At 34.9% G+C, this 142,410-nt stretch overlaps 6 protein-coding genes across 7 annotated transcripts in view; 1 reads left to right on the top strand and 5 right to left on the bottom strand.

Moving 5' to 3' along the window:
* Positions 1–21,486: 21,486 nt before the first annotated feature.
* Positions 21,487–31,361, bottom strand: LOC125654999 (multiple epidermal growth factor-like domains protein 11). The gene is made up of 6 exons (XM_048885107.2): positions 31,155–31,361; positions 24,788–24,922; positions 23,048–23,182; positions 22,380–22,517; positions 22,105–22,221; positions 21,487–21,707 (listed from the first exon to the last, which is right to left on the bottom strand). The coding sequence occupies exons 1-6, from the start codon at positions 31,222–31,224 to the stop codon at positions 21,598–21,600; spliced, it is 705 nt and encodes a 234-aa protein (XP_048741064.2). The 5' UTR covers positions 31,225–31,361; the 3' UTR covers positions 21,487–21,597.
* An 11,269-nt stretch (positions 31,362–42,630) lies between these two features.
* LOC125654927 (uncharacterized) lies at positions 42,631–102,916 on the top strand. 2 transcript variants are annotated; one of them, XM_056143711.1, is made up of 17 exons: positions 42,631–42,673; positions 44,261–44,305; positions 53,482–53,551; positions 54,866–54,955; positions 56,030–56,116; positions 79,211–79,394; positions 90,412–90,471; positions 94,751–95,334; positions 96,919–97,059; positions 97,722–97,772; positions 97,888–97,932; positions 98,637–98,687; positions 99,925–99,969; positions 100,350–100,520; positions 101,648–101,809; positions 101,897–101,950; positions 102,075–102,916. In XM_056143711.1, exons 4-17 carry the CDS (start codon positions 54,872–54,874, stop codon positions 102,183–102,185), a joined length of 1,830 nt encoding a protein of 609 aa, XP_055999686.1. In that variant the 5' UTR covers positions 42,631–42,673; positions 44,261–44,305; positions 53,482–53,551; positions 54,866–54,871; the 3' UTR covers positions 102,186–102,916. The 2 variants fall into 2 exon arrangements, with proteins under 2 accessions (XP_055999686.1, XP_055999687.1); XM_056143712.1 differs by lacking the exons at positions 42,631–42,673; positions 44,261–44,305; positions 53,482–53,551; positions 54,866–54,955; positions 56,030–56,116 and adding an exon at positions 90,148–90,181 and having other exon boundaries at positions 68,926–79,394.
* LOC130047930 (uncharacterized) lies at positions 58,073–67,801 on the bottom strand. Its single transcript, XM_056143713.1, has one exon. The coding sequence runs from the start codon at positions 65,874–65,876 to the stop codon at positions 64,626–64,628; it is 1,251 nt and encodes a 416-aa protein (XP_055999688.1). The 5' UTR covers positions 65,877–67,801; the 3' UTR covers positions 58,073–64,625.
* A 2,240-nt stretch (positions 102,917–105,156) lies between the features above and the next one.
* On the bottom strand, positions 105,157–119,389 carry LOC125657156 (scavenger receptor class F member 2-like). Its single transcript, XM_048887809.2, has 6 exons — positions 119,199–119,389; positions 116,150–116,284; positions 115,728–115,862; positions 111,622–111,759; positions 106,352–106,462; positions 105,157–106,047 (listed from the first exon to the last, which is right to left on the bottom strand). Exons 1-6 carry the CDS (start codon positions 119,260–119,262, stop codon positions 105,875–105,877), a joined length of 756 nt encoding a protein of 251 aa, XP_048743766.2. The 5' UTR covers positions 119,263–119,389; the 3' UTR covers positions 105,157–105,874.
* Positions 119,390–123,927: 4,538 nt separating this feature from the next.
* Positions 123,928–127,852, bottom strand: LOC125654833 (uncharacterized). The gene is made up of 2 exons (XM_056145611.1): positions 127,169–127,852; positions 123,928–124,587 (listed from the first exon to the last, which is right to left on the bottom strand). Exons 1-2 carry the CDS (start codon positions 127,752–127,754, stop codon positions 123,998–124,000), a joined length of 1,176 nt encoding a protein of 391 aa, XP_056001586.1. The 5' UTR covers positions 127,755–127,852; the 3' UTR covers positions 123,928–123,997.
* Positions 127,853–132,634: 4,782 nt separating this feature from the next.
* The window catches only part of LOC125656156 (G2/mitotic-specific cyclin-B), a 25,645-nt gene continuing 15,869 nt past the window's right edge, over positions 132,635–142,410 (bottom strand). Inside the window, exons 6-9 of the mRNA XM_048886746.2 lie at positions 142,033–142,188; positions 138,130–138,288; positions 134,935–135,171; positions 132,635–133,305 (exon numbers count right to left, since the gene is read on the bottom strand). Of these exons, the coding sequence (XP_048742703.2) occupies positions 133,201–133,305; positions 134,935–135,171; positions 138,130–138,288; positions 142,033–142,188 (657 nt within the window). The 3' untranslated portion in view covers positions 132,635–133,200. The remainder of the gene's footprint in view (positions 133,306–134,934; positions 135,172–138,129; positions 138,289–142,032; positions 142,189–142,410) is intronic.

The following is a 142,410-nucleotide window of genomic DNA, read 5'->3' as shown; positions in this document are numbered from 1 at the left end:
TCTTCGCTAGCCAAGATTATTCGTCCACGAAGGCACAGTTGACCCAAAACCCATTGCTAGCGGAGATGAGATGAATTTTACCCCCGTATTATGTTATAATTTACTAAAACCTAGTACGTTTGTTTTACAACTTTCATTCAGAAGACGCGCAAGTTTGTAAATCACTGAATAAACGAGAAATCGTCTGCATTTTTATTTCAATCGTTGTCAACTGTATACTTTGTGATATTTCAAGACTACATGTACTCAATTCAATTTATTGGATCTCATCACCATTATGCAATGGTATACAAAATATAAAGACAAAAGTCTGTTATATATATAATACATGCGTGTAATAAAGTATTTATCAAATTAGAAAAAATCGTGTTATTATTAATGTGAAGTATGGACATTCTAGGTTGGGGAGCACATTTTATGTTATTATTTTCTTAATGAAAGTACGAAGTTTTCTAAAAGTTTGTTTAGAAGTAAAGATATTTTTAATTTTTATTTGTTTAGGTGATAAAATTTTTATTCTTTGCTCACGTATATACATGATTAATATGTTTTGTCAATCAATAATCGAACATCAATATCATCAATAGAATGTTGATACAAAGCACATTTACTGGAGTTCGATAAATCCCATATTTTGTTTGTTTGTATGTTTCTTTTTTTTTTCACGCATTCTTTCGTCAATTATTGTCTACGAATTAAAAAAAAATCCACTTTCACTTCCTCCCAAAAATGACAAAAACCTAATAAATGTAAAATTTTAGTGCTTAATTTTACTAGTAATCATTATCAACTGTTTAGTCATAATTAAAGCGTGTAGGCCACGCCTACCGTTTCATGTGAACCATTCACAATCATTTACAAAGCGTGCAAGCCACGCCTACCGTTTCGTGCAAATCGTGCAGACCGTTCAGGAAATGGGAAGCGTTTCGTGCAAATCGTTCCGTGCGAACCGTTCAGCGTTTCGTGCAAACCGTTCACCGTTCCGTGCAAGAATCGTTTCGTTCCGTACAAAGCGTTCAGCGTTCCGTGCAAGAATCGTTTCGTTTCGTTCCGTGCAAGTGGTGTAGTAGTACGCTTCAGGGTCTGTACCATAGCCACGTTAAACCTAAGACGCAAATTAGGTAGTGATTGTTCCTTCGCCAAATGCCCGGCATGTAGAAGTGAGAATCACGAGTCGTTCGGATATGACCTTAAACAAAGAATGTTCCGTGTCACGACAGGCGTTGACACCTTAAAGAGTCATCACCGCTACGGCCCTTAGCATTAAGCATAGGTCTAAATTTGTGGTAATTAGCTTAAATCTGTTGAAGTTTCAGTATGAGTGAAAACATCTCGACGGGACTTAAAACACACAAACAAACATGATTGTGGCGGGAACCGTGGAGGAAAAGAAACCCCCTGTCAGTGTGAAGGCAATCACTGCTACATCCCTTGTATACGTCACCAATATATTTCGCATCCTTAACACGTTTTACCACACACTTGCCACGTTCTGTACCTACAGTGTATATTTTCACCACGATCACATTGACTTGGCGCTCCGATCCCACTACTGCATGACGAAGGTTTACTAGGGTTCCAATAACAGTAAATGTAACCTATTTTGATCGAGTGTGCAAATCGTTTTATAGATTTCAATAAAACAGGGTTTACATAATAGCGTGCCACAATCGTTGTGATTGTACATGTAGTCATAACGTGTCGCGGTCCTTGTGATTGTAGAGAGAGCGTGTCGCGGTCCTTGTGATTGTAGAGAGAGAGTGTGTCGCAGTTCTCGTGGTTGTAGTCAGAGAGTGCCGCGGTCCTAGTGATTATAATCAGATCGTGTCGCGGTCCTAGTGATTATAATCAGAGCGTGTCGCTGTCTTGGTGATTATAATCAGAGCGTGTCGCGGTCCTAGTGATTATAATCAGAGCGTGTCGCGGTCCTAGTGATTATAATCAGAGCGGGTCGCGGTCCTGGTGATTATAATCAGAGCGGGTCGCGGTCCTGGTGATTATAATCAGAGCGTGTTGCGGTCCTGGTGATTATAACCAGAGCGTGTCGCAGTCCTTGTAATTCACAGGCATTTGACGTTTTGAATATCTGTAATTAAAGTTGTCTTCCTATAAACAAGCTATTCACAAGGTATAAAAGGCCATCATCTTTGTTTTCCTTTTTACCAGCTGTGTCGCTTTAAATTTGCGGCGAAAAGTACGATATCTGATAATTAAACCCCTACCGTTTAGAAACAAGGTCTTACCTCTCGCATCGTGATGCGGAACTGAAAACAAAGTCCATTTATCAGCTCTAATCAACCGTGAAATATCGTCTACTGCTTCTCAAAAGCGAAAAATTGGTTAAAGGGGACGGATGTTGGCATATATTTGGGATATACCCTTTCATTGGTCAATAAAATCAAAAATAGTGAATATTATAATTAACAGTAAATAGTGTTAAAGAATTGTAGGAAAAAAATTAAGCAAGCATCGTCTGATCTACCTGAATAGCCCTACGTTTTCTGGCATTGAAGCTAGTTAAGCTGCCAATACCCCCCTTCCACGCACCCAAAGCACTGTCACTAATGTTAAAACCCCCTCCCATTGCTACGACAATTTTATGATTACTTCATAACTGCAGTAGATCCAACAAGCGTATTGGTGACCCTGCTATGTTTCTAACACTCCCCAGAAAGCCTTGCCAAAATTCAGCGAATATTTTCCACGATTTATATATTCTTTCAATTTCTAAGTATGAATTACTTTTTTGCGATTTAAGGCTTATGTTTGTGTAACTTATGCATTATCTTATATTCCCTTCAAAACCACAAAATATATATCCTACATCAACCTACATGTACCTACCTGCATGTATATGACCTACCGATGAGTTTAAATGATGATTCAGACAGGGGCAGCAAATCATACAAAATATTCAAAGGAGGTATCATGAAAACTAAGCACAAGTATCTGAACCCACATAATTAATATTTGATATGCGATTGCGACAATATTTCTTCTAGTCACTGGGAGAGAAAATTATATGAGCAATAAATGTATCAGATGCAATTAAGAGGTTTCGAAAATGTCACTCCAATCATTATTTATTAAAAGTGCACTATGGCATTTACAATACACCTTCATTTTCACATGCCCTTCTTCATAAATCAGTGTGATGGGATGGTTTCGATTTTAAACCTCGGTACAGTAAATCAACTGAACCATTATGATCGCCATAAAACAATAAAAATGTATACACATGGAACATTTTCTGATCGAAATGTTTCTCTTCATGCAACTGATTATCGTCGCTTTACAGAGTCAACGTATTTCAACTATTGGTAAGTTTCTTCCATTTTTACATTTTCAAGAATAGTGAATTTGAGATTATGTATTTAGTTTTCTTTTCGTGTGGTTTTCGTTTTATTTATGAAATTGTGCACAAACAATAATTTCGGTAAGTTTTGAATCAGACAAAATGGCAAAGCTGAAAGTGTCTTCGAACAAAATTTTGTATTAGTGCACAAGTGCTCAAATTGACAGTTATTTTGTGTACTTGTTTCAAATAGGACATGAAGTATCAGAGATGCCGGGGAGGTCATTTGAATACTTTGAATTTGTTTGATTCACTATTGGTGAATAATGATAATCCATTTTTTTTTTAAATCTGTATTGAAACAAACATAAATACCCAGGTAAAGTTCATGACTTCATGCATTCATTTTTGTATTAGAAATATATCTATATATTTGTATATCTTATAACATTTCTTGTTGTTGTTTTGGCTAGAGATATGGATACCAAATGACGTACAATTTGTAACTAATGGTGTCTTTTAAAATTGTATAATTTCAAAAAGCACATATATAAAGAATGACTGGTTAGTTAAAATTTTAGAATTCTACAATTGAACTTCTACAGGTTACAAATCAAATCTGAACTTTCATCTCATGGACAAACATTCAATAATTGTTTGGTCAGTGATTTGTTGGCTTGCATTTTATAGATTTTTAAATCTTAAAATTTGCTGGAGTTTTCGTCGTACGTGTAGTTCAGTATTGATGATCCACAGAACTTGAAATTCAATTTCATAAAATAACACCAACATCGTATTTATGCCAGTAGATCTTTTTATGTACGTACGGTATACATGTTTAGGTAACTGATTTTTAATGACTGTATAATTGCGACGAAAATAACAACAATTATATTTGACGTAACAGTCTAATGAAATAAGTCAGAATTATTTTTTTAAATTGATCTTTTCAATTCATGATCAGCACTTACATCTTTATTGCAGATCCCTGTGATGAAACTGTCCAAGGTGTGCTCTATAGAGAAAAGTATAGGGGAACTTTATGTCATTATCGTCTTGGGAAAACAACGTTCGACAGAGAAATCAAAGAACAGTGGTACAAGATAAATGGCATCAATGGTCCGTTATATATGCCCACAGCACCAGTCCCACTACATCGCTGTAGTACGCAATTTCCGGGATGGATGAATGGTATCATGTTTATCAAATAGACCAGATACTGTATGTAATTAAATTGATCTGTTCACTATTAGAGTGCAACGTTCTTTAGATTAAGTTGTACAAATTCGATTGTACAATATAAGATTGCAATTACATTTATTTACCTTTTACTTTTCTTGATTGTTAAAGGTACTAGTTATCATGACCCTATCCGGTATCTATACACCAACTGATTAAACTGTTCTATCAAATATAAGTAAACGTTAGTAAATGCTACCGGGACTGCATATAGCATTAATATACTTACTCTCAGTGATTTCTGGGTTGTTGTTTTTTTCGGTCAAAATAGTACTAATATTTGTCAGATTCTATTTTTGAAACAACACTGGTGTCGGTACTAAGAGTTAGAATTGTTTTATACATATATTTCATTTTTTTGTGTGATCTTACAAAATAGCATTTTCTGGACGCTAGTAATTGCTGGACAGAATGTTTGAAAATGGTGATTTGAATGCAATCAAATATAAGTCTCAAAGTTAGTGAAGTTAGTCGTTTTCCTCAAATAATTTAAACATGTCAGTTTTTCGGACATTTTCTTCAATAGAAATTAGGGGCCGCATATATCAACTAAACTTATTTGACGCAACACTGGAGAATGACGATGAACCAATCATAATTTGGCTATGATGCCTGCATGCGTGCCATACGTTACAAAAAAAACGAAATTGTTTAGAATTTATGGCAATCGTTTTTGAATTTATTTGATAATTGCGGAAACTATACATGGTTGTATTTGTGCTGTAAATAGTAAATGATTCACTGCTTAACGTATGATTTGTTTTGTGTACTTAATTTTCTTAACAAAAAGCAAACTTTTAAAAACGTTTAAAGGTCAACTGAAACGATTTTCAAAGTTCGTTTTTCAAATAAATTCCGTAAGAAAATACCATACCTTAAATGTTTTCACATAAGAATAATTTTTGTTTCGATCATCCAGGTAGATACGACATCGTTAATTTCAACCCAGTAAATTTTATTGTATGAGTTATCTGCCCTTTAGGCGAACCTGATATTTCAATATGGCGGCACGATATGAAAATGATTCGGAAGATTGTATTCCTGAAATAGATATATCGCTTAGTGTTAATGTGCAGCCCTGCCAATACGAACCAGATGTACAGCGAGACGCATCCCCACTAGTGGAAAACGATAGTTATTCAGAAAACAGCGAGGATCAATCGGACGAATGCCCATCACCTGTTCACCATCTGATATGCGAGGTCGATATGCAATGGTTTGTTAATTTAGGCTAATTATTTATATGAGACTTTTAATGAAAACGAAACGATTACTCAAAGCTCAGAAGTGCATCAGCATGTATTTCTAAGACTAGTTTTCTATTATTCTAACAGGTGATCATATAGGCTAGTAATCCCATCGCAATGCCCTCAAGAAGGGAGTCCAAATGTTGCCGTGCATAGGATTGAAGAGGTGGGCGTGTCCTGCATCACAGATCACGAAGGTTTTGTTGTGGCAAACTGTTTCAACAGATAGGTTATAGGAACAGCTTATTATGAGTGCATACAAAATATTGATCCCTTGGAGGAGGGGGAATTGATTCACAAGTATGTATTTTGTTATGATTACTCAAAGTTAATATTGATGAGGGGGGGGGGGGGGGGGGGGGGGGGGCACTCGGTCTCCTGATTCACTATGAGCCATAGTCATAATGAACCTCTCCTATTTCAATATCTAAACCCACTGAATGGTTGACCCTTTTATGCACTTCCTTTCAAATACATGCCAAAAAATTCTTAGCAAAATCTCCGGTATAGAAAAACCGTTATAAATCAGTGACCGCAATTTAGAGATAAGCGACGGCTACTATTAATCAGCATGTAATATGGCCATATTGAAGCCAACGAATTCAGACCGGACGGGATTTCTTGGCATGGTCATGATTTTTGTGTATTCAACTAAAATACTCAAATAACCCCATACCGGCTTATTTGGTCATTTTTGAAAATTATTTTTGCACATTAATGTCAAAAACTACAAATTGTGACACCCCCCCCCCCCCCCCCTTGCGTTTCATCACATATTTTGAATGAATCGTTAGAGAACGTTGTAATTTATCACTTGTTTAAATTGATGCCAATAACGCGCTAATGCCGAATAACGCTGTTGGAAATGCTCATTGTTACCCGTCTCGTCTGCCGACACCGCAAAAACAACATCCTACGCAGAATTTTTCGAAAGCTTTTACCCGCAAACAAGACTACATGTACACTCAAATCCACATGTTTTTCATATGTGTGTAAACAGCCTGAGTGCACCTCAGGAAGTAGCCTCAGCTACCAATATCAAATAGTTCCTTTGTATACAACTGATAATTTCCGAAAATTACACAAAATGTCCTAATCAGGGGTACAAAAATTAAGAGAAAAGAAGAAGAGGAAATGAGAAGAATCGCGCAGGGGGGAAAATCATTCTTTTAAATATATGGAACTACCATTGTTTAAGTTCATTTTGATTGGACAATTACCGGTGTGATACCTTTACACATTAGACGATCGATCCCGATGCCGGCATATTTTGTAGAATATTGAATATACCTTTCTGTCTGCAGAATGTGTATTGATACAGTAGTTCATATTTTTAAAATTATTTTTACTACCCCCCCCCTCCTACCCTTTCAAATTTTCCGTTCCAAACTCGGCTATATCGTACTCGTTTACCATGCCAAGAAATTCTTAGCAAAATCTCCGGTATAGAAAAACCGTTATAAATCAGTGACCGCAATTAAGAGATAAGCGACGGCTACTATTAATCAGCATGTAATATGGCCCTATTGAAGCCCACGAATTCAGACCGGACGGGATTTCTTGGCATGAACATAAAATGTGCCTCATCAATTTCCTATGTTTATCTTTACCCATTTTACTGAATCTGTCTAACCATGTGTACATTTTATATCAATTTTAAAAATCATTCATATTTAAAGTACCTCCACCCCCATTTTTTTTTTTTTTTTTGTTATATGAAAGTCATCAATTATATTTGAAATTTTAAAATTCTTTTTAATTTTTTTAACAGATTTTACAGACATCATGCATATTGGAGATCTGGTAGTAACTTGGGAAAAACAATTGGAAAGTTCTTCTATCCTGCGTTGTGACTATGATAAGAAATCATTCCATCACAACAGTACTGTGGATTTAAATACCCTTTGATATTAATTTAAATGTGTGATAAATTCTTAATGCATTTTTCATAAGTGATATAAATAAATATAAACAAGTAAACATAGTTTGATGTTCAGTTTTTATATTGTACATAATGTATATCACCAATTTACATATATGTAATTTGGGTTAAATCCAAAAGGTCTACAGGTCCCAGTCACCTGAGTTTGACACATGTTGGTAGGAATTTGTGATCGGGGCAGGAGAATTACCAACAACATCCATTATATTAACTTCCTGGAGTTTCTGTAGGAGCCAAACTGATCACTTCCTGTATCAATTCAAAGGCTTAATCTGAAATATAACAAAACGTTACAATTCAATAAACATGTACTTACTGTCTAGTATTATGAATATCCACTCACATACATATTAATTATTGGGTCAATTTAAAAAATATACATATTTGAGGTAAAGAAAAACAAAACAAATTCAAAAGTCGCAGAAAGTTAATTTTCATATTAATGAAGCATTGTAAAATAAATGTCTTAGATACTATTAAATACCAATGTTCTTTAATATTTTCTACATTGAAATTGCTAATTTATTCAAGTATTTCAAATGATTTAATGCAAATTAGTAGATATTAATGGAAATAAGTATGCCAATGGTCAAAATTGATCTACATGTAAAATTAGTACATATATTCCGTTTCTTTTTCCAACAACTGGATTTATTTAATGATACAAGTTTAATTTTCCATCTTATAATTATAAGAATATTATCAAAACTATGGTTGTAAGAGATATTCATTTATCAATTTCACAATTTATCTCTATAGTAAATTTGTAAAATTGCTTTTTTTTTCTTTTTTTTTTTTTGGTTCTGTAACTTGGGAAATTTGCATAGTGTCAGCATGGATAAATAAATATATGCTCCACATTTAATTAATCAAATGTGGATCATGTATACTTAGTCATGTTGCATGTATATCATAAAGCTGATTAAGTATACTCGACTAGTGATATTTTGATTGTACTACTACTTGTGTAGATTTTTCTATACCTATTTCTGGATTTTATATTAATTATTGTACTTGAGAGAAAACTCAGTACAAATATGTGTCCTATATTTACTTGTTTTAAAATCATTTACCTTTATGGCATAAAAATAATGAATTTTAGAAATATTTACAAGTTTGTCATGTTTGACACTGTATTGAGTTTGTATTCAAATTTAGTAACAGTATCGAGAGTAACATCATTGACAAAGTGTAAAAAAATCTAAAGGGCATGTGTGTAGAACACAAGTGAAAAAATATTCAGATTTTATACAAAGTTACTTAACATGCACATTGGCTATGATTCTAATTTACACATTTGCAAAAGTTCAATTTAATCTAGAATAATATTTATAGATATTTACTTGATATCCTTCACCTAACTTGTATATATATGTATGTACATGTATGTATGTATGTTACATGAACATTCAAAGTATCCATTAAATTTACACCAATATGTAATATTTTTGAAAACAAATTTGATAATACAATTCATGTCATTTGTGGCTCTAGTACAAATCTTACAATCATTCCATATACGGTGTATGTAGTCATTTCATAAGTGTTTGTTCCATTCATGATTTAATCATTTTGAATGGCAGGATCATATATGACATTGAATGGAATTGGTTGTTTTTGTTGATTGTCTTGGAATTGGGGAGGTGGGGGGAGAATGATTCGGACATTGTCATCAACTTCTAACTCATATAAACTAATATAAACAAATGAATAAAAGTAAACTTCAGTTATGAATGACTTGTGTGACCGCATGAGGAATGGGGTGGGGGGGGGTGTAATAAAAATAATCTTCAGCATGAAATAAGAATTGTGTGACGGTGGGGGTAGAGGATATTCGTATAGAGAACAAATAAATCGTGTCATACTATATTAATGTCAATAAAAAAGCCAATATGATTTACATCAAAACTTACGTTCGAAAAACAGGGCCGTAAATTACATGGAGGCGGAGGAGGCAGCTGCCTCCTCCAACTTTTGAGCCAAAAAAAAATAAAATTTAAAGTTCATTAGAATTTATGTTGTTTCCAATTACTAAGAACATGATACCTCCCTTAAAAAGCATTCCAAATCTTTCTTTTAGAATGAGTTAGTCAAGTAACATCTTAGAAGGCCCTAGAATCAAGGATTTTGCACGAAACGTGTTCAGTGTGCACAAAATGTGCTCAGCATCTGGGGACCTGAGCGGCCCCCAGACCCCCGCCTAATTTCCTGCCTCCTCCAAATTAAAGGTTAATTTACGGCCCTGTTTTCTCCACAGCTCTGGAAGTTTTGTTTATGAAGGGGAAAGTCCATATCTGTTTTCCGTTTTCGGCCCTTTCAGGTCTTTGTAGCTACGTGTAGCGGTTTGTAATTAAAAAAATTGGGATTGGCTTTTTCTTTCATTGTATTCTTGAGTATTCCATGCAAAGACCATGCCATGGACAGCTGATGGACGGCTTATTATGTAGGCCTAACAGTCCTCAATAGAGTGCTCCGACGGCCAATAATTAATCCATTGTTTTTAATTTCCCCACCCAAACTCCGCAATTGTTTTTGTGTGTAGGGAAACTAAACATTGTTACTCTGTCTATATTAAACCTTGCAGTCAGCAACCGCACAAAACACCATATTTACTCGTTGTTTACCGGACCTCACCTGCTGATTAGCGTCTTTAGTTTCAATATGGCGGGTTCGTGTAAAGGGGCATAACTCCCGCAATATTTTCTGCTCTGACACAGGTGCGATATCTTTATCCGCGCGTATCGCGGATATATGACCAAAATGAACCGAACAAACCCTCACAATCATTTTATACAATCGAAATGAAGCAAATACATACTTAATATGGAAAAAGTTATATTTCGTTTCAGTTGACTCGCAGTGTCATCTTACAAAAGTTTAAAATGTTTATTCATTTCAGTTTATTAGAGTTAAAACTAATGAAGTATCAAAGAAAATATAAATGTATAGGTCATCACACTTTTTAAGATCCGAGACATACATATACAAAATCATATATCAACATCAGAAAATTGCAATTTTTCGTCAACAGCATTATCAAAATCTCACAAAAACTGGTTAAAACAATATGATAGTACTCATGATAATTTCATGAAACTGTTTCATTACTAAACTATTCAAAATTTCTGCAAAGAATCAAGAAAATATATCGCATAATAAACTTGATAAGGGATTCAATGAAAACAGGGTTATTTCCCCTGTATTCAAAATTTTGAAACATATCATTGACTATTTATGTGCGAGTTTGACTTTTGAAAACGTTTATGTTTAACAAGATTTTTTTTTACAATAACCATTGAAATAAACTCCAACAAATATATGTTCTTATCATGCATAAATCTAAATACCTCATTGATTTTGCAAAGTCTTATGAGGTCACAGGAGGGTGGAACTACGTTAAAAGTAGATCCAACTTTAATCATAAGTAAACCTAGCTCTTCATATTCATCTATTAACGTATCCGTGTGTATATAGTGTCTTTCAATATGTCCTAATTCAGGATCTCACCCGTCTGTGGAGGAGGGGGAGGTTAATAGAACAGCATGTTTTGCCACACATCTGGATGACTGTTACCAATCTTACGACATCTCTGTAAAGAACTGTACCGGATATTACGTCTATTTCTTGAGACAGACAACGACTAACAGTGAGGGGTACTGTTTCGGTTCGTATACCAGCAATCTATATCAGTTGCTTTTTAGGAGGAATACTACATGTGCATCGTCATCATGGCTGGATTCCTCGTTGACATTTGAATAAGAATATAGATATCAGCAATCGCCTAGATGGGTAATTCAGCAGAATGAAATCTCTATCGCTGATCTGCAGTTCATGCAGGGGTTTAATTTTTTTTTCAAATTAATTTCTATTGAAACTGCATTTTTAATTGAATAAAATAAAATTAGAAACTTTCCAATTTGAAAACATGTTTGTACATATCCTTCTCTAGAAACCATATCTGGTGTGTTATTCCTCCTTAAGCTAAATGTTGTAATTAATCACCATAATTGATAGAATCATTGTTTGCTCGCAGTTCGTTCAATCTGAACATAAGCACGACGAGACTATCTTAGGTAATAAGATTCAAAGCAAACCATTGGATTTATACATGTAAAATAGATACAATACGAGGTTACCCCTGTCTATTTATTCCGCATGTTATGTGCATTTGTATTTGTTAACCTTAATTTAAAACATTTATTTTTTACAGGAGTAAACGAGACGTGTCCCCCTCTCGGTATGATGTATAGGCGTTCAGGTCATGAGTGATGTAAATAAAAACTGTAGAGAATATTCGAACTATAATTGTGGCATTTTTTTCATTGCATGATGTGGATTTTTAGTTTCCTGTCATCTATGTTGCTTATTATATATTTGTATTTGTACAATGAAACATGAACCTCCCTTACTGCATACTATTTACATTTTCCATGACCAGAAAGCCTGTAGTGATGTAGTGATAATAGTTCGATAGAAATAGTGGAAAACTAATATTAAGATAAAAGTCACATAAATTGTATATACCTTACATTATCAGTTGGGTATTTTCTACTTTATTTAAACTATCAAAACATGGTTGGACATTCAATGTACACTAATGGTTCATAAAATGAACAACCAGTTACATTGTATATGCAGATTATGGTGAATTAGATATTCAATATTCAGGAATGCGAGATAGTCCATGATGTATTCAAATGACGACAATTAACCACTGATTCAAGCAACTGTTGAAATTTATCTTAAAAATTATTTTATTCTTTCATCCACATATGTATTATTGATTTGTACTAGCCTATCGTTGTTAAAGTAATAGAACGAAACCTGCGCCGTGCATCCAGACCAGTATACCATATCTCTGATGCATGTATGCTCCAATATGATTAAATCTGACAGATATAACGAAGAATTGCCAAAGTTATTACTATGCAAACTTTAATAATTTAATTCAAAATAATGCGTTCAAATTCTAATGTGTCCATGAAAGGTAAAGATAACGAACAGTGATCAATCTCATGACTCCTACAAGCAATACAACATAGAGAGTTGGGCAAATATATATAAGAGATTCAAGAGGTGTGATCAGGTGCTTAGGAGGAGTAAGCATCCCCTGTTGACCGGTCATACCCGCCGTGATCGCTATATATTGATCAAGTAAATGAAGTTATCCGTAGTCAAATTCAATGTGCGCAAGAACGGCATAAGAATCGGTATGAAACACGTTAGACAGCATTTGACCCAATAGTTGGCTGCATTGGCAAACTAGATCGTTATAACGACCATAGAATTTGCGAAATTCTGACTTAAAACGAGACTGTTGGAACCCCTGCGCCATCAACTTGTTTGTCAGTAACCTGCCTCGGTTCAAAAACTGACCATAAGCAGAACAAGCTCTTGCATATCGAATCAATTGAGAGATATAAACACCATATGTAAGTGATGATGGAATATTGCTACATGAATATGGGAAGTTGATGATGGAGAAGCTGAAATCATCCCGTTTGTCATAAATTTGAGTTGTTAATTTGCCGTTATTATCTACCTTCAGTAAAATATTTGAATTTACATTTCTTAAAATGTTCTATAATCGAATAATTCCGAACTTTCCGATTGGTGGATCTCCAAAATCGGGCCAACATGAATTGATAATTCAAAATTGAGACAACTGATAATTGTTTTCGGTCATTTAATAAACACCCGCGTGTCTCTCTCATGTTGGTGCACTATAGTGTGTCACCAAAAAAAATAAAAAAAAAAAAAATAAAGAAAAAAAGATCCAACTTTTATATGAACTGGAGTAACAATTGTCGAATTCTGGAAGACACATGTCACCGTCTTTAGAGTGGGGCAGTCTGAATTAAATTTCCTGATAAGTACAAAATGGTTTGATGTTTTTAATAAACATTATGTGTTACACTAGCTGTGTACAAAAATGGTAGACTAAGTATTCGTTTCGTAAGAAATAAGACTCTAGGAAACAGTGTCAATGTTTTGAATTATTCACTCATATAATAAAACAATTACTGACATGTTCTCGTTCAATACAATGCTTTAGCTACCCTTGAAGAACAATATTTGCGTCGACCTCCGTGCTCGACATAATTAATTCTCGAAAAATTAAAAAAAAAAGTATGGACTTTAAAGACGTCAATCATTGTTTATTATTCGTGAAAAACCACGAGATTTAACTCTAAGTAAAACAATCCTGAAGTAGCAAAACTTTCCATTATTTCACCTTTCGATTACCATGCCTTAAAATAACTGCTATATCACTAATGTACATGTACATACATTTTTAGGCCGTTCTTTACATAATGAATTTAACTACGGATTACTTCATTTACCTGATCAAAATAGAAAGCTTACGGTAGGTATGGTCTGCGAACAGAGGACTTGCACTTGCTCTTACTCCCGGCATTTCAAAGGGTCCATGTTTGCCCTGTTTTAAATTTTGCATTCGTTATACTATTTGTGAAGCTGATCACTGTACGTTATCTTCGCCATTTTCATACTGGAAATCATTTCTTAATAATGATATATGAGAGTGAAAATGATCTATTACTTCTCTGAAACAATCATTGAAAATTCAATTCAAAATAAGTTACGATGAAAAAAATCACTTGACAAGATTTTAATTGAAATTTGAATCTCGACCTGAATTGATTTGAAAATGTTGTTCAGATCCAAGTTAGAGAAGTATTGGTTTTTACATATAACTGCTTGATAATGATTTTAAGAGTAAATTGCATTTAAATTTTCACCCACATGTTAAATATGCATTTCTATATTGAATGAGTTGTGAAAAAACTTTGATATAATGTACACTCGTGGTATAGATCAATAATGCTTCTAATAGCTATCATTGGATAACAATGTTCTCTTATCATGCATCATCACCTCCCCTAGATCCCTGTGAGGACATTGACAGACAGGGGGATATAGTTGATGATGGTTCCCGTTCTCCTTACTGTAAATCAGATGCACAGTCTCTGTGTGATAACTCAGTCTCTGGGTGGTATAGAGTACTGGCAGCAGACAAGAACCACAAACTGTCCATGCCACAGTTTTGTCCGGATTATGAGCACTGTGGAACAGAAAGTCCAATATGGCTGAACGGTAATTTTTCAATGTTTCATCTTTCAGATGTGTTGATATTTACATCCTTTTCTGTTTATTGTGAAATAATTAATATACATATCGATAATTACCTTTCAATTTGATTATGATATGTGTACCTTGACCTTCCTATATCATTACATATACATGTATGTGTAAGTAAGCAATTCTAATCGTCTGTTTGTTGAAGATTCCTATCCCAACGAAGAGGAGGACATCGTGGAGAGGACCGCATGTATCCGATCATCTACCTCTTGTTGTGATTCAACTTTAACCATTCAAATCAAGAACTGTTCCTCTTACTTTGCATTCAACCTAACGAGTGTCACGGAGTGCAACCAACGCTACTGTTTTGGTAAATGTGTAGTGTACAGTTAATACAGTCGTATATAGGAGTACATTAAACAGAATCTTAAAACATAAAGTCTTTTTTCAACAGGTAATTATACATGTGACGAACTAACATCTTCGGAAGCAACGAGTATAAGTTCCATGCAAACCACAACGGCGAGAGATGACATTCAAGGTACATACATACGAAGTCCATATCATTTTTCAAATAGTAAATGCATTTACAAATATGAAGTATTTTTGAGCTTTATTTTCGACAAATATGAGACATCTCTAAATACATTAAAATCACATATCATATACACATACACTAATAAGTTGCATGCATTTTAACATGGATATAGCATATGATTGTAGTTATTGTAGTTTTATTGCATTAAGATAATCCACCATAATTTCATATGACCGGGCGCGATTGGTTAGGTCGCTATCCTTGCAACCAGGGGACCTGGACATCTATTTACAGACAACAAACTTACGTATGGGTTCGATTTTCGGCACTTAAAAGCTGATGACATTTATCCATAAGCGAAAAGACACAACTCGTGTTTTCAAAGTATATAGAATTATATGCATTTTGTCTTCCTTATGCATATAGAAATTAATTGTAATAGTTCGTTCGCTGAAGTATTGCGATAATTGGCCACAATACGGACCTAAATATAAGCCCCGATTTCAAAAAGCCTAGTTAATTAGATAGATAGTCACGTGATATAGTGAAGTCATATGCGAACTTCGTCAAATTGTTGAAAAAGTAGTGTTAGATATTTTAAAAAACTTGGGTTTTAGGGGCCTAATTTATTTAACATGGATAACATTTATTTCCATGTTGACAAATTACCCGAGTCTTATATCTTTTAGCCACCAGTGTATACAAATAGCGACCCAAATGTAGCGAGGAAAGCGAGTATGAAATCTGCATTTGCGAGTAAATAATGTTTACATGGGATCGCTGTCTAAACACTATTTATTAATGTCATTTCCTTAAAGAACAGTAATTAGCATTGTTGTTTTTCTAAAATAAACAGTGCAATTGTTATTAAATTTATTTTTAGATAAGTTAGATAGGCCTATATTATGATATGATTACGTATCATTGACAACTAGGCCTATGAGGAACCGGAGTCGGTTATCTTATCTTGTATTGATAGAGGGCGCCACAGGCAAATCCTGAACAAACAAAAATAATAAATGCTGAGAAGATGGGTTATCAACAACCATTCTCAAATGCGATTTCGGAAAACACAAACACTACCTTTTACTTACGATGGCATCCAGTTGTGGTCATATGACAATACCTGAACTTAGGAAAGAGTTAGAAAAGTTTGGAGCAAAGAAATCGGAAAGAAAGTGGGAACTTGTAGGTAGGTAAATAAGCATTCAATGTTCTTATGTTCATCCAAGTAAAATATGATTAACGCGGTGAATAATTATCAATGGTGTTTAGATATTATCTAAATATATCATAACAACGTATTATGGAACTAAGTGTTATCAGAAAGGAATTCTTGTAAAATTTTGCAGATTTACCGAGCTAAGCTAAACTTGAATTTCCTCGGCAATTTCAACATCGTTGCTATATTGCTTCATGTTTGCAGCAAAATAGAAACGCATTTTCATATTGAATAAAACGGTACAGTGTTATAATTATTTGATTATTGCCACTATGTTTTACATTATAATGATCACCTGATAAGTGTTATTTGATTACAGACTTAGTTGAAGCATATAGAAGAAATGAACATCGTGCAAGGACACTGTCCTGGACCTTTATTTATTATGATGTCACCCGATCCATAACTCTACAGGGACCTTCATTGTGATAAGAGATTTCCAAATTAAAAGGAATGACAAATTCATTGACGAGATGAAGAGAAACTTGAATGAATTTTATGAAAGATATTTTAAGTCTGTTGGTAAATGTACATGGAATAAATGTTGAAAAAATTAAATATATAAAGGTTTATTCTTTAATTACATCAATTTTTAATGGTGAATTATGCATAAGACGACACTATGCAATTCTTAAAATTGCACAACATGAAACAGACATAAATAATTTTAGAGGAAAGCTTTGTTTCAGAGCTATTCATAGGTTCTGTCAGTATTTTGAAAGTTTTGGCAACTCCAGTAATTCTTTCAATGTGCACACGTTTGCTGGATATCTTTCTGTCCTCTATCACAGTAGTACAGAACATTCTGTTTTTCGTTTTCAAAAATATTGTTTGCGCAGTAAGGTTTATACATACTAAAATATGTTTTGGAACTTGTATTATAATTTATCAAAGATTAGCAAATAATATAACTACAAACATCTGCATCGTTATGAACTTAATATATATATATATATATATATATATATATATATATATATATATATACAAAAGGATCACTTTTGTTTATTGATTTAACTGAAACCTGTAAAATTTGTAAACAATATTCTATGTAGACATCAATGTCAAAACACAGAATCCCATGCTAGCAGGTACATTGTATGCATACATTATCAACAGGGTGGATACTTTTGGACATATTTTGTGATTATATAGTAGTTATGAAATTGATCACTGTTCTTTATCTTCACTTTTTCATTATGGTGTTAAGAGATAATGGGTAGTAATAAATGACCAATAATTGCAAGTGTCAGTGGGGATTCTACATGCGACAGTGTTTCTAACCTTATCAGATTATTTTGCATGTGTAGTAAATTGCCGATCTCATTAGCGGTTTTTCTCTCAGTAAATGCGATATAATTACTACAGAAAATACTATACATCAACATTACTTTGTACATGTATATTATAAACAAAAATTCAAGATAAGCAATAGTTACCATGTTGAGTTTCAGTCAAATAGTCGTCCGATATAAAATGTGCTCTGCAAACACCAACACAAGTTGACAGCTTTGAAAAAGAGTTTAACCACGTTTAATTGCGCGAATCCAGGCTTTTCTTCTTAACGAGTCTGATGGAAATACATGACCACCCCTATTACAACAATATGGCACACAACAGCAAGTTCCGAGCATGTTTCAAAAGGATGTGTTTGACAGCAGATTGTTTACGTTTTTCTTCGATCTGTAACTACAGATAAAGCGCGAGGGTATTCCGATTCAGGGCCGAGTTTGTCTGTGGAGCCCTCTAATGAAAAGATAACCGGAGCCGGTTCCTCATTGTCACAGGTGCATTTTGAGAGAAAAAATATCAAAAATGATCAACTCTAAAGTGAAAATCACAATACTTTTTATTAATCATTATTTTTTTAATTTACACGTTGTTACTTAGGAAGTGGGAGCGCGGCGTGCTGTTGTTACGTTTGCGTTCCCTAAAAAGGGAAAGCATTATAATTCAATTCAAAGTTGAGAAATATCATATTTTATTATCTATAATTGAAAGTTCAATTATCTTTTATCTTTGAATTTCTTTTTTAAAATTACCAGTTGGTGAAAACTGCTAGTACAAGTTCTGCCTATATGTTGTTACAAGATGAAGGTCAGTTGGTGCGAGTGTCTATTGAATTTGAGAGCAGAACGGAAAGCATATTCTGTAGGCCTATATGTAACAGTGCGTAACTGTGATATAAATATTTTCTCGCCGTTTATCTACGTCTTTGTCCAAGTGCTTGTTTTAAAATCTACAGGGACAGATTCTACTGAGTCGTTGTGCCGACAAAAATATTTACGTTTTGTCCTTCATACATTCCGTCGACAATTGAAAAACACAGTCCACATCCTCTCTACTGACAGCAAGTAAACCCTTAAACGGCACAAAACACCCTAATACAGTTTTATTTACAAGCCGTTAATGTGATGATTGGGTTTTTGTCAATTAAATCTAATCTGTTTATGAAATGGCTAACAACTGTTTTCAAATCTTCTCGCTCGAGGTCGCAAATGACGTCACAGATAATGGCGCGTAAAATATCGAAGAAAATATGCATATCGCAAGATCGATTTGAATTTCATAGCTTTCAAACTCGAGAACTACGCAATCTGTTTCATTCATTTAAAACACATGTAAAGTAGTTTTAGGCATGAAATGAATTAATTTCGCTGAAAAAAATTAAAAAGTTTAGAAACATGCAATGTGTCCTTGAAGTAGCGCAATATACACACAGAACAAAACCTATCAACAAATCACTAAATAACAAACTTTTAAAGATCAATTTATTGTACCTTTCAAGTCAACGTACTCTGCGCACAAACATGTATGTAAAAGGTATGTAAAAAGGTACTTCAACCCTAATTTTGTTTAATTTCACTGGAATAAAAAGATATATAAAATCACTACAATTTATTGATTAGTTTTGGGTATAATGCTCTTGAGCATCTTTCTCTCTATCTTAACATCAGGCAAGCACATTGCCTTAGTTGTACTTCGCATGTAGGCACTTATTGTGTTACTCAACATTAAATATATTTACGTCAACATTTCTATTTTTCTTAAGACATCAGTTTTCAATTATGGATATGTTTAAATCAGTTTAGATGTGTTTTGTATAAGAATGAGCTTCGTGGATACAGCGCATTAGAGAAGAAGTAAAGTAGATTTGTTGTCATAGTTATATGCAGTTCCTTGGAGGATGAATTAATAGTTTCTTATACTGTTATCAAAATATTGTTTCTTTGAATAGGATTGCAAAGAAGGGTGAACAACAAGGAGGAAATCATCCTTGTGATCGTCATCGTGGTGACCGTGGTGGCTGTGGTGGTTATATTAGCGATAATCTCATATTACCTCTATTTTCGGATGAAAAGGTAGAGTACATATATCAGTCATGGATACAAAGCTTTTCAAAGGGTGGTGCGATGAAGTTTGTACATTTCTGGGAGTTGGTTGGTTGGATGGTTGGAGAATTCAAAATGGCAAACAGTGATCACTTCTCTTGATTATATCCAGCCAAAGGGGAGGGGGTAACGGCCCTTTAGATCCACCATTGAATATCGGAGTGCATATGGGGGAATCATTGATTTCAATATCAATGTTAAATAATTTCTCTCTAACAATTTTGAATACAAGTCTGTTAAAGTAGAGCACTGGACTTTGTATTCACAAATATTGGGAAAGTTAATTTAGATTTCCGCGCTACAGGTTCCTGATCGAAGGTGAAGATAACGAACAGTGATCAATCTCACAACCCCTATAAGCAATACCAAATTTAGATGTAGAATAATATTTGTTTGACTTTACAAAATTACCATCCAGAGATAAACGATGAAGACGAGACTGTACCCTGTATACAAGGGGTTTCTAATGGCTTAAGTCTCATTCCAACATACGCAGTTGATATAACGAAATGAAAACCCAATTGACATACCTTCAAATCTGCCAAGATTTTATATTATTATAGTAATCACTCTAAAAGAGATGTGGGCAGGCCTGAGAACCAAGTACTTAATTTGTAGGCCTTAAAATTGCTTTATTTCTGACATCATATTACACAAAATAGCAATATATTCATGAATAGTCACATGAATTGAAGTAGCAATATGGTTTTCGTGCTCTAAAGCATTATCTATTCCACCTACAGTCACCATATCATACATATTGACTACCCATGGGACGAATATGTTCCCTATCGATTTTGGGGTCAAAAGGTCAAAGGTCAAGTGTACTCCTAGAGAAGAAACTACCGAAGATTTTTTTTCTTGCTCTTTCTTTTTTTTTTTTTTTTTTTTTACACTTTTACACCCAGGAAAGAGGTAGTTTATACCTATTAACAACACCAGTTGGAAAATTGAGATTGGCGGGGGTATTCTTAGTGAGCATTGCTCACAGTAACTTTTGTTATGCTTATTAACAGTACATACCTTTTTCTGTCATTGCCGTTATATTATACCTTCCCCAATACCTACACATTGAAATAGCATCTTCCTATAAACATATCGTACACTATTAAATCCATCGCAGTGAAATATTATTATATTTACCTTTTTAGGAGAACGAACAGTGTATCCAACATTCAACTTGTGAAAAGATGACTTGCAGATTGTACAGAAAACGGCAGGATTCGTTTTAAAATCGGTCAATATATACCCTTCTTCAAAGCATCGGTAAACATTTTCATAAGTGGATGTTTCTGAACTTTTCAATTGGATTGAAGTTTGGAGTGTTATTTTACATCATAATATATAACTTTTATACCGATTGTGAATAAATTCTGAAATTCTAATAGTTGATATGATCTCTCTCTCTCTCTCTCTCTCTCTCTCTCTCTCTCTCTCTCTCTGATTTAGCAATTGCAAAATTACATATTTCCTATGGCAGTCTCAGAACGATAATGAGTACCAGAACATATGTATTTAAAAAAACATTATCATTTAATCTAAATTGACAGACTCTGAAAGATTGTAAATCATAATATAAACAGTCGACGTGGTGCATGAAAAAAATGATGTTTTGTCTTCACTATTCCCGGCAATAAACCATGAATATTTTATACGAAAGTGCAGCGTTAACAATCACAGACACAACAAAGGAGACTGACAGCCCAGCTACTAAACCGCCACCGAATTTACCTAGAGAAATAGAAATAAAAGAGCTATTATGGCAATTAGAAAAGTCAAGGAATTGGAGATAGAAATTATATCGAACATCAGCATCTATAGCATAATCTGGGCTGTTGATTATCATTGACCTATATAATATATTGTTGCAGTGGTAACTGAACGATTAATTAATTACTGAACTAATAGCTATGCTATGAAATATATACTACAAAGAAGAAAACGGCATGATATACCGTGTATTTATTTCTTTTGAACTACGCCATGAATAGCAAATTATATGTGATCAGTATGCTTAAACAGATTACAGTCTAGCTATGTTGATTCAGTGCTAATACTGTATTTTATATTCTTATCTCTAAATCATCGCTGCGCATGCAACACAGTATATTTTATTATCATAACTTACAATGTTGAGTTGAGCATGTATTCGGAATACCGCAACATATGCCTGTCACGTGATCGCAAGAAGTTGTAGCATTGCATTGCCGAGAACATCCATCACCGTAGTGACCGACTGCACAAACTGTATATAAACATAACACGTAAATATGGTAAGTGATTCTCAAAATAGAGCAACGAAACTTAGCCAGATAACATCACAATGATAGTAACATTAAAAATTCATGGACATAAACATTTGTTTCATTTATGAATTCAAATTGTGAACATTGCAATTCTCACCATCATCGCATCGTTTCCCTTCAAAACCAGGATCACATCCATTAGGACATCTCCCGTCAATATGAAAGCATCTTCCACCAGCTCTACAGTGTCCACACGTGGTATTGCACTCACCCCCGTATGTACCTGGAGCGCACTCTATGAAAAAAAAAAACTAATTTCAAAACTAAGATTTAATAGATTTTATACCATTGGCTAGACCAACCTAACCACAAAACGTATACGAAGTATATTCAGTGTTACTATTGTAACATCCAACTTTTTCAATACAGCACTTTTATCTCTTTATAAATACATATATCCTTGGTCATCGAATTCACAATGAAGCAACTACTCTGCTTTTGACGCAGCTACATGTAGTTATCCCTTAATTTGTTAGGAATCCTTCAAAGTTCAGCGAATGAAGGTTCCTTAGAAATGAGAAGTCAATATCCTGGGAACATGATAATGATAGACGGTGCTGTTTGTAGGCTATATTTTGTAATTGTAGATTGTAGCTAATTGTCGATATATTATTATGATTGTAAAATAAATATCATCCATAAGATATGCTTTTAAGACAGCACAGGTTCCAATGAGTCTCGAGATGTAATGAGGTGGTGTGTTTGATAAAATTAGATTATGCACAATCCTTTATTTTCCGATAGCAACAATGTATATTGACAAACCTTTTGTACAGTCCTTTCCCTGCCATCCATCATCGCATCCGTTATCACATGTTCCTGTCACGTGGTTGCATCCATGCTTGCAGTGTCCTCTACATACCATTCTACAGTCTCTACCATATGTATTTATTGGACAAGCTGTGTGTATAAATAATCAATACAAGATTTATGCTAATCATACAAACTTTAGATTATATGTATATTTAATACCAATATTAATGTTCATATAGTTGGCAATTCGTACATGTTATCCATGACAAATTAAACGTTGCAATATTTGAATTGTTTTCATTTGTATATTTCCTTAATTCTATAGTAAGAAAAATCATTTGTATTGTGTATTTTCCATTTTTATTGCATATTATTTTCCATTTGCATTGTATATTTATGTAGCAATATTCCATTATCACCTGCATATGCTGTTTATATTTCTCAACTGATGGGATACACAAGAGCTTGTTCTGCGTATGGTCAGTTTTTCAATCAAGGTAGGCTACTGACAAACCAATTGATGGTGCAGGGGTTTCAACAGTCTCGATTGAAGTCAGTATTTCGCAAATTCTATGGTCGTTATAACGATCTAGTTCGTCAATACAACCTATAATTGGGTCAAATACTATCTGACATGTTTCATACCGATTGTTAGACCGTTCTTGGTACACTGATTTTGACTACGGATAACTCCTTTTACCTAATCAGAATATAGAGCTTTTGGCGGGTGTGGAATATTGCCACATAAATATGTGAAGTTGACGATGGAGAAGCTAAAATCATCCAGTTTGTCATATAGCTGAGTTGTCAGTTTGCCGTTAATGTCTACTTTCAATGAAATATCTAAATATGAAGCAGAAGTGGATGACTCTGTGGTGTCTTTTATTTCGAGATAATTTGGATATATCGAATCTAATATAATTTACAATATATCCTACTTCTATTTTCGACAGTAGAATAATATTCTTCATAATACACGTACCTTACTAAACGTATCTCATTATAGCGAAATCACCACATTACGTAAATCATGACATGTTCATTATCAATTCCGTATAAAGTCTGAACAAGAACTATATTTCCTCCACTCTAGAAATGTTCCTGCATATGAGGTTTTTATTTTATGAACGATGACATGTTGGGGAAATTTGATGTTTTAGTATGGTGCAATTTCACAGTCCAAACAAACTTAATCCACGAGTGTGTCTGAAGCTCTGTTTCGGTTGTATGTTGTCTTACAAGTATATCCATCAACAAACTAAATGTCTGTGTTATCAAAATAAATATAATTCTAGATGACACCAGTAAAGAAAATGTTAGACATGGTGTAGTAGATGAAGCCATACTCAGTTTAATATGTAACTTAGATGTTTATATATCAAAATTCTTTTCAAAGTCACGGTCACTTTTTCCCTTTTATATAAAAATCGGTACATTTACAGATATTCTTGTATTCTATATGCTCTCCGTTGAAAATATTTCAAGCATTGTTTGTGTACATCTGAAAATATCGCTCCATTTGATAATCGTTTTGAAATGACTTTCATTAATCAGAAATACGGCAGTGCAGTCAAGCCAGGCGACTGTTGCTATTACACTAATGTAGAGTACCAAGTATATTGGTTACATAAGGTTGCGTCAGTAATCAAGCTAGGTTGACGTAATGAAGGACTTTGATTTAACAGTGAATATGTTTATAGCCATATTGAAGCCATTTTGAAATAATTGGTTGCATGAAATTATAGAACGTACGTGAGATACACACACTTCCGGTCCATCCATCTGTACAATTAAAACAGGTGCCCGTCACGTTGTCACACACATTCCCTGCACAATGACTTGGGCACAGAATGTTACAGTGGTCTCCATAGAATCCCACTCTACAGCCTGTGAAACAAACAAAATACAAGCATGTTGGGTTGGTTAAAGCTATATCTTTTTACGAATTAACGTTACAGGTTTGTGTAGTCTGCGTCCAATTCAAGATGACTTTCCATCGATTTTTGGCGATTTTCAATTTACCAATTTTCTTAAATATCACAAGTCTTGCAACTCATCTCCCACAGGACAATGTAAGACAACTTCAACATAATTAGATCTGATAAGACGTTCATCCTGTGAATATTTAAAATTGGGTAGAAAATCACCAATTTCTGAATTACATGTATTTACTTTCATCCATGCGCTTTAAAAGTAGAACTGAACTTTACGGAATGTATGTAATGATTTCTTCTAAACATAGATATCTCTAACCTAATTAATCGGGTTTGTCTTATGAGTTACTCTACTCAAAAATGAAAATCGGTTAAATTGGAATATCAAAATATGCTAATTGGTCAAATAACTCCTACTGAAAATATAGCTTGTTGTAATAAAGCATACAAAAGTGCAATATTCCTAGAAGTGAGAATCACGGGTCTTCTGATATGACCGCGGCAGGCGTTGGCACGTTAACTTTTAAGGAACCCTCACTGCTACGGTTCAGACCGCTGAATAGAGGTCTAAAATGTGTGGTACTTCACTACAACTGGTGTCGTCTTGATCTGAATGAAAGAGTATCGACGAGACGTAAAATAACAACCAACCAACCTAAATTAGGCACAGTTTAACATTTCGGCAGCTACATGTATAAAGGAAAAAAGTATAGAACGATTCATTAGCTGAGATAATTTGGGTCGCAACTATTGATCCATCGCTCTACTTTTTTATATTCGTGCGCGCCACGCTGTAGTATTGACACACCTTATCGACGATATAAAGTCCTGATAGATCAAGAAGATTTTCAAATGTCGTCATTTATCTAAGATATTTATCTTTCCTTTCGATAACGTTTTTGGTTATGGAAACTAGACAGCATATCAATCGAGGTCATTTGAGTGACCTCTAAAGTGTGGTATTGATCAATTTGAAGTAGATCACGCCCGGGTAGTTTTCATATCAATTGAAACATTTCTCGTATATTACTGAATGTATTGATTGTCTATAACAATATTGCGATCAGGTTCCTTTTAATTTACAATTTGTAAAACACATCTTTTAAAAAGTATATAAAAAACATTGACTTTTCAGAAAATAAAGTTTTGAGGATATTTCCTTTTTATCATTATTTTGGACATCTTAACGTCACGTGGAATTAGATTCTTCTTCATAATTTATATCAAACTTTATAGATGATACGACGAAGAGAAATTGCCGGAGAGTTCGTAAAAGAAAAAACATTGTTTTGTTTGTGAAGTGTATACTTGGACTTGATATGATACTGTAACAAATCTAAAAGTGAAAAAGTAATGCTGCAATATTGTATTTTCAATAATTGAGAATTACTTATGCACTTTCTTACGAATGTGAACATGTCAGAGGTGAACATAGGTATTGCTTATTAAGTGGGAAATGGATTAATGATATGAGTGAATTCAAGAGATGAAATATTAGCAGGCTTTGCAAGAGTTGAACAATTCAAGGGATGAAATTATTACATGATAATCAAAAGCTAAATAATTTAAAATTAGACATATTTTATCATCTCTGTCTGACGTGTTTCATACCGACTGTTAGGTAGTTCTTAGCACACATGTTTTGACTATGAATTACTCCGTTTACCTGGTCAAGATATAGGGTTCACGGCGGGTGTGACCGATCGACAGGTGACATTTAACCTCCTAGGCACCTGATCCCATTTCTGATATATCCAGAGTTTCGTGTTTGCCCAACTCTATTCTGCATTCCTTATAGGAGTTATGAGATTGATCACTGTTTCTAATCTTCAACATAATTTGCAAGAGATGAACAATTAATGCAATTAGAGTTAGTACAGCCTATGATGTGAAAGAGATGGGTAATTAATGCAAGAGTTAGTACAGTCTATGATTTGCAAGACATGGACAATTAGTGCAAGAATTAATACAGTCTATGATTTGCAAGAGATGGACAATTAATACAAGAGTTAATACAGTCTATGATTTGCAAATCAAGAAATGATATGATATGCAAGATTGTAACACTTTACAGAGATAATACTTTTAATCTTAGAAATATTTTGAATAGTTATTTTAACTACATCCACCTTCAGCTACATTTCAATTATCATGCGTGGAAACAAATCACTGGACATTTTAAAAAAAACCCACTAAAGTCACCTGATGAGTATAATCAAATTTAACAGCAAAGCAATCCGTTTTCAGAATCTTTATTCGGTCAAAAAATAAATATGGTGACAACTTGATCCATAGTTTTCTTTTTCGTTATAGGAATACAGGTGGTTTTTAAATTTTTAATGCAATGAAAAGAAATATTAAATGTACTTAAATAGACCAAACGACAACAAAAGCTAAAAAGAGAATAAGAAAAAGTGAGATTTCTTTAATTAAGAAATGTATATATAACTGATAACATTCACCAGAATTAGATAATGTACATGTATAGACAATTCACATGTTTGAATTGTTCATGAAAATGTTAATGAAAAATCCCCAGGGACTTGGGCTTAAAGGTGTTTTGGTGAACAGAAATATGAAATCATTTATATTTTCATCCATATGAGTAGCCTATTCCTTTCTACCTTCAATCAACACTTGTATCAATGTTGATTATTTACCAGGGTAATACGATTTGTTATATTTAAAACAATACTCCTTACATTTGTCTTGCTTCTGTCCTAAATCGCAGCTTTGCAAATTAGTCAAAATGAGGTGTAGCAAGATATACCTACAGAGGCAGTTCAGTTGCTACTTGCTTATCTACGGTGGAATTGAAATTATATGTAGAACTATTATGAATTAATCGATGAATATGCCAGACGATGGGCTAAATATGAAAAAGAAGAACTTGATGCATTGTCAGAATGGTTTAAAAGCATAAGAGATATCAAAAATCCCGCATTAGACATATCAAAGCAAAAGCACGTACCATCTATCTTTTTGTGTTTAGTAAACCAGAAGTGATAAAAGAATTAGATAGGCTACACGAGGACTATGTTTTGGTTCCAGCTGACAAAGCTTGTAACAACATTACCTTTATTTGAAAGACTCATTAATTCCAAACGAACTTGGCATGGATTTCACTTTTCGTAAGCGTACTTATACTCCAACTGCCCTTTCAAATGATGCAATTCTTCAAAACCATGCTTCAGTTTTAGACACATTTAACATCCCAGTCTATGGGTCGAATGAATATGAGTTACCGTACTTATACTGGATTTCTAAACTATATAAAAACCCTAACAAACAAAGATATATTGCTGGATCCAGTAAGTGCTCTGTCAAGCCTCTATCTTTGCTCCTCACGAAAATATTAACAGCTGTGGAGAAACGTCATGCTTACTGTGCGACTACATATGCCAGGAGTGGTGTTAATCAAATGTGGATTCTAAAACAATTCTAAAGAACTTTTAGTAAACTTGAAATCGCAAAACTTTTCCCAAATCAATAACATCAAAACCTATGACTTTTCATCACTTTACACGACCATTCCTCGCGATAAATTAAGACTAGACTTTTTGACATCATAGACAGTTCCTTCTTCAACCAAAATGGAAATCGTAAATAATCATATCTAGCGATCGGTCATCCATAAATTACATTGTTAAACACCACTCTGATTCCACGCACAAGTACTCTGAAGTTGAAATAAAAAATATGCTAGAGTTCCTCATTAGCAATATCTTCGTGATCTGAATGTCGAATTGAAGGCTACAGCAAAACCATTTTTCTTCTTACGTAGAAGTTTTGTAATAAATTCAGCATCACAGTAATATGAAAAACAGGTCAGCTACCAAAGGAGCACAATTCGTATCCATGGGAGTCCCAACAGACTGTTGGAAGATCTGATCACCAAATATCACGAGATATTGTCAATGAAGAACTCCAGCAAAAAACTTAGAGAACTTAAACCCAACATTATAACTGTTAACGAGCTATCATACTCGTTATCTATTGACCGGTCAACAGTTTACGAAATTCTTGGTCTACTACTTTGTTTACGTAATGACAAGGTTAACTGATTTCAATACATTCTTTTTAGATGAAAAGCGAAAATCGAGTAGAAACGCGAAAAATGTAATAGTTGATATAGATATTTTGTATGTTTTCTTTTAAACTAGTGGATATGTTGTTAAATATACGTAATTGCACTGTCCTCTTGAAAGTTCAAAGTCAATTAACTTTGTGAATTTTGGAGAGAGAAAAATGAAAAGGAATGAAGGTGTATAACGAAAGTTATAAACTGTGCACTCATACTGACTGTTTTGTTTGTCAGATCCATTCCCCCTTAAAGACCCATCTCATGACCGTTCGATCAGTGAAAATGTAGGCGGGGCCTATTCTTAACAGATGTTATTTACCTGGAGTGGCCAGGGTCTACCAAGGTGTTAATTGCCATATCCCGTGACACTCAGAGAAATACACAAAGATAGGACGCGTTAGAAATCTACCTGTCCGTGCTTGAGGAAAAAAATATATAAGTCTTCAATTCATAAAGAATACATGTATATAAATATGACATATTTTATTTTATTTCACATATATATTGGTTTATAGCCATTGGAATTTGTTATAAAATTATCTTTATTAATGCTACACTGTCAAAGAGTAGATAAAGTGTCTCCAGATATCCTCACGGTACTGGAATGTTCTTTGCCCAAGGATTCTCTTCGTTTTCCCGGTCGGATACTGATAAGTTTCGGTGGACAGTCTGTCAACATTCTCGTTCCAGTGACAAATGGCTAATCCCGTTCTCATGTTGTAGGAATCATCTCCTAACTGGGTCCTTTTGTCGTGAAACATGTTGAGAACATTATTGAATGACTCAACATAATAGGTGTCCAATGCGTGCACAAAATCTTCTGGAAGCTTGTACACCACGAACCTATGTATTGCGTCTGTTAGAAGTTTTTCCTCAGCAGGATCCGTGAGGATGAGTTTGCTTGGCTCGTAGTTTGGGTCTGTTTTACATCTACTTTGGGGTGGGCAGTGCACATGGTCATTTTTGTAGTGCGGAACGATGTTGTCTAGTCGTGATCGTAATATTGACGGATCTAAATCGCAGTTTCTCATAGAGTGTTGCACGTGAGTTCTTACTGAGTGTACTTTGTCAGAAATTTGCTCATGCTGCTTCTTCCTTTTCTGGATCCCATTCCTAATCGCTATGAGCAAATAAAGCACGAATTGCCGCTAATTTCTCCTCTGAAAGTTGCACAGTTATCTTATATGATATTTTCGTCGGGATACAATATGACTATGACTGATTTATTTTTAATGTACAGATACATAGCTCAGGTAATTATCGTCTCATAATTTTTAAAAAAAAATCAGAGAAGTTATCTTTGCAGTAGATGAAAGGGGCTGATACGCGTGCCGTTAATTGCTATCAACACATTCCGGTCTCGGATACCCAGGTGACTCGCTGGGTTAAAGCTGTCAATCAGGACCTGAGCTATTGTCTATTATATGATTGACAAGCGGTGTGTTTTTTATCCTTGTCCGGGTAACTTTTAAGGGAGGTGGCTTAAAAATGAGTCTTTAACTTACGGCTTCGGGCAACAGACTCATCCTTGGGTCAAACAAAACGGCTCATGTCCTTGAATCCAGTTAGTCACTAACTGTATGATATTCACATTCATGTGCCTTCAATGGAGTTTAACATTTGATTTCTCCAACATAATCGATACTATTGAATTTTGGAAAACCATCGTGCATTTATTTTAAAAAATTCACTCTATTCATTGCTTTGAGTTTGAGAGAAAGAGAGAGAGAGAGAGAGAGAGAGAGAGAGAGAGAGAGAGAGAGAGAGAGAGAGAGAGAGAGAGGGGGGGGGAGAGGGAGAGAGAGAGAGAGAGATTAAGTGCCCCTTTGCACGTTAAATCCGAAAAATCCGAATCCGTCCCTGAAAATTAATAACTTAAAAAATATTATGCGAATGTGGTGTTTTCATGTATCCTTTCAGTTTTGTTACATCATCATCATGATTTCAACAATGAAGAGGGGTATCTTGATATCTTTTGGTTGGTACATAACGTAAAAGGGATACAATAAAGCACGTATTTTCGCTTTCACTTGATATGAACTATTCTCGATACAAATATGAATACGAAATATCTACCATATATACAGTCTAATTTACTTACCATTTACAATCCAGACAGACAAATAAATTGCTATGAAAATATACATCATTTTGTCAAATGTCGTTCTCATCCTTAAGAGAGGAAGTTGATATACATTAAATCACCGATAAAAATATATATTGACGTTATCTTATTTTCTGAAATCAAGCAAGATATTGTCAGGTGATATATACACGCACGAGTATACAGGTGAAGAAATTATACATAAAAAACAAATTATATAGGATATTTGCTCCCGTCTTATTTTCGTCCATTTCAGCTTTATCTTAAATGGCCGAATTTCAAACTGGGTGAATGCAACTTCATTCATTACTTTCAAGTGGCAATCTGGGTAAAATCAATTTCTAATACGTATAGATTGAAATATCGTTGGGCAAAATTGTATCTGTATATAGTAAAACCTACACAAAACATCAGCGACTGTTCACGTTCGGGCATTCGCTTCGCAACCAGGAGGCCCAGGATTGATATCCGATGCCCAACGTAATATTGTGACTGCTCCTTCACCAGGGGTCCGGTATTAAAAGTTAATCAAAATCTCTGATCTCTCGGATAACACCTCAAAAGCGGATATTCCGTGTCAGGGTAGACGTTGAAACAAATTGACATTGTTACCACAGTAATGGCCATACATAGTTAAAAAATGGTGGCATTTTATCTGAATAGATGGGTTCAAAATTTGAATCTCTCTGTTTGTTCATCCGCAAAACTGTAACCTTGATCACGACTTCTGAATGGAGGATGGCAGTACTTCTTTTGAAGACATAGTTAACCTAGTAAATTTTTGAATGGTTGATGTAAGACCATATATTTTATATGTATAACATGTATAGGCAACTGATCCCACCTCTGGTATATTCATGGGTCCATGTTTGCCCAACTGTTGTTTTGTATTGCTTATAGGAGTTATGAGATTGATCACTGTTCGTTATCTTCGCCTTTCATTTACAGATAATAAACTAACAAAATGAACTACTAATAATAGTATTTTGTCATTGATGAATGATTTCTATACCAGTACAGGTATTTCAAACCTGCATTGTTGCCATGCATCGACAATAAAACCATAGTGCAAACTTGATACCAACTACAATTAAAAATACAAATAGTAAACAGGTGTCTCAGAAATTATCTATGTTTTTCTTCCAAGAATGAATATCATATCTGTTATAATTAGCTTTAATTCTTGATTATATTTATTTTGTTATATAGAATTTATTTCAATATTTCAGAGTATCGGTTAGTAATAAAAAATTTTCTTCCCTAACCTCCACCTTTACAGCTTAACTCCTTTATAAATCCTTTACCTGATCCCAGCTCCAGTATGTCCAAGGGTCCGAGTTTGCCCAACTGTCCATTTCGTATTCCTCATAGGAATTAGCGATTAATCACTGATCGTTATCTTCACCTTTTCAAGTAAGTCCTAATTCTTTAAATTTGGCGGTTTTGCATTACTCTTCAAATTACTGATAATTCAATGCTACAACTCAATACATATAATTCTATGTATCCATATACAAGTTACTATTCGGAAGTTTGTTGTATGTATTTAGCTTCTCTGCTTCTTGAATTCCTAATATGCTCACGTGTGATATTGCTGGTATCTGGCCGTGGTAATGTCGCACACTCTAACTTGAAGCGTATTCTAACCCGAAGGGTTGGTTGTTTCCCGTCCACTCTGCAATTTTTCACTCATGTTGAGCCGTCGCCAGAGGTGAAGTACCAGAAAGAAGGTGTTGCACGTCTCATGTTAATTTGCCTAAAGGTGTTGCATGAAAAATCGAAAAAAATAAGTTATTCAAAGATATGATAAAACCAATTGGAACGTATTTCTTGATTCAATAATTTTTGAAAATAAGTTTAAAAGACGTGTATTGACAAAATTAGTCAAAACATTTCGAGTTTAAATCAAGCAATAAGCAATTTATATGATTTTCAGTGTTAAAATGAAGGGGTATCCCCCGAATTTCAGAAAAACTGCCTCCGTGAAATAAATTAAATTTAGTATGAACATGTTCTTCGAGTTTTCCTCTAAAAAAAATTGTTGCTTTGAAATTTTGTTTCATGAGGGCATTTTTTGGTAAATTATAAAAAATCGAAACGACTTCACTGGTATTATTTTCAACTTCACCTGTACGTTAATTTTCCTCAGTAATGTATGGTCTACTGCGTGGTGCAGTGGATAAGGTCGTCGACTTTTATATGTAAAGATGTTTTATATTTTTAAAACGACCGGGTTCGACTCCCTCACGAATGAAATACGCTTCTAATTATTATATATACTTCATGTCAAATCTCTGTTTATTACCATGTGCCGAGTATGAAATAAGCTTCCAACCTGGACACTGTTTAGTTTGTGAATAGGACTCTCAACAAACATGCCGAATACAGCATGCAATACCTGTGTTTTAATAGTCAAGGTTGCTAACGAGAACTTGTATGTTTTTCTGAATGAAAGTTGTTGACAAAGGCATGGTGCCTTTTACGAAAAACCGTTGTGAACTATTCAAAGCTTCGGAAGAAAAACTTTAAGGCTAAACAAGGTAAATAACCGTTAAACAGTTTGAGTTTATATGTATTTCAGTAGCAAATTGCTATATTGAATCAATTTTTACAGGTGCATGTACTTCGAATAATGTTGAACTTTATTAATGCGTATTAAAGTCCCATATTTTGTTTTGTGGTCAGAGTCATGTACAGTTGCCAATTGTTGGTTGTAGAAAATAATACATAGGAGTATAAGAGCTTCTGGACTGTAGTAGTATAGAATATTAAATATTTGATACACTCGTAACATGTAACCGTATACATCGTATCTGATACTCAGAAAAAAAAAAGAAAATCTAATTTTCACGATTTCAAATTTTATCTTTAGACTCCATGTATAATGTATTGACACATAAAATGTTTTAGGATTGTCCCTAGTACTGGGGAATCCTTCAGGTATTTAAATGACAAATACACAATAAATATAAATATAAACGAAGGTCAGATCTACGTCACGAGTGCTAGCACAGAGCTCCGATTAGGGAAAATTCCCGCTTTGGTGCAACACCCTCTTTAAACCTATGGTTAGCGCTTACAACCGTACCATTGAGGGTTTCTTCAACGTTCCAACGCCTGCCGCGACACGGGACCTCCGTTTTCAAGTTCATATCTGAAAACTCGTGATTTGCACTTCTAACTACCGAGTGTTTGGCGAAGGATCAAACACTACCTCTGTTTATGTCTTAGGTTTGAAGCGGCCAGGACACGGGCGAAGTTGGAACTCATAACCTTCCGGTTACAAAGTGAACACTCCGTGAAATCCCCTTCTATTTACTGTATACTTCGTGAGATTCCTTCATTGTGCTTGCACAGTGTCCACTCCATGACATCTCCTTCTAAACTCTTTCTACAATGTCCACTCTGTGGCATCTCAATGAAGATACATAAAAATATCACCATATATATTGAAAGGTCAAAAGAATCTAGGAAATACCCCAGTTTTGCAACAACAACAAAACAGTTTTGCATTGCGTGCAAATCCCGAGTTATTATCTTGTCATAAGTTCAAACAGCTCTGTTTTAGCTAACAAGGCATCCTTACCCAATTCTTTTGATTATTGCGATATATGTATCTATCGACTGAGAAAAACTTTGGCGACATGTTGTGGGTTATGGAACTACCGTCAGGATAAGACTAATAATGGATCAGTCTAACTTTGCTCACATTTTTCGTAGGGCTAAACATAGAGATAGAATGCAAGGTGAAGATAACGAACAGTGATCAATCTCATAACTCCTATAAGCAATACAAAATAGATAGTTGGACAAACACGGACCCCTTGACACACCAGAGGTGTGAATATTTGAGAAGTACATATTTGCAAAAGGACGAGCAAACAGATGTGCTTGCAATTCATGTATAAATGTGCTATAAGGAATATTTGCTTTGTCCATAAGAGAGGGGCGATTCTTTTGTAGATTTTTATATAGGGAGTTTTTGTTAAATGTACTGGCTGGCTATTTAGTGTTTTTATCTGCATTTGTTTGTTTTGGTCTATGACACTGCCGGTGTGGGTGTTTCTCTGCACTGACAGATATGTGGGGGAGAGCAGTTGTTGTTGCATCAGCTAAAATTGTTGTACGAGTGGAATCATTCATGCTTATGTTTAGTATGAAAAGGCTGTATCTTGCTGTTTTTAAATCATGGCACGAGTCTAAAGCTTTTTGATAGAGTCAGATGTTGTTTTCTGTTCCCATGAAAATGAAAAATGTTCCGGGTGTGACCGGTCAACTGGGAATGTTTACTCCTCCTAGGCATCTGATTCCACCTCCTAATATATCCAGGGGTCCGTGTTTGCCCAACTCTTTATTTATATTGCTTATAGTTGTTCGAAATCTTCACCTCTCCTTTTTCGCACCAAAGCCTGAATTTTTCATCCTACTTGCAGGTCCCAACAGTTTGTGCTTAAATCATCAATTTCCAGATTTAATGTGGGAACTTGTGAGCATACATTGCCACAACTGTGTGAAAGACATCTACCCATTTGGTAATCATTCTTTCAAATTCCCTTTTCTTTAGATCCACTAGCCGTCTTTATCTACAGATTTATACCTGTCACTTTCCCGTGAATTGAATTTAGTCAGCAATATTGTAGAAAACATAACAAACTCCTTGTCGTGAATGTTGGCCTTTAATTCAACATCTCCCCTAATCTTAGTGCTGTTGCAGGACTTAATTCTGTCAGAATGGATATCCCCCTAATAGACATGATTTTAAAGATTTTATTCGTAGATTTAAAAACATTTATAAATAACCTTTTCAATTTTCATAAATATTTTGTTTACAATGTGTCCACGGTTCTGTGTTTGCCTAAACTTTCAATTCTGTATTCCTTATCGGAGTTATGAGATTAATCACTATTCGCTATTTTCACCTTTTATAAAATTCAATTTTAGAAATATACTGTAAAACATGTTTGCAACCGTTATTACTATTGATAGAACACAGCTATTCTCCGAGGACACAGTCTATTACTATCTTGTTATACACCTGCCTACAGCTTTTGGTAAAAATCCGTTCTCAGATAAAACAATAAGTCAATAACAGTATACTGTTTTATATCTACATATATTAAGTAAGGAGTAATATCAAATATTATCAATACTGTCGACGTCACATAAAGAATATCACTATTCATACGAACAATACAATACAAGAACGTCGCATAAAAGATAGTTTAATTTGTAAATAATGATGTTTAGTTGTGTTCTGCCGTACGGCAAAATGTTAAAATTGGAATACGGGGATTTTCAATGGATATTTTAGTTCTGTCGTACGGCAATGTATTGGTATTTAAATTTTGGGGATTTTCAATGATTATTTTTAGTTCTGTCATACGCCAATAAGATAGAGATTTAAAATAACTTGTCAATCGTCGTGTTTTACTTGAGAGTACTACATATACGAAAGATGAGGAGAAGCTTACTTAGATACATCTATATAGTAGATGTACCTAGTTTGTATTGTTTAATACATACATAGTATGTAGTAAGGTCATCATGCTTGATCTGTAGTAACAATGTATGATATTCGAAGCCTTTACTGACTTAGTTTTGTGCAGAGTCACAATACTTCATATAGTTGTTATAGTATTACACAGGCACCAATTTGATAACTAGAACAAAGAAAATCGGTTAATCAGATGTCATTCCGAATAAGAAATTTATTGAGTACCTATCAGATAATAGCAACAAATTTTGATAATCATATATTTTGATTTCATTGATGGAGCGATATAAAATTATCGTTCACATTCGCTTTTTAAATGGGAAATTTGATGGTATTGTTGAAACAGGAAACGGAACAGTTAGAAATTAATAAACTATTTTGAACAATTTAATTGAAAGTTTGGAATTATGAAACTGAGTTTCATACACTACTCATATAAATAATCAGGGTTTAATTTAAATATAATTTATTGAGAAACTCAACAGGATTGGGCAACAGGCAGAGCCTATGTAGGCCCTCTCCCAAATCAGAGTTTGATGTATAGAGCACCTTGAAAAGCGATATGGTCTCTACTGAATACTTTTATAGGGGTACTTCACGTCATTGTACATTTAAATGCATACTTATGCCTATTCACGCCACTGTGATTTCAAATAAACAACAACGAGGCGAATTTCACGCCACTGCATTTAGCAAATATTGAATGAATACTTGGCCTGCATGTAATTCATATTGATATTGTAGATTTGTATCGCAAAAATAATGTTACCTTTCCTCTCTAAGATTTTCCTGTTACATTCTGGTGTAATTGTGTACTTTGTCGCCAGTGAAAAGTAAAAAAAAAAAGACATCGCTCTTGATAGAAAAAATAGAGGAAACTCCTTAAAATGTTGTCTCTAGTTTTCTATAGTGCTTATTAGTCATCTAAAATATTATCTGTATTATACAAACTCTATCACTTTTCTACATATATTGTACATAATATAAAACTGATACGGTACCAATTTTGATGCACCAGATGCGTATATCGACAAATAATGTCTCTTCAGTGATGCTCAACCAAAATTTTTAAAATCCGAAATACCACTAAACTTGTAGGTGCTAAGCGTTATTTTAGGGAAACACAGAGTGCCAAAAAGGTGGAGTCAAATTCGTCAAAGGATAGGAGCTATGCATGAGGGAGATAATCCTTAATTTTGAAGTGAATTCTAAATTTTATCACAGCGATTAAATATACATCCGCATTTTCAAGCTAGTAAGGAAGTACTTAGCAACTGGGCTGTAGAGACCCTCGGGGACTAACAGTCCACCAGCAGACGCCTCGACCAAGGGTTCATAATATAAAACTTATACGGTACCAATTTTGATGCACCAGATGCGCATTTCGATAAACGTATATGATATTATAAAACAGAGCATTTTTAGATGAATAAATGTGTCAACCATTGATAAGAAGATGTGCATTTTTTCATTGCTTTTTGTCAAAGGTGTGTGTGTGTGTGTGTGGTGAAGGATGCCAAGACGGGTCTACAAACGTCTTACTTAGGGGCACATCATTCAGCTATAGTGTACTGTATATTTTAGAATCTTAGAATTTAACACGACATGGATATTTGTAGCTAAACATTACTATATTGTATGGCATGTACGTGTCTGTAAGGTAAATCTATGTTAATATATAAAAAATAAATAAAGAAACACCTTACAATTTTTAAAATGCTGTTTGGATTAGTTATGTTGCTTTAATTGGTACAACTGCTTTTATACATTAGTTTCTGCTTCCATTCATGTAATTCGGAATTCATTCTTTTTTGCATTTGAACCTAAAAAATGAGAACAGAAATGATTTACTAAATATAATTTTACTCCTTCTGCATACATACATAAGAAATATCGTTGGGCAAAATTGTGTCCGACACGAAACATCGGCGACTGGTCACGTTGGGACATTTGCTTCGCAACCAGGAGGCCTGGGATTAATATACGACACACAAAGTAAGATTATGACCGTTCCTTCGCCAAACGTCCGGTATTAAGGGTGAATTAAAATCTTATGGATTGATTATTGGTCGTTATCTACACATTTTCATGTAAGTCCAAATTCTATAAATTTGGCAGTTTTGCATTACTCTTCAGAGTACTGATAATTAAAGGATACAACTCAATACATATAATCTATCTATCCATCTACAAGATACTATTCGGTAGTTTATTGTATATATTTAGCTTCTCTGCTCCTTGAATTCCTAATATGCTCATGTGCGATGTTGCTGGTATTCGGCCATGGTAATGTAGCATATTCTGATTTGAAGCGCATTCTAACCCAAAGGGTTGGTTGTTTTCCGTCCCATCTAGAATTTTTTACTCATGTTGAGACGTCGCCAGAGGTGAAGTACCACAAATTTAGACCTATGGTTAGCGCTTACTGCCGTACACTTGAGGGGTTCTTCAACGTGCCAACGCCTGCCGCGACACGGAACCTCCGTTTTAGTCATATCTGAAAGACCCGTTATTATCACTTCTACATGCCGAGCGTTGGGCGAAGGAGTAAATTAACAATAACTATATTTACGCAACCAAGACATGAACGAGGTTCGAACTCACGCCCTCCGGTTGCAAAGCGAGCACTCCGTGAAATCCCCTTCTATTCACTGTCTACTTCGTGAGATTCCTTCATTTTGCTTTCACAGTGTGCACTCCGTGACATCTCCTTGTAAACCCTTTCTACAATGTCCACTATGTTGCATCACCATGAAGTCCTGTTTTTTTTTTTTGTTTTTTTTTTTTTTTTTTTGTCTATTCCCGTGCATTTCATTACTAAATTATGCCTACTCAGGTACATCTCTTAACCCTAGCCAGAAGAACAATAAGCCACCTTATGCATGCATAGTATTTTTATAAGCCCTGAATTTCTGTTTATTTTCTCAATCTTTCGATACACTAATAGTCTGATTACAATGCTTAAGGAGGGACTGCACATTCCATATCTGCCTCAAAATAGAATATCAAATAACATTCAACTATAGTTCACAATATTCAACTATAGAGTTAAAGACTTATTCACTATAATTATTCAAAGGATCAATTTTTTTTATATTGTAAATGAAATTGTCAACGATTCTATGATAATTAACTGTATCATAAAAAAGTTTGACTATAGTAAATTAACACACATTGTACAAGTTTTTAAAATATATATTTAAAGATACATAAAAATATCACCAAATACATTGAAAGATCAACAGAATCTAGGAAATACCTATCAACAAATTTACCTTCATCTAGATGGCTTTGAGGTTTTGGGTTTCATGATAAACAACATGTATCATTATGTCAAAACATTGCCTTTTTAACTCGGCTACTCTTGTAAGATGCAACATATTTAAGAACTTTAGCTCAACTCTTCAATGGATTCTTCGAACAAAATTTTCAGTTTTGCATTGCGTGCAAATTCAGAGTTATTATCTTGTCATAAGTTCAAACCGCTCTGTTTTAGCTAACAAGGCATCCTTACCCATTTTTTTTATTATTGTGATGGATGTATATATCGACTGAGAACAATTTTGGCTACATGTTGTGGCTTATGGAACTACCTTCAGGATAAGACTAGTAATGGATCAATCTAACTTCGCTTACATTTTTCTTAGGGCTAAACATAGCGATAGAATGTGAATATTTGAGAAGTGCCGATCTACAAAAGGGTGAGCAAACCGGTGTGCGTCCAATTAATTTATCAATTTGCTGTGGAGAGGACTTTCTTTGTTCATAAGAGAGGGGCGATTCTTTTGTAGATTTTTAGGGAGGGAGTTTTTGTTAAATGTACTGGCTGGCTATTTAGTGTTTTGTTTTGTATTTCCTTGTTTTGGTCTATGACACTGCCGGTGTGGGTGTTTTTCTGCACTGACAGATATGTGGATGAGAGCAGTTGTTGTTGCATGAGCCAGAATTGTTGTACGAGTGGATTCATTAATGCGTGTGTTTAGCATGAAAAGGCTGTGTCTTTCTGTTTTTATATCAAGGCACGAGTCTAAAGCTTCTTGATAGAGTCAGATGTTGTTTTCTGTTCCCATGAAAATGAAAAATGTTCTGGGTGTGACCAGTCAACTGGGAATGTTTACTCCTCCTAGGCACCTGCTCCCACTTCTGATATATCCAGGGGTCAGTGTTTGCCAAACTCTCTATTTATATTGCTTATAGTTGTTCGTAATCTTCATCTCTCCTTTTCGCACCAAAGCCTGAATTTTTCATCCTACTTTCTGGTCCCAACAGCTTGTGCTTAAATCATCAATTTCCAGATTTCATGTGGGAACTTTTGAGCATACATTGCAACAACTGTGTGAAAGTCATATACACATTTGGTAATCATTTTTTTTCAAATTCCCTTTTCTTTAGCCTTTCCAAAGATCCACTACCCATCTTTATCTACAGATTTTTACCTGTCCTTTCCTGTGAATTGAATTTATCCAGCAATATTGTAGAAAACATAACAAACATAACAAACTCCTTGTCGTGAATGTTGGCCCTTATTTCAACATCTCCCCTAACCTTAGTGCTGTCCCAGAACTTAATTCTGCCAGAATGGATACCCCTCTCCCCTCCCCAATAGACATGATTTTAAAGATTTTATTCATAGATTTAAAAAATAACCTTTTCAATTTTCATCAATATTTTTGTTTCAAAAGAATATCTGTCCGACTCGTTTAGGCATGGTTTATTATATAGTCATATTATTTTCCAAATCACAGAAAAAATTTGGACTCTAGAACATCATTTTGAAAAAATCACAATAAATCATATAAAATAACTGAGATCACTTTTTCGATGGTGATATCCGTCATGAAAGGTGTTTTAACGAGCCATTAAATTACATTTTAGAGTAATAAACTACCTTAATAACATTGACAAGTCCTTAAAGATTATCCCCACCCCTTTAATAGATGAAATATAATGTAAAAGTTAGTTCTGCAACTGTCATTACTAACGACAAAACACGGCTATTCTCCGAGGACACAGTCTATCACTATCTTGTTATACACCTTCGCTACAGATTTCAGCAAAAATCCGTTCCCGAGTCAAACAAAACAGTTGTTGTCCTCGGACCCAGTCAATAACAGTATACTGTTTTACATCTACATATATTGAGTAAGGAATGATACTAAATATTAATATTGTCACGTCTCATAAAGGGTATTACTATTTTAAGGCAGCTCCATCCTCATGTTGTTTATCAATATTAATAGTTAAAAGTGGAAACACTCTATTAATGTCCACTCAATATGGTTTAATTTAATTAATAACCAAAGAAATGTATATGTTACCACCTTTTTTAAAGATGTCAGAAATACAAAAACAGAAGTATACATCATCATCAGAAAATCACACATTTTCGTTACATAGAATAATAAAAATAGATAAAAACTTGTTCAAATGACAGAAATTAAATATCATCGGATTAAAAAAAACTGCTAATTCATAAATATGCATAGATTAATTGTGGATATTAGGGAAAATATTCTATAATAGACATCCAGTAGAGGAAATTCCAACATAGGAGTTATTGCCCTTGACAACATTTTTTAAATCATAAATAATTGATTATCCATGAAAAATATAAACCTTTACACTATTAATAGTTTACCAAATTTTTTATTATATCCAGTGAATAAAATTCCTCAGAAAGATATATTTCTATCATGCACAAAGTTTAAATTATTAAGATTTTTGCAAAACCTATGACATCACATGAGGGTCGATCAACCTTGAAAAAAAACAGTACAATACAAACACGTCACATACGAGATATTTCTTATTTGTAAATAAAGATATTTAATTTGGTTCTGCCGTACGGCAATATTTTAGCATGTAAATACGGGGATTTTCAATGATTATTTTTAGTTCTGCCGTACGCCAATATATTGATATTTGAATACGGGATTTTCCCATTTGTCGTACGGCAACAACAGAGATTTAAAATCACTTGTCAGTCGCCGTTTTCTGATTAAGAGTACCGCATGTACGAAAGGTAAGAAGCAGCTTACTTATATAGTATTTGTTGTTTAATACATGCATAATGTGTAGTTAGATCCATGATATGTAATTATCAACGAAATCCTTACTTTTCGATAGAGAAACAATGCTTCATTACATTATTATAGTATTACACAGAAAACAAATAGTGTGTGTGTGTGTGTGTGTGTGTGTGTGTGTGTGTGTGTGTGTGTGTGTGTGTGTGTGTGTGTGTGTGTGTTTTACCTTTGAGAAATGATACACAAAAAATCCCCTATTCGGATGCAATTCGTGAAAATAAATTTAATGCATAGGTATAAGATCAATTGAAACAGTTAAAAGTATGAAACTGGCGTTCATAAACTGCTCATAGAAACAGTGGCAGAATTAAAGGGGGCGCAGCCGGCGCCCTTCTCCCCTAAAATGTTCAAATTCAGGGTAAATTGTAGTATCTTCTTTAGAAAAAATGTATTGAATGAGAAAAGAAGCAATAATTTCTTCCACTCCTTGTGAAATAAAAAACAAGACCTTTTGATTTCTTGAATTACTTTATTGGGAGAACGTTATTTTTTCCAAAAACCCTTAAACTTCATTTTGCTAATTTCACTATATTAAAATTGATAGAAAATAGTACAAATAGGTGACATATTTCAGGCGCTATAAAATCTGTAAAATCCAGTAGCTTCCGGGGGCTTCGCCCCCTGATACCCCACCAGGTCTTCGCCCTGGACCCACTGGGGGCCTCAAGGCGGACACAGACCCCCTGTCTCATAACGTGGCGTCCCAGTAACTGCAACTCCTGGATCCGCTCCTGAGAAATGAGAATGGTTGGATGTACAAAGCATTTTTGAAATCGATACAGTCTTCGTTGAATAATTTGGTACGGATGTTTCCCGCCATTCTACATTTATATTGCATCAATGAGATTTTATATACATAACTACGAGAAATTTACGCCTCTGCATTTAAAAAATATTGAATTAAAACCTGGCATACAAGTAGATAATTTCGTGTATTTGATCCCACCTCTAATGTGACACCAGGCAGCTGTGTTTGCCCAAACTCTCCATTTTGTATTCCTTATTAGGATTCACTGTTCGCAATTTTCATCTTTTATAAAATTCAATTTCAGAAATGTACTGTAAACATACTTTTGCAACCGTTATTACTGATGATATAACACAGCTATTGTCCTAGGAGACAGTCTATTACTACATTTATCTTGTTTTACACCTTCCCTACAGCTTTTGGCAAAAATCCGCTCTCGGACAAAGCCAAAGCAATTGTTGTTCTCGGACCCAGTCAACAAGTTTTATTTATACATATATTTAATAAAGAACAATATCAAATATCATCAATACTGTCGACGTCACATAAAGGGTATTACTATTCTTAAAAACAATACAAGAACGTCGCATAAAAGATAGTTTTAATTTGTAAATGTGTTCTGCCGTACGGCAATAGCTTAGTATCTAAATACGGGGATTTTCAATGAATATTTCAGTTTTGTCGTACGGCAATCTATTGACATTTAAATTTTGGGAATTTCCAATGATTATTTTTAGTTGTGTCGTATGGCAATAACATAGAAATTTAAAATCAGTTATTAGTCGCTGTGTTCTACTTGAGAGTACTACATGTACGAAAGGTAAGGAACAGTTTACTTAGATATAGAGTATATGTACCTAGTTTATATTGTTTAATACATACATGGTATGTAGTAAGTGCATTCTGCTTGATCTTTAATAACATTGTATGATACTCTAAGCCTTTACTGAGTTAGTTTAATGCAGAGACACAATACTTCATATAGTTGTTATAGCATTATATACAAACCAATTTGATAACTAGTACTAGGAAAATCGGTTAATCAGATACAAATCCGAACAAAATATTTAATGACTGGCTATCAAATAATAGCAACAAATTTTGATTTTCATTTATTTTGAATTCATCGATGGAGCAATATAAAATTATCGTTCACATTCGCTTTTTAAATGGGAAATTTGATGGTATTGTTAAAACAGGAAACGGAACGGTAAAAAATTGATATAGCTATTTTGAACAATTTAATTCAAAGTTTGAAATAATCATTTTTTGATGTATAGAGCACCTTGGAAAGCGATGCGGTCGCTACTGAATAATTTTATAGGGGAACTTCACGTCATTGTACATTTAAATGCATAATTATGCCTATTCACGCCACAGTGAATTCAAATGCACAAATACGAGCGGAATTTCATGCCACTGCGTTTATCAAATATTGAATGAATAGTTTTGTCCTGCATGTAATTGATATTGCTATTGTAGATTTATATTGGAAAAATAATGTTACCTTTCCTCTCTAAGATTTTCCTGTTACATTCTGGTGTAATTGTGTACTTTGTCGCCAGTGAAAAGGTAAAAAAAAAAAAAAAGCTATCCCTCTTGACAGAAGAAAGAGAGGAATTTCTTAAAACGTCGTGTTTGGTTTTCTATAGGACTTATTAGTCATCTAAAAATCTTTTTGTATTACACACACTATTACTTTTCTACATTTATTGTTCACATATATGGTAGTATAAAATACATCATTTTTATATGACTAAATCTGTCAACCATTGATAGAAAATGTGCATTTTTGCATTGCCTTTTGTCAAAGATGTGTGTGTGGATGGTGAAGGATGCCAAGACGGGTCTACAAACGTCTTACTTAGAGGCACATCATACAGCTATAGTAAACATATAGTTTAGAATCTTACAATTTAACACGACATGGATACATGTAGCTAAACATTACTATATCGTATGGCATGTACGTGTCTGTAAGGTAAATCTATGTTAATATATAAAAATGATATTTTTAAAAAAAAATTACAATTATTAAAATGCTGATTGAATTAGTTATGCTGCTATTAGACTTGAGTTTGTGCGTCCATTCATGTAATTCGACATTGATTTTTTTTTTTTTTTTTTTTTTTTTTTTTTTTTTTGCATTTGAAACCAATAAATGAGAACAGAAATTGATTTACTAAATATGATTTTACTCCTTCTGCATGCATACATAATAAATATCGTTGGGCAAAATTCTATCCAACACGAAACATCGGCGACTGGTCACAGTGGAGTACTTGCTTCACAACCAGGAGACCCAGGATTAATATACGACACCCAAAGTAAGATTATGACCGTTCCTTCGCCAAACGTCCGCTATTAAAAGTGAATTAAAATCTTAGGGATTGATCGTTGGTCGTTATCTTAATCTTTTCATGTAAGTCAAACTTCTATGTCAGTTTTGCATTACTCTTCAAAATACTGATCACTCAAGGATACAACTCAATACATATAATTTTATGTATCCATATACAAGTTACTATTCGGTAGTTTATTGAATATATTTAGCTTCTATGCTCTTTGAATTCCTAATGTGCTCACGTGCGATGTTGCTGGTATTCGGCCGTGGTAATGTCGCCTATTCTGATTTAAAGCGCGTTCTAACCCAAAGAGTTGGTTGTTTTCCGTCCCATCTGGAATTTTTTACTCATGTTGAGACGTCGCCAGAGGTGAAGCACCACAAATTTAGACCTATGGTTAGGGCTTACGGCCGTACACTTGAGGAGTTCTTCAACGTGCCAACGCCTGCCGAGACACGGGACCTCCGTTTTAGTCATATCTGAAAGACCCGTTATTATCACTTCTACATGCCGAGCGTTGGGCGAAGGAGTAAATTAACATTACCTATGTTTACGCAACCAAGACATGAACGAGGTTCGAACTCACGCCTTCCGGTTACACAGCGAACACTCCGTGAAATCTCCTTCTATTCACTGTCTACTTCGTGAGATTCCTTCATTTTGCTTTCACAGTGTGCACTCCGTGACATCTCCTAGTAAACCCTTTCTACAATGTCCACTATGTTGCATCACCATGAAGTCCTGTTGTTTTTTGTCTATTCCAGTGCATTTCATTACTAAATTATGCCTACTCAGGTACATATCTTGACCCTAGCCAGAAGAAAAATAAGCCACCTTATGCATGCATAGAATTTTTATAAGCCCTGAATTTCTGTTTATTTTCTCAATCTTTCGACACACTACTAGTCTGATCACAATGCTTAAGGAGGGACTGTACATTCCATATCTGCCTCAAAATAGAATATCAAATAACATTCAACTATAGTTCACAATATTCAACTATAGAGTTAAAGGTTTATCACTATAATTATTCAAAGGATCAATTTTTTTTATATTGTAAATGAAATTGTCAACGATTCTATGATAATTCACTGTACCATCAAAATTTTGACTATAGTAAATTAACACACATTGTCAAAGTTTTTAAAATATCTATTCAAAGATACATAAAAATATCACCAAATACATTGAAAGATCAAAAGAATCTAGGAAATACCTATCAACAAATTTACCTTCATCTAGATGACTTTGAAGTTTTGAGTTTCATGATAGACAACATGTATCATTATGTCAAAACATTGTCTTTCTAACTCGGCTACTCTTGTAAGTTGTAACCTATTTAAGAACTTTAGCTCAACTCTTCAAGGGATTCTTAAAACAAAATTTTCAGTTTTGCATTCCGTACAAATCCAGAGGTATTATCTTGTCATAAGTTCAAACCGCGCTGTTTTAGCTAACAAGGCATCCTTACCAAATTCTTTTGATTATTGTGATGGATGTATATATCGACTGAGAAAAACTTTGGCTACATGTTGTGGGTTATGGAACTACCGTCAGGATAAGACTAGTAATGGATCAATCTAACTTCGCTTACATTTTTCTTAGGGCTAAACATAGCGATAGAATATGAATATTTGAGAAGTGCAGATTTACAAAAGGATGAGCAAACTGGTGTGCTTCCAATTCATTTATAAATTTGCTGTGGAGAGGATTTCCTTTGTCCTTAAGAGAGGGGCGATTCTTTTGTAGATTTTTAGGGAGGGTTTTTTTTTGTTAAATATACTGGCTGGCTATTTAGCGTTTTGATCTGTATTTCCTTGTTTTGGTCTATTACACTACCGGTGTGGGTGTTTTTCTGCACTGACAGATATGTGGATGAGAGCAGTTGTTGTTGGATGAACCAGAATTGTTGTACGAGTGGAATCATTCATGCTTGTGTTTAGCATGAAAAGGCTGTGTCTTTCTGTTTTCATATCAAGGCACGAGTCTAAAGCTTCTTGATAGAGTCAGATGTTGTTTTCTGTTCCCATGAAAATGAAAAATGTTCCGGGTGTAACCGGTCAACTGAAAATGTTCACTCCTCCTAGGCACCTGCTCCCACTTCTGATATATCCAGGGGTCCGTGTTTGCCAAACTCTCTATTTATATTGCTTATAGTTGTTCGTAATCTTCATCTCTCCTTTTCGCGCCAAAGTCTGAATTTTTCATCCTACTTCCTGGTCCCAACAGTTTGTGCTTAAAGAGACACTACAGCTCATTTTCCACATTTTAATGAAGTGTTTTTTAAACCATATATTGATAAAATGATAAAATTCACATCGATATTGACAATTTTGAACATTTGGGATGCATCAATTTACTCTCAACTGCGCGTTGAAGATCGTCCGGAATTCAAAGGTTTCTTCATACTGACTCGGACTTTTGAATGCTTATTTACATCACGTGGTTTTGAATGACAGTAAAGGTGTTATGTAGGAAATTATCTAAATTCCCCTTCAAGGGGGTCCACACTCACCTTTCAAGTACATAAGATTATTCCCTGCTCCTTATAATAACTACAATATATAATTATAAATAATTATATCAACAGAAACCCTTCCATGTTCCCATTGACCAGCTGTTGACCGATGTTTTTACAACTAACACGTGTACGTGTCGTGTTCAGATAAAAACGTACTTACTTTTAAACGTAGTGTCTTCGCGGCTAGTCTCAATGGCAGATTTAGGGGGCCAGTATCCCCCCTCCCGTTTTACGCCACAGATTGTAAATGAAAATCAAAATTTTGCACTCGAATGGCCGATTAATTTGGCTAATCTTTGACTTTCACACCCCTCTTCGGAAATCCTAGATCCGCCACTGAGTTACATGCGCGTTTCTCCGAGCTCTCTGTTTTTCAACGGTCATACTGATCCCTAGGTAAATTTTATTTCACGCATTAGTTTTATCTCATGACATTCTATTTTTACCTCTTTTCTCACAGAATCTGTCAAAATGCTAGATCTATCAACTACACTTTCTCTCACTGGACGACATGCTGCACTGTTTACTGTCTATGCGCATGCGTCTGAAGACTAAAAGGAGGAGACTCGATATTTTTTGTATAGGCCATCAAAAAGTATTAATTTGTACGTTAAAAGTATAATTTTTAACTTTAGATAAGTGTTATTTTCGTGAAGTTCATACTTTCAACAATGCAACAAAAATTGAGAAAGCGCTGGGAAAATTGTCATTTCATGATTTTTGCGCAAAATGAGCTGTAGTGTCTCTTTAAATCATCAATTTCCAGATTTCATGTGGGAACTTTTGAGCATACATTGCAACAACTGTGTGAAAGACATCTACCCATTTGGTAATCTTTTTTTTTTCAAATTCCCTTTTCTTTAGCCTTTCCAAAGATCCACTACCCATCTTTATCTACAGATTTTTACCTGTCCTTTCCTGTGAATTGAATTTATCCAGCAATATTGTAGAAAACATAACAAACATAACAAACTCCTTGTCGTGAATGTTGGCCCTTATTTCAACATCTCCCCTAATCTTAGTGCTGTCCCAGAACTTAATTCTGCCAGAATGGATACCCCTCTCCCCTCCCCAATAGACATGATTTTAAAGATTTTATTCATAGATTTAAAAAATAACCTTTTCAATTTTCATCAATATTTTTGTTTCAAAAGAATATCTGTCCGACTCGTTTAGGCATGGTTTATTAGATAGTCATATTATTTTCCAAATCACAGAAAAATTTGGACTCTAGAACATCATTTTGAAAAAATCACAATAAATCATATAAAATAACTAAGAGCATATATCACTTTTTCGATGGTGATATCCGTCATGAAAGGTGTTTTAACGAGCCATTAAATTACATTTTAGAGTAATAAACTACCTTAATAACATTGACAAGTCCTTAAAGATTCATCCCCACCCCTTTAATAGATGAAATATAATGTAAAAGTTAGTTCTGTAACTGTCATTACTAACGACAAAACACGGCTATTCTCCGAGGACACAGTCTATCACTATCTTGTTATACACCTTCGCTACAGATTTCAGCAAAAATCCGTTCTCAAGTCAAACAAAACAGTTGTTGTCCTCGGACCCAGTCAATAACAGTATACTGTTTTACATGTACATATATTTAGTAAGGAATGATACCAAATATTAATATTGTCACGTCTCATAAAGGGTATTACTATTTTAAGGTACCTCCATTCTCATGTTGTTTATCAATATTAATAGTTAAATGTGGATAAACTTTATTAAGTTCTACTCAATATAGTTTAATTTAATTAATAACCCAAAAATGTATGTGTTACCACCTTTTCAAAGATGTCAGAAATACAAAAACAGAAGTATACATCATCATCAGAAAATCACACATTTTCGTTACATAGAATAATAAAAATAGATAAAAACTTGTTCAAATGACAGAAATTAAATATCATCGGATTAAAAAAAACTGCTAATTCATAAATATGCATAGATTAATTGTGGATATTAGGGAAAATATTCTATAATAGACATCCAGTAGAGGAAATTCCAACATAGGAGTTATTGCCCTTGACAACATTTTTTAAATCATAAATAATTGATTATCCATGAAAAATATAAACCTTTACACTATTAATAGTTTACCAGATTTTTTATTATATCCAGCGAATAAAATTCCTCAGAAAGATATATTTCTATCATGCGCAAAGTTTAAATTATTAAGATTTTTGCAAAAACCTATGACATCACATGAGGGTCGATCAACCTTGAAAAAAAACAGTACAATACAAACACGTCACATACGAGATATTTCTTATTTGTAAATAAAGATATTTAATTTGGTTCTGCCGTACGGCAATATTTTAGCATGTAAATACGGGGATTTTCAATGATTATTTTTAGTTCTGCCGTACGCCAATATATTGATATTTGAATACGGGATTTTCCCATTTGTCGTACGGCAATAACAGAGATTTAAAATCACTTGTCAGTCGCCGTTTTCTGATTAAGAGTACCGCATGTACGAAAGGTAAGAAGCAGCTTACTTATATAGTATTTGTTGTTTAATACATGCATAATGTGTAGTTAGATCCATGATATGTAATTATCAACGAAATCCTTACTTTTCGGTAGAGAAACAATGCTTCATTACATTATTATAGTATTACACAGAAAACAAATAGTATGTGTGTGTGTGTGTGTGTGTGTGTGTGTGTGTGTGTGTGTGTGTGTGTGTGTGTGTGTGTGTGTGTGTGTGTGTGTGTGTGTTTTACCTTTGAGAAATGATACACAAAAAATCCCCTATTCGGATGCATTTCGTGAAAATAAATTTAATGCATAGGTATAAGATCAATTGAAACAGTTAAAAGTATGAAACTGGCGTTCATAAACTGCTCATAGAAACAGTGGCAGAATTAAAGGGGGCGCAGCCGGCGCCCTTCTCCCCTAAAATGTTCAAATTCAGGGTAAATTGTAGTATCTTCTTTAGAAAAAATGTATTGAATGAGAAAAGAAGCAATAATTTCTTCCACTCCTTGTGAAATAAAAAACAAAACCTTTTGATTTCTTGAATTACTTTATTGGGAGAACGTTATTTTTTCCAAAAACCCTTAAACTTGGCGTCATTTTACTAATTTCACTATATCAAAATTGATAGAAAATAGAACAAATAGGTGACATATTTCAGGCGCTATAAAATCTGTAAAATCCAGTAGCTTCCGGGGGCTTCGCCCCCTGATGCCCCACCAGGTCTTTGCCTTGGACCCACTGGGGGCCTCAAGGCGGACACAGACCCCCTGTCTCATAACGTGGCGCCCCCAGTAACTACAATTCCTGGATCCGCTCCTGAGAAATGAGAATGGTTGGATGTACAAAGCATTTTTGAAATCGATACAGTCTTCGTTGAATAATTTGGTACGGATGTTTCCCGCCATTCTACATTTATATTACATCAATGAGATTTTATATACATAACTACGAGAAAGTTACGTCCATGCATTTAAAAAATATTGAATCAAAACCTGGCATACAAGTAGCTAATTGTGTGCACTTGATCCCACCTCTCATGCGTCCAGGGGGCTGTGTTTGTCCAAACTCTCTATTTTGTATTCCTTATTAGGAGTCACTGTTCGCTATTTTCATCTTTTATAAAATTCAATTTCAGAAATGTACTGTAAACATACTTTTGCAACCGTTATTACTAATGATATAACACAGCTATTGTCCTAGGAGACAGTCTATTACTACATTTATCTTGTTATACACCTTGCTTACAGCTTTTGGCAAAAATCCGTTCTCGGACAAAAACAAAGCAATTGTTGTTCTCGGACCCAGTCAACAAGTTTTATATATACATATATTTAATAAAGAACAATATCAAATATCATCAATACTGTCGACGTCACATAAAGGGTATTACTATTCTTAAAAACAATACAATACAAGAACGTCGCATAAAAGATAGTTTTAATTTGTAAATGTGCTCTGCCGTACGGCAATAACTTAGTATCTAAATACGGGGATTTTCAATGAATATTTTAGTTTTGTCGTACGGCAATCTATTGACATTTAAATTTTGGGAATTTCCAATGATTATTTTTAGTTCTGTCGTACGGCAATAACATAGAAATTTAAATTCAATTATTAGTCGCTGTATTCTACGTGAGAGTACTACATGTACGAAAGGTAAGGAGCAGCTTACTTAAATATATAATACGTGTACCTAGTTTATATTGTTTAATACATACATGGTATGTAGTAAGTGCATCATGCTTGATCTTTAATAACATTGTATGAAACTCGAAGCCTTTACTGAATTAGTTTTGTGCAGAGACACAATACTTCATATAGTTATAGTATTACATAGACACCAATTTGATAACTAGTACAAGGAAAATCGGTTAATCAGATGCAAATCCGAACAACATTTAATGAGTGGCTATCAGATAATAGCAACAAATTTTGACAATCATATATTTTGAATTCATCGATGGAGCGATATAAAATATCGTTCACTTTCGCTTTTTAATTGGGAAATTGATGGTATTGTTGAAACAGGAAATGGAATGGTAAGAAAGGGATAAAGCTATTTTGAACAATTTAATTCAAACTTTGAAATAATCAGGTTTTGATGTATAGAGCACCTTGGAAAGCGATACGGTCTCTACTGAATAATTTTTTAATGGGTACTTCACGTTATTGTACATTTAAATACATAATTATGCCTATTCACGTCACTGTGATTTTAAATGCACAAGTACGAGTGGAAATTCACGCCACTGCATTTAGCAAATATTGAATGAATACTTGGCCTGCATGTAATTGATATTGGTAGTATATATTTGTATTGGAAAAATAATGTTACCTTTCCTCACTAAGATTTTCCTGTTACATTCTGGTGTAAATGTGTAGTTTGTCAACAGTGAAAGGTAAAAAATAGATATTGCTCTTAATAGAAAAAAGAGAGGAAACTCCTTTAAATGTCGTGTGTGGTTTTCTATAGGACCTATTAGTCATCTAAAAATATTTTCTGTATTACACAAACTATTACTTTTCTACATATATTGAACATGTATATGATAAAACACAGCATTTTTAGATGACTAAATGTGTTAACCGTTGATGAAAAGATGTCCATTTTTTGATTGCTTTTTGTCAAAGGTGTGTGTGGGGGTGGTGAGGGATGCCAAGACGGGTCTACAAGCGTCTTACTTAGAGGCACACCATACAGGTATAATGTACTGTATAGTTTAGAATCTTACAATGTAATACGACATGGATACATGTAGCTAGATATTGCTATATTGTATGGCATGTATGTGTCTGTAAGGTAAATCTATGTTGATATATAAAAAACAAATTTGAAAAAAACCACCTCACAATTATTAAAATGTTTGGATTAGTTATGTTGCATTGATTGGTACAACTGCTAATTCACTTGAGTTTGTGCTTCCATTGATGTTATTCGACATTGATTTTTTTGCATTTAAAACAAATAAATGAGAACAGAAATTTATCTACTAAACATTTCTTTACTCCTTCTGCATACATCCGCGAAATTTCGAGATCCGGGATACATTGGGTCCAATATGAATGGCAACATCTCTATCAAACAACTTTTCAAAACAAAATGTTTTCAACTTGCAGCAGATATTTTAGCCCAATTCCTGAAAAAGTAAAGATAACGAAAAGCGATCAACCTCATAATTCCTATCAAGAAATAAAAATCGAGTAGGGTAAAGACGGACTGAAATTGTAAGCATCCCCTATTGACCAATCCCACCTCTTAAATCCTACATCGTGGTCAGTTAAACGAAGCAATCCGTATCATTAGAACTTATATTGCTCAACATATATGATAAACATGTCTTAATGAATACATAGATCGTGAATTCTATGACCCCTAGTGAGGGTTATTGGTACTGCATTTGTTTACATAGTCAGTGAGCTCTATAAATAAATAGCAGTCACCTGTGTGTACAGTATAATGATTAATAGGCGGACATTTACAAGATCGAAAGTTCATTAATCTTTTAACAAATTAAAGATTTTGACTTGTGTGATGCTTTTAAAGATAGCCCAAAATTAGATTACTTTACTATTTGACACGTATAGTTCTATTTACATATGGTTAATCAAATCGAATTGTTCATTCTTCTATTATTCTTTCCAACATTTAAAAATCTGAAAAAGAAGAATAGTAACAGATTCATGGAGATTTATTTTGATACCTAGTTTCATTCTTAATCACTTAACACAAAGGGCGATATGTGTTTAAACACTTCGTTGTTATGAAGATCATACATGCCAATTACAGTAGTGGTGCAATTATGACATCATCTTTTCTCCCTTTTATCTCATGTATGAGATGTACGTATACTTTTATAAAACAGTTTCGTAGTATTTTGTCATGTATCGTTTTTCCTAATCTTCGTTATTTTTTGTTTTTCTTTATCCACAAAATTATCCATTTATATGCATCAAGCTATGTGAATGAACTTGATGGTTTTGCTTTCTCTAAATTCCTCTATTACATTCGATACAGGAAAACATGGGGAATAGTCAAGCGCAAGGTGGGATTATTGAGGAAACTGGAGTTCCCAGGAGTTTAACGAAAGGTGAAGATAACGAAAAGGTAAAAAATCACTTGTACATAACAGATTAATTCTAAATTTAAGCGTATCATTTATTATGTATTACAAAAGATGATTAGTCAGCAAAGAGAAGCTATATAACAATCTCATAAATCTAATGAATATAAAATTCAAAGATGGGTAAATACGGACCCCTGTATACAGGAGATATTGCAACATATCTTTAACATATGATTGAAGATTCATAAATTAATCATATGATTAACATACATAAAACATATGATTCTATCATCATATGGTAAACATATCTTTGAACGTATTGTTTAATATATGTTTTAAACAGATGTTGACCATACTGCAAACTTCAATCATATGATTAACACAAGGTGAACACTTGATATGTTTAACATATGTTCAACATCTATGATAAACATGTCTTAATGAATACATATATCGTGAATTCTATAACCCCTTGTGAGGATTTTAGGTACTGTATTTCTTTACATAGTCAGCGAGCTCTACAGATAAATAGCGATCAACTGTGTGTACAGTATAAAGATTATCAGGCGGATATTTTACAAGATCGAAAGTTCAATAATCTTTTAACAAATTAAAGATTTTAATTTGTGTGATGTTTTTAAAGATACCCCAGAATTAGATGTTTTTATATTTCACGCGTATAGTTCTATTTATATATGGTTCATCAAATCGAATGGTTCATTCCTCTATTATTCTTTCCAAAGTTTAAAAATCTGAAAAAGAAGAATAGTAACAGATTCAAGGAATTTTTATTTTGAAACCTAGTTTCTTTCTTAATCACTTATCACAAAGGACGATATGTGTTTAAACAGTTCGCTGTTGTGAAGATCATACATCCCAATTACAGTAATTGTGCAATTATGACATCAGCTTTGTTTCCTTTTATATCAAGTATACATGTGCGTATACTTTTAGAAAGTAGTTTCCTAATACTTGGTCATGTACCATGTTTCCTAATCTTCGGTATTTTTATGTTTTTCCTTGATTCACAAAATTATCCATTATTATGCAACAAACTACGTGAATGAACTTGATCGTGTTGCTTTCTCTAAATTCCCCTATTACATTTCATACAGAGAGACAAGCAGACTCCTCTAAGGATTCCTGAATGTACTGATTACCCTAGAGGATACTGGGTATTACAAAAATTGAGAGTAATAGAGGTAAAAACTCACTTGTACATAACAAATTGATTCTAAATTCAAACGTATCGCTTATTATATGTTACAAAATATGATTAGACAGCAAAGAGAAGCTATATAACAACCTCCTAAATCCAATGAATAAAAAATTCTAAGCTGCTTAAATACGGACCCCTGTACAGAGGATATATCGACCAAGTTTTGTCTATTAACAATGATAACTTTCATTTCCATGTCCATTCGATATATCCCTGTGAGCTTGAAATAAAAGACACCTCGGAGTCGTCCACTTCTACTTCATAGTTAGATATTTTATTGAAACTATATGTTAACAACAAACTAAAAAGTCAACTGTATGACAAACGGGATGATTTCAGCTTCTCCATCTTCAACTTCCCATATTTATGTAGCAATTTTCCATTATCACCTGCATATGATGTTTATATCTTTCAACTGATTCGATATGCAAGAGCTTGTTCTGCGTATAGTCAGTTTTTAAATCGAGGTAAGCTACTGACAAACAAGTTGATGCGACAGGTGTTTTGACGGTTTCGATTGAAGTCAGTATTTCGCAAATTCTTTGGTCGTTATAACGCTTTAGTTCGTCAATACAACCTATCATTGGGTTAAATGCTGTCTGACATGTTTCATACCGATTGTTAGGCCGTTCTTGACACACTGATTTTAACTAAGGATAAATCCGTTTACCTGATCAGGATATAGGGCTCACAGCGGGTGTGACCGGTCGACAGGGGATGCTTACTCCGCCTAGGTACCCGATTTCACCTCTGGTGTGTCCAGGAGTCCGTGTTTGCCCAACTATTTATTTTATATTGCTTATAGGAGTAATGCGATTGATAACTGTTCGTTATCTTCCACATTCACAGGTAAGATTGCTACATATGTTTAACATATGATTGGATATTCATATATTAATCATATGATTAACATATATAAAAGATATGTTTATATCATCATTTGGTAAATATATATCTTTGAACGTATGTTTAGCATATGTTTGAAACATATGTTAACAATCTCATAAATCCAATAAATATATAATTCAAAGTTGGGTAAATACGGACCCCTGTACATAAGTAAAATTGCAACATATGTTTAACATATGATTGGATATTCATATATCAATCATATGATTAACATATATAAACATTTGATTCTATCATCATATGGTAAACATATATGTTTGAACGTATGTTTAACATATGTTTGAAACATATGTTGACCCTACTGCAAACCTCAAACATATGATTAACAAAAGGTGAAAATTCGTATGTTTAACATATGTACAACATATATGATAAACATGTGAAATTTTGAACATATGATAAACGTATGATTAAAGGGGATGGGTTTATTTATTTTTTTTAGATTTTTGTTTGTTATAATACCCCATACCATCATCGTTCCTACGGGCCTAAGCCCTGTTTTACAAAAGAATCTTCAATTACAATACTGAAGTGGTACAGTGTTCTAAAAACGCTTCAACGGACAGGGTGAGAGGACCGGAGAGGAAGAGATGGGAGTGAGTGGGAGTGAGAGAAAGAGGTTTAGTGGGGAGGATTGCATACTTATTTTCATAACTCCTTTAGTTATTCCTTTTTCACCCCTAATCTACATCAAACAGATCTCACCGGATTTAGATGGTGTTTCCATTGCGTTTTGACAGACAAAAGAAACAATTTACAAATACGGAAAATAAAGAATACATTGTTGCATGGGATGTCTACGAGGAGTAAGCATCCCTTATTGACCGATCACACCTGTTAAATCCTACATCGTTGTCAGGTAAACGGAGAAATAATAGTATCAAAACTTTTTAGAATGCCTTAATGAATACATAGATCGTGATTTCTATGACCCCTAGTGATGGTTTTAGGTACTGCATTTGATTACATAGTCAGCGAGCTCTATAGATAAGTAGAGTCAACTGTGTGCACAGTATAATGATTAACAGGCGGGCATTTGCAAAATCAAAAATTAATTAACCTATTTACAAATTGAATATTTTAATTTGTGTGATATTTTTAAAGATACATTAGAATTACATTTTATGTTTGACAAATATAGTTCTACTGATATATGGTTCATTAAATTGAATGGTTCATTCCTCTATTATTGTTCCCAAAGTCTGAAATCTCAAGAGGAATAGTAACCGATTCCTGGAATTTCATTTTGAAATTTAATTTCTTTCTCAATCACTTATCACAAATAACACCTCGCTGTTATGAAGACCATACATCCTAATGTAATGGTGCAGTTCTGGCATCATCTTTATTTTATTTTCATCGCATGTATGCATGTACATATACTTTTAGAAACCAGTTTCCCAATATTTGGCCATATATCATGTTTCCCGGTTTTCATTATTTATTTTTTTCTATATTCACAAAATTATCCATTAAAGGGACTGGTTCACGTTTTTCGAAAAAAAATGTTTTTCAATTTTGATGTTAAAAATTAAAAATATACCGCATTTAATGTTGACAACCAAAATTTGGACCGTCTGAATGCAAGGATAAAAGCAATATTATAGCTTTGATTCTCTGTTATGTAAACAAAGACTCGAGTCTTTTTATGTAAACAAACAAACCAGTGAAACGTTAATTTTGTAATTTAAAGCATGTTCATTTTGTACAATCACAAGTTTTAACATTTAAATGACACATTTTACCTAAAGTATACTTGAGATGTGGCATATTTATTAAACTTGAATCAATATTCATTTATTTTGAAAACCCCGTAAACAATAACACACCTCAATCTTTGTTTTCAAAACAAATAATAAACTCTCTATAATGAGCTAATGTCATGAGGAATAATCTTAATTTTTTTGTGAAACCTTCTAAACATATTAGACTCTAGATTTTGGTCATTTAAAGTGAAAAACAAAATTTGAGGAAAAATCGTGAATCAGTCCCTTTAATAAGAAACAAGTTATGTGAATGATTTTTTTTTTATAATTTTTTTATTTACAAAATTTTCACTTCACACATGCATTGTTGCATACACATGGGAGATAGGTTACATGGATATTTTCACAACATGTTAAATTCAATAACATTAACTCAAATACTGTCTACATTTATATTTACCTTATTCTTTTATGTAAGTATATGCATGATGTAAAAATCTTTTTTAGGAGAGAGAGAGAGAGAGAGAGGGGGGGGGAGAGAGAGAGAGAAGTATTATTTTCTTGGTAACAGATTTTGATAAGTATAATAGATCTAGATATAATATATATATTGATCAAACACAAAAAAAGAAACATAAACCTATTTGATGAGAAAGTACATATAGACCTAATCACTAACATACATTTTCACATATTCTCTGCCAGTGAGTTTCATATTCATCATATCTACAGTTTCGTAGCAGCGAGTACTTCTCTACTACAATTCTGTCCGTAACTATTTTTCTAATCGCAGATATATGCACTTGCAGACTCTTTTGATATTTGCAAGAAAAAATATATTGTTTTACTATAAGCAAAATCAAGTTTTGAACTTTAGACATACGTCTATTACAGTATTTACCAAATACAGTGAGCTTGTTAAAATTTACAGGGATATGAAATTTCGCAAATTCTATGGTCGTTATAACGATCTAGTTCGTCAATACAACCTCGCATTGGGTCAAATGCTGTCTGACATGTTTCATACCGATTGTTAAGCCGTTCTTGGCACACTGATTTGACTGCGGATAACTCCATTTACCTGATCATGATATGGGGCTCACGGCGGGTGTGACTGGTCAACAGAGGATGCTTACTCCTCCTCGGCACCTGATCCCACCTCTGGTGTGTCCAGGGGTCCGTGTTTGCCCAACTATCTATTTTTATTGCTTGTAGGAGTTATGAGATTGATCACTGTTCGTTATCTTCACCTTGCACTGTTCTAAAATCCATTGTTAAACATCACACCATAGCTCCTTTATTTGTATGCAATCAAATAAAAGATGTTCTAATGTTTTGATATGAACACCACAAAAGCTGCACATTTGAGTATTTAATTTTCAGTTGAAATACATACTTGTTGGTAGGGAGTATTCTATAGAGTATCTGCAATTGCAGCCAATGCAATTTTGACTCTTGTGTAACATTGAAGGGAAGTTCAAAAATCGTATTCCAATTACTTTCAACAAAATTGTACTCATTTTCTGTCCATTTTTTACAAAAGTAATTGTCTCTTTTTTGTGTGCAAAAGAATAGTGTACATCCTTTACCGTTTTTATAGAAGAGCATGATAGATTTTGGGAGGGTTGGTCCTATTAATGTTTTTTCCAAAGTGATTAGGAAGCTCGGGTAATACTGCTTTTTTTTAAGTCAAGCATATTCAACAAAGTTAGTTTTTATGTTTAACTGAAGCATATCTTGTAATCTTAAGAAATGTCCATCACTATCAAAAAGATCTTTAATGAAAACAAATCCTGCATTGTAATAATGTTTTTAGGAAGATGGATGTATTATCTATCTTTACTTTGGGATTAAACCATATGTGTTCATTTAGAATATAAGAGTCAATCTGACTGTTGATATTGATTATTTTTACCCAGCTTAAGAAAACATCTTTCCAAAACACATTATTTATTCTTTTTGATATATTTGAAATGAAGTGAGACCCTTTTTGCAGTAACTCTGATACTTTCATTTGAAGAGTTGACTCTAGAAGTTTATCCATTTGGAATCAGCATGAAATAATCTTCTAATCCATGATGAGTTTAAGGACACTATGAATTCAGTATAATTTTTAAACCTCCAAATCTATAATCCTGGACAACCGTCTTTTTTTAATTTTATGTGTACTACCTCCCCAAAAGAATTTATACCGCTCAATCTCAATTTTTTAAGTATTCCTGCCCAGAGTTGGGTAGGGTTAGTAATAAATGGTTAAGTTTAGGGATAAGTAATGATTTGATAATTGATAATCTGCCACACCATGTTTGTTTTTGAAAATTTTATTTTTAATCCAGAAATGTTTGCAAAAAAATCTAGCTCCCTTAAGATACCATCCATGGATTCCGGTGACCCATCTGAAATTATAGAGGTGTCGTCAGCATGTTGGGATATTTTATATTCTTCACCTTCAATTACAATACCTTTAATATCTTTATTATTTCCTATAAAGATTCCTAATATTTCTGTGCATACTATAAAGAAATATGGTGATATTGGGTCCCCTTGTCGACAGCCTCTTTTGCGATAAAGAACCCCCGACATTATACCATTTTGTGTAACACATGATTTGATACCATTGTAGAAAGTTGCTACCCATATTTTGATTGAAGGTCCAAAGTTAAATATATCTAGTGTTTGATTTAAAAAATCCCACGATATTGTATCAAATGCTTTTTCGAAATCAATTAGCATCAATAAACCAGGACTGGTTTTTTTTTTTTTGTTTCTGTGTATTGTAGAAGATCATATATCAGTCGGATATTTTCACCTATAAATCTGCCTTTTATAAATCCTGTTTGATCATTGTTGATAATTTTGTCTAGAATTTTTTTGATTCGTTCAGCAATACAACCTGACCCTATTTTGTATATGACATTTAATAAACTAATTGGGCACCAATTTTTTAAATATTGTTTTGGCTTATTTGCCTTTGGAATTTATGTTATTACACTCAGTTTGTTTGGTTCTGAAAATTGTTGATCTTCATATGACTTATTAATTGCTCTTGTTAGAAAGGTTCCAATATCTTTCAAAAAGAATTTAAAGAACTCACAATAAAAAACGTCTGGTCCTGGACTTTTGTTATTTTTCATTCGTTTAAAAAGAGGGAACCTCTGAGTTTGTTACTAGACCTTCTAAGCTGTTTGATTCTTCTTCGCTAAGTTTTGGAAATTCATATAGGTTTAATCTTTCATATATATTTTCTGACTCGACAGTATTTCTCTTTTTATATAAGTTTTCATAAAAACATTTTGTTTCATTTAAGATTTCCTGTTGAGATGTGACGATTGAGCCATCATCCTTTTCAACTCTTGGGATTTGCTTACTTGTATAGTTTCTGAGATTCCATACTTAAGAAATATTTTGTAGGTTTTTCACCTTCTTCTATCCATTTTATTCTTGATCTTAAACATTGACCTTTAAATATATGTTTCTGTTTTTCAGAGAGTTCTTCACCAGAGGTCTGATAATTATTCTGTTCCAATTCTTTGATCTCCCTTTCAAGTGTAGATTCCCTCTCATTAGTATTCTTTTTTATGTATGATGCATACGAAATTGTTTTACCCCGAATTGCCATCAGTAGAGTATCTAAGAACAGTTGGTCAGTTATAGTGAAGTAAAGGTTTTCATATTCTATAAGGTATATATTTTCTAAGTCATAGACGAGAAATGAATATTGTTTTTTAACATCTAAAATAATTTTCTTGATAATTTTTACATAATCTTTGTCCCCTAATAATGAGTTATTAAATTTCCAAAACCCTTTACCTTTTCTGAATTCATTTAATTTGCAATTTAAAACAACTGGTGAATGATCTGATCGGTAACTGTTTTCATAATTAATGTTTGGCACTATGTGTTGTAATGATTCCGATATCAAAAACAAATCTAGTCTAGCCTGTTTAACCGGATGTTTCCTTCTCCATGTATATCTTTCTAAGTCGGGATGGTTGGCACGGGATATATCTTTGAGACTTAATGTATCTATCAATTTCAAAACTTCAGCACTGGACTTTGGATTATTGTGCTTCTTGTAATTCATTGAATGCAAGGTGAAGATAACGAACAGTGATCAATCTCATAACTCCTACAAGCAATACAAAATAGATAGTTGGGCAAACACGGACCCCTGGACACACCAGAGGTGGGATCAGGTGCCTAGGAGGAGTAAACATCCCCTGTTGACCGGTCACACCCGCCGTGAGCCCCATATCCTGATCAGGTAAACGGAGTGAATCTAGTTCCTTATCTAAAACAAGATTAAAGTCACCGCCCATGACTATATGCTGAGTTGAGTACTCTTTTACAATCTTATTGACTAATTCTGAATCGAAACATGGTGTGTCAGAGTTAGGACCATATAAATTTATCAACAAGAATGGTATATCCTCACTAATGCAAGGTGAAGATAACGAACAGTGATCAATCTCAGAACTCCTACAAACAATACAAAATAGATAGTTGGGCAAACACGGACCCCTAACATCTAACATTAAATAATTACCGCTATCATCCTTAAATTCACGAATGATTTCAAAGTCGAAGTTATTATTCACAAGTATCGCTACTCCCTTTGCATTTGATTTGTAAGAGCTAAAGAATGCTTTGTATCCCCATTGTGTTTTGATCATATTTTCTTTTTCATTAGAACAGAGTGTGTCTTGTAAAAAGTAAATATTATAATTTTTTGATCTGAGAATTTTGAAAACATCTTTTCTTTTATTTATGTCACCTAGTCCCTGGCAGTTTAATGTAAGTGTTCTAAGATTTTTTTCACTTAAGTTTTTATCCATGATAGCCCTAGTTCAGACAGGAGTTTTGTCCTGTTCAATGTATATGTACCTCTAAGGAAGGAAAAGAGAATAGAAAAATCAGAAAACATAGAAAAATCAGAAAACATTGGAAAAAAGACTTTTGAAGAAAAAAACAAATATTGAACCTAACAACATGCTCGAGGATTGCAAGAGTCGGAGCGAGTTATACCAAAAACTACTCGTGATAACTTACTAATAGGGGGAAATAATACAACTTCTTCATTAAAAAAAAAATGTTCACATTTGTGGAGAATACAACATTGCACAGTTCATAATTTCATTTGTAGCTTAATTGGAGTAAAATTCAACTGTAATTAATAATTATTGTGCCGTGGTTTACATTATTCATTCAAGAAGTATATTTTACATTATCATATATCATAGAATAGTCAGAATTTTCTGTTTCCTGCATTACAACCGATAGAGAAAGGAACAAAACAAGTCAGTGTATAGCATTTCTAATTTGGTCAAAAATTGGACTGTGCAATATGATTCACCTCTTGTTATGCGAATATAAGACAGTTCTAAGCAAAAATAGGTCTTACTTTGTAATCGCGTTTCATTTGTAATATTCAACATCCCATCTAATCATAGTTATGAACAAAAAACCGTTTCCGGTCAAATATAATACTACCCGGATAGAAATAAAATATATACTTATAATACAGTAATAATATTCTTATGTGACCTTCAAAAACAAAATAATCAAATAAATAAATGAATAAATAAGTAAATAACAAAAAAGCACACATATACACACAAACCACAAAAAGTAAGAAAAAAATACCATAAAAAAATAACAATAAAAAAAGAAGAAAAAAGGTCGTCCATATATGAATGACATTGATATGCAATATATGCAATGCAAGTTCTTACACACATACATATTATCACTATGGTGGATTACCATTACCATATAATATATTTCTGCATTTGCTTACATGAATGAGCAGTACAAAAGGAAAACAATCATATAATGGTAACTAATGTCAAATGATACAGTGTGTTTACACTTACACCTTTACCTGGCCTGTAGTGTTTTTACAGCGCTTAGTCCGGCAGTTTTAACGTGAGTAAATGTACGGGGTCCAATCTTTCCACCAAACCATCGCGATACCACAACGAGCGAGTTTTCAATTTCATTGTCTTTTAGTGCAATTAAAAGCGCTCGTCCGGCCCCATGTTCACCGTCGTCGTCTGAACCCTCGTGTGAAATCCCGTCATTACCCGTGAAGCGGTACGCATATATATTGTGACTGGCACTTGGAATGGAGTCTAATCGCATTACTTCTAACAGCGACTTTCTGACAGGCTTGAAGGAATCCACAGGTGTGGAGTGCGCAAGAAACCGGTTTCCATTGTCTTCAATTGACTTCCCTGATGTAATCGATACATTGACCTCGTCTGGGGTGATCACTTCGTCTGCTGTTGGTCTGGATCCCACCTTGTCCCGATAAACGGAGTTACTCTGTGTAAATACAAGCTTGTCGCCTTTCACTTTTGTCTCTATCTGTCGTTCTGAATACTTTTTCTGAATTTCAAACAGCTGTTTCCTTTTTTCCCGCATCTCCTCTGGTAATTGCTGGGCAACTCTGATGGCTGAGCGCTTGGATTTCAACACTTTAACACTGTTCATCACCACCTCCTTCTGCGATTTGTCAGTGAACTGAACACAATTTGGTCTCGGAAATTTCCTGCGAGGATGATACTCCCCTAACCGGAAGACTTTCAAAACTCCAAGGTTGTCCGCTATTGATCTCTCTATTTCCATCTCAGAAATAAAAACATTCCTTATGGTTTCCGGGAGATTCTCTGTGGTCTGCTTTCCTTGATTCCTCTCTGGAACCCCACTAACAATTATGTTGTTTTCCATGGATTTGGCCTTTAACTCTATTATCTGATTGTTCTGTGTTTTCACCTGGAATTCCAGTCGGATCACATAATCCCTGAGCCGTTTCATTTCACGTTCCATATTTTTCTGTCTGTCTTGCAATTCAGAAATAGTGTATAAAGTATCGTTTGCCTGCTCCTGCACATTTTCCAGTCTTTCATCTATACCGTTTTTCTTCCTCACTTCCTTCGTCAAATCATCTAAATCTCGTCCCTGTTCGTCCAGCCGCATCGTAAAATTAGCTAATGTATTTTGAATGCTGTTGATACATTGCATTATGTCTCTAACACGGAAATCATGTAATGTTGAATCTATGGAAACTGTGGAGTCTTTATTCGTGTCCCTTTCCTCGGCTGCGCGCTTCCTATGGTTATCAGTCATGATGAGTATCGTTCACAGTCAAATCACTCAGGCACTGTTGTGTATTTTAATTAAATTGTTCCAAACATACAATTTTATTCACTTTAAATTCGCATAACACTGAAGGGAAGTACTTTCAAAACATATCCTACCACATGTTGAGTCTTGTGAGTTCTACAATCCCAGTTTTTGGTGAAAAACTATCGCTCGATCGAACAACACAACCTTACATGTCGAGCATACGCAAAACCTCATGTGAAGGAATTTGATCGTGTTGCCTTCTTTAGATGTTCCTATCAGATACGATACATGCAAAGCTCTTATCCTTAGACGAATTGGACTCCACTTTTTGGCACACTGATTTTCCCTATAATAGCTCTAGCAAGTTTATCGTTATTTCGGATTTCAAACATTTCGGTTGAGCATCACTGAAGAGACATTATTTGTCGAAATGCGCATCTGGTGCATCCAAATTGGTACCGTATACGTTTTACATGAAGACATCTTTAATCTTCTAACACCTTCTTGGATTCCTGAAAGATACGGATGTTGCATGAGTTTAACGAAAGGAAAAGATAACAAGAAGGTAAAAATATCACTTGGACATAACAAATGAATTTTAAATTCAAACGTATCCTTTATTATATATTACAATATATGATTAGACAGCAAGTAGATCCTATATAACAATCTTATAAATCCAATGAATAATATAAAATTTAGAGTTGGGTAAATACTGGCCCCTGTATATACCAGAGGTGAGGTTAGGTGCCCAAGAGAAGTAAACATCATTGTTGACCGATAATACCCACCTTGAGCCCTTTATCTTGATCAGGTAAACAGAATAATCCGTAGTCAAAATTAGTTTGTAAAGGACGACCTAAAAATGGATACGAAACAAGTCAGACAACAATTTTGACAGGATATATGGTTAAATAAGATCGTTATAACTTTAAAGAAGATTGCTAAAACCCTATTTTACATCCACTTGTTTGTCAGAAGCCTGTCTCGATTGAAAAATTGATAATTTACAGAACATACTTTTGAATATCGAATCATTTGAGAGACATACCCATTATATGCAGGTAAAAATGAATATTACAACATGGCTATGGAGAAGCTGCAGCCATGCCCTTTAATATATATCATATTATGTTTTATAGGAGTTATGAGATTAATCAGTGTTTGTTATCTTCAACTTTTCTTTCTCAATAGATAGAAATAAGATTCTTTTTGCAGTGAAGATAACGAACAGTGATAAATCCCATAACTCTTGCAAGCAATACAAAATAGATAGTTTGGGCAACCACGGACCTCTGAATATATCAGAGGTGGGACCATATGCCTAGGAAGAGTAAATTCCCCCTGTCGACCGGTCACACAAGCCGTGAACCCTATCTCTTGATCAGGTAAACGTAGTCATCCGTAGTTATCCATAGTCAAAATCAGTGTGCTAAGAAAGGCCTAACAGTCGGTAATATAGAACAATGTACTGTGGAATCATCATTGTTCGTGGGGGATTGATGTTCGTGGATTTCGTGGGTCACTCTTACACACGAATTTACATGTCCTCGAACACTTTTTTTTTTAAAACAAGCAGTGTTATCTCTCCTAGTGAGTATTACTTATCTAGGAAATTACGTCTCCACGAACTAGCAAAATTTTGCTTACCCACGAACATTAGTTGATTACTGTCTGCTTAAGAAATTGAAGTTTGAAAAAAAAAGATTCTTAAATGTTTCCCTGTAATGGTTTGCCTGGTTTGACACAGAATTAGTGATCAACTACCTCAGCGCACTGCCTGCCCGCCATAGACATTTGAACAATGGCCCGCACAACAAATCTGATGTGACATTTACGTGAACAATACAAACTTGAAAACGGAGACACTTAGCTGAAAATATCTCCATGAACATGTAGATACATGTAACCAGGGAATAAAAAACGAAAAATTTTGATTGTGAAAGCCAGGGAATGAAATCATTGGGCTACTGGGCGGAATTGGTGTTGTTTTTATCTTGGGCAAGGAAATATTGTAACCTTGCCAGACGATTATTGAGAAAAAAATCGGTTGATTTAAATGGATGCAACACTGACGGAATAACTGAATATCTGCGAACTTGATTTTGTGATCATGATCTATGCTAAAACCGTCACCTCTGTGACCATGAACGTTTTCATTAGTTTATTTACCCTTAAATGTTTTTGTTGATTTTGAGTCCGTTTCCTAGAGATACAGAGGGCCACTTTCGACTAGGAAGTAAATCAGATAAGCTTAGTTGTTGTTCATTGTGCATTGTAACCATGTGGGCGAGGGGTGATATCAGGGAAGTTTAGATCATTTGATCCAACATGCAACAAGTCTCAATGGAGTTTGTTGACCATGTTTGTGATGCCCTCTTCCACTTGATCCCACTTCAGTCCCCGAATCCCATTCCAAGAGATCCTTGTTGTTCTGAGCCCCCGGTCTAAGATGTGCAGCCAACCCGGTCCAATAAGGGATATATGGTCCGATTATCTAGATAGAAACACATGGAATAGTTTTAATTGGACATGCTATAATGGACCTGACATATATAGGTATTGACAAACGAGTACAAAATAACGTGACATGATGAATTAACTTCCTCAAAAGTTGAATGAGGTTAAGTAAGCATTGAAATTCTACCTTCCCGTAGCTCGATCCGACTATTTAGTACCTGACTCATGGGGGTTTGCTTGTGGAGTTGGATTTGATATTGATATGGAAGAGGAGTTTGGTCTAGGAAATATTGATGTCATAATGTAAAGGCTACGTGATGATAAGAATTAAAGAAGGTAATATGGTAATGTAGAGGCCAGGACCCCAACGTCCGGCATTCCTTGACCCCCCAACCCCCAACCCCCAACCCCATCCCCCCCCCCGTTGATCTAAATGTTGCAGACGAAAACCAAAAGTAAACCTAGAATTAGAAATTTAGTGTTTACATGCCCTGCAAGTAGTGAGCCAATGTACAAATAGAATTCATGTGTGATCTAACGAGTAATTGAGCTATTACTTAGAACATTCAACCTGTGGGTGCTTGGTTCTGCATATGTTGCACGAGTTGATATATTGGCGTCTGGGGGAAAACAACCAGCATGGTATGCAACACAAGTTTGTTTGGTCAAAGTTGATATGGTCGGAGGATTAGGTTGGGCTGTTGAATTTAGCGTAGATGATTGCTATGTTTGGATGTTGTTAGAATATACATACAGTAGCTAACATTTTGTATTGGCCTCTGCACGAGTTGTGCAGTGTGCGTGAATTGGGAAGGTGGAACTGCTTGCCGTATTTCAATCAAGTATTTGATCTGGTAGCTGCGAGTCTGACATACCTCGCATGTTTAAGTAGTTCTTGGGCCTTCTCGGGATATGTTTCTAACATAACGCTGGTGAAAATGAAAAACGTAGAAGTCCAATTTTCAATATGCATAAAGGAATTATTCCAATAGTTTGAGATGCAGAGTTTGTCATTTTTGATTTGCAGAATGCACTGCGAGTTGCAATAACCAAGTTAAAGGAGCTGACCGAAGCAGCTTGGAGAGGTCAATAAATTGACCCTCCCAGATCTTGAGCTTATCTTTGTTAAGTATATGGCTTCCTAACGAATGAATTTGCTCTACAAAATTGGCATGTTAAATTGTTTACAAATATGACACGTGCTGAATGCCTCTAGTTCGTTTTTATCCGAACTGGTGACCTCCGAGGTTGATGCATATCGGAGATAACGAACAGGAATTACTGACAGAATCATTATGTTTCATGAATCGACATTGGACGGGTTTGTTGCTTCATCTTCACTCTGATTCTATTAAGGTGGGTCCTTAGTCCTGGATTTTTGGGGTTTAGGTAGCATTTTTTTGTTTGGAATCAATAGATTAACATTCAGAGTAATGAGAAAAGGCAAATTAGTTAAGGATTTCCAGATTTATTTTCATTACAGACACTACTGAAGTAATGTACCCCTATGTAGATTTTTATGAAATTCATTGGAAACAGTTATCTGTTGTTATTTTAAAATAAAAAGAACAACAAAAATTTTTAATTGCATTTATTTATCAGGAAACATGTCAAGAACTAAAACAAATGTCATTTTCACTATGTTCATCAAGTTTTAGTATAATAAGTGCAAAATTATTGAATTAGCCTTACTCTCCAAAATGTTAAAAGACAAACAAATATGGACACAATTTCCTTATAGCATGGTTTAAATATCATTTTTTCTGGTTATATTAGTAGATGTACATCTGTTATAGTTATTTATGAAACAAAATCCATACCTTTCCTTAATAATTTCAAATCTATAGCTTCCAGAGTATGTATACCCCCATAAAAACCCTAAGTCTGGCACCATACAACTGAGCTATTCAAAACCACTCATGGATTAAAATTTTATGTAATTTCATGAAAAGACACAGATAATAATTCCTTATCACCTTGGTAAAATGTTTGTGAAAAATATAGGAAATCTATTGCATAATGGACTTGATAAATAATTTAATGAAAACAAGAGTTATTGTCCTTGGATTCAATATTTTGAAACGCATAATTGACTATTCAAATATAACTAAGACTTTTGAAATATTTTATGGCTAACAAGATTTTTTACAATAACTATTGACAAAAGACTCCAACAAAATTTATGTTCCAGTCATTAAATTATTGACTTTGCACAATCTTATGACGTCACAGGAGTGTGGAACTACGTTAATGTCTACATATTCAATCACAAATATATTAGATATATGTTGTTTTATTTTGCAATCTAATTACCTTAAGTTACAGCTTATGTTGCTTTAAAACTGCAAACGTGACAACAATTACACGGCAAAGTACAATACAAGACCCTATGCATTTATATCCCCGTACATAGCACTATACAAAATGCGGTAGTTTATATGATGAAAAACACATTAGCCCAAAACTGGTCAATACCTATAAAGGGTTCAATTTGGTTACATAACGGGTAAAAAAGGGCCATTTAGACATCTTTGATATTAGAAATTATTAGAACAAGTCTTTATGAGTCAATAGATCGTTAATAACATCATCCCTGATAAAGCTATCATATTCTGGAATTGTTAACATAGTAAAAAAAAACTTGAAATATTTTGCAAATGGGTGTATAACAGTCAAATGTGTATTCAAAGTGTATTTCATTAACATAATTTATTACAGGATATCGGACAGCAGGTATTTGGGTCAAATACTGTCTGACGTGTTTCATACTGATTGTTAAGCCGTTCTTGGCACACTGATTTTGACTACGGATAATTCCGTTTACCTGATCAGGATATAGGGCTCACGGTGGGTGTGACCGGTCGACAGGGGATGCTTACTCCTCCTAGGCACCTGATTCCACCTCTGGTGTGTCCAGGGGTCCGTGTTTGCCCGACTACCTATTTTGTATTACTTGTAGGATTTATGAGATTGATTACTGTTCGTTATCTTCGCCTTTCATATAAAAGTCATCTTCATAAGTCATCTGTGCATAATACAATGATCAGCAATAAACTTTATCATATCTTCTAATTAACATGTATAGTTATATTTATATTCGATGAAATTGCGGGGTTTCTTTCTCTATTAATTTTTAAATTTCTTTTTGTAATTCTCCATATTTTTTAATCATTATAAAAATCTACTATGTCAAAATTGAAATATATCGATCTATTCCTCATTGATAATATTTTCGTGGTCTTTGCTGATCAGGTGTTCCAACAGTGTGTTGGAATTCCCATTGTCACAAATTGTTCTCCTTTGTTAGCTGACCTGTTTCTATATTTATATGAAGCGGAATTTATTCAAATTCTTACACACGAGAAGAAGAAATATCTTGTCGTGGCCTTCAATTCGACATTTAGATATATCGACGACGTTTCGTCTATTAACAATGATAACTTTCATTCATATATCGAATCGATATATCCCTGTGAGCTCGAAATAAAGACATCACAGAGTCGTCCACTTCTGCTCCATACTTAGATCTTTTATTGAAAGTAGGTAAACTGACAACTCAACTGTATGATAAACTGAATAATGTCAGGTTCTCCATCGTCAACTTCCCATGTTTATGTAGCAATATTTCATTATCACCTGCATATGGTGTTTATATCTCTCAACTGATTCGATACGCAAGAGCTTGCTCTGCGTATAGTCAGTTTTTAAATCGAGCTATTGACAAACAAGTTGATGGTACAGGGGTTTCAACAGTCTCGATTGAAGTCAGCATTTCGCAAATTCTATGGTCGTTATAACGATCTAGTTCGTCAATACAACCTATCATTGGGTCAAATGCTGTCTGACATGTTTCATACCGATTGTTAGGCCGTTCTTGGCACACTGATTTTGACTACGGATATCTCCGTTTACCTGATCAGGATATAGGGCTCACGGCGGGTGTGACCGATCGACAGGTGATGCTTACTCCTCGTAAGCAACTGATTCCACCTCTAGTGTGTCCAGGGGTCCGTGTTTGCCTAACTATCTACTTTGTATTGCTTATATGAGTTATGAGATTGATCACTGTTCGTTATCTTCACCTTTCATTGTGTTAAGAAGACTATGTATCCTAATGACCGTGTTTCAAAACCATCAACAATTTTCATCTACCGACATTTCTGATGTTCAGTAACAGCATTATTGATAACAATAAAATTCTATCATTTTCAATGCATCACAAACTTTTGCATGATTTTCTACAATGTGTACCTCAGTCATATAATGTGTGCTTAAACAAGGTTCTAATGGTTTAAATACATATACCATCACACGTCATACTATCAATCCACCATCACCACTCACACTCAAAACTGACCAGTCTAACTTAATGATATCACATGTCCATCATGTATACATCAAATTAGCAGAATAACTATATACATAATAATGAATTACACAATAGATGCACGCTGCACAGTATTTACAAGTCAAATTATTGGAAAATGCTTACATGTACAGTTTCACATTTTATATTAGGTTTCAATTATATTTCCACAACTATCTAAATGTAGTCCGTAGGTAACTCCGCAAATTTGCATGTAACACACATTTATGATAGACTTAGTCCATGTGTACTGGTATGTTGATATACAACTATTATAATGGACTTCAAATTAACGTCAGCACATTTGTTTTAGTTACACAACATTTCAACAGTAAATCTCCAAATAAAACACTGTACAATTATAAACATAGAAAAAAACATACAGCACATCAATGTCACGTACCGTATCAGTATACTGTTCTTGCACAGCAAAAATACAATATAATGTAAATTCAAAATATCACTTACAATATATGTGTGTTATAACAATAAATGTTATGATAAACAAGGTACAATTTACAAGTAACAATTAAGTAACAATTCACGAGATTTCTGTTACTATATTAATTACTGAACGTTCTCTTGCTCTCATACATTCACAATCTACAACACATTTCAAAAACAATTAGTGAACAAACATTCTATATCTACAACACATTTCAAAAGCAAATATTGAACAAACCCATATACGTTCTAAATCCACGCTACATTTCAAAATATTTGATCTCTTCTTTACCATCATCATCTTCTGAATCTTCGAACCCAAACTCCTTTTCAAGTCTCTCCATTAAACTTGGTGGTTTCTCCCTTTTGGGTGCCTCTGTCAACTTGTGTTTTATGAGATCAGATGAACTTTTGAATGGGCGATGAGTATGAGACGATGAATCCTTGGATGGGGACGTGTCAAACAATGGAAGTTGGTTATGCGAACTGGTGGATAGACTAAGCAAGGACGCAGATGATGACCTCAGTACAGACAATGACGACGATAATGTTGATGTGGGGAAACTAGTGGGCCCTTTATCTATTAATTGTTTCCTGTGCTCCAACAGACTAACACTTTTTGTTGGATTATGGGCTGGTTCTGCCTCAAACTACATCGTGTTGGTTTCCTGTGTTGGTTCCCAGTCTGCTGTAGAGGCAGACGGCTCTGAAGGAGTAATATTTGTGATGGAGTCCGAGTGTGAATTATCATCTTCATTGTGAACTTCTTACCTCATCTCCTCATGTGAGGATGTCGAGGACAGTCCCTCAGATTACCTGACCACAGGAAAACTTCCACATCGTTTCGACGACACTGCATTATCCACCAAATCTTGACCAATATCTGACACATTCTCAAATTTTGCATCCGGATTGAATTCTCCAAAGTGATTACAGCCGAGGAGGTGACACGCGCCCCCTCTGACAAATGCGTGGATTCTACGACAGAAACTTCCCGCTACTGCTGCTACTCACTCCTCCATATGGTGCTCTGCTGCCTGGTTGATCACTACTGCTATCCACACTACTATCTACACCAGCTATCCTCTCTCCTACTGCGGACACTTCCTGTTGAGAATCACTCTCCGCGGTAAGCTCGTCCACTTCCATATTTGTCCCCTGTGTCTGCAACGACAACGTGTCTGTTCTGCTATCCACAAATTGCAGCTCTACTAAACTGAGATAAATTTTAGATTGCGATGTCATGGAAGACGTACTACATGAATCCATCGTAACACTGTTGTTATAAGAGTCTGCCCTTGAGGACCTACCATTACCACAAGAATCTGAACGGGACGTACTGTCACACACACTTCTCAGTTCTTGGTTTTTCCTTTGATCCTCAGTACTGTCAACTTTGACTGGGTCCACCTTTATATTCACAGAAATACTCAACTTCCTCTAATACTGCCTCAGACTGTCTCACCTGCTGTTGTCCACTTGAACGCTCTCATCCTCCTCTACAACATTTAGTCCTACTGGTCTCTGAACTGACTCACTTGTAGAGTCTAGTTTATCTACTTCCTCCTGTACACCACAGTTTACATTTAGATCCTCCCCCGATCTGTCGGTTACTTCACATATGTGGTTCCTTTCACTCTGGTCACTACTAGAAGTCCTATCCTGCTGATACTGTTTTTGTAATGAAGCATCTGCCTCCTCATATGTGTCAAGGTCTCTAGTTGTTTGATTAATGTAAGATATTTGAGAAGGCGCCTCAGCATCACTGCCATTGTCATCAGTATCACACTCCGAATGAAGACTGTCATGCTTCGAGTAGTTATACACAGTTGAGTCCGGACCACAGTCACTTTGGATTTGAGTATGGTTTGAACCATGGACAGTTGATTGTATAAAATGTCCATGATCAAAAGTGTCAGATTCATCAAAGGAAATGGTGGCATATTTGTTTCTTTTTACGTTGCAAGAATATTCTGCACCTTTGTTATCATCTGAATCATAATCTAGTTGCTGTGGTGGTTCATTAAGTTTCTGTTGTGATGTTTGCTGTAGCTTTTGTTGTGGTGGTTGCTGTATTTGCTGTGGTGGTGGTTGTGGTATTTGCCGAGATTGATGTTGTGGTGGTTTTGATAGTTTCTGGGGTTTCAGTTGTGTTTGCGAAGATTACTGTTGTGCTTGTTGTATTTGCCCAGATTGTTGTGTTTGTTGTGTTAATTGCATAGAATGTTGTTGTGGTAATGGCTGTGGTGTTGATTGTTGTGGCACTGGTTGCTGCTGTAGTGGTTGCTGAGATTGTGACTGATGAATATTTTGAGGATATGCAACGAGTGCTTCCTGGCCAGTCGATGATAATGAACCGCTATTTGACCAAGGAATTTCCCCAGACACAGATTGAACTGGGTTCAATCGCTGAACATTCAACGGTGGTCAACCGCTTGAAGTCTGGGTTGAAACACCAAGGAAATGTGGGTAGGGTTCAATCTGAACAGCAGACACTGGTAGTTCAAGAATTTCGGATACCATTGGGTATCCATATGGTTGGGGAAATCATGGATATGGTTCCCAAGGTGACAGACAATATGGCATAATTTGAGGCGAGTAGGATGGGAACTGATCCCATTGTGGAAGCACTTCATTATATGACACACCCATTTGTGTAGGATAGTTATACATGGCACTCATCTTGTTTTCTCTATCTCGTTTCCCCCTCTCTATTATTAAATAGTAGTAAATATATTCATACAAGAAAACAAGAACAGTATTGAAATACTGTATCAACAAATATAAATTCGACTGAAAAAAAATTTGTTTCCCTGCTTTAGATTAAAAGCTTGGAACACTATAATGAAATATATTTTCAAAATAACAACGAAACAGACTTTATCTAGGAAAATCTAAACACTAAAGAATTGAAGGGAAAATAATAAATTTTGATATTGATATAAACTATATATATGAAAGAGAAAAAAATGCAAAGAAAAAATTAATAAATTATTGGAAAAAATGTGCTTTGCCTTATCAAGGCAAAAGCTAAACACCAAAGGAATGAATAAGAAAAATTAATAATAAATATCAATATGGGTAGGTCAAGAAAGAAAGAAAAAATGTAAACAATGAATCAATATTGATTCATTATTGCAAAGTAAACTTCATAAAACAAGAAAAATATCAAAGTATCTTTATTCTATTGAATAAGTTTGAAAAAAAAAATAATCAAAATTTAAAGAAAGATAAAAAATTGTAATTAACTTTAAACTGGTACAATGTAAACAAACAGGTTTTTTCCCAAAATGTAAATAGATATAAACGTCACAAGGAACTGTTTAGTGACAATTTGGCGCCAAACATCGAGCGTGCAAAAATGACGCGGGGCAAGACGACAAAAACATTTCACAAAATGATAAATATAGAAACTGCGTTTCAAAAATGAACAATACAACAGTTTATCGATTTAACGTTTTTTAAGAAACGCTCAAAACCGATACAAATGACAAGATTCAAATACCAGCAATAATATTCAATGAAAAGAGAAGTAAATTATCCCCACGTGCTATTTGTCACGTATATAAGGGTGATAACTCTAACACAAAAAACGGCAAAATAGTTCAAATGAATATATCGTGAGTATGCGCTATAGACGCTCAACACGACAAATTCAATAGAAAAATGGTTCAATATAATTGAACGTTGGAATATCGTAAATACACGTTTAAATATTAAACGCTCAACACACTATTCCACAAAATGACAAAAAATATACGGTGATAACATATCACCGCGTTTGCAAATATTGCAAAATAAATGTTCACCGGCGACACCAATATCGTGTAACCGAGGTATTACATGACATAAGAACACAAGGCATATAAACAATGCCCTACCTTAATTCAGCAGGACTCCACAAATGGCATTTGGACTATCATACATATAACACATGGGAACACAACATCATAGGTTTGGGTAAATCGTCGACTGCTGCAGGGTAGATGGGAAGGGCTGAGTGAACGGAAGCTCCAGGTCAAGGGTTAGGAATAGGATATACCAGGTTCAAGTGTTATTTACATGAGTATATACATATACATAAATACGTTTTACTACATTATTGTATTCACTAAATTTCTTTCATATTCGGTATAGGGAGACATGGCAAATAAGGATATGCCTGTCGAAAGTTGGCCGTCTTTTATTTACGAATTCATAGCTTCACCCATTTTGCCAGACGAGGTAAAGGATAACTTTAACATAACTAATAAATGTTGAATTGAAAGGTATGCTTTTGTATGTGTCACAAGTAGGATTAAGCATCCAGCAGAACTTATATAAATGTATTCCTGGGGGAGATGAATACTTTTTTTATGTTTTATAAGAAGATTGTTCACCATTAGATATATTCATGAAGGTGTCACTTAGAAGTAGAAAAAATGTATTAAGAAATATCTATATGAATCAAATTGACATTCTTGTCTAAATTTGAACGTGAGTCAAATATATTTATTGTATCTAAGAAAATCCAAACATGTAAGGAAAGAACTGAATACATCTACCCAGAAAAAGGAAATTGGTTTACAAATGACGTTTCCTCATATATACGCGTGGGGAAAATTTAGGTGCTAATTACGTGACCTCGTAATTACTGTAAATTTTCCCCACGATTAGATGATATAATAATAATAATAATAATAGTAATAATACTTTATTTCACACACTATTCTTCCCCAGGGCCTTCCACTATAATATATAATTATATACAAGAATAATCACTTAAAACAGAGTCTCAAAACATGAACACAAAGTTACGTAACAAGATTCAGTCTATATCACTTAATACAATTGAATATCAGTGACAAATAATCACAAAATTTAATGTTCCAGATTGCGGTTAAAAGACAAATGCATCATGTGCATATAATTTATATACGAGAGGGGAAAATCATCCTTAAATAGTGGTACGGCAGCTGATAACGTATTTTGTAACATTGTCTTTAAAAATATGTTGAGACTGAGAGAGCCGTATGCATTGTGGTAGTTTGTTCCACAGGGTCACACCTGAGTATTGTAAAGAGGTCTTGAATAATTGTGTGTTAAACTTTGGCAATCAAAGATCGTGGTTTGATTCAGAACGCAGACGATAAGAAGCAGAAGATTGAAGTTCAAATAGCTCAAGATAATCGAGAGGCAAACCGCGAAAAATTTTAGATAATAAAATATATTTGTGTAAATCAACTACCTCATAAACTGTCAGCCAACATGTTTCTCAAACTATGATTTAGAAGAGAAATCTGGACTTGCATCCAGAATTATCCTTGCAGCTCTTTTTTGTAACTTAAATATTCTTTCTATACCAAGTTTGGATGTATTACCCCAAATAGTCAAGCAGCAGCTAATGGACGGCAGAATATATGTACTGTAATAGAGCTTTCTGGTATGTAGGAGTAGAAACTTTTTATCTTGCATAGTGTAAATAATTTGTAGTTTACGTTTTTGCATACTGAGTTAATATGATCGGTGTAAATTAATTTATCATCAATATGTACACAAATAAGCTTCTCAGTCTGAAAATGTTCAATTGAATTATTTCTAGCAACAAGTTTTAAATTTTGGTCCTCTAATATTGATTTTCTTTGCTGTGTACCCATCAGCATACATTTTGTTCTATTTACGTTTCACACCAGTTCTCAATGTCTCAAATATCTGAAATGAGTACATTTTCTAAACATCTTGTACCGTGACCATTAGAGTGTAGAGTAACATCGTCGGCAAACATGTCAACATTTGAATTATTTACATACATTGCATGTCGTCACCCAATCGTTCATGTAACAAATTAAATATTGATCTAGTCTGCTGCTTGGGAAGGTAATATATGTATGTAGTAATATATCATATGTAGATTTTGAAAATTTGTGTGGAATGGATATCTCTATTGTGAGTGTGTATGAGAGCCTTCCTATGAATATTGTTAAACAAATGAGCAGAATATGTACTATAAATGATACGGGAACATATTATATGGGAACAGATGCGACAGAAACAGATGATACAGGAACAGATGCGACAGGAACAGATGAGACAGGAACAGATGAGACAGGAACAGATGCGACAGGAACAGATGAGACGGGAACAGATGATATGGGAAGAGATGAAACGGGAACAGATGAGATGGAAACATATGAGACGGGAAGAGGAGAGAAGTCATAATGCATGCTTTCAAACTTGGTTGTTTGCTGTACAAACTACAAACCGACATGGTAAAGTATCACTTTGAGATAACAAACGAAGTTTGAATTCAACCCTATTCTTTATTGTGTATTACAAAATCGATGGCCTAGTGGTTAGGCCGTCATACTCTCGACCGAAAGGTCGTGGGTTCGAGTCCTGGCCGCCGCAGGGCTGACGTTGTGTACTTGGGAAAGGCACTTTACATGAATTTCCTCACTCCACCCAAGTGTAAAAGGAGTACCTGGCTATAGACAGTGAAAGATATTGTTAGAATGTTAGTGCTCCAGCGCTTGTAATGGCAGCTTGCACTGCATGCTTCATAGGAGGCTGCGAAAGTTCTAGATTGATATAAGGTCTACCGGGGTAATAATGTACATTGATTATTGTAAAACGCTTTGAGCAATATACGCTGGAAAAGGCGCTATATAAAACCAATCATTATTATTATTATTATTATTAGATAGTAAGAAGAAACTATCTAACATTCCCCTGAGGGACACGAATACTACGTGTATGATTTATAAATATTGAAGACTTTTCCGCATAAGATATATTAATGAAGGTGTCATAAAGAAGTAAACATTAACATAATGGCAAATAGCTCAATCAATCAATACGTTAGGTAAGAAGTGACATAATCATCTGCATTTTACGTTTATTTGAATATAATTGCATACAATGACGTGAATGTGATGGAACTCTTTCCCAATACTCAAAGACGGAAACGCAGTCATGGGCATCGTTCATATAAAAGACCAAATATAAATGATGTCACGTTTGATTCACTTCTAACTTGCGTCAACAGACAATTGCAATTGGGTCCACATCAAATTCGCACCAACCTCTTCTCTGTTCCATTGAGAGTTTTACATACGTTATTTCGAGAAGCTACAGCTAGTCTATACTTGGATTTTTCAACACTTGAATATACACTAAACTCTATGAATATGGATGTTGTTAATCACAGCCTATCTAAACCCCCACAGGTCATGGATGATACCCCTTCCAAATTGTGCCGCAAGTTCCTTCAGCTCAAATTTACAAACAAAGGAATAGATTCCGTCAACATAAGCAACATTCTTCGTCATAAAAAGTTCAGTAGTGTATCCCAACTTATTTCAAGTTTAAGTCTACACTCAGTATTTAGAACAAATATACTACTATTATTGCATCCAAAATCTTCAATGATAAACTTTGTAGTGCCTAGATTTAGACCATCTTATACTTAATCCACCCACGTGTTATTGTTTTTCATCTTCTTTCAACTATAGTCCAGCTGGATATGTCATTACTGGTTATGTTGATGTAGTTGAAAATGAGGACCTCAAGTCGCTTATTCTCAAAGGTCCTAAATACAGAGAATCTCGGTCTTTCAATTGGGGTCAGAACGTCATTTCTATTATGAATTCTTATGGATTATGTCAAACGATGGGCTAAATATGAAAAAGAAGAACTTGATACATTGTCAGAATGGATCAAATATATAAGAGGAATATTACAATCCCGTATTAGACACATGGAAACAAAAGTACGTACCATTTATACTTCTGTGTTTAGTAAACCAGAAGTGATAAAAGAATTAGATAGGTTATTTGAGAATATTTTTTGTTCCAGCTGACAAAGCTTGCAACAATATTGCCTTCGTTTGTGAGGCCCATTCTTACAACTGTATTTTAAACGAACTTTGCATTACTTCCACTTTTGGTAATCGTACCTATACTCCAACTGTCCTTTCAAAAGACAAAATTCTTTAAAACTATGCTTCAGTTTTAGACACATCTAATATCACAGTCAATGGGTCCAACGAATATGAGTTACCGTACCTATACTGGATTCCTAAACCTCAGACAAACCCTTACAAAGATACATTGCTGGATCCAGTAAATATTCTACCAAGCCCTTATCTTTGCTCCTTACGAAAATATTAACAGCTGTGAAGGAGAAACATCAAATGTACTGTGACTACATATGCCATAATTGGTGTAAATCAAATGTGGATTTCAAAAAATTCTAAAGAACTTTTAGTAAACTTGAAATCACAAAACTTTTCTTAAATCACCAGCATCGAAACGTATGACTTTTCAACTCTTTACACGACTATTCCCTATGATAAATTAATGATTATACTTTTTGACACCATGGACTGCTGCTTCTTCAACAAAAATAGAAAACGCAAATATTCCTGTCTAGTGATCAGTCATCCAAATATATTTTCTATTAAACGTCATTCTGATTCCACCCTCAAGTACTCTGAAATTGAAATAAAAATATGTTGGTGTTCCTCATTGACAATATCTTCGTGGTCTTTCACGGTCAGGTCTTCCAACAGTTTGTTGGAATCCCCATGGGTACGAATTGTACTCCTTTGTTAGCTGAACTGTTTTTATACATGCATTCGTATGAAGCATATTTATTCAAAAACAACTTTAATTTTATCAAGGTATTTTGTAGATTTCTATGAGCATTGTTACATGTGGAATAAATGGAAGTTTGTTATCAAAAATGACACATAAGAACCCGATTCCTTTAACGACTTTAATTGGAGTATCATCTAACTGCAATTGCGGACCATCGCCGGATTTCCGTTAAGAACAGAAATGCATCCGGTATGACCAGTCGACGTGGGATGCTTACTCCTCCTTGGTCCCTTATCCCACATTTCGTATAACCAGGGGTCCGTGTTTGCCAACTCTGTTTTGTATGTATTGCTAATAGGAGTTATTAGATTGATCACTGTTCGTTATCTTTACCTTTCATCCATGCGATTTTATTTCTGCAAAACTTAAAATCATTACCATTAGTCCCATTTTGGATTATATATCTCCCCATTTCAGGGGATACATATTGTTTCTGTACTTTCTGTCCGTGTGTCCGTTTGTCTTTCTGTCTATCTGTCTGTCTGTCCATTCGTCCTTCTGTCTGTCACAAAATCTTGTGACTGCTTCCCCTCCTATATGGCTTATCTTTTCACAATGCTTCATTGCATTCAAAGAAGTCCATATTATTAAGACAGGGGGATCCAATTAATTTCCTAAAAGTTATAGTGGATCTAAGAGGGGTTGTGAATGTAAAATTGCTTGTGAACACTCCTCTTATATGGCTTACCCGATAAATTTGGAACTTTACATTATACATTTGTATAATGCTTCATTGTCATTTGTAGGTGTGGATATTGATCGGACGGGAGGATCCAATTATTTTCCTTAACGTTATAGTGGATCTAAGAGGGTGGAGGATGTTAAAATAACTTGTGAACGCTTCTCCTACATGTATATGACACATCTGATAGACTTGACATATCGTATGATACTTCGATACCATTTGCAGATGTATATATTGTAGCGACAGAAGGATAGTTAAAGTGTATCTGAGGGGTGGAGAGTGTAAAATAGTATGTGAACACTTGTCTAATATAGCTTAGTGGGGTTTATAATGGCTATGTTCCTGCTCTTGTTTTACCCTCCATATGTTTCATTTCCAATTTGGGGAGCTTGGGAGACATTTGTTTTTCATCAAAACAATATCAGGTTTTAGGTATAACTGTAGCTTTTGCTCATTGGAATATACGCAAAAGTGAAGATAACGAACAGTGATCAATATCATAACTCCTATATTGAATACAAATAGAAGTTGGGCAAACATGAACCCCTGGATATACCAAAGGTGCCTAGGAGAAGTAAGCATCCCCTATCGACCTGATACACCCGCTGTGAGCCCTATATCTTGATAACGTGAGCGGGGTAATCCGTAGTCGAAATCAGTGTGACAAAAAAATTTACTTTGCCAAACCCCATATCAAAACACGCGAAAACATTTTTATGCGATTAAGAACAATGATATTTACACAATTTTTCAGTGTGTTAAAATATGGTATTTTGTGATTTTGCACATACCGATTTTGCGCAAAGTGTCCATTTACGACTTTAACAGTTCAATGTATCACTCAAAGATCTATGATTGTGTATCATTATGGGGAAAGCATTATTGATTGGCGATACAAGTACATCTATTTCTGAATCGTCGTGATTTTTTTTTTTGTAAACACTTTGGTTTTTAGGCCACCTTAGTTAACTCAGCTGACCAACAGTATTGTAAGTGTTTGTTGTCCATCGTCCGACGTGCGTCGTACGTTAACAATTGAATATTTTTAACTTTCTTGACAACTACTATTCCAATTCTTTTCAAATTTACTATGAAGTATCTTTATGAAAAGGGGAAAATAAATCATAAATTTCAGGACTCCAACACCCCTGGGGCCTTAGGGACGGGGAAAACTGACAAAATTTGACCAATTTTCAAAAATCTTCTCTACAACCGAACATGTTTAAGAACAACTAAATGCACAGTGATATAGAGCAGGAAGACCTCTGCAAAAATTGTAACTTTCAGGATCCCCAGGGTAGAGGTTCTGACTCCAGGGTGGTGCCAAACTTGGTATATATAGTGTATATGTACAAAACATAGAAATGATATCTGCTTTAATGCCAATAGAAACTAAATGGATATTCAGAAGGAGTAGGTAGTCATTTACCAAAATTGCGAATTTCGTGATACTAGGAGGTAAGGGTTTGGTTTCAAGATTTGAAGGACTTCTTAAGCTTGCTGATAGCGTATACAATCTAATGCGTATTTAGAAATATAAAAGGAAACTATTTAAAAATCTTCCTCTCATGAATCCCTAGGCTAGACAAATTTACAATTATATAAAAACTTCCTGATATAGTGCAGATTCAGATTTATTAAAACCATGGCCCCTGGGGTTAAGGTGGCGCCACAATAGGGAATCAAAGTTTTACATACTAATATGTTTTCTCAAACACCAGTTGGAAAGGAAAGTTCACATTTACATGCCAGCTCTCTGAAAAAGTTCAGATTCACGTTTGTTAAATCACGTTCTCCAGGCGTAGGGTGGGACCACAATAAGGGATCAAAGTTTTTCATGGGAATATATAGGGGAAATCTTTGACAGTCTTCTCAAGAACCACTAAGCCAGAAAAGTTTAAATTTACTTGATATAATGCAAATTCAAGTTTGTAAAAATCATGGCCTCCGAGGGTTTGGTGGGGCCATAATATGGGATCAAATTTTTACATACGCGTATATAAGGAAAATCTACTTTTCAAAAGCGACAGAGCCAGAAAAGTTTACATTTACATGAACGTTTCCCGATATATAGTAGATCCATATATGCGCTATCCATAGACCACGAGGTATTGTAGGACCATAATAGGGAATCAAAGTGTAATATTCTGATATATAGGAAAATTCTTGAAATTTATCTCTAGAAATAGCTAAGCTTGGGCTTTTATATTTTGAATACATATTCTTTACGGAAAGACCTTTCATGTGATGCAATGGTGTGTGATCTTGTGACCTTGACCTGGAAGTTTGACCTAATTTTGATAAAAACCTGACCTATTCCATATTTCCTCAACTATTTTTAAGACAGATCTTACATGACAAAGTATTTTGTATCATACCATGATATATGCCTTGTGACCTTGGTCTAATCCAGAACAAAATCATCATGTTTCTCATATCGGGTTGCACATCTGTGTTACGTGAATTTATTTTCAGTGATTTTGTGATCCTTTGGGACTAGGTTGGGGCCACACTATGGGATGAAAATTTTGCAACGAAATAAAGGTTGATAAAATAATATTTTTAAGATCACGACAGCTGATCAATTGTAGGGCCAAGGTGATTCAGGTGAGCGATGTGGTCCCTAAGGTTCTCGTTCGATTCTCTCTCAATACCCCCAAACACCCATACCCCGTCTACATGTCTTCCTTTGTGATGTTTCCTTTTCCCAAATTTTGATTTATCAATTTCAACAGTTTTCCTGACTCCCCGATAGTGATACTGTCGTATTTCTCCAAATACATCCATAGTTAATTTTAATTACATTGTGGTTTTTGCCTCATTGTTAAACCTAAAGAAAACTGTATTCATTTTTGAGAGACAAAAATTATGAACGGCTCTTTTGTCATATTTTAATTGCCCCTCCGATTTTGAGACCTTTCTTTACGAATGTTTATTTCAAATACCCGTAAGCTGACCCGTTTTTCTATTGTGGTAGAAAAAAACTTTGGAATTTGCATAGAATCTACAAATTATACACAGGTCGGTCTTTGCATCATGCAGACAATTCCAATAAACAATATTGATAAAAATATTTTTTAAAGGAACTTGACCAAACAAGTGTAACAAGACAAATAACATCTATATACAAAAACAAACAACCAAGGACAAGATATATATCATGTTTTTGCACTTGCTGTAAATTACCAATGGTGTTGAATTGCTTTAAAGGCTAAGAATGCATCAGATTTTGCTCTGCGATTTTTTCTCTCGATTATTTCCAGATTTTTACAGTCCGTCGTACAAGAAATTTTCTAATTTCTAATTTCGAATTCCCAACAATCTCCACCTGTCCTAGATTCCATACCAAAAATGACTTGCACGTTTTTCACAGTCTGTAAGTTTCTAAGGGCGTGGTTTGAACGCTCCCTACGTTTCTATGGGCGTGGCTTGACCATGTACGTAAGGATTCTTGCACTAAACGGTTTGCACAGAACAGTGAACGATTTGCGCGGAATGCTAAACGGTTTGCTTTGTTTATAAATATTTTTTCAGTAAAGAAAAGCACGTTATACATTTATAAACGTTATCAAGCAACAAGTGTACACATAAAAATTGAAATGTTTCCAAGTGAAAGGTACACATTTTGCACAAAACACAAAACAGAAGCTGACAACACAACAAAACAAAAATAATAGAAAAAAAACCCAGTAAAATATCAATGAGGGGGGAATCTACTGAGAAGATCTTCGTCACTCGTGAAAGGTTAAGATAAACAGCAGTGACCAATTTCATAGCTTTTATAAGCGATACCAAATACAGGGTTGTGTAAACACGGACCCCTGGATCAACGAGAGGTGGGATCAGGTACCTAGGGGTTACAAATTATATGTATTGAAACTCTTCAAACTGAGGAGAAAAACCCCTTCCTTTGGCATTCGACTCGACATTTAGATATATCGACGATGTTTTATCTACTAACAAGCATCATTTTCATTCATATGTCGATTAAATATACATATGTCCCTATGAACTCGAGATAAGACACCACAGAGTCATCCACATCTGCTTCGTACTCTGATATTTCATTGAAAATGGACAAACGGAATGCTTTCAACTTCTCTATCGTCAACTTCCCATATTTCATGTAGCAATATTCTATGATCACCTGCATATGGTGTTTATATATCTCAACTGATTCAATATGTAAGAGCTTGTTCTGCGTATAATAAGTTTTTAAGTCGAGGCAGGTTACTGAAAAACAAGTTGATGGTGCAGGGGTCTCACAAGTCTCGTTTAAAGTCAGTATTTCACAAATTGTGTGGTCGTTATAACAATCTAGTTCGCCAATACAACCTATCATTGGGTCAGATGCTCTCTGACGTGTTTCATACTGATTGCTAGACCGTTCTTGGCACACTGATTTCCACTACGGATAACTCCGTTTACTGATCAAGATATAGGGCTCACGGCGAGTGTGACCGGTCGACAGGGGGTGCTTACTCATACCAGACACTGGTATATCCAGGATTCGTGTTTGCTCAACTTTCCATTTGATGTTGCTTATAGGAGATATGTGATTGATTACTGTTCCTTATCTTTGCCTTTCATGGTGGTAGTGGTAGTGCTGTGTGACTCTGCATAATTGTTTATCTTGACATAGCATGTGGGTTTTAAGGTGTATATAATATTCATTTAAAAAATAATAGATAAATATAATCTATTATGAATTACATTTTGCGTCGTTATCACATTCTGTGTTGCTGCATGCCCTTCTTAGGAAATGATATAGCGATCATGGATTTTCTATCTATTTTTGCAAAGAAATATACGTTGTACTCGCACTCGAAATCACACGGCCTCTCACCTCTAGTCGGCATGGGTTCGAATCCCGCTCTCGCTGGTGAGAAAGTTTCCCAGTTTACTTTCGGTAGGTCGGTGGTCTTTTTCCAGGTACATTGTATCTGAGTTTTCTCGTCCACCAATAAAAACTGGGCGCCACCAGATAACTGAAAAATATTTTGAGTGTGGCGGAAAACAGCAAAACAACAACATAAAGTAGTAGAAATTCTTAAACATTGAATATGAATTTCATCGATTATATTTTTCTACCCAACTTTTATAAATATACAGTTAAGTACTTTGTACGTCAGGGATGATGTATTTCTGAATAGAAAGTTTGAATTATGATAAGATGGACAAGATTATGTATGTTGGGAGATCCTTATTTTGAATTATACTCCATTTTCTACGTATACATCGCAGTAGCCATGTTTAAATGGGGCCTTTCACCCTTAAATATAAGACAAAACAAAAATTTCTCGATTGAAAAGTAACTGAAAAATAAATAACATAATATCATCACCCAATAAGATCAATATTTGAATCTCTCTCTCTCTCTCTCTCTCTCTCTCTCTCTCTCTCTCTCTCTCTCTCTCTCTCTCTCTCTCTCTCTCTCTCTCTCTCTCTCTCCATACACTAGTACAGTTGTATATGTAAATTATGTATGCATGCGAAGTTTACGTACCAAAATGAATTCTCGATTTACAAATCTGAAACACTTTGACAAGTAAATCATACGGTATAAGGATTCATGCATAATACAAGGTAAATAGCTGATTGGCACTGGCTAAGGTTGTTACGGTATGTACAACACGGTGAGAACGTGTTTACTGTAGGAATACAAATGGAATATATAATGTTGTTTCATGGATTATGAAAAATGGGGAATTTTTAACTATACTTAAAGTATTTTCGGCAAGTGTACGTGTACATCTGTGGTCCTTTACAGATATCACGAGTAGACCCAGGTAAATAGTCGTTCACATTCGATGCGTTTTCATAGCATGCATGTAAAGAAAACTCATTCTGTTTATCTATCCAACACTTTTAGAATGCATTACTACTGTATGATATTTTTATTGCAATTTTGAGCACTGTATTCTGTTCTAAAACGTGATTGCATTTTTTTTATGCTCTATACCTTAGTATCAGAGCTTTATGTGTTACCTGTCGATACTACCCGCACAGGTAAATCGAAAACACTGATGTGAAGTGAAGCGAATAAAAACTCGTCACTTATATACCATGCACACCCTGATTCATTTTACAATAGAATATTCATCTAATATGGGGGATAAGCAGACCATTATGGCCGACATAGATAATTCTAAGTAATAATTCTATATTTATGAATTCATATCAGCTCTAAGTATTAAACTGGCCTGCACATAGGCACTGAAAATTTGCTTGTAATTAAAAAGTTTGGATGCAATAGTGGAAGTATATTTGTTGGAAATACAGGATGTATACTTGGAACTTCAAATATGGTGGAATACAAGACTGAACTTTTTATGATGGGAATGTTGCTTATACTGACGGCATTTATTCTTTTCTTTGTGAATTTGAGTTTAAGGAACAGGCACATGAGTCGGAAGAAATATCATTCATTCCACGCGGTGGTTTAAAGTGTCTGTGATGGACAACATTCAAAATCATAGAGTTCAGTCTATATCCTGGTGTTGAAAAACCGAAGTATGGACTAGCTTTCGCTTCTTCAAATAGGGTATCCAAAAGTCCCAATGGAACAGAGTCTATTGCGCGAATAGGATAAGGACCCAATTGTTCGTCGACGCAATGTAAAAGTGAATCAAGCGTGATATCGTGTATATTTGGACTTTTATACGAACGATGTCTGTGATTGCGTTTTCGTCTTTGTATATTTGGTAAAGTTCCATCACATTTACGTTATTTCCTTGTGGACTAATCATTTTTTCTACATTGTATACATTATCGTTGCATCGATATGGAAATATTGTACGTAGAGTCTGGGTGAAACAAGTGGAATTTTACATGAAATGTTTCTGACATATATTAAGTTTGTTCAAATCATGGTCCCCTGGGGGTAAGGTGGGGCCACAAGAGCGTATTAGAATTTGTGTATGGTGATATATAAATAGATACAGATAGATATATAGATAGATAGAGAGATAGATAGAGAGAGGGAGAGAGAGAGAGAGATGCAAAGAAACCAACAATTCGTTGTGTCATATATATATATATATATATATATATATATATATATATATATATATATTGATGATCAGATGGAGTTCAATCACGTATCATTTATTTCTCTACAGGCTGTTTCGTAAGGGGATAGTTTCCCCTCACTCGTCAGGAGAAAAACATGTACTCAGTCATATAGATGTTTTTCGTTAGATGTCATTTTTCTGTATAGACCAACTTCTGATGGTTAATATCAACATTGTAAATAATAAAGTATACCCTCGTGACGAAAATATAAAAACTTCATATATATGTAGGACAAAACATGACAATGTTACTTTTTCCGGAAAATTGTTTTCTTTTATTACGCTGAATTGATCTTTTACTTAAAGCACTTTAGAATAATTTAGAGTCCACATATGATTTACACCATTTATCGCACATCCGAGATGTTCGTGTTTAATACTCTGGTAACCGTTAATATCACTATCTATTCCGCCTGAGTATCAAACCCTTCTCAACTTTAAACATCCAAAATTGAACAAAACATTAAAACACTGGATATTTATTGTAGATGCTAATTTTTGCGACCCAATGCATATAATATCTGTCGCATTATGTTTCTCTGAAATGTGATCTAAAAACAAAATTGCATTTACTTTGTCAAAACTCGTCTTCAAATTTTGCTTTCAGATGAACGATTTCACATGTTGGTTCCAAATATCACGTATGTAGAGAGCATGGGAGAGAGAGAGAGAGAGAGAGAGAGAGAGAGAGAGAGAGAGAGAGAGAGAGAATTATCCATGAAATGAACCTGTAATTTTAGGGCACTGTGCTTTGAACGATGATGTAGTTAAATGCTGAAATTTCAATAATTCTGGAAAGCACTTCGAGGGCATATTAATGCTTTCAATCAAAGATGGTTTCCGATTTTGATATATATTTCTTTCATTTTAGTTGAAATACTCAGATTGGATCAAGAAACACAACTGCAATTGCTGAAGATAAAGTTTCTGTGTAAGTTTGTTTTATTATAATAATTTCTAGTCACAATCTAAGTTTCGTTAATAGGTGTAGGTAGTGACCTAATGTAATCCCTTCCCCATCGCCATGTGTCGTATGGCTTGTGACAAGATTTCAACACTTTGATTTTTTTAGACGTTTTATAATGAATGAACGATAAAACACTGTCAATAATTAATTATCGTAATTGCCATAACTCCTGTAAGCAATACAAAACAGAGAGGTGGGTAAACACGGACCCTGGATATACCAGAGGTGGAATCAGGTGCCTAGGGGGAGTAAGCATTCGCTCTCGAACGGTCACACCCGCCGTAATCCCTATATCCTGATCAGGTAAATGGAGTTTTTCGTAGTCAAAATCAGTGTGAGAAGAACGGCCTAACAATTGGCATGAAACACGCCAGACAGCATTTGACCCAATGATACGTTGTATTGGCAACTAAATCGTTATAACGACCATAGAATTTGCGAAATGCTGATTTTAAAGAAGGCTGTTGGAACCCATGCACCATCAAATTGTTTTTCAGTAGCCTGTTTCGATTTTAAAACTGGCGATACGCAGAACACGCTCTTTTGTATCGAATCAGTTGAGAGATGTAAACACTATATGAAGGTGATCATGCAATATTGCTACATAAATATGGGAAGTTGACGATGGAGAAGTTGAAATCATCTCGTTTCTCATAAAGTTGAATTGTTAGTTTGCCGTTAATATCTACTTTCAACACAATATATAAGTAGAAAGCAGAAGTGGACGACTCCGTGGTGTCTTTTATTTCAATGTCATGGGGATATGTTAGTCCCCGAGGGTCTCTACAGCCCAGTAGCTAAGTATTTCGTTACTAGCTTGAAAATACGGATGTATATTTAATTGCTGTTATAAAATTTAGAAATTCATTTCAAAATTAAGGATTATCTCCCTCATGCATAGCTCCTATCCTTAGACGAATTTGACTCCACATTTTTGGCACGCTGTTTTTGGCTATAATAGCTCTAAAACTTCATTGTTATTTCGGATTTCAAACATTTTACTTGAGTATCACTGAAGAGACATTATTTGTCGAAATGCGCATCTGGTGCATCAAAATTGGTACCGTATAAGTTTTACATTATGACCCCTTGGTCGAGGCCTCTGCTGGTGGACTGTTAGTACCCGAGGGTCTCTACAGCCCAGTAGCTAAGTACTTCGTTACTAGCTTGCAAATACGGATGTATATTTAATTGCTGTTATAAAATTTAGAAATTCATTTCAAAATTAAGGATTATCTCCCTCATGCATAGCACTTATCCTTAGACGAATTTGACTCCACATTTTTGGCACGCTGTTTTTGGCTATAATAGCTCTTAAACTTCATTGTTATTTTGGATTTCAAACATTTCGGTTGAGCATCACTGAAGAGACATTATTTGTCGAAATGCGCATCTGGTGCATCAAAATTGGTACCGTATAAGTTTTACATTATGACCCCTGGGTCGAGGCTTCTGCTGGTGGACTGTTAGTCTGCGAGGGTCTCTACAGCCCAGTAGCTAAGTACTTCGTTACTAGCTTGAAAATACGGATGTATATTTAATTGCTGTTATAAAATTTAGAAATTCATATAATATACATTTATTGCATGATAGTGAGGGAGATATGAAGATTTATTCATCCAAGGAAAATCATATTTCCCGAGGGCAACGCCCGAGGAAAATATATTTTTCTTGGGTGAATAAATCTCCATATCTCCCGAACATCCATGCAATAAATTGTTTATTATACCGAAACAAAGCAAGAATCAAAAGTGCATTTGAAATTGGAGTCCTCTCATCTATATACATTGTATGTAGCTGAGATCGTCCTAACGGTAACACCGCGCCGTCAACGCATTACGGTAGAAGGTACAAACAACGAAATACAGTGATAATCAGATATGATAACCAGTATTTGTATTTCCATTCTCCTTGAATGCTGATTAACTTGCTTGTTTTTGTATCAACCAAAACCATGCATTCAACTGTGTATCAGAGAATCGCACAGTAACTATGAAAATAGAATGACTCGGACTTATTGTGACGTCACAATACACTTCGTCTACCTTGACGTTAAATTTATGGAAAATGCACGAGGCTGCCCAAGGGGTAAATACTAGTATGATAGGGAGATACGATGATTGAGAGGGAGATATGAAGTTTTGTCATCCCTGGCACGTGACTGTCTAGACCAATTAGATTACAAAAACTTCTCATACTGAGCTATAATGATTAGCTAGGTTACATGAGGAATATGGTTTGGTTTCATCTGACAAAGTTTGCAACAACATTGTATTTGTAAGATTCATTATCACAACTGTAGTTTTAACGATCTTGGCATTAATTCCACTGTTGGCAATCCTACTTGCACTCCAACTTTTATTTCAAAAGATTGTATTTTTCAAAAACATGCTTCTGTACGCGTTTTAAACACATTTAAAATCCCAGTCAATGGGACGAATAGATATACTTTACCGTACCCATACTGGATTTTTAAAATTCTCAAAAGCCCTTACAACGATAGATAGCTGGATCTATTAAATGTCAGTTTCTGAAAGTTGTATCGCAACTCAGTTAAGCTATCCAAGAAAACTCACAGCGCTGTCATAAATGTACCTTTGTGCATTTCGCACCATATGATGTCACAATGAACAATTATGTCACATTGTAGTTTCTGATAGTTGTATCGCGGGGAAAGTGTCATAATATTTTGTCGTTGTTTACTACTGTTATGAAGTGATAACCTGTATACATGAAAACATTTCTTGTCAAATGATTATGTATTTTTCTTTTGCGATATCAAATCATTCTCCATTTTTAATTGATGATATGCACGAAGGTTTAATTCATATTATATTGTGACCTTGAATCGCCCTTAATCTGAATGAATGATGTGTTTGAAAATCACTTATGTACATAAATATTTTTTTTCTACAGAAACAGTGGCGAAGTTCAAGTTCTTCTGCTATAAAAAAAAATGAATTTTTCTGAAATATATTTTAGATATGTTTATGCGTTTTAAAAGTGCAGGGACAAATTTTTGTCATGTATATTAACGGTATGATTTATATAGAAATGTGGACAATCCCGGTAATTCGCTGATGACAGTTGATAAGCATGTTTAGTTTGAGTGTGCATTTGCTCCCAACAATTTTCATGGTGAGGATTTGTATTTATTTCTTAGTTTTAAAAATAAATTCAGCTGGTTATCCGCATGAACCTGAATTTCTGTTTACAAGTAGAGCCTCTTGCTGTTTTCAAAAAATGAAATGTTACGTGATATTCAACTGACATCAGTCACAGTTAACGTATGGGTAGTGTCATTTCGATGTTTAACCGTAACAAGTGTAATAATACCTGTGAATTTGAGGTGTAATCACATCTCATAATTGTAGTGCATTTTACTATGGAAGCCCTGACCCTATTTGCGGGATTGCTGGGGAATCGTAAGCTCCTATTCTAGATATGCGAATGTTTCTAATTTTCTTGTTTTACATAGTATTTGTTACATTTAATATTTTATGATTGTAAAATAGTTTTGATGGTTACTACGAAGTTGCGGCCAAACTTGACGCTTGTGTCAATTAGTTTTCTTGTGCGTACAGCAACTGATTTTTTCTTCGTAAACGCCTCTGTTCTTTCTATCAACACACTTAAAGAAATTATGCACAAAGGGTATTGATTTCGGCAATCGAATGGGTATTTATGTGGTATATCAAGATATGTCCAAGGGTCCGTGTTTGTCCAGCTTTTTATTTTGTAATCCTTGTGTGAGTTATGATATTGATCACTCTTCGTTATCTTCACTGACATGTTAAATATATCATTGCTTTGAAGTGTGAATGGAATGTCTCCGATTTACTATAGTTCAAATTTTACATTCTTTGATTTTACAAGAGTAGCTAAGTCGTGATGCAGTGTGAAAAACTGTTCTACCAGCATGGATTGTTTGTGTTTTATCTCATTAAAACTTTGTGTAAATTTCATTAAAGTTAGATAACATTCACTTCAATACATCCTATAAAGACGAAAGCTTGCGAAAATATCACAGTTGTTCACAAAATCCTATAGCCCCATTTGTCAGATAAAAGAAGACTTTAGTGTACCTTACCTAGAAATTGCAATGGACAAATAGTAACTTCTATATTTGATACTTTGTTGTGTGATACCTAGGTGACCGTAGGTCATGCACTTCTTGTAAAATAATCCAGTGCCATTCAAGACTAGAAATTCAAATTATCACACATACTTTTTATTTCTTTAGATGTTGCAGTTTTATCATATTTTCTGCGGCTGTACATTTCCTCTGGGCGGAACACACGATACGTGTTACAGTGGTCGGACAAAGCCGTGTTACTTGTGTTATGGACGTGTGGTGACGTGGAACGGAACCCTGGGCCTGCAAACACCAAGAGGCTCACTAGGTCCGAGATTCTACGCAAATTCCGAAGATTCACTCAAATGCAGTTACTGGAATTCATTTACAATGGGAGTGAAATGCCGAAACATCCCTTTAGGAAGCCTCCTCCAGGATGGAATGATGACAAGCCTGAAATTGAGTTCAAAAACATTTCAAATACAAAGTCTGGTGAAGAAGAAATCTTTGATAAGATGTTATGTTTAATAGAGAAGAAACAGATTCCGTTACCACACGAATGGGTTGATATTTTGAGGCATTACAACAACTTAAAGGCAAAACGTAATGAAGAAGCAAGTAAAACAGCGATGGAACAATGGATGCTGGAGGAGGACATCCTTCGATTTCTTCCGAAGATTACAGAATATGTTGGAAAAACGGATAGTCTACATGAAAAAATTTACAATCTTTCCAAAATCATCGCATTGAAAGTAAGGATTACCAGTAACTTGATACACACAGATATCATTCATATATATATGTTTACCCAACTATCTATTTTGTATTGCTTGTAGGAGTTATGAGATTGATCACTCTTCGTTATCTTCACCTTACATATATATATATATATATATATATATATATATATATATATATCGCATATTCTGTACAAAAATGTCAATATTTTCTTGTCACTTTTGTGCACTGATGTTGATGCTGTCAGAGTCATGATTTTGATTTAAGTTGCTGTTTGGAGTATTTGCAACACGTTCCTGAGCACAAATATATTTGGATGTGGGAAAAAGAATTTAGAATTGAAATGGGCATAAAAAGACTGGCCCATTTGTAATGAGATTTCCCCCATTATCTGGATTGTTGACTAGGTGGAAACCTAGTCTTAAATTATGTAGACACATAAGACCTTAGAACTTAACACCATAGATAAATGCGGAAACGTAATGCTTGAGAACCATGATAGCTATAATTTTTTTGCGAAAACGTAACAACACTTTTTGCTGAAAAGTAAGCATAACATTTTTCAAAGTTTGAGAAAAAGTAATAAGTTAATATCTCAAAAATGTTCAGTGTATTGAAATAACCCAAGGTATGTGTAGGCTATGGACTGACATTTTCAGAATCTCGGATCAGTTCTTCATAATAAAAGTCTGTAAATTCACATTTGAACTTCGGCCGGTTCTAGCAATTAATGTTCACTTGTATCACACTGCCATTTGCATCAAATTTGAATGTTAAACATTATTATCATTACTGATACTACATTGTTTACCCTCTTCGTAAGTGAATCCAAAAATAACGTTCAAATGATAGCACCTATAGCATACTTGTTTATCTCTTAATATTGAAGAGTTCTTAGATGTTTGTTCAATGTTCACTAATCCCGCACGAGTCATAGGGACTCTGCTGTGCCGAACGTTCCACCAGCAGGCTACACTGTTGTGGACATATCCCTGGGTCATGGAGAACAACTTCTTGGACTATTCAGTGTTGTTGTTTGCTCATTTCTTTCTGCCTTACATGTATGTTTGTAGATCAGATGATTCTCAAATACATTTTAGTAATTATTCTGTTACTGTATTTCGGCATGCTTGAACAAAACATGATCACCTCTTTAAGGTACATTTTGCTGAGGCTGTTTTAATGCTATCAATGACAAAAGACTTTTCTCGCTTGTTATTTATGTTATAAAAAAAATCAATTAGCATAAGAAATTTTATGATAAAAAATATCGGCAACCGGTGCAAAGCATTCATTTTACATACCAAAGACACAAATTTAGACCATGTCGAAATAACTATACTCCATGTTAGAACGATTATCGATTTTTAGGTAGGCAACCAATTAGATTCTATGAGTCCCACACAGTCATTGCAGGTGTAGATTAGATTTTTAATTGTGAACGAAGCCTGATTAGCTATAACCAGACTCTACAGATATATCAGTAAATATTATAATTTTACCATTAGAAGTGATGTAGCTTATATCTGCTGAAATAAAACACTTTTGACATTGTTTCAGATTCACGTTCCCTAACTCTATTAAATTATTTATTTTAGTCTAGTCTGTCGCATGGTGTTTCTGACCGTTCATGTTCATGTGTTGAGAATTGGCGTGAAGAAGGTGGATTTTCCCCAACTAATGTTCCGACAATCTCTGACACATTTGACACAAACAGCGAAGTATCCAACTCTTCGACAGTAAGTAGCCATACCTTACATGATCATTATGATATGCTATAGAACATTTATAAATCTCCCCCGGGATACCATACAATAATCAAAGTCCAAATAAGAAAAGTTTGTGAATTATTTACGTCCCCTTCGAGACGTTTTCAGTCAAATAATCTTTCGGATAAGTGCCACAATAGATTTATTCTGGTTAACAAAAGAAAACACCTCTTAGTTCGGATCTGTTTTTAAACTTTGCATAAAGCTCAACCAAAATCGTTATCCCAGTTTTGTCGGGTTTTCGTGAATTTCGACCTGAAGGCAGGGTTGCCCCCTAAACATATCATTGTAAACTGTTATTGATAGTGTAACCTATCAGAATATAAATGAAAAACAATCTTACTGCAGGCCTGCCTTGAAGGAGTTCAAAGCCAACATTCATGTCAAAATCGGTATATAATCCACAGAGTCTGAGATTTCATTGAGGTGTTCAATAAAGTCTGATTTGATATACCATGCTAATTTCATTCTTAACAAAATATGTCTAATATCATGACGATATTCTAAAAATAAGGTTTAATTGGTAAAAGGTAATTTAAAGACGGGGAGCATTATTATAATCACTTCATTTTCAACCAATCGAAGTAACATGCTTTTCGTAGTTTCTATGAATTTGTCTTCTTTCTTTGAAGAAGAAACGCCCTGCATCAAATTCTGTTAAAGCCGTAGCTGACACACAGGGGGTATGTTGAGTTATCAAGGAATCAAATGTATTAAAACTATCAATTTTATATAAATTTATAACTTTTTAAATTTGCAATTTTATCTCATATCCTTGAATCACTTCTACTCGTTCAGATTTCAGACACAAAAAAGTTCAGGAGAAATAAGGATGATCCTGAGGTAATGTAACCATAACTTCAAACCGGTAAATCGTATGCTTTTTATTAATTATTTCTACGCACTCACTTCTGACTTATACGACTCGTCATAGGCATTTCTTTTCTTTTCTGTGTGAGTGTGATATTTCATTGAGGTACTCAATAAAGTCTGATTTGATATTGATTGTGGCGTCGGTGGACTAGTGGTTAGGCCGTCAGACTCTCGACCGAAAGGTCGTGGGTTCGAGTCCTGGCCGCGGCAGGGCTGACGTTGTGTCCTTGGGAAAGGCACTTTACATGAATTTCCTCACTCCACCCAAGTGTAAAAGGGGTACCTGGCTATAGACAGTGAAATATATTGTTAGAATGTTAGTGCTCTAGCGCTTGTAATGGCAGCTTTCACTGTATGCTTCCTAGGAGGCTGAGACAGTTATAGATTGATATAAGGTCTGCCGGGGTAATAATGTACATTGATTATTGTAAAGAGCTTTGAACAGCATACGCTGGAAAAGGGGCTATATAAAACCAATCATTATTATTATATGCCATGCTCATTTCATTGTTAACAAAGATATGTCTAATATTACGACTATATTCTAAAACTAAGGTTTAATTAGTAAAATGTAATTTAATGAGAAGGGGTCATGATTATAACCACTTCATTTTTAACCAATCAAAGTTACATGCTTTTCGTACTTTCTATAAATTTGTTTTCTTTCTTGGAAGAAGAAACGTCCTGCATCAAATTCAGTTAAAGACGTAGCTGACACCCAGGGGGTATGTTGAGTTATCTAGGAATCAAATGTATCAAAACTATCAATTTTATATAATTTTTATCTCATACATGTGGTGTATATTGCAAGTGGGATAAAGCATTGTTTGATAAAGCACTTTCGGTCTGAACTACTTTTTGACACTGCCCCCGCTTGGATGACATATTTTCTGTGTTGATGCATATCGATGCTTGAAATAAAGCGTATACCTTGTTATTCTGTATTTATATAGAATTCATTTTAAAGCAAAATTAAAATGATATTGCCCCCACTGATGTATAATGCAAGTTACCGGCCATAGAAATCTCAACTCGATCAATAACTACTTAAAAATATTACGATATGAAAACAAAGAGATGTCCACACTATTATCATCAACAAGGAATCAACCGCCTACTGGACAGGCCTAATCGAAAGTACCTCGACATGCTGCGGTACCAAGCATTCACAAGCACAGTCTCTTTTCTCTGGAGCTATATTGAATGTAATAAATCTCCACAGCTTTACTTCTTAACTTACTAAAGTGTCTCAGGATTTCCTCTCGTCCTCAGATTCAAAGAAACCATGTGAATAAAATCCAAATACACAAACACTTCCACTTTTGATTGTAAACTGTTGAACATTCTAATAACGCTGCATCAAAATATTAGGCCTAATTTCAATGATCGTTATTACACATGTTTATGTCAAAAAGACAGCGACAACAAACTTCTACCAGAAGGTCAGGCCTACGTCAAAAAATAAATACCCTGTCAATAGTTGTGATTTTGTTGGAATAGTAAAACCATTATTGATGATAAAGAATATCCCTTCTAAAACAATTTTCATCCATGGTTTCTGTAATAAAAATGCCCTTTGTAATATACATGAATCGATTATAAGCGCACTGTTTTTTGGGGGTTTTTTTCTCGCGTAAGGAAGATTAATAAGTACGACGCCTGAGCCACGGATTCAAAACAAATTCAATCCGCTGTTTCTACCCTATTGGGTTTCATCTCAAAATTAAGCGAAAAGAAAATGTATGAGATAAATAGAACATCTATAATTGCGTATTTTGATATTTTGGTTTATCCAACGAGTTGATACGGTGTATCTATTCGCTCAGCAAGCCTCGCGAATAAATACACCATATCAACTCGTTGGATAAACCAAATATCAAAACACGCGATGTAGATATCCGCTATATAATTTTTATAATTGCAATTTTATCTCATATCCTTGAATCACTTCTACTCGTTCAGATTTCAGACACAGAAAAGTTCAAGAGAAATAAGGATGATCCTGAGGTAATGTAACCATAACTTCAAACCGGTAAATCGTATGCTTTTTATTAATTATTTCTACGCACTCACTTCTGACTTATACGACTCGTTATAGGCAGTTTTTCTGTGTGAGTGTATGTTGGGCTCTATGGTTTTATCCGGGTACTCCGGCTAACCCCACACTCATAATCCCCTCACACCAATATTTGGGCAGACCCCACTGAAAATTTATCTGATCTCTCGTGCTAGTATGGCATTTGCTATCTAATCCGAAAATTAGTATTTTATTTACAATTTTACTCTATACTTTCTGAGGAAAGATGTAAGAGAAAAGTAGAATAAGGGGTAAACTTTATGTTAGATAGATATTTGCGTAGTTGATAGTTTTCTATGTTTTAATCTAGAAATGCATGTCAAATCAACAACAAAACCTGGATATGCAAGGAGAATACCAATCTGGATCTGTATACGATACTGAAGGGGATCCTGATACCCAACCGTCCTTGGAGGTCCCAACAGATGGCTGCATGGTACAAAATGCAAATCTTTCCGATGCCGAGGATGAGCTGTTGAAGGTACATGAATCAATAGAATTTTTATTTAGATATTGTAGAGTGCATTATATCTTAGTAATACTTGAATTCGCCTTGATAGTTAAATATCCAAATTGACATGGATATGTAAAACGCATATTGGTCTGTAATGTTGATGTCCATAATTAACTGCAATCGCATAATATGACACGAGTATACATTTACCATCTTTTATTATCATATACATATGTATATGGTACATTCGTGAGATACATAAATGGACAGATATCGGCCGCATTATTGGTGTTGGGGGGGGGGTAACTGAGGAGTCGCCCAGTGGGCCTGTTTAATTTATTTTGTAAGAAGTACACTAGTGGCCCGAGTAAAACATTCAGAGCCCAGATCCGAACGATCACCAGCTTATAAAGAGATAAGTGATCACGCGGACCCACCCTTTTCATCCGGTCTCCTGCAGTGCTACCTGGTTTGGAACTTGTCCTGTGGGACATATGCTTAAGACGATAACATGCTTATACACTGTAGCATCACCTCACTTCAGTGAGGAAGATGTGGCTCTAAGCCTCCCCGGTGTTGGTCCCACTTCAGCAGATTAACTTTGTTTAACTTGTTAAGACTTTTGGTCCAATAAATTGCCCCCTTCTGTAGAAGCACGTAGAGGGAGACGCCCGGGTTTTGAAGCAGAAACAGTCATCACATACCATTATCGACTCCTCAGTTGGAGCACAGACATTGGGACAATGTTCGCCACAAAATAAAGACAAAAAATTCTCAACACCTCTTTTGTCATATTTCAATTGCCTCCGCCGAATTTCAGACCTTTTGTACGAAAGTCAATTTCAAATACCCAGATTAGCTGACGTATATTGTGGTAATAAAAGCACCTTGGAATTTGCATAGAACCACTATACACAGGTAAATTTATAACGAGTTGACATATCACTTGATTGTACCGACTAGTTAACACGTTCTTTGTTTTGACTTTATCCAGCTCGCATTTTTATTTGCTTTTCATTTCTATGTAAATATTATATCGTCCTGAATAAGGGACTGGCCACCCTAAAAATTTGACAATTAAAGAATATGAAAACAATTATTGGATATACATGCAAAACCATGTATCTGAGTGAGTGTTCAATACTTTAATGCAGAAATGTGTGTCAAATCAACAGCAAAGCCCAGATATGCATAAAGAATTCATAGACGACACTGCAGGACCTTCTGATGTTCAATCGTCCTTGGAGGTTCCAACAAATAACAAAAAGTTAAATCTTTTACACAGTTCCGATGACGAGGATGAAGAACTGTGGAAGGTATTATTTGATTTTCTGATTAAGAAATTGTAGACTGCATTTTAAAGCAATTATTAACGTTTACTCAATGATTTATCATTATCGTAGGAAACAGACGAAATATTTGGAGATGTAACGCTTTCGGTCAATGATTTTTATCAGGTAAATAAATTTTGCTATTTGAATTATTCATTCATATTCCATCCTCCGATGAAGATTTACGATCAAATGTTAAGCGCACATTTGTACATATTATAGATGATATCTACATAATAATTTATTACAGGTCACAATGGTTCCCATTTTCTTACGAATGTATCTAGAAGATGAACCCTACGCTCACCCATCGAATGAAATGGTTGAATTGTGCCTACAGATTCTGAACAAAGTCTTTTGATAGAATTTTAATATCAATATGAGGCTGCTTTCTCATGGTATTTGCATGAGTTTCAAACTCTAAAGAGACCTTTCAAAATGAAAACAAAAACAAATACATAATTTTTCAGCTGTTTTCATTCATTGCTGTAAAAATGAACGGCCTCACATTTTTTGTAAAGTATTCCGTTTTGCTTATATAGAGGAATGTGTATGAATATAGAGAAGGATAGATATATAGATAAACAACATTATTCTCTCCTGATTATCTAGATTCTATATAAAATCAAGTGATGTGTAAATATATGTATATTTATATATAACATGTGTTGATGTTTGATGAGAAAACAATTAATGATATTGTTACTTAATATCTATGATCGATAAGCTTTATAAATTCATACTTTCTGGAAATATTGCTGTGTGATGGTTTGGGATTAACTTTTATATGATGATGGTCATTTTTATCATAGCAATGTGTATAATTATGTGACATAATGCTTGATGTATTAAATACACAGATAATATTACATTGCAACATCTGTTTCACACCCCTTATCAACCCGAGACTCCAATATCAGTCTGAGAGTCCACGGTCCTCCGGCTGATATTGCTCGAAGGTTGGGATATGGTGTGTGATACAGATATTGAAATGTATTATTGCTTTCATACATGTATATATTTGAAATTAGAATCCACAATTGAATTATATCTATATTCTTTTTTAATCATTAAACATGTCGTTTTGTTGAATATCTGTTTTTCATCATTATACCTACAGTAATAGGATTCCTTTCTCTATCAATTAGAAAATGTCGTCTGTTTCCAAGCAAAAAAATACGCGGTAATCCGAATGAAAACTACAGGTGTTGTTCCACAAGGTAAAATAAAAGGTGATAATACAGGGCAAGTGTCTTTGTTCATATTAGGAATACTTTGATTGATTGATTGTATATTGTTTAAGGTTCCTCCCGAGAATTTTTCACTTATATAGAGACGTCACCATTACCGGTAAAGGGCTGTAAAATTTAGGCCTATGCTCTGCCTTTCTAAACATACAATACGCACATATGGGAAAATTCTTCAATACTACTTTAAACAGATGTGCATACTTGTATTATAAATATTCCCCCGCACGACGAATTTTATTGCATATGCAAATGTAAACTACGTTCATAGTGACGGAGATAATAATTTCACTGGACTTTTGAAAATTTGATCTGTAAAACCTCTTACGATGTCTACGCAATTAGATGTAACCTTTGTGGACCGATTTATTTCCGGAAATCTAAAGGATCAGTAAATAAAAGAATGAATGCTAAAACAGGATTCAAATTTGCCAATACTATAGGGTTATTGAACTTATATCGGTGAATATTGGCACGAGTTGGCTGTGAAAATGCTTGCGAGTGCATTTTGACAGCCAACGAGTGCCAATATTCACCTATATAAGTTCAATAACCCTTTTATTATATAGCTAAAGTATTTGGTTGTTAAGTTATATCTATTTTCACTCAAACTACTCCAAAATAGACGAGAATTCATCAATATTGCCAGTGTGCAATAACAGCATGCATTTCTTAACTGTTCAATATTTAACCCGTCATTAATGCATGAAGCAAACTGATTTTGTAAATGGGGACATCATAATTTATGTAGAGTAAAACATAAATATCAAATACCGGCTCTGTCAGATTCGGAGGACCGTGGTCTGCCATTTTGGCTTGTTTACATCGTTACGGTAATTGATATTGAACGCTCATACTCGGAATGTTTCGGGCGCATACAATTTACGCAGTGCAAAGTTAGCGTTCAATAAATTCTCAGGATATTGAACGCTTACATTCTCTAGATTCTACGCAGATTTTATAATAGACTATTTATTAGCTATATAATAAAGACTATTATTGGACAAATGCTGTCTGAAGTGTTTCATGCCCATTGTTAGGCCGTTCTTGGCACACTGATTTTGACTATGGATAACTCCATTTACCTGATCAATATATAGGGCTCACGGCTGGTGTGACCGGTCGACAGGGGATGCGTGCTCCTCCTAGGCACCTGATCCCACCTCTGGTGTGTCCAGCGGTCCGTGTTCGCCCAACTCTCTATTTTATATCACTTATAGGAGTTATGAGATTCATCACTGTTCGTTATCTTAACCTTTCATAGATCACTGTTCGTTATCTTCACCTTTCATCGAATCGACATATGAATGAAAATTATTATTGCCAATAGATAATACCTTCAAATATATATATATATATATAGAGAGAGAGAGAGAGAGAGAGAGAGAGAGAGAGAGAGAGAGAGAGAGAGCGATACATGTAGAGATGCATAGTAATAAACACGACTGAAGAAGACCGGTAACAAGGTCGAAATATTTCTAGAAAGTGTTAAGAGGGTTTTTTTTTAGATTTGACTTTGAAAAAAGAGACTTTATATATATATATATATAGAGAGAGAGAGAGGGGGGGGGGGTCAGTGGTAGAGTTGGGAGATTATATGAGTTGAAGTCCTGCTCGCGTCAGGATCACTTTTAACATAGAACAGAAATATAGGGTCTTTCAAATATGACCTTAAAAGGTGGTAGGCGCTATAATGTAAAACTTATACGATACCAATTTTGATGCACCAGATGCGCATTTCGACAAATAATGTCTCTTCAATGATGCTCAACCGAAATGTTTGAAATCCGAAATAACAATGAAGGTTTAGAGCTATTATAGGGGAAAACAGTGTGCCAAAAATGTGGAATCAAATTCGTCTAAGGATAAGAGCTATGCGTGAGGGAGATAATCCTTAATTTTGAAATAAAAAATGTCAAAAAACCTTCAATAATACGTCTCCGAGCACTAAGCATAGGTCCAAAATTTGTGGTATTTCACCTATCATTCGGAGTGAAAAATTCTCGAAGGGTTATAAAATAAACAAACAAACAACCAACAGGATTCTTATTTCGAACCAACGAATGAAAAATGAACACTGTAACAAATATTATTAAAATATTTATCACTGGAAAAAACTTTTTACATACAATATTAACAACGGTGGAGCACAGTATAGGAAGGGTACATCATCTTTCTTTATTATCTGTGAGTATAAATGTAGAGATCAAAATTGTATTCCTATAAATATAACCTAAAACATTCAACTCCGGATGTATCAAGAAGCACATATGTCGCTTGTAATATCATGATGTCATTGATCGTGGTGTATATTATCATGTCACAAAAATCTAGGGTGTGAGAGATGGACGGGCGCACACATGACAGAGAAAGCAATCCCAATAAATATGCTTCACAGACGACATAATCAAAAATAAGTCTGTTCATTCATGACATATTTCGTTTGCATAAACAAATTGACACGAAAGCTGCATTTTCTGATCAATTGTGGACATTTCACAGGTGACACTCACTATCTTTAGCAGTGCTCTACAAACAAATTTTCGTTGAAATATCTTATGATTACAAAATAAAAAATAAATAAAATTACACAGTGTTTGTTAAAGAAAAACTAACTATATGACAGTGATCTATACAATTCCTTACATCAGCAGAATACCTGGATTTGAAATACCTGAATTTATGTGGATTTGTAGAACCTGATTTTTTTTTTAAGTTTTCGTTCTTTTCTTACGCCGTTGCACAATGAGTTAACATTTCATCTGTTGCTATTTTCACATTTTCCGAACCGATATGTATCAATCTAATTAAGGAAGTTCTCTCCCTTTCTTTTGCCGATCTCCTCTTTATAAATGATGTAGTAGTAACAGGTTGCTAGACATAGGGTGCAGTTGACTACCAGGGACACACCCAGGGGCACGGCCAATCCAATCACTACTTCGCTCTTGTGGTCCAGATTTCCCCCTCTCTCTTCAACTACAAGATATTTTTAAGTCCATTTGTAAGCCCGAAAATTTACGAGCACAAATCGAATATGACACAATATTCTATTGCATAAAACAAATTATAACCCTTTCTCTATATTTATTGCAACAAAAATTTTATTATTTCCAACATAGCATGCACTTCAGCTAATGTAACTTGTTCTATAAACAGTAAATGATATGATTTTCAAATTGATTAAAAAGGCAATACAAAGCAGAATAATACAGGTTCTTTTTGTTTTGGCGAACTTGTATTGCAAAAAGTCCTATAATTTGTGTAAGATTTACTTGTCTACCTAGTTTCAGTAACTCCGTACAACCGCAGCATTCGCCTGTCACTGGATTGCACCTGGAATCCGCCCCACAGAATTTCTCACACTTCTCGCCGTAGTGACCATAAGGGCATACTAAAAATAAAATCTAAAGAAATATAGGTGTATATTCTAAATTGTCAAACATTTCGCGTTTTGTTCTCTATCTAGAAACAATCATTCATACAGGAAATTAATATCGACAGATCGACACACTATACGGGTGTTTCTGATTTCATTGCGATTTGGGGTATACTAAATTAGAATGTAACTACTGTATATATATTGTGATAGTGTCGGTGACCTCATCTAAAGACGGAAGGAGAAACGCCAAGCGGATCATACCAATCATTGGTTAATTTCGGTGATCAGTCGTTCCTGATAGACAATTATTGACTTGCAGTTAGCCGCTGGCCGATAGTGCTGAACAGGGCTCTTCCTACAATTTGTCACCAAAAACAAGAGCCAACTTACTGCCTTAAAGAGGTTCGCACCTGGGGTTTGGAGTAATGTCAATTTTTGGGGAAGTGTATTTTTGATTTCTACATTGAGGGAGAATTAGGAAATTAAAAAGAATCAAAGTACTTAAAGTACTCGTGGGAGTTGAACATTGTGGAAATTCAGTTAGAACAGACAGCACTGGAAGGGGAGGGGAATAAATGACTGAATAGTATCATGATTTTAGATACAAATCAACTGTTGTTGTTTTTCAAAGCGTTACAACAGCAAACATGGATAATGGAAGGCCCATGGACCACAACGATCCTCGAGTAACTGAAGTCGTGTTGTTGTTTTCTAGAATTTCACCCCTTTATATTCTCATGAAAAATGTGACCACATATTATGGCCCAAACATTCAAATCAATATGGTTATCAATGCCTTGCAGTTATGAAGAAGTTTTTCCCCTGTATATATACATTCAAGTTTAATCCTAGTTATAGCTAATTCTAAGGAGATTCATTACTTGAAAAGGTAGTCCAATATGCTAAACTGTCACCTGAGTATACTACAGTCATGTAGAGGATCAATGGAATGGAAAATAATTGTATAATAACTCAAAATAAATGAAATGCAAAAAAAATTTAAAATTGTCGGGCATCGGAAATGCACAAGCTGAGTTGCGCAAGGAATGGGCATAGAGGGAACCGGCAGAAAAGTTTTCAAGAATTATCAAGCAGGGAGCAAAATTTTGCGTACATTAATTTCAGCCAACTTAAATCCTTTGTGACCTTGACCTTTAACCCTTGACCAAAGTCAATAGGCTTCTTTGTCTCATCAAGGGCGATAATCCATCTAAGTTTAATTGAGATCCTATAATTTGTTAAAACATTATAGTGCCGAAAACAAAATTTTCTCCAAATTTCAGTCTATTTATAGCCAGTGACCTTGACCTTTGACCTAGTGACCCCAGAATCGATAGGCTTCCTCATCTTACTGAGGGTGACAATCCATCTAAGTTTGAATGAGATCATATAATTTGCTCAAGAGCTATGGTGCGGAAATGAAATGTTGATGCGTGCCCGCCTGCTCGCCCAAAGGCACTTCATCAGATCATAAGCCGAGTTCGACTTCATCGCAACTCCGCTAAAAATGAAACACTAGTCAAATAATGTTATTTATTGCCAAGGTATTTGGGATATTATACTGTGGCTCAAACAGGGGGTGAATGAACCTGACAGTATGGAAAGCATATAGTGGAATCAGACTTGTGATGCTGGAAATCTATAGTGATTAATAAACTATACATGTACAAGATCCATAACTATTTTTTTTTTCAGTTTGTGAGGGAGAATCCTCATGTCTCTTTCATCAGTAGACAAATAAACAATGTGTTTTGACCAGAGCAATTTCCAATCCTTTTTGCAGCATAAATTCAACATTGTGGCAACTGGGTTAAACTTTGATAGTGAAGTAATACACGGCAGCACCTTATCCCATGCTCTTAAAATTTCTGTTTGACACACACTCATGACATCCACTCAAACATTAGAGAGTGCAGCAAAATCCCATTGTAATAGGGGATTCAAAATGGATAACTGGTACAAAATATGGTACATACTATTCAAAAAGGATAATGAATTTGACATATTGATGCCTTGGAAAAGGAAATTCTGACATCGGGGCTCTAAGCGTTTTCAAACATTGTCATTTGATAAAAGTGTTCTACATTTTTAAAAATAGAGATTAATATGTCTTTACATACATAGGTGAGAAAGTTTCCATTATTCCTAGTCGAGACATACCATGTATGCGCAAAAAATTCATAAACAAATATCACACTACTCACGTAGAAAATGTGGACCTTACCGTCATCAAGCGCAGCGAAACACGCCATTTCGAGATTATAGTCGACGAAAGCTCGGTAACAGTAATGAATAAGGTACACTCATTTTGTATCTATTTTGTGACTTTCTTTATTAAAAGGAACAGTTCTCTAATGTGTAACGTGCAATTACTACGTAATTCAATAACTTGAAGCATGAAGCAGTTTCACTTTGCCACCGGATATAAGAAATTTTATTTCGTATTCCGATCCCAATCGAAAGTTGTTGACTGGGAATGACATGTTTTAATTCAATCTACATGTAACATCAAGCATCTTTTATATCACATTAAAAAAAATCCCAAATATATACACATACACAATGTTGTAGAGTTATTTCTTGTAAATTTTCTGAGGTTTCGCACCATATTCGATATTTCGCGCCACGGTGTCAATAGGGCTTGTGTGCAGTTGTCGTTCGTTTCCCTATCAATGTTTATAGGTGACGCTGCGCTACAAACGACAATTTTCAACCTTATCTTTTATTTTTCTATGTCTATCAGTATCAATTTGATCGAAATCTTGTATTCAAATTGATTTGAATACAATATCATTGCATTTATTTACATGTCAATTATCAAAATTAGATTAATTCAGAAAAGTTACATGGATTATTTAATGGCGGATGTTTATAAAAGTTTATGTTGATTTACCTAGGAGTAAATCAGCTGACACAGAACCCCCACTGACGACCACTATACAAATCAATACAAATTACTGCGCAGAAAAGTGCGTGATGACCCAGGGAGATTGAACATAGTTCAACTCCCAAAAACTGGGGTCGCACCGCTTGTTATTGAGCTATAGTGTTCTAAACATGATCTTTTTGCACTTAAAATTTATTCAATTAAACTCGATATCTCTGTCGGTGTCAACACAACATAAGCAACAAAAATCAATCATTACATAAAATAGATACATATTCATGTCTTCTAACACTACAGATAAAAAAATTAATTAATACCAGCTAGCAAATGGAAATAAATAATGACCTGTTTGCACTTGATATACGAAAAACTTCATGATATCAAAATTGATAGTTTAAAAGGGCATATTAGGAGTAATGTCAATTTCTATAATTTTATACAATTTTCAAAGTCTAGTCTTACAATTTAAAATGTAACTTTAAAAAAGTGGGGGTTGGAGATCAAATTTGTGAATTATTGGCAAAAATATTGAATTTTTATACAAAATTTCGAGTAAATTAAATAAAACTTTTTTTAAGAATCGGTGTTCTGTTTGAAAAATATATCAACCAAGTTAATGAATTACAAAATTTGAAAAGGTTCCAAGTCTCAACTACCTGTATCATAAATCATAAAAACTGAAATACATGCATAATATAAAAATAGACGATACATTGGATGAAACAGAAACTGTAATATCTTACAGAATTAGAACTTTTCATCAATGAATCCTTCCGCCACAAAATATAGTCCCTGGCAAACCCTTTCAAAATTTGAATTGACACAAAATGTTCAACTGGATAGGGTTCAGTAATAAATGTGTAATATGTGTGCACCAATGGGATTAATATTGAACCAGAATATACTACGTGCGCAGTTGTACTGAAAAGCTCAGGAGCTAACTTCCTAAAGTTGTGACAACAATTTACAATATAGAAAAAAAGTTTAAAACCCTAGTAACCCAAAGATCTGATTCATTTTGAAATCTATATTAACAGGTTTATATCTCAGATACAATCAAGTACATATCTCTAAAGTAAAGTCCTGAATCTGAGGTGGGGTGATCGAATGTATTTCGTGTCCTCCATAATTTCAAGCGATATACATGTATCTCAATGCTTCAAGAGAAATGATTGATTTTCCCGACATGCAATACCTATTATGACTATCATTTTCCGCTGGAACATTACAGAAATGACCTGGGATTTTCTTAATAATAACACACATATTGCATTCCATATCATATAATGGAATGTCACAATATTTTGCGCGAACGCTTAAGATCGTGCTGATGCAAACGCAAATTACTATCTCACATTGCTTTTCCTCCACCGCAGACCAATATTGCCCTTAAATTCTAAAATTGATATCACACATTCTATACATTCAGTATAGCTACATATAGGATAAAGGAGAAATGTTTCTGCAAGAAGCAAGTATTGATAAAGAATATCCCAGAGCTCGGTACTTATTTCTCCAAAAATCACCTCTAGGCTTCCCTTTCTCAATCAATTATCCTTGATCCCGAACATAAATGTAGTTAAAATCTCTTATTGATCAGACAGAATTTACGAACACTTTTACATAATTTTCTCACAACATTTTAAGGTCAACATGCCAATGATATTTTTAAGGGTTTCATAGTATCACTTTTGACTTTAGTTCTGGATAACTGTTGTTGTTTTTATCATCATTATCATTATTATGTATTCATTCATTTTCGCTTATTAATACAATGCCAAGGAAAGGGGTTCAAACGGAAGTCGAACCAGGTGATGACACCCTCACCATCAAACATATTGACCGCTTATGTAATTTTTAAAGAACTCGCTTTTCTTAACCCCTCTTTTAGTATCGGTTCAGCAGTTACAGTGTTCGCTTCATGACCGGAAAATTTAAGCCCAACTAGGAGCTCGACAGCGTCAAACTTAATGTGTAAAAACAAGTAGTTCTTCACCAAACGCTCCGCATTTAGAAGTTAGATTCGCGGGTCTTTCGGATCAACTTCAAAAAGCGTGTCCGTTGGCAGGATTAAAACTCACTGCTACGGCTCTGAGGATCATACATAGGTCTAAATTTGTAACATTTCAGCGACATCTGGTGATGTCTCGTTTTAAATGAAAAATATAGAATGGACAAAAAACAAATAATCGAATAAAACAAACGAAAGCATTCATTATCATCCACAGGGCACCATTAGTTTCCTGTAGGAATACGATGTATCGAAATAAAATGAACATCTTACCGTTGTTACAGGCCTGGCCTGTGTACCCAGGCTCACATCCGCTGACGCAGTATCCGGTCACGTGATGACATCCGACACCATCTCTGCAGCGACCACATCTATATTTACATCCCGCTCCGTATGATCCTCTTGGACAACCTGTGTTAGAGAAATTGAATCTCTTCTCCATAAATACGATAGATACTATTCAGTATAACCTTCATAGAATTGAATAAACCTCTACTTCAATAAAATGATAAATAACCTGTGTCTAGTAAAGTCAACCTCTCGTTCAGTGTGTGGGTGTGCGAGTTTTTTATAGCGGGATTCCAATTTTAGCATTTTCTAAAGTGAAGCAAGAGCGTTAATCTATGGCTGTGCTAAACTTAGAAAATATAAATATCTATTCATCCATTGTCAATATATATGGAACAATCACTTTTAAATGAATAAAAGAAATAACTCATCAGTTCCAACTTCGCCACATTTCAAATACTTTAAAATACGTATACATGGTTATACGAGAGAGAGAGAGAGAGAGAGAGAGAGAGAGAGAGAGAGAGAGAGAGAGTATTAAATACTGCATTTGATTACAGATTTGGGAGTTTTACTCTCTACAATTCTACAATACAAAAGTGGGATATTCGGAAATCAACTTTTCGAGAGCGTTTTAAATCTCGATCAATACCGGGTATGTTCTCTATTCACACTGATAGCAGCTTATACGTGCCGTGTCATTGAGTTAAGAAGTATGTTGATGGTGAGCTTATTCAAAATCATGTAAGAATAGAGACGGATTGCAATAGTGTCTGACTTGCTTGTGTTCAAAATATCCCATAGGCCTAGGTGTTTCTTTTGAAAAAATAGCATGGCAAAACATCAACAAGTAGTCACATACGACCTTGTGTTGTCAAATTATTTTAGCAGAACCAATGGAGCAACTACATCATCTCGGTAACTGACTGCAATCAAATATCCACGGATAACTTGGAAATTTCTCTGTCTTCCATGAGCAACATCACCCCGCATCATGATATCCCCATCTCCAAAATGGTCACCTTCAATTATGTCGCAACAACCAGCAAAGCGTTGTGCGCGAATTTCATTGTGAATTATCCGATCACATGTGATTCCGCCTCTGAAATTGCTGTAGTTTTTTCCATATCCTTTTAAGTGAAATTACACAGGGGCATCAGGCGTATTTGGTGGTCTTGTCTTGGAGATGTTACACAAAGATGTCTACTTCATGTTCTCTCATCAGTGTTCTCAGACAGTCGACAGAGATTGTAAACGATGAATAGTCGTCTGGTGCAACCAAAGAACAATTGCAACTTGTCATGGCTTGTTCCTCCATGAAAGGTGAAGATAACAAACAGTGATCTATGAGCAATAACAAACAGAGAGTTGGGCAAACACTGACCCCTGGACACACCAGAGGTGTAAGCACTGGGAAGAGTAAGCATCTCCTGTCGACCGGTCACACCCATAAAACGTAAAAACATGCCTCTATTCTTCATTGGATAGACTTGACAATGGTTCTATTTATATTTACGACATTATGATGACATGGATTGAATACCCAGTATCTACTTCTATGAAACAATTTATACAACCTACATGTAGGTCATGTTTAAGAATTCACTATATATACTTCAATGACATGATGTATGTAACCTGAATTTTGTGTATGAACAAGTGAAGATAACAAACAGAGATCAATTTCATAATTTCTTTAAAAATATGAAAGTAAGAGTTAAGCAAACATGGACCCCTGGAAATACCAGAGGTGGGATCAGGTGCCTAGGATGAGTAAGCATCCCCAATGACCGGTCACACCTGTCGTGAGTGAAGAATGGCCTAATGATTGGTATGAAACACTTCAAACAGCATTCGATTCAGTAATAGTTTGTATATACAAATTAGATCATAAAATTTGCAAATTGTTGACTATAAACGAGACTGTTGAAACCCCTGACATGTCAACTTATTTGTCAGAAGCCTGTCTTGATGAAATACAAATCATTTGCAGAACATGCTCTTCCGCATCGAATCAGTTGAGAATCAGTTGGGAGACAAAAAACACCATATGCAGGTGATAACGAAATATTGCTACATGAATATGGGAAGTTGACGATGGGGAATCTGAATCTTTCTCGTTTGCCACAAAGTATGGTTGTTATTTTGCCGTTGAAATCGACATTCAATAAAATATTCAAATATGAAGCAGATATGGAAGGATCTGTGGTGTCTTTTATTTCGAGTCCACAGGGATATATCGAATCGACATATAACGATACTAAAGAATTCTCGCCACGAGAGATGGCAAGCATTCCATCATCATCGAAAGCACGTTTTTTCTTCCCTAGATCATCGAGCGGTCTAGCGGGTTGGTAACACACTGCTAGGAGATTTGGTTCGGCAGGTCGTGAATTCAACCCTGGAGTAGCGGCGGGAGTGGATATCCATATGCAAGATGAAGATAACGAACAGTGATCGATCTCATAACTCCTATAAGCAATACAAATAAATAGTTGGGCAAACACGGACCCCTGGACACACCAGAGGTCGGATCAGGTGCCTAGGAGGAGTAAGCATCCCCTGTTGACCGGTCACACCCGCCGTGATCCCTACCTCCTGATCAGGTAAACGGAGTATAATGTAATGTAATGAATTTTTCTGTGTGATATATATAAACTTGTTAAATCCTTTTTCTACAATAAACTGCATAACTGTTTCTTTATTTAATTCAGGTTTTTTTAGTTGCTTGCTTTTTAATTAGGACAGTAAACGAGTGAGACCACATCATAAGAATGATCTCTTGATCGAAATACAATGGCAGCAGCTTCTGAGGAAGCATTAAGTATCACAAATATCCACAATAAATTCCCATTATTGACGTTAAGAGAGTTTAAGACAAAACTTTTCACAATATTGGTGTTCTTAGCATCAACAACGCCAGTCCAGTCACCTACAGATATAACGACCTTCATTATTGAAGAGGGTGTCCTAACAAAGACAGTAAGAATCCGATCCCCCACACTATCGAGCTCCAACAAAATCTGAAGAACCCTCGTTAAAGACGCTTTATATGCAAGAACCTTATCATGGTAAATGAGAAAGGAACAACAGAAATTAACCCGGTTTTATGTGTTATGTGTAAATCTCTTAGAAACAAAGATCTGCTTCCTTTCTAAAGGAATGAACTTTTGATCCATGTTATGAGAGGTCAACGATCAAAACATTAAAAAGGATACCCGAGCTTTTTATGCAGTTTCTTCCACAATTCACTCAACGATTACGAAAACTACTGACTACACAAACCAAAGAGTTTCGGGGAACTAGCCCAGAGTAAATCGTAGAGTCTAGAGTCTTCCATTGACGCCGTGGAAATAGAAAACAACCCTGACACAGCATGAGAACAGGTTCAGGACAATTTATGTAAGGAATGCAGATCCGCCTAGCAGTTCCTACAAACCCGGATGACATAGTTATCAGACAGACAATGGATCGACAGTAGTTGTTATGGACACTGAGACAAACATGACAAATGCCCAGAGACGAACGTTTTCATAAAAACCTTGAATCTGACCCAATTGAAAACCTCTCTGTCGAAATCACCAATGTACTATATAGAAGATGTACGAAAATAATTATAAATGTTATAATATATTCAAAGCATTTTTTCCAAGTAACTATCGACATGGATAATTTTATCTGCTGCCCAAAATACACAAAGAAGGTATGTCAGATTGTCCTATAGTAAATGTCACAGGACATCCCACGGGGAGAATCTCAGCATCCATTGATTTACATCTACGTCGACACGCCCATCCTATCTGAAGGACACCACGGTATCAAGTAACTCACATGAATTAAATCAGCATTGTATTATAGCAGGGTGATTGATCATTTCATTTTATTTGTTGTATTATCTATTCATTCATATGCATAACAATATCCCTGTCCTATATCTTCTATTATTCTCGACGTTTATGGACGGTGAAGATGTAAATGATTTTTATAGCCAAATTACCTTCCAATATTTTGTTCTAATCATTCGTTTTTAATTCCAAGTCATTTCCACATCTCTGTGCTTGATCATTATAATTGATTGAATGAATTCGTACCAATGTTGCAGTTTTCTGTGTACCAGCCGTCCTCACAACCTTTGTCGCATTTCCCAGTCACGTGATTACAGCCATCTTTACAATGACCTTTACACACTTGCCCACAGTCTTTACCAAAAGTACCCAGGGAACATGCTGAAATAGCCATTTGAATATAAAAGTTATGAAATTCAATTACAAGATGCAATAAAACAGATTTTAATATATGTTGTAATTGAATATGCATGTAGTATAATTACAACATTAAATGCAGATTATGAACAATATATTGTATTCATAATATTGACGAACGAACAAATTGCATCGTGATGATTTATCAACATTACTGAGGTAATCAAGATTACAATAGCACATAGAGTAAGAAATGGAACAACTTTTTATACAGACAGAATCGTGACCTCTACTTAGTACATCATACGTACGCTGGTCGCAGTAATTTCCTGTCCACCCGTCCGTACAGTTGGAACACGTTCCTTGTGTGACGTCACACACGTTTCCCCTGCAGTTAGATGGACATTCCAACACACAACCATCGCCGTACCATCCACTGCTGCACGCTTCAAAAAAAAAAAAAAACAATGATTGGTCGATTTAAACACAAGTACACCCCTTACTTTACAAAAAATAATAATTTAGCGTACATAGAACCTAATTTCATGTGTATGGAATATGTATAATGCGGTATATTTTTTTTTTTTTGTAACCTTTATTTGTTGAGCGTATAAAACAAACAAGAAACTGAAAGCGATACGTATGTAATATGTCATATCTTTTTTAATATTTTACTGTATATATTTTTAAAAAATATTTGTCTCAAGGAACTGGGATTTAAAAGACGTAGTTACAGAAAGCGACTACTGTATGCAAAACTCGTCAGTGGAATGTCATAGATCACCAAGAGGAGGGATAATTCATCTATAATTAGTTATTTCCCGTGAATTGCTACAATGCGATCATTATTCCAAAATCAATGACCAATCGCTAGCGGCCAGACTTTAAGCGTCCACGTTAGGATGGCAAGTAATTACTATGATCTCCGTTCTCGATTACTTTGTATTTGCCTTTGGCACATTTATTAGCTATGTTTGCATACAGAACGAAAATTTGCATATAATGAATCATCATTGGTAGAAGTACTCGAGTCTTAGTTGATAATTAAGTTGTTACCGGTTTTGAATTTGGTATGCGCAAGAGATAGAGACCGAAAAGCCAACGATATGAGTTGTTTAAAAAAAATCCGCTAAATCGAGAATCACGTTGTTTACGTTGGTAACAGTTCGCCCAGTGGCATAAATTAACCTAACCGCTGGCGGAAATAAAAATAATACTAAAAACGGAAATAAAAACCCATGAAACATAAATAAACAAAACCAGCTGTTGTTTAATTAAATACTCCTTTTTTTCTTTTTTTCTTTTTTGCTTTCTATCACTTATTCAGACACAGTACAACGGTAAAGTCACTGTGCATTTATACATGTAATAACGCCTGCACTATAATTCGATTTTGAAAATGAGTAATATCCCATAACAGGTGCATAGCTCCCTATACGCAAATACACAATTGAGTACGCATCATGAGAGAGAGAGAGAGAGAGAGAGAGAGAGAGAGAGAGAGAGAGAGAGAGAGAGAGAGAGAGATCTTTTGTCATTAAAGCATTTGTGCCTCAAAAATAACTGCATTATATAGTCCATAGTCCCGGTTTATAATATAATCAGCGTCATAATGTCCATGATTCAATCAAATTTAAACTCCTTTTAAATTTCAAATTATCATCATAACACTTTCTGGACGTCTTATATGTACAGTAAAACGAAGGTAAAATAAGTCTAAGTACACACGGTGGGTTGGCATTATAAAACACTTTATAAAATAATTTTGTGAATACTTTTGGGTTTGAAAATTGACAAGATTTAAACCTTGTTTCTAAGCACAAAAGTAGGTGATTTCGTTGGTAAAACCCAGAAGCTTCCGGGGGTTTCGCCCCTGAGCCCCCACTAGGGCTTTGCACTGGACCCACTGGGGGCCTCAGGGCTGCCCCATACCCCTTGCCATACTTTGCGTACACTTCATTTTCCTTCTGGCTACGCACCTGCATAGCAATGCATGATGTATTATCACAGTAAAAGAGACGGTAAATATTTTCTCGGAAGTGATGTTATGAAAACTGATTAGTGAAAGTTGACAAACTACTGATTGGAATCACGAACGCAGAGATTTTGTAAATTCATTCAGGGAGTCGAGGAACTCTTTTATTTACGTAAGACTTGAGCTAACGATATGGAATACTCCCACGGACAAGTTATCGACAGCTTGTTATAAATCTATGCAATTATTAGTGAACTTTTTGCACTTAGAATGATATGAAATTTTATACTGTCCAAGAGAACTTAAGTTCTTTTTCTTATTTTTGCGTAATTTAACTAATCAGACACTAAACATTGAAATGCATTCTACCACTATGTGGGTCAGTGTTGAAAATAGTTAAAGTTTTAACCTTTGCATTTATCTAGGCTTAATATTCATTAGTGCATCCTTAGCATAATTATTGTAAACCAACATTCAAATAACGATACAAATATGTTTCAGTTACTAGCAATCGCAGTATGTTTAGAAAGTTCGATTTCAATTTGAAAAATGTAACTGTATGTTTAAAAAGTTCGATTTCAATTTGAAAAATGTAACTGTATCTTTGGAAAGTTTTGTTTCAATTTTTTTTTTTTTTTTTTTTTTTTTTTTTTTTTTTTTTTTTTAATCTTTCTGGTCTGTATTTAAACAAGAATCGACAAATAGTAAGCAATGTAAAAAATAGATACATAAAATATTTTTTAAAAAATAAAAAATTGTGCAGTTTTGGTCTATGAAAATAATATATACAATGTAATTCCTTCCAAAACCTGTGTGTAATGCAGTATACATTTGAGAAAGTTGTGAAATTGAGAAGTGTCGTTAAAAAGATGTCAGAGATAAAATTTTGTTACACATCCTACGATTTGTACGACTTAACCATTTTGTACATGAAACTCGAGTTATTATTTTTTTGTAGTTGATTACGGTTTATTTATGTGCGTGAATGTTTTAACTTAGTTGTAAATTTATAGAGAACCATACAGCATTAGCTGGGTTTTTGTAAGACATTTTCCCCATGTATTCATCTTTTATATTTATTCAATTTTTATTAGTAATTCTTTTGTGCATTGTTGTACATTTAAAACAATAGCATAAAAATCTATGAATATCTAAAACTAATGTTCAGCAAAGTCAGAATATTTTGATTTACACTGTACTGTACCTACTGAATATTCAAAATTCACTTATCTTGGCTCGCTGTTGCATATATATTTCCCATTTATAGTTAACAATAATTTGATATTATAACAGTATTTTGTGTTCGGTATATAGAGTATATGCAATGCAAACACATTCAAGAAAGGCGACGCACAATCGTTAACGATGAAAAATATCATACTCACCAAAAGTGCACTTCACACATAGCATCAAATCAATAATAACGAAAACACAAATTGACACATCCATGATTTCCGAATCACATATTGAAAATACGAAGTATATTGTCGACAATGGTCGTAGATTATTATATCTAGCTATTTTTGTAACATGGACGTGCACTAACAACCGCGAAATGAAAATATTGCAGAACTCAACGTAGATTCTCGAAAAATCAATATTGTTTTCAGCATCTTTTTTTTTCTCGAAGATCGATCGATTTACATGGCCCTGACCCAGATAAACATTACGCTGTTAGAAAGGATATGCTGTGTTATGTTTGGAATCTTATAATTATTCCAATTAACGAAACTATAATTTTGAAAAGTAATATGAAGTCATAAGGCATATTGCGTCATTACAGAGTTATTGCCCAGATGTAAAGTGGAAGGTAAGGAGAGAAAATTGATGAGTAAACAGACAGACAGACGGACAGATAGACAGACGGACGAACAGACGGACGAACAGACATTGTGATTATATAAATCATCTAAACCATGTTTACAGGTGTCACTACCATCACACTATCTTTTGTTTGTTATATGTGTGTTCAAAAGTAATGGAGAATACTTTTAAAATAACATAATGAACTTTTTTTCACTACATGATCCATATAGCCGTATCCTGGGTACTCTTAATTAACACAGGGACCATGCAGACATTTAAATTTTGCAGATGCGTCCAGCTTGCAATAAGTACATGCAGTTTGAATTCTGGAGTTTCAGATTAAATGTTTGGTGTACAACTTTACAGAAATCTAGAGAAATGCCGGGGTATTGCACATTCACTAGATGACCTACATGTATAGAACCCGTTTTATCTAGTATAATAATCCCTGGCCAAGGGGACACGTACGGTATACGATTCTCTCCTCATTACTACTAAGTGCCAATTTTGATTAATTATAATGTTAAGGAGTAGAGAAGAAGGTGCTAAAAATAAGACATTTTCACGTTATATGCCCCAGCGGCAATATATATTCCCTTACCCAGGGACCATAAATTTCACTTTCATTGAGACTTCTCTTTTCATCGGTATTATGTTCCCTGCTTGTTGAATTCCCCAGGGTCAAGTAGCTGCAGAATTGTACAGCTCTTTGAGAAAAATATTGGGACATATTTCTGATCCGCCCCAATATTTTCTCAGAGAACCACAGTTCAGCAGCTATGAGTCACTTGCAAATGTTAAGAACACAAGTTCGCTATGTGAGCATTACACGTCTCATCCTGCCACCCATTTTCACAAGTCAAGGGTTATTGTTTCGTTACTTCGCACTCAATAGCCCTTAACTTGTGAAGATGCCTGCCACCAGAACCCCTAACGTAGGGTGCATATATTTCACTATTTCAGTGCAGACTTGTCTCATTATCATGTACTCAGCATTATCATATACGCAATGTGGTTATTTGACATCCTGAAGATTTATTTAAAAAAAAATTTAAAAAAAAAAAAGATAGATTTATCAAAAATAGGGGGCATTTTCATTGTACGAGCCATTAAGCTCCACTCTAACCCCAGGACCCCCGATTTTTACAATTCGATAGTTGTTTTTCTTTCTTTTAACTCTACCGTTTACTTATATTGGTGTTTGATGTCCATAAGTCAAACGAAATTTAAAATAAATACATGTAACACATTTTAAATCTATGGATAAGCATCAGAACCTCTTACCCTGATCCTGAACTGTACAACTGTATAGAGGCATCCGTGCTCATTAGGACTATGCATAAACCTTGTCTAATGATCTCTTGGAGTAAAGTAGATCTTTTAAAAATTGCGTAAAAAGTTTTTGAAATTCATATTTTTTGTTCATCTTAGCCCAATGATTCTACATGTCAATAAACAGTTGTTCTGCAGTATTTGAGCAGAAGTAAACAATGTTCAAAAGTTAAAACACGACTAACGACAACGGACAAAGCTCTATAGGAACAAACTTATACACTGTACTGCCCGAACCAATACGATTATAACGGCAACGGAAAAAGCTATATAGGAACAAACTAACACATCCTATAGCAAACTTATACATTGTACTGCCCGAACCAATACGATTATAATTGTTAAGAAACAAAGTACTTTAAATTTACATCATGTATGATTCCAATGGCGTTATTTGTGATCCCTAACCAGAAATTCTAGGCGCCCTCGGGTGATAACCCTACTCAGACCTGATAATTTGTGATGTCTCCCTGCTAAACAGTCCATAATTGTATAATATTGGAAGATGAACGCCATACATACTCATTATTATCATCTTCTCTGGTTAATAACTGTTCAACATTAACTGATATTGTATATATGGTTTACTGATATGGATTGAATATTACACTCATTTGGTGTATGTACTTAAATATGATTATAACTTTTACATACATAATTACTAATTCTAACCATTCACATGAGTAGATTGAATAACCAATCAACCGTGGAAAATGAAATCACAACACTGCTTGAAGTAGTGATATGAAAATTTTCATAACTGCATTATTTGTAACTTTATTTCATCTGAAACTAAGTTTATTTTTAACAAGAACTAACCAGAGCAGGCTTATAAGCAATATCGACAGGGGATGCTTACTCCTCCAAGGCACCTGATCCCACCTCTGGTATGTTCTGGGGTCAATGTTTGCCCAACTCTCTATTTTGTATTACTTATAGGAGTTATGAGACTGGTCACCTTTCATCGTACTTTTTAAAGTCCTGTTTTATATCCCGGAATCGAACACCGTCTATGTGCCTGTCTGTCGCAAAAAATTTAACCTTCGACATATCTTTTACATCTTAAGACGTAGACCTTTCATATTTGGTATGTGTATTCCTTGTGGCAAGGCCATTCCATTTTGGACCTGGTGACCTTAACATTAACCTTTGACCTATTTTTAGAAACTTCGAATACAAGCCATATCTTTCAAATAACGCAGTATTAAGTCTTCCCCGGAAGACATGTGTCGCCTGCTAGTTCATTCTATATGTAATATATCACGTATAATGTTGAAAAAGTAAATTATTCAAATGGTTTTTTTTTTTTCAGTTTAATACTCCTTTTAAAGGTTTTGAGAATTACTAAACATTCTTTAACGATAACTTAATTGAAATTGAAAGATGAGACATTATGCAATGGAATGTGTGGGAGAATCTGTTTGAAATTAAGACATTTATTAAATGTAGACTGAATGAAAACATATGTTTGAAAATATGTATCAACCTGTTACTGTGCTCTTCAAGACAATGGTAATAACCATAAGTAATTATCTGTTGGGTTTACTGCTTAGTCTTGTTGTCTTTTTATATATCCAATTTACTGTTTCTCAAGAAAAATCATAATTAGTGCTGTTCTGAAATCACATATACTGTCCTTCAGTATGGGAATTACAAATACTGTCCTTTTGTACATAAAAATACTGTCCTTCAGTTAATCATAAAATAAAATCTTCAGTAAAAAAAATTTTTGCTGTAAAAAAATTCTAAGTCCCGGCAAACAGGAAGTTGATAAGCGACAGATTCGAAAATGTCTTACACAATACAGTTGGCCACACTGATGCTCTGTGCCAAATATCAGGGAGTTGCCCCATGTGGTTCTTGAGAAAACTGTGACAGAAATTTTTTGTGACGACGACGCCAGACGACGACGCAGGACGACGCAAGACGACGGATAGTGATCCCTATATGTCGCCACTGCGTGTAACGCAGGCGACACAATAAAAGGTACTGTTTTTATATTCAACATGTGCAGTTTTTGTGAGAAGACCTATCCTACGATACCAGATTTGTTGACCTTGTAACCTTGACCATTGACTTAAATTTTGGAAATTTTCAAAACTTTAACTTTGATCATATCCTTTACAAGAGGTACAGTTTTCATATTTGGCATGTGTATTCCTTGCGGCAAAACCATTCCATTGGTATCAAAACCTTTGACCTGGTGACCTTTGACCTACTTTTTAGAACATTCTAATATAAGCCATATCTTTTTGAACTTGCATTTAATCTGTAATCCGATATTTATCTATACACTGTAGTTATTTTTTAACATCATTTTTAATTTTGTATGCCGTTTTCTATGTCATTACTTTTTTTTTTAGTTTGTTTTTATTGTTTTACATGTAAAGCGCTATAGGGTAATTGTCTTCATTATATAAGGCGCTTTATAAATGTATAATATTGATAATAATCTTTCAACTCGTACAAGGTACTGTTTTATATTAAACATGTGCATTGTTTATTAGAAAACTTTTCCAACAATACTAGATATGTTGACCTTGACATTTACCACTGACCTAGTTTTTGGAATTTTTCAAAAAACAACTTTAACCTTGGTTATATCTTGTACAACATAAGAAGTGCAGCTTTCATATTTGGCATGTGCAATTCTTGTGGCAAAACCTTTCCATTGGTACCAAAGTCTTTGGCCTGGTGACATTTACATTGACCTTTAACCTACTTTTAAAAATTTCTAATATAAGCCATATCTTTTAAACTGTAAGGCACTGCTTTCATATTAACACGTGCATTTTTTATGAGAAGACCTTTCCATTGGTACCAAATTTGTTGACCTTGTGACATTGAATTGACCTCTGACCACTTTGAAAATTATTCACTAAAATGTTTGTTTCACAAACACATCTTGTATTTAGAAGAGAATAAGCGATGACGTTATGCACTTTATTACATGTATACATGACAGTAATACCCCCATCTATGTATAAGATATTGTACATGTATGTCTTACATAAACGGTAAAATCCCGCTCACATATCCCGCGCAGTTAAAACATGTTTCGTTCACAGATGTAGTTCAGGATGTTGGAACAAGTGTTATCGTTCCATCCATCAAAACTAAGGTCAAGGCAATCCTCGTTTCCGTTTCCATTGCTCGGGTTTCCCGCCCTCCAGTTCGTAAAATTGAAAACTTCATCCGTTATCCACATCCAGTTGCTTTCTTGTAGGAAATCGTGTCCACCGATCCACGTATAGCCATGCGACATGTCTACCAAAGCTTTCTTCTCGCGTTTAGCATAATCTAGTATGAATTGTTCCTCCTCTGTAGAATGGACAGTCGCAAGATGGCCGCCAAGTCGTTCACATGCTACTTCCGAGTCCTGCCATGACTTTGGGACAACACCGAAATAGTAACAAGAACCTGAAAACATGGTCCATCCATCAGGGCAACGAGACCCAGGGGACGTAGCGCATCCACAGGACGACTTCACCTGGGCGGTTAATAGTGTGAGCATTTCTCGTAATTGTGAAACTTCCGCAAGAATTTCGTTTCCGTCCCCTGGGTTGATAAGGAAACCACCGGAAAATCCATCAAATGTAAAAAGCAAAGTCAAAATTATTCTAAATGACATTTTTAATTAATCAACACTATCCCTAGTCAACCAAATGAAAAGTATGTGCCTTAAAATTTGAATTCTTGAATTTAAATAGTACATGGGAAACACAAAGTGCTTATCAACCTAGTTATTTGCTATGATTAACCCGAAATCTTGGGGTTTTTTACATGCATATTTATAAACATATTCAAATGAAATGCTTTTAAAATGGACAAACCGCTAGTGACACTGAACCGTCATCTTGTAAGCATGCTTCTTATTACAAATACGTGCCCGAGTTGCTAATGTGGAAATACCTTTCCTGCATTACCTGTAGCGGTGAGTGGAGCAAATATTTATATCAAACTCATACACAATGAATAAAACCCTTTACGACAATTTTACCCCTATCTATTCTGAACATTCTTCGCATGTGTGCTTAGATATACCAGTATGTCCTATCTATCATCTAGAATAGAATAATACTAGGGTGAGGACTACACGTCGCGACAAATCAACCCAATATGCAGGTTACAAGCATGAAGAATAAACTATTTATAAGCTGCATCGTCAAAATACCCGGTATACATTTGGGTTGTTCTTTGGCATGGCCGTTCGACAGGGGATGGTTACTCTTCCGAGGCACCTGATCCCTTCTCTGGTATATTCAGGGGTATGTGTTAGCCCAACTTTCTATTTTGTATTCCTTATAGATCACTGTTCATTATATTCTATGGAGGGTAATCGTGTTCAAAAATCCAAGCATGTAAACTTGTTAATCCAAACTTGCAACCGTGTTAATTTGTCAGTTTCAGCTGTGTATGTTTGTAACTAAGGGGGTGCAAGTTATGTTTCTCAGAAATGTATACCTCGGTGTTGTACTCTTCATTTGTGTAATCGTTTGATTTCTTATCTTACATCCCGTGGGGATCCAGGTTAGAATAGGTATTCAGTACTCCCTGGCTTGTCGTAAGAGGCGACTAAATGGGGCGGTCCTTCGGATGAGACCACAAAAAACCGAGGTTCCGTGTTACAGCAGGTGTGGCACGATAAAGATCCCTCCATGCTCAAAGGCCATAAGCGCCGAGCATAGGCCTAAATTTTGTAGCCCTTCACCGCCAGTGGTGACGTCTCCATATGAGTGAAATATTCTCGAGAGGGACGTTAAACAACAATTAATCAATCTTATCTTATATTTCTCTTTATAAAAATCTATCATTGTTTCCTAAGTTATACGCGGTCATCCCTACAGTATTTCCTTTTGTAGACTTAGTATTTACATAGCTGTACCTTACAACCATTACTTCATGAAAAATCGGCGACATTTCTCCCAGACATACGTCTTTGCTCATGTTTTAACCATAACATATTATTTTTCTGGTTGGTGCATTTGTTTTGGAAAAATATCAGATGTCACTCCTTTCATCAGAAGTATCTCAATGAAATGTCAGTGACTTCACAGAAATTATGCCTGGGAGACGTGTCGCGGATCGCTGATTCCAACAAAGGACTGTGTGGGAGAAATGCCGACGACTACCTCTGACTTACTAGACATAGCATTGTAGAAATGAAACTGGATGCCACAGCAGAGTTAAACAAAAGTACTGAGGAAGAGAAGTCGTTTAGTGCCGGTGATTTTACTAATAGCAGTGAATCAAAAGAAGTTTTATCCAATGTTTTATCTCCTACAAATTGCTGCATGACAAAAGCACAGTCCCAGTTAAAGTATCCCAAAGATATTTCGCACAGATTGCTCTTTTTGCAAATATTTCTCGTGACGTCATTTTCGGCTCAAATGTTTAAGAATATAAACTCAATATCATATAGGGCTATTGAATTTACTTTAGTGAATATTGACCGAGTTGGGTTTGAAAAATTCACTAACTTGTATATTATATATGAGCGACTTTTCACTCCCACTGAGTGCCAAAATTCACCATATAAGTTCAATAACTCCTTTATTCTATAGCTAAACTATATGTCAATTGTTTTATGCTGATAATTCATTCATTTTCTTGTCAAGTCAGACACTGAAGTAGTATTGGCCCCGATATGAATACTTGCAATATCACAGTCACGTGCGTTTTCAATATTCATCCAATACAATGAAGCGGACAGTACATGAGGGAACTTATACTTTTCTACAGGACCTGGTTACGAAAATGTTTTAAAATTAGGATAAGAAAGTAAACACACTTTCTATAAAATGTTCAATTCACAGACCATAAAATTAACGTACATCTACAAATAGCAATGAAGGATTGTACACATATACAAAGTCTGCCCAATATGTCATACAGCAGGGGAAGCGTTGACTAATATTCTGTGACACACAGACAGAAAGTACAAAACAGTGTCTCCTGGAAGAGGGAAGATAAAAATAGTAAGATTCCGTACGCCCATCTACTACCAAAAATAGGCAACATTATTCTACCACTATTAATAATTTCACTTTAATTTGCATTACAAATCACACTTTATTAAAAGAAAATGCTTAGGGGCTCTTGAACAATCGTCAAATTTGATAGACAAATATTTCGTTTTTAAAAGTAAATGTGAATCGATATAATGCACACCGAGAGCAGCGAAACTCTTTTTCACGAAATGTCAAATTATATTAAAATGGGTTCCGTTCACAGACATAGTTCAGTCTATTGGAGCACTTATTATCATTCCAACCGTCTCCACTGACGTCAAGGCAATCTTCATTGAGGGCGGCTCCTCCATTGTTCGGGTTTCCCGCCCTCCAGTTCGTAAAATTGAAAACTTCATCCGTTATCCACATCCAGTTGCTTTCTTGTAGGAAATCATGTCCACCGATCCACGTGTAGCCATGCGACATGTCTACCAAAGCTTTCCTTTCACGTTTAACATAATCTAGTATGAATTGTTCCTCCTCTGTAGAATGGACAGTTGCAAGATGGCCGCCAAGTCGTTCACATGCTACTTCCGAGTCCTGCCATGACTTTGGGACAACACCGAAATAGTAACAAGAACCTGAAAACATGGTCCATCCATCAGGGCAACGAGACCCAGGGGACGTAGCGCATCCACAGGACGACTTCACCTGGGTAGTCAGCTTAGCAATTTCTTCCCGTAATAGTGCTACCTCCGACATAATTTCATTTGCATCCCCTTCGTTGATTAAGAAAGCATGCGAAAATCCATTAATTATAATAAGTGAAGCCAACACGAGAGAGAACGACATGTTTACAAAATATGCAATCTTATGATTGAGGTTCAAATAGCTGTGTTGCTTATTTGACTGACGCCTTGCATATCTACGTCGCCACTGACTCTTATCAGTAACAACACCGAGTTTTTCACAGTCCGAATGTTGTAAAGTTGATTTCAAAGTGTTTTTGTTCATTAATTACAAAATGCATCTTACAAAAAACAGTAGTAATTAAATTACTTTCGAAGTTTCGTAGTGCAAACTTGTAATTAGTGGACCACATTTCCAATTCAAATAAAGTCGGACACTTACGTGGGTAGGTGCTGTACTTATTTTGTACCAGAGAGGAAAAAAAATGTTCACAAAATTATTATTTTAATTATAAATGATAAAAATTAAGAAATTATGTGTCACAGTATTGTATTATTTATTAGCTTTTTAATGCATATTGATGGCAAGTACTCCAAATGATAGCAAATATCCAAGATAAACTATGTAAAACTGTATTGGACAGACCTCTTTTACGACATAAAAGAAAGTGTAGTCTTTCCTTAAAGCTTTATATTACAATTTTGAGTTTTAAAGGGCCAAGAATGCAGGTTACCACATACACATGTATAGTCCATTTTAATAATCATAATGGTAATTTTCAAATTATATTGTGTAAACTTAATATTCGCTGATTTCGTGGAGTGGATATAAAGGTGTGCGAATTTAAATGTTTCAAACCCACAAAAAAAAAAACCAGGAGACAGTGAATACATATTACGAGAAAGCCAATTCATATACATGTACACCTCGAAATTAAGACCCATCAATATTTTAATTCTAACAAACCACAAAAAATAGGCAATTTTACACCATACTGTATACCCTACAATCCGTGTTGTGTCGTTTTCAACTAATATATTGATGATAGTTGATCTGAATATGCGTTTTTGAAGAAACAAAATCATGTACTTTTTGCAACAGTTGTGAGAGTAATATCTTTATTAATAATACTGGTACATAAATACTCACAAAGTACGTTTACAGCATCCTCATATACCGTGTATGTCGATTACGACTGTTAAAAGTAGTGTTTACTGAATAAATACTGGCAAGGAATGTGTAGTGAATATATATGTTAAAAGTAGTGTTGACTGAATACTGACAAGGAATGTGTAGTGAATATGTTAAAAGTAGTGTTGACTGAATACTGGCAAGGAATGTGTAGTGTATATGTTAAAGTAGTGTTTACTGAATACTGGCAAGGAATGTGTAGTGAAAATGTTAAAAGTAGTGTTTACTGAATACTGACAAGGAATGTGTACAGTGTATATGTTAAAAGTAGTGTTTACTGAATACTGACAAGGAATGTGTAGTGTATATGTTAAAAGTAGTGTTTACTGAATACTGGCAAGGGATGTGTAGTGAATATGTTAAAAGTCGTGTTTACTGAATACTGACAAGGAATGTGTAGTGAATATGTTAAAAGTAGTGTTTACTGAATACTGGCAAGGAAAGTGTAATGTATATGTTAAAAGTAGTGTTTACTGAATACTGGCAAGGAATGTGTACAGTGTATATGTTAAAAGTAGTGTTTACTGAATACTGGTAAGGAATGTGTAGTGAATATGTTAAAAGTAGTGTTTACTGAATACTGGTAAGGAATGTGTAGTGAATATGTTAAAAGTAGTGTTTACTGAATAAATACTGACAAGGAATGTGTAGTGAATATATATGTTAAAAGTAGTGTTTACTGAATACTGGCAAGGATTGTGTAGCGTAAATGTTAAAAGTAGTGTTTACTGAATACTGACAAGGAATGTGTAGTGTATATGTTAAAAGTAGTGTTTACTGAATACTGACAAGGATTGTGTAGTGAATATGTTAAAAATAGTGTTTACTGAATACTGACAAGGAATGTGTAGTGTATATGTTAAAAGTAGTGTTTACTGAATACTGGCAAGGAATGTGTAGTGTATATGTTAAAAGTAGTGTTTACTGAATACTGGCAAGGAAAGTGTAGTTTATATGTTAAAGTAGTGTTTACTAAATACTGGCAAGGAATGTGTGATGTATATGTTAAAAGTAGTGTTTACTGAATACTGGCAAGGAAAGTGTGGTGTATATGTTAAAAGTAGTGTTTACTGAATACTGGCAAGGAAAGTGTAATGTATATGTTAAAAGTAGTGTTTACTGAATACTGGCAAGGAATGTGTACAGTGTATATGTTAAAAGTAGTGTTTACTGAATACTGACAGGGAATGTGTAGTGTTAATGTTAAAAGTAGTGTTTACTGAATACTGGCAAGGAATGTGTAGTGTATATGTTAAAAGTAGTGTTTACTAAATACTTATAAGGAATGTGTGGTGTATATGTTAAAAGTAGTGTTCACTGAATACTGACAAGGAATGTGTAGTGTATATGTTAAAAGTAGTGTTTACTGAATACTGGCAAGGAATGTGTAATGTATATGTTAAAAGTAGTGTTTACTGAATACTGACAAGGAATATGTGATGTATATGTTAAAAGTAGTGTTTACTGAATACTGGCAAGGAATGTGTAGTGTATATGTTAAAAGTAGTGTTTACTGAATACTGACAAGGAATGTGTAGTGTATATGTTAAAAGTAGTGTTTACTGAATACTGGCAAGGAATGTGTAGTGTATATGTTAAAAGTAGTGTTTACTGAATACTGACAAGGAATGTGTAGTGTATATGTTAAAAGTAGTGTTTACTGAATACTGGCAAGGAATGTGTAGTGTATATGTAAAAGTAGTGTTTACTTAATACTGACAAGGAATGTATAGTGTATATTGACTGTAATGGCTTACAGCTCAGGACTTTGAATAGCATCGCTTAGTGCCTTTATATCGGGACTGTCCACACCATTGCTTGGCGCCTGCCAGCTAGGACATTTTTACATCTATACTTCATACCTGTCAACTATGACGATTTTCAGCCTTGTTTTATGCTCATCACGTAGGATTGTTTATCAGAAAGTCAATTAAGTATATTTTCAACATCTTTCAGTGAAGATCAACTAAAACTAATTACTGCATTGTTTGGTGCCAGTTAATTAGGAAGGTAAACAGTAATCAATCTCATAACTCCTATAAGGAGTTTGCAACTCCATTTCACATGTTGACCACAACTCTCTACAGCCTTCGTCACAGGGCTCATCTTTTGAACAAATTTGATAGTTTTTTTTTACGTCCAGTCAAGAATTGTTCACTCATATTGAGACGTCACCAGCTGTCGGTGAAGAGCCACAAATTTAGACCTATGCTTAGCGCCGAGGCAGTGAGGGTTCTTTCAATATACTAACTGAAAAATTCTCGACGGGACGTAAATCAACCGACCAAAATCATTGTTTTTTCCATAACTGAAAAATTTTCAACGGGACATAAAACCGACCAAAATCATTGGTTCTACACGAAAAGACAACGAATTTCACTTACTCGGTATAATGTTTACATATCTATACAATAACAAGAGTACCCGACACAGTACATAATACACCCGTCACAAACTTATAAAGGGCGCCATGGGTTGTGGAACTTGAAATACTTAAGGTGGCGTTAGACATCATCAAGCTGCGACATTCTTTCGTTTGCATTGTATAAATAAAGATCCCAGAAAACTGTAACAGGAGGTAAATAGACAAACCAAGACCTCTATATGTAAACTATTGCCCCAAAGTTGACATTAAGTTCAACAACCTGTAACTGTTTCAAACATCAAAGAAAACTGCTGGGAATCAAAATCCTTGCAATATGTACATCCTTCAAGTTGTTTAAACAGGCCTTAATAGCGTGAAAATTGTAAGAGGAGTGAAATGGACATAGCCAGTATTCCTCAAAATGGACCAAGTTCAACCTGTAATCAAAATCCTTCCAACATGCATATCTTCAATACCCATACAACCACTCCGTAAAATTAGAGGGTCCTCGCTTGAAAACTACTAATTTTAAATTTCAAATAAAGGGGCAAAACTCCTGTAAGGGAGGTCAAAATGATCTAGAGTAACCCACAAAGAAGCTACAAATGTGACAGAGAAATGAAAATAGAAAAAAAAAACACGGACGGACAGACAGACATCACTATACCATAATATGTCCTATCTGAAGACGGGATCATACAAAAAGAAAATGACAATCCCAAAATTTCATAATTCTTATTGTTATTTTACATTTATAATGGCAGCCGTGCGATAAATCCGTGCAATTTTGAGGAGCATCGAAGAAGCTACCGGCAACATCCTTAACGTTTACATTATATATGGCTATTGTGCCTTTTTTCGAACGGGTTGTTGGAAAGAGATCAGGAAATATACATGAGTGTGCGGTGGCTGAGGGGAGATTGTTCTAATATCTGTGCAATTATCAACGTTATTCGTGCGATCTCCACAAGTTTATCACGGAGATCGTATTCAGCCCACGCGGCTCCAGTGCAGAGACTGTCCGATCTTTATTATATTTTTTCGGGGAGGGTGGGGGGATGTCCTAATACCATCAAAGTCTATACATGGTTTGTTCCCTGTCCGACCATACAGCGTCTTTTGCAAAACGACAGAAAGGCACTGTGCAATACATCCTACAATATTTCTACACATCCTACACCATTTTTACAGGGTTATGATGCTTGAAAATATGCTAAAAATTTCAAATGAACTAAATCGTAGAGGACACGGAGTCCTTGATTCGTATTTATACGGAAATATCGCATGGAAGACGCACGGAACTAAATAAGGGATATACGGCCAGATTACAAGCATCGTACATGTACGAGCATAGCAGGCCATACATGTACGTAAATTATGCTGAAGCATTTATTTGCCACGACCTTCATAGATCACAACGAAATCAAAGATTTTCCATGACTGTAAAAACCAACACAAACAAAAAAATTAAATAAAATAAAAAATCTTAAGTCTTAAAGGAATTTTATTATGTATTCAATTATTATTACAAACCTGTTTACAATCGGCACAGATCAATAACTTATCTTAAATTGTAATATTTTAAAGAAACTGCAAATGACTATATGAATCTATCATCACGGTAAAGAAAACTATAAATTTATTAACGGGCGATCTAGAAAACACCCCTGACTAGTGGAAACACATCTACAAATTATAAAACATTTCATAAATAAAATATTCATACACCATTATCAATTTATGTTTCACAACTACAATCAAAAATATCACATATCACAGTATTGCAGATTCACTAAAGAATTACGATTAGTTGTTTACAAATGATGACACAGGACAATTACGATTAATGTACAGATAACAAATCACCTCTTCTTATTTTGTACAGCATACACTTTAGTTGTTTCAAGGAATGCACAAATATGCAGTTCCTCAATTTCCATTACAGGGGATGATCAATGATAACAAATAGGAAGATTGAAGAAGGGTAAACTGTACAAAAGTGACGATTAGCACCTCTGAAATCATGAAGTGTATAACCTACGGGTTGCGAGACTACTTGTTTTCTAGTGCTTTAAGAATGGCCGCAGGTTTTGTTTCCAACAACTTGTGGTGACTGATCCGTGTAAATGTGGAGGCAGCGTGCTTCTTTCTGGCCCCCTGCAATACATCAAAATGTGAACACATTAGTCTTAACAATGGCCAAGTTCATCCTCCCATCCTAAACATTCCTTCCCCTCTCCTTAGTTTTAGCATTAAACCACCATGCCCAATACATCTATATGCGTATTTGATTTTCAAATAAAAAACCTCTCGAGAAACCTTGGTTCTCTACAGGATTCAGTCATGATGAGTCCTAAACTCACAGGTATTCATTGAATCCCAGAAAATTATGATGACTCCCAATAAATACTTTAATGAGTCCAGAAGTTAAATTTACTAAGTGGACCTTGCACTTGTCTGTGCTTCAATGCTAATTCAATGTTTTGTGATGAATCAGTATGAAAATTATGAAAGATCACATGCAATGAACTTTCCTTATGTGGATTTATCATGCTAAGGATCTGCTTGTATAGAAAATTTATAGGCTTTTCCATCCAATTTTTCTTTTTGATTATATTTTCTTGTGCATTTCGTAAGTGTTGGGTGTCCGGGTAGCACACAGCGCTCGCTTCTCACCGCTGCGACCCGAGTTCGATCCCCATGATCGGCAATGGTTGTATGTGAGAGGGTATGGTGGTCGCCCGCTCAGACACCTGGGTTTCCTCTGGGTTCTCTGGTATCCTCCCATAAAATGCCCCCCCCCCCCCCACCCCTTGCGCCAACATCCATGCAACTACGTAAATTGCTAGTATAGAGCTAAATTGTTCCTTGTTTTTATATTTTACATTCAACTAAGAAATAATCAATCGCTTATAAATTAATTACAACAGAATTAGTAAACATCAATTGCCAATCAACAGTTAATGTAGGGCTGTTGCAATACTCCTATGTTAAGACAGAAATTAATTAGCAATTACGTTCCCTAGTCAATAGTAAAACTGAGTGGCATAAACTGCTTGTTAAACATTAATTAACAATAAAAGCCTCCAAAACAAACATGCATGCACCTGCCAGTCTAGCTACCCCTCTCATCAAATCAATTCAACAAAACATGATGGTGTACTTCACAAATTTTGTGTAGGCAGATTATCAGAACTAGTGATTAATTATTTAAAAACCAAGGTGAAAGTCTGGGGGTCTTTTTTAATAACTTTCCATTAGGTGTTCCATTTGATAAATATTAAATTATGCTAAAAATAATCAATACTGTGACCTTGAGGTCAAGGTCATATAGTGATTCTTCCACAGATGTATGTGTACTAAACATTTCAAACTCTAGTAATCCAAAGCGAACACACATAAATGCCTAGAATACTAGTAATTAAAAATTTGACTCCGGGGTCTAGGTGACCTAGCAAGTTATGACAGTACCTTTGAGGTGATGCATACAAATAACCATGTAGCATAAGCTTTATTTCAAATGATTTTTAAAAGTTATTGACCAGACAAGAATATACGTCAAATAAATCAATCATTTTACTTTGAGGTCAAAGGTAAAGGTTGTTGGCAGATCATAATGGTTCAACACATAGCTGCATTGTGTTCACTCACTCACATGCTATTTATAAGCCTTTTCTGGAAGATAACAAAGATTCGGCCCGGACAGGGTTTATGACACGTACCTGAAGTTTGGCCGTGGGTAAGTGACACGTACCTGAAGTTTGGCCGTGGGTTTGTGACACGTACCTGAAGTTTGGCCGTGGGTGCTTTGATCAGCATCCTTAACAGTTCTGTGACACACTTCATCAGATCTTTTTCTGTGTATCCCGAGAAATACTCCAGACCACAGGTCCATACTTTGTCCATCACAAATAACTTTCTGGCTACATACACACAGGAGGCTGCTAACACTGTGGGTAAAATGCTGGCAAACTTGTGACAGGTCGTTGTCAGGTCCAACATGTATTTGGCCATTGATTTGGTCTAAAAATGATTTGAAACAACCCTCAAACATTTTGCGACAGGGTTTGGGTGTTATAAAATTCTGGATGTTACTTAGATCTCTTAACATTCAGTAGATACAGTAATGATACAAGTAGATCCGAGTTATTAGAATGGAGATGTTTGTACGATAAAGTATCAACCCACACATTGTTAATCAAAAACAGCATTCATTTCATCAAAATCCAGGCTTATTTTATAACACTGGTGTAACAAATCAATCTCCAGTGAATGAAATGATATTCAAGTAGATAGAAGACCAAGGCATCGTATGTAAATATAACCATGTATCAAAGTGAGGTTACATAGCACCTGCTCTACATAATACACTGGTGTAATTCAAGCAGAGTTCGTGTAAAAATTGCCTGCTCTATATGCTTTTTTCCTAATAAGAGGGAATAAGCTAATTTATCATTTATGATTTCATAAATATTAAATGCCTTCATCAAACAAATTATAGACCCAAGAAGCAGTTGGTATTCCAATATAATTCTTTTCTTGTGAGGAAATTTACTTGTCAGCAAGGATCTTAACAAGTGTTACCATGTAGGGGTGTTCATCTGAATAATTCATGCATTGTAAACTTTTGTCTTCCAATGACCATGATGTAGTGCAAATGACTGAATGACATCCATATCCCTTAACAACACACCTTTTTACCATATTCACACATTATTAGAAATCAAAATTAAATCAATTTCTTCTCTTTCCCTCAAATGCCTCTCCAGGGATTAGAGTTTTTGTTCATTTTCCAATGCATCTAATTTTCTAAAGTGATTTTTGGCAGGGACTAATTATTTCTCACTTCATGCACTAATTACATTTTACACAGGGTACATTGCTATATATCATAACATTTTTCATAATATCTGACAGTGTAGAGTATTTACCATTCCATCATCATTGAACCAAACATTTCATAAACAAGACAGAACAGTTGCAATACATGTTATCGCCAATAGCAAAATAAAGTAATAAGATTGATTAGCAATAGATTAATTGTTTCAGCATCAAAGGATTTTGTAAAGGGAAGATAACTCTACATAAGCACACATTTTGCTGAAATACGAATTACTACATGTATATGACTGCAAAAGTCAGACCAGATTGAAAATAATATATAATATCCAATAAGAAGTCATCAAAGAATTTAAACAGATTCAATTGCTCTGTGATTGACTTTTTCATCTGAAAGTGGGTCAAATTTGCATTGCGTAGAACATTATTCTAATGTGGTGAGTATGTGGTCTTAAAGAAAGTCCAGTGAACTTTCATACTTTCAGTATCTGGCGATAAGTGAGTCTTCAGTTTATTTTTTCACTATACATTTCATTGAAAAATGCCTTTTGAAAAAAAACTTATTGAAGCATTACTTGTACATCATTTCTATAGACAGTAAATAGGTAATCTATTTCCAAATTTGGACCCAGAGGGGAATACAAAAAATACAAAATTCATATATGTAAATCATAAAAGAGTGATTATCCAGAAGACAGATAAAGCTATACTTAAAACTTCATGATAAATCAACTTTTCTTAATAATGAACAGCTATACATGTATATGTTGGCAAATTTTTCAATAATATTGCTACATTCATTGCTCATAAGCCAGATAATGTTTTCTCTATTACAAATTAAGGTTTATAAAATTCTTGCACAAAATGTTCATGGACTCTATGATTGGATATGACATTAAAACAATACAAAATTATTTGTAGTTTTTTCACATCATTTCAAAATAATTTTATCTATCTAGGTGATGCAGTGAAATCACACATCAAATGCGTAATTGAAATTTTAGGCACAAATTTGTTAAAAAAATTTTAAAAAGTATTTTGAGGTTAAAAATTTTGCCTTGATCATGATATCACAATTTGCTTAGCATCATAGCAAAAGAAAATTTGTACAGCTATGCATAATAAGTGGGGAAAAAATCATGAAAATATTGAGACTAAATTGACTTCACAATAAATTTTTATACAAATTGTTTTTTCAATGAAATGTATAGGGAACAAGATGTGTTTGTGAAACATAAATGCCCCCGATAATGGCCAATTCCAAAGATGGCCAAGGTCACAAGGACAAATATCTAGGTACCAGTAGAAAGATCTTGTCACGAGAAATGCTCATGTGCAAGATAAGCTTTGATATTTACCATTTAGAAGTTATGAACAATGTCAACTTTTTAAAATTAGGTCAAATGCCAAGATCAAAATGTTTAGTACCCACAGAAAGGTCTTGTCACAAGGAATACTCATGTGAAATCAAAGCTCTAGGTCTTGCTGTTCAAAAGCTATTTGCAAGGTTAAAGTTTTCAAAACATAGGTCAAACTCCAAGGTCACAGGGTCAAAAATGTTGGTACCCACGGAAAGGTCTTGTCAGAAGGAATTCTCATGTAAAATATCAAAGTTCTAACTCTCACTGTTCAAAAGTTATTAGCAAGTTAAAGTTTTTAAAAAGTAGGTCAAACTCCAAGGTCAAGGTCATAGGGTCAAAAATGCTGGTACCCATGGAAAGATCTTGTCACAAGGAATACTCATGTGAAATATCGAAGCTCTAGCACTTGCTGTTCAAAAGTTATTAGCAAGGTTAAAGTTTCAGACAGAATGACAGACAGGACAAAAACAATATGCCCCCTGATCTTCGATCTCAGGGGCATAAAAAGTGAAATGATGACTCACTTATGGCCAGGTACTGACCCATCAGGAATAGTATGAACAAAGAAATAAATTCCACACGATTTGATGAAAGCATTTGGCTCTCACGAAGTTTGCCATTTAGTTTTTTTTTTCATTCAATGCCATGTACTTTGATGAAAAAAAATAGTAAACCGGGACAATCCGTTATCAATCATGAATGTTCTGAATATCAAAGACTGCTTTGTAAATAGAGTAATAGTTATTGAGTGATATAATACAAGCACATGGCTGTACTTCACCATTGAGTCTGTCGGTGATATCTCTAGGAAGTGCTCCATCGTGGAGACCGGGTCAGTGGTGCTGAGGTCAAACTTGAACTTCTTCAGTACAATCATCTCCATGACGAACACCTGGCTCACTTTGTAGGTGTTGTCTGTGAGGTACACCAGGTCCGACACCTGTAATGTAGGAACAGAGGTCAAGGTCAAACCTAAATAAATTCTTACAGCAGAATGAACAAGAAGTATATGTATGCAGGTTTATGAAAGGTTGACATTAGGTCGTAAACGGAACTTACAACCATTTTACTAGAAGTTGTAATAGACGTTTATGACCAAAATTAGAAGAAAATATAGGATGTTCATGACATGGCTGATATAGATTTGCACTTAACTTTCAAACCTGGGAAATTTATATTTGACATGGGATTTATAAGAAATTTACAAATTCTGGGGTCACAATTACATCATTGTCAATTTGTAATAACATCCAATCAAATGTTCTATATATGTTTCTGAAAACAAAAAAGCATTCCATTCACATAATATTAAACTTAAAGAATTAAAACAGATCACCAACACATAGTGAGAATGCAGGATACACTTTTATTTCTTTATTTATTTTTGGCAGATGTTGCAGTAGAATCTTGTAACCATGGGATTGTGTATTTGTTTAAAATGCCTTCTGAAGTTAGATATCCCAGCCAATTTGCGGTCGCATATAGTACAGCTGATTTTGAAGTCCGTTGTTTTAGTTTTCTCTGGATTCCGTTTTGTATATTTGACTTTAGGCATATTTCTGGTTTAAGCCTGACGGATGTATGGTTATAAAAATATGTATAAAAGCCTAACACGTTGATTAATATTGTTTGTTGTTTTGACAAGCGGCATGATAGAAATATCCTGTATGGAATGTGACTGTGACGTATTCGATTGGGACGTGTCTTTTTGTGACGTGAAGTGTCGAGACACAGGTTTGTGTTGATTTGCAGCTCTGATATCGGCGAAATGTCCATACATGCGATCTCGGAGTGAATATCCCATTTGTCCTTTATATTGAATAAAACATTTTTTGCACGTGATTGCATAAATGACGGATGTGCTGTTGCAGTCTAGATTCTTTTTAATATTGTAGGATATATTTGTGGAAGTGATCCAGATTTTTGTAGTATTCCTAACAAAAAGGTATATGTGGCAGTTCTCGTAACATGGGTGGCTTACTGTGGTTTTCCGTGTCCAGTTCAATTTGGAGTGAACTAAAATGCTTTGTAGATTTGGAGGTCTCTTGTATGTAATGATAATTTTGTTGATTAGGTCTTTTGTATCTGGGGATTGTTCAAGAATTGTTTTGTATTGGTTGATGATGGATCGGAAGTCCAGGTTTAATTTGTCGAATATTGTCACCAAAGGAATGACGGATTTCGCTTGCGGCTTGTTGTTTCTCAGTTATTTCTGTATGTTTGATTTTTCGGGCTTTCTCTATAGCTTAATTGATTGAGTATTGACGGTGGGTAATTTTCCTGGCTAAAAATGTTCCATCAGTTTCTCGGCATGTAATTCAAAATCTGTATCGGAAATGCATATTCTTCTGATCCGTAAAGCTTGCATGGCTAAATGGGATGCTTTTCAGCATGTGTTTGGGATGATTAGAATTGTAATGTAAATATAAATGGGCATCAGTAGGTTTCGTAAAAAGGGTGGTGGACAGTTCTCCTTGATTGTTGAGGTGTATGGTGGTATCCAGAAAATTAATTTCTGTGGTGGAATGTTTATAGGTGAATTTGATTGTTCGGTGGAATTCGTTTAAACGAGACACGAAGGAATGTACATGTAGGTCCTCGCAGGCATTCGTCCAAATAAAGAAAATGTCATCTATATACCTCCACCAGATGAGTGGTTTCATATCCGATTGTTGTAAGAAATCTTTTTCTAGTTGATCCATAAATAGGATTGTGTAATTCGGAGCGCATTTTGTACCCATACTTGTTCCTTGAGTTTGTAGATAATGTTTCCCATTAAATTCAAAACTTGTTTTGGTTAGGATCAGGTGTAGAAATCGTAGTAGGACCCAGGTAGGTATTTACGGATCTTCTATAAGGTCTAGTGCCGTTTTGATTGCTAGTATGCCATCACGGTGTGGGATAGAGATGTACAGCGAAGAGACATCTGCAGAGACCAAAATACTGTTGGTAGGAACTGTTTTCAACTTTTGGAGTTTCTTGAGAAAATCATTCGTATCCTTTATATAAGAGTTTACTTTATGGGCTAGCGGTTTCAGAAAGAAGTCCACTGTGACTGATAATTTTTCCGTTGGTCCGCCCACGGCGGAGACAATAGGGCGTCCTGGATTGCCTTGTTTGTGTATTTTTGGAAGCACGTAAAATACCGGTGTCCGTATTTGTTTGATCTGGAGTCTGTTGTATTTGTAAATATCCTGTGGTATTAGGTGTTGGACTTTTTGTAGAAATTTGTTGATTGTTTTTACGATATTCGGCGTGATATCAGTTGTGAGTTCAGTGTAGTTCCCGGGGTTGTTAAGTTGTCTGTTAGCTTCTGATATGTAATCATCGCGGTTCATAATTACAATTGCCCCATCTTTATCAGCGGGTTTGATGATGATGTCCTTGATGTTTTTTGGGGAGGATAAACCTAGTAATTCATCATGTGACAGGTTCCGATATGTGGTTCTTTTTCCTTCGTGCAGGGAGCATTGGTGGGTGATTATGTTGATGAATGAGTCCAGAAATAAGTTTTTTCCACTTGGCGGTAATATTATTATGAAACAAGAGGTCCACAGGCTTTATTGATTACCCAAGTATTAGTTAAAAGTATCACTAGTCCAAATTCCGTGAGGATCCGGTTTAGAATAGGTCCTCAGTGCCCCTTGCTTGTTGTATGAGGTGACTAAATGGAGCGATCCTTCAGATGAGACAACAAAAATTGCATGAGGTCCCATGTCACAGCAGGTGTGGCACGATAAAGATACCTCCCTGCTCATAGGCCATAAGAGCAGAGCATAGGCCTAAATTTTGCAGCCCTTCACTCGTAATGGTGATGTCTTCATATGAGTGAAAGATTTTCAAGAAGGATGTCAAACAAAATACAATTACTCACTAGTCCCAAGGGCAATGAAATCTATAAAAACATATCCTGTTCTGCATATCTAAGCTTAATTCAAATGAAAAAAGGATGTGTTCTTGAAACTTAAATGTTCCTGAAAGTACCTATACTGATGAAAGCTTTTACACACTATACAGACCCTGAGGCGACGTACTACTACACCAGTGGAACGCTGAACGCTTTGGGAAAGAATGCTTTTTATTAGGGAACGAACAATTTGAAAGGAACAGTTCTCATCAAGAATGGAACACTTTAAAGTAGTCAATGTATAACGACCATATTTCATATCTAGTGAATGGAAGGTGGGATTTGAAATCGAGGCCAAACCTGTTCATTTCGAAGCGTTTCGTTCCCAACCCAAACCATTCATTCCCGATCTTAAGGTATTCAAAGTACATATATAATGAAAGAATAATGAACAATTTTGAAGGATTTAAATCAACATAAATGTTTATTGATAGATAATGATGAAAGTGAAGGTGATGAAATTCACAGTGGTGCAGGAGTCCCGGAGTCCTGAAATTTACAATTTACATCCCTCTTGCTAAATTTGAAAAGAATTAGAATGGTACTTATCAAAAAGTTTAAAACGTCCAATTCTTACAGGATGACGTGCGACAGACAACAATCAATTGCAATAGGTCACCTGAATTTACTCAGGTGACCTAAAAATCTATAGAACATGTGGGGGAAATCTTCCAGCATACTCTGCAACAATTAACTAAAGTTAAAATTCCAACTCTCCCGAATATGACAGAAATTTTTCATCATACTTTGCAACCTGTTTTTAAATATCTATCTCACCTGTGGTGGAAATCTTTCGTAGTACTTGGCAGCAATAAGGATGCAGGTAATACCCAAAAGTTGTAGAGAGTTGGCGGTGACTTTCTGGTTACTGAGAATACGGTCAACAAAGGCCACAGCCATGTGTAGGGTGGTGTCCAGCAACTCTAGGTAAACCTACAAATCAACACAACACTGGTTTACTCTCATCTCTCGTGTGAACCTGACCTTGCAAGTGTAAAACCGTGTCAATTAAAAACCTGATATAATTAAAACCATTTTCAGTTTGAGATGTCTTTTGGAAATGTCTATGTGATGATTTATATAACTTACCTGAACCAGTATAAACCAGTCCATCAGTACAGTCTGTGTCTATGTGATGATTTATATAACTTACCT

The sequence above is a fragment of the Ostrea edulis genome, chromosome 7 (genome assembly GCF_947568905.1).
Source record: "Ostrea edulis chromosome 7, xbOstEdul1.1, whole genome shotgun sequence".
Lineage (NCBI taxonomy): Eukaryota > Metazoa > Mollusca > Bivalvia > Ostreida > Ostreidae > Ostrea > Ostrea edulis.
Note: the sequence above shows the minus strand (reverse complement) of the source record. Positions and strands in the feature narration are given on the sequence as shown.

Excerpts from the sequence above, each read along its gene's own strand:
- LOC130047930 (XM_056143713.1), bottom strand. The coding sequence starts at position 65,876 with ATGACTGATAACCATAGGAAGCGCGCAGCCGAGGAAAGGGACACGAAT.
- LOC125654999 (XM_048885107.2), bottom strand. The coding sequence starts at position 31,224 with ATGAGAACGACATTTGACAAAATGATGTATATTTTCATAGCAATTTAT. Across the intron at positions 22,518-23,047 it reads GGGAAAGGACTGTACAAAAG|AGTGCGCTCCAGGTACATAC; the intron begins GTTTGTCAATAT and ends TTTTTTTCATAG. Across the intron at positions 22,222-22,379 it reads AGGGAAACGATGCGATGATG|TTTGTGCAGTCGGTCACTAC; the intron begins GTGAGAATTGCA and ends GTTTATATACAG.
- LOC125654927 (XM_056143711.1), top strand. The coding sequence starts at position 54,872 with ATGGGGAATAGTCAAGCGCAAGGTGGGATTATTGAGGAAACTGGAGTT. Across the intron at positions 54,956-56,029 it reads AAGGTGAAGATAACGAAAAG|AGAGACAAGCAGACTCCTCT; the intron begins GTAAAAAATCAC and ends CATTTCATACAG. Across the intron at positions 90,472-94,750 it reads GCTGAAGATAAAGTTTCTGT|ATGTTGCAGTTTTATCATAT; the intron begins GTAAGTTTGTTT and ends TTATTTCTTTAG.
- LOC125657156 (XM_048887809.2), bottom strand. The coding sequence starts at position 119,262 with ATGGATGTGTCAATTTGTGTTTTCGTTATTATTGATTTGATGCTATGT. Across the intron at positions 116,285-119,198 it reads ATGTGTGAAGTGCACTTTTG|CGTGCAGCAGTGGATGGTAC; the intron begins GTGAGTATGATA and ends TTTTTTTTGAAG. Across the intron at positions 106,048-106,351 it reads TACGGAGTTACTGAAACTAG|TTGAAGAGAGAGGGGGAAAT; the intron begins GTAGACAAGTAA and ends AATATCTTGTAG.
- LOC125654833 (XM_056145611.1), bottom strand. The coding sequence starts at position 127,754 with ATGTCGTTCTCTCTCGTGTTGGCTTCACTTATTATAATTAATGGATTT. Across the intron at positions 124,588-127,168 it reads TGTCTGTGAACGGAACCCAT|TAAAAATGTCATTTAGAATA; the intron begins TTTAATATAATT and ends GTGTTGATTAAT.